This window comes from Microcaecilia unicolor, chromosome 2 (assembly GCF_901765095.1).
Source record: "Microcaecilia unicolor chromosome 2, aMicUni1.1, whole genome shotgun sequence".
Taxonomy (NCBI): Eukaryota; Metazoa; Chordata; class Amphibia; order Gymnophiona; family Siphonopidae; genus Microcaecilia; species Microcaecilia unicolor.
The window spans coordinates 96,532-240,710 of NC_044032.1; the positions used below are offsets into that span (position 1 = coordinate 96,532).

Genomic DNA, 144,179 nt, shown 5'->3' on the forward strand with positions numbered 1-144,179 from the left:
GATTGACAGCATAACAAATAAATTGAACTTGAACTTCCTGAAATCCAATGGGTTATATGGTTTGAGGCAACACGGTTTTACCAAAGGAAATTTGTGCCAAATGAATCTGATTGATTTTCTTTGACTGGACGAACAGAGAATTGAATTTAGGGCACACTGTAAATGTCTATTTGGATTCCAACCAGGGGTGTAGCCAGACAACAGATTTTGGGTGGGCCTAGGCAAGAATTGGGTGGGCACCAAGTGTTCCCCCCCCCCAAAAAAAAAATATCTCAGCTGGTGGGAAAATGCTTCTTTCCACCTTGGCAGCAGGAATGCACTGAAAACTGAGCATGCGCAGGTGCTGTTGTCATGGAGAGTAGCATTTTTGTTACCAGCAGGGGAAAATCTTCAGCTGGGGGAGCTTGGAATTCCCACCAGTTACCACTAAACATGTGCTACTGTTGGGTGGGCCTGAGCCATAAAGGCCCACCCAAGCCCACCTGTGGCTACGCCACTGATTCCAGCAAAGCCTTTGACAAAGTTCCTCAATCTGAATGGGCTGAAGTTAGGACACAAAGTGGTGAACTGGTTGACTGACAGACGACAGAGGGTGGTGTTAGATGGAATTTGCTTAGAGGAAAATGGTTGACTGACAGAGGACGGAGAGTGGTGTTAAATGTGGAGTGCCTGAAGAATTGGTACCGGGGCTGATTTTATTCAATATGTTTGTGAGCAACGTTGATGATGGGTTAGAAGGAAAAGTTTGCCATTTTACAGATGACGAAGATTTGCAACAGAGTACACACAATGAAGGGAGTGGAAAACATAAGAAGTGATGTATGAAAATTAGAAGAATGGTTTAATGTTTGGTAATTAAAATGCAACGTGAAGAAATGCTCTATTGGAGAAGCTATAACAAATGGGGATAAACTACATGCCATTAATTTTGTAAACAATAACTGCAATGAACAGCCATTCCCCCCCCCCCCCCCCCCCCAGGAGTTGTTCTGTGGTATTTATTATTATTATTTATTGCATTTGTACCCCACATTATCCCACCTTTTGCAGGCTCAATGTGGCTTACAGAGTGAGGTTATGATAAAATCGATACATGATTTCAATACAGTTTATCATAGGCTAATGTAAAAGAGGTAGTAGATGGGCGGATGTTGGGTAGGTTGTGTGCGAGTGTTTTAGGTGTGTTCAGGTGATTTGGGGAATGAATTGTATCATTGAGGGTGACTTTTGTAGGCTCTGTTAAAGAGGTGTGTTTTCAGAGCTTTCAGTAAACAATATTAGCAAGGTAGATGCCGGCCACATACAATAACAGAAAAGCCAATGCTTCCAGCTGGATAAGTTTATCATTTACAGTTTTACCAGCACAACTCAATATAGATCCAACAAAAGGAAAAGAGTGAATGCACCACCACCCAAATGGGGCTGATCAGAAGGGGAATGCTCCTTCTCCAACCCACTAGACTATCAGGGATCATCTCCACGTAAGTTCTAGGTGTGCCTAGGGTCTGAGGGGCCTGGATCAGAGAGTCACAGGGGTTATGGGTGGGAGGGGATATGAATCACAGAGGGGTATAGGTGGGGGATAGGAACCATGGGGAGTATTGGGCAAATCTGAAAGGAGATTGAAGGGGGGATTGGATCCAGGGGCAGGGTTGGGGGATTAAAGTGTCAGCTGGCCAATATTCAGTGCCAGCATTCCCATAGCTAAGTGGTCAAAGTTAGGACTCTTTTGTGTGATATCATGTGGCCGCTTAGTTATGTGGATGCCAATGCTGAATATGGTCTATGCCCGCATAACTGCCCATGACTGCCTGGATTCCTCCTGGACATTTAGAGCCAATAGTCAGTGGTTATTGGACAGAAAAGAGAAGGTGGGGTTAAATGGCCATTTTTCTCAGTGGAGGAGGGTGAATAGTGGAGGGCTACAGGGATCTGTGCTGGGACAGATCTGGAAGTGATCTGGCAATCATGACAAAAACACTATTCAAAGTTATTAAAGCGCATACGGATTGTGAAAAAGTGCAGGAGGACCTTTGGAAATTGGAAGACTGGTCATCCAAATGGCAGGTGAAATTTAATGTGGATAAATGTAAAGTGATGCACATTGGGAGGAATAATCCTAATCTTAGTTACCTGATGCTAGGGTCCACCTTGGGAGTCAGCACCCAAGACAAAGACCTAGGTGTCTTTATAGACAATACGCTGAAATCTTATGCTAGGAATTATTAAGAAAGGGATGGTAAATAAGACCAAGAAAACTATAACGCCTCTGTATAATTCCATGGTGCAACCTCACCTTGGCTCTTGCATTCAATTCTGGTTGCCGTATCTCAAAAAAGATATTGTGGAATTAGAAAAGGTTCAAAGAAGAGAGACCGAAATGATAAAGGGGATGGAACTCCTCTCGTATGAGGAAAGGCTAAAGAGGTTAGGGCTCTTCAGATTGGAAAAGAGATGGATGAGGGGAGATATGATTGAGTGGTGTAGAACAAGTAGAAGTAAATCGATTTTTTACTTGTTCCAAAAGTACAAAGACTAGGGGACACTCGAAGAAGTTACATGGAAATACTTTTAAAACAAATAGGCGGAAATATTTTTTCACTCAACGAATAGTTAAGCTCTGGAACACATTGCCAGGGGATGCGGTTATCATATCTGGGTTTAAAAAAGAGTTTGGACAGGTTCCTGAAGGAAAAGTCCGTAGTCTGTTATTGAAATGGACATGGGAAAGCCACTGCTCGCCTGGGATTGGTAACATGGAATGTTGCTACCAATTGGGTTTCTGCCAGGTACTTGAAACCTGGATTGTCCACTGTTGGAAGCAGGATACTGGGCTAGATGGCCCATTGGTCTGACCCAGTATGGCTATTCTTATATGAGCGGCGGAGTGGCCTAGTGGTTAGGGTGGTGGACTTTGGTCCTGGGGAACTGAGGAACTGAGTCCGATTCCCACTTCAGGCACAGGCAGCTCCTTGTGACTCTGGGCAAGTCACTTAACCCTCCATTGCCCCATGTAAGCCGCATTGAGCCTGCCATGAGTGGGAAAGCGCGGGGTACAAATGTAACAAAAAAAATATGCTCTGCCCACTTAAACCACATAGAATATTGACCTCTATGAAAACAGAATAACAGTATATCAAAACAACGACCCCCTTTCCACAACCAGATATGAACTTGCCATGTCAAGTTGATTCAGAATTTCATCACACAGATTAGGTTTGGGAGGATCTGAATCAAATGATACTGTTCCTTCTGCATTCTTTATAACTTTTTTAAAATTCTTTTTCTTAGCATTTTTACAAAAAAAGGAGATAACATTATGTATAAAACCCCACCCCAACCCCCCAGCATCAAACAAGAAAACCACATAGCTAGATGGTCATCAGTCATGCAGTGCAACAAAAGCAGAGGAGAAAAATCAGAGATGCGACAAATATAGAGGAAGAAACACCTCAAGGGGAGAAAGCAACAAGTAAAGAGGAAACAAAAATGAGTTATCCAAAGTGTAAAATCTCTGCAAAGGTTTCCACACCCTACTTCATGACGCTTCAGATTTCAGCACTTTGCTAGGACTTGCTTGTTTTTGGTAATTAGACAACCTGTATTCCACCAGAAATGGAAGGCAATGAATCAGCTCACCCTGTCCGATTTCAGCTCAGTGGTTACCCAGATATCGTATAGGTTTTTCTCATGCACTTGGAGTACCAGACACTGCGACCTGAAAAAAGTATATTGGTCACAAAGTTTACTCACTGACCCCAAAATGACCAAGATTCTGCTCCAGATCTTTTGCCAGAAGTGCAATTAAAAAAAATAAAAGCATGCAAATTAGTACCGAGATCTACATGGAAGAAAACAAAAACAAATGTTGGGCAACTCCTTACTGATTTATGCATCTTGATAGGGGTCCAGAATAACTTCTGCAGACATCTGTTTATTTGTTTGTTCCGCATACTACTGAAGGCCCATCTCTTTAATAAAGCGTACCACAAAGATCAACCAATGTGAATATGCACAACTCGCCCATCTATATTCAGAACTGTTTCATAATATCTGCTTGTATACTATTACTATGTCTTATTATCATCATGTTGACCAAGATCCTTCTGTAATACTAAATGTTTATTTTCTAGCATTCTTCCACTACTCATGATGTATTGTAAGCCACATTGAGCCTGCAAAGAGGTGGGATAATGTGGGATACAAATGCAACAAATAAATAAATTATATCCCACAATTATCCAAAAACAAGTTTCGGTTCAATGTGGCTTACAGTTGACAGTCAGTAGGAATTACAGTGTTTCATTACAGTTGCAAACTTGTCTAGATTTGGAAGAAAGGTGGGAGAGGGGAGAAAGGACAGAGGTGTAGCACATATTATTCATAGACTATATAGGAAGAGGTAGTTACAGATTTGTCTAGATTACATTTACAAAATTTGTCTAGATCATTGGTGTCATATATTAGCTATAGAATTTGTTGAAGAAGTATCTCTCCATGGTGCTTGCACCTCGAATATTGTGTGTGATTCTGGTTTCCGAATCTCAAGAAAGATATAGAGGGGCATAATCGAAAAGGGCGCCCAAGTTTTCCTGAGGACATCCTCGCAGGACGTCCCGGCGAAGGGGCAGGGAAACCCGTATTATCGAAACAAGATGGGCGTCCACCTTTTGTTTCGATAATACGGTCGGGGTCGCCCAAATCGCGAAATTTAGGTCGACCTTAGAGATGGTCGTCCCTAGATATGGTCGTCCCCGATTTTTGGCCATAATGGAAACCGAGGACGCCCATCTCAGAAACAACCAAATCCAAGCTGTTTGGTCGTGGGAGGAGCCAGCATTCGTAGTGTACTAGTCCCCCTGACATGCCACGACACCAACCGGGCACCCTAGGAGGCACTGCAGTGGACTTCACAAATTGCTCCCAGGTGCATAGCTCCCTTACCTTGGGTGCTGAGCCCCCCAACTCCCCCCCCCCAAAACCCACTCCCCACAACTGTACACCACTACCATAGCCCTAAGGGGTGAAGGGGGGCACCTACATGTGGGTACAGTGGGTTTCTTGTGGGTTTTGAAGGGCTCACATTTACCACCACAAGTGTAACAAGTAGGGGGGAGATGGGCCTGGGTCGCCTGCCTGAAGTGCACTGCACCCACTAAAACTGCTCCAGGGACCTGCATACTGCTGTCATGGAGCTGGGTATTACATTTGAGGCTGGCATGGAGGCTGGTAAAAAATATTTAAAAATATATTTTTGGGGGTGGGAGGGGGTTGGTGACCACTGGGGAAGTTAAGAGAGGCCATCCCCGATTCCCTCCGGTGGTCATCTGGTCAGTTCGGGCACCTTTTTGAGGCTTGGTCGTAAAAAAAATGGACCAAGTAAAGTCACCCAAGTGCTCAGCAGGGATGCCCTTCTTTTTTCCATTATCGGTCGAGAATGCCCATGTGTTAGGCATGCCCCAGTCCCGCCTTCACTACGCTTCCAACATGCCCCCATGAACTTTGGTCGTCCCCGCAATGGAAAGCAGTTGAGTACGCCCAAAATCGGCTTTCGATTATGCCGATTTAGGCAACCCTGTGAGAAGGACGTCCATCTCCCGATTTGTGTCGAAAGATGGGCGCCCTTCTCTTTCGAAAATAAGCCTGAAAGTGGAATTAGAAAAGGTACAGAGAAGAGAGACAAAAAATGATAAAGGGGATGGGCCGACTTCCCTATGAGGAAAGGCTAAAGTGGCTAGGGCTCTTCAGCTTGGAGGAAAGACGGCTGAGGGGGAGGTATGATAGAGGTCTATAAAATAATGAGTGGAGTGGAATGGGTAGATGTTAATCATTTGTTTACTCTTTCCAAAAATACTAGGACTAGAGGGCACACAATGAAGCTACAAAGTAGTAAATTTTAACCGAATCGGAGAAAATATTTCTTCACTCAATGTGTAATTAAACTCTGGATTTCTTGGTCAGAGAATGTGGTAAAAGCAGTTTGCTTAGAGGGGTTTAAAAAAAGGTTTGGGTAACTTCCTAAAAGAAAAGTCCATAAGCCATTATTAAAGTGGACTTTGGGAAAATCCACTGCTTATTTCTAGGATAAGCAGCATAAAATATATTGTACTGTTTTGGGATCTTGCCAGGTCCTTGTAACCTGCCAAATCTTCAATGCTATGAACACGCCTATATTTGCATCTCATTAGCGTTGAGCATTAGGTCATTGTTCTGTGCTGTTCCGGTGTATTTTTACAGCGCTATTCTATAAACCTAGAGGATGTAATGGGGCAATTTGACAAATTGAAGAGTACCAGATCTCCTGGACCGGATGGTATTCATCCCAGAGTACTGATAGAATTGAAAAATGAACTGGCGGAACTATTGTTAGTAATATGTAATTTATCTTTAAAATCGAGCGTGGTACCAGAAGATTGGAGGGTGGCCAATGTAACGCTCATATTCAAAAAAGGTTCCAGAGGGGATCCGGGAAACTATAGACCAGTGAGCCTGACGTCAGTGCCAGGTAAAATGGTAGAGACTATTATAGAGAACAAAATTACAGAGCATATTCAAAAGCATGGATTAATGAGACAAAGCCAACATGGATTTAGTGAAGGGAAATCTTGCCTCACCAATCTATTACATTTCTTTGAAGGGGTGAACAAACATGTGGATAAAGGGGAGCCGGTTGATATTGTGTATCTGGATTTTCAGAAGACGTTTGACAAAGTACCTCATGAAAGACTCCAGAAGAAATTGGAGAGTCATGGGATAGGAGGGGGAAGAAGTGCCCAGCAGTAAAGTTGAGATAGAGGTAACATGTTAAAATGTTTTAGGAGACTGGTATATATTTAAATTAGTTTTCAGATGAGGAAATGCTAGTTAAGATGAAAAAAAAGTGGAGCTTTGAAAATGCAGAAAATCAAGCCTAAAAGTACTGGAGAGAGAACTAATATCCCATAATCACAGGCCCAAAAGAACCCTTCTCCAACTGACCGGAGCCATAATATTTCAGCTCAAGCAACCTGTACTGGGTCCCTAATTTGTAAGGAAACCCTACCTGTCTGATGGATTCCAGCTGGTTGGGTACCTTAGATACCCTAACACCAGCAGTGTTTGCAAGGATTGGAAATTGCGAGGAAAGAAAAGGAAATCAGCCCTTGAATTAGTATGTTCAGATGCTCTGCCTTCCAGGGGGAGCATCACCCCCCCCCCCACCCCAAGCCATGGGAAGCTAGACCAGCCTCAGAGGTCTAGACAAAAAGACGGTCAAAGAAGTTGCTGAAACCCTAGAAGCCAAAACACAGAAAATACGTAACATCATGGTAAAAAGAAGTCCACGGTGCACCTGTTTATTGTTCAGTAATAAAGAGGATGAAAGGGTAAAAATATCGCAATAGCAACCTCTCTTATACAATGTGCAAAGTACTATTTCAACACCATATTTCTGTAGAGTACAAAAAAAGGGAAAAAGCCTCAGCACCCACACGTCCACCCAATAAACAGGGTCAAATTTCTTCATCGGCATAAAAAAATCTTTTCATACAAAACTTTGTTAAAACTCCACAGAATGTTCAATTTAAATGGATCCACCCAAAACGTGGCAAACCAAAGAAAAAAAAGCACTTAGCTTTTAGCTTAGCTGAAGGTTCAAAAGTGTATATAACTAACTTCCGCAAACTATTGAAGACCCATCTCTTTAATAAGGCATACCACAAAGATCAACAAATATGAACTCCTCCATATATACCCAGAATTGTCTTTACTATTTGCTTATTATATTAATATCATGCTTTTCACTATCATGTTACTCAAGAGCCTTTTGTAATACTAAATGTTCAATTCTCATGTATCTCTACTATTCATGATGTATTGTAGCCTGCAAAGAGGTGGGAAAATGTGGGATACAAATGCAACAAATAAATAAATAAATATATAAGTCATTGGTGTGGTTGACTTTATATACACTTTTGAATCTTTAGCTAAGTTAAAGGCTAAGTCTTTGCTTTTTCTCTTTGGTTTGCCACGTTTTTGGGTGGATCCATTTAAATTGAACATTCTGTGGAGTTTTTGTATGAAAGGTTTTTTTTAATGCCAATGAATACATTTGACCTGTTAAGTCCTTTCTACCCAGTAAGTGTTTCTCTAGTGGAGGTGTGTGTGCTGAGGCTTTTTCCCTTTCTTACTTTTTTGTACTCTACAGAAATATATTTTATTTATATTTTGCTCACACCTTTTTTCAGTAGTAGCTCAAGGTGAGTTACATTCAGGTACTCTGGATATTTCTCTGTCCCAGGAGGGCTCACAGTCTACAATCTAAGATCACAAGGAGCAGTGGTGGGGTGGGATTCAAACTGGCCAGCTCTGGATTGCAAGACTGGTGCTCTAGCCACTCCTCCACCTTGATAGCAGTCACCAAAGTTACCACAGATTTATCAGTCAAAGGGATTCCATTTTATTTATTTCCATTTTGCTCACACCTTTTTCAGTAGTAGCTCAAGGTGAATTACATTCAGGTACTCTGGATATTTCTCTGTCCCCTCACAATCTAAGTTTGTACCTGAGGCAATGGAGAGTTAGGTGACTTGCCCAAGATCACAAGGAGCAGCAGTGGGATTTGAACCAGACACCTCTGGATTGAAAGACTGGTGCTCTAACCACTAGGCCACTCATAGTACATTGCACATTATATGAGAGAGGTTTCTGTTGTGGCACCTGTTTATTGTAGCATACAAGAGAAGTGAAGCAATTGTAATGCACTGGTGGTTGGTTGTGTGGTGTTCATGCACGAAGGACCTAGAGGGTCTTTTACTAAAGCTTAGCTCGAGTTATCTGCAGCAGGATCCATAGGAATAAAATGGGCCCTGCCGCAGATAACTCACGCTAACCTTTAGTAGAAGAGTCCCCCTACACCCCTGGCTTGGGGTAAGAAAAGAAGTCTCAAATAGTATTAAAGCAAATGTGTTGATTAATATAAAATATCTCGCTTACAGTGGTCCCTGTTTACTCAGCCGCTCTGCAGGCGCGTTAGTGTTTTTAGCACGTGCTAGCGCACCTTAATAAACAGGGTCCAAAGAGTGGTTAGAGATCTTAATTGACAGCCAGGAAAGCCTGGTTCAAATCCAACTACTGATCTTTCCGATCTTTTGCAAGTCTCTCAACCCTCCGTTGCCTCAGTTACTAATTTAGATGATAAATCTTCTGGGAGCAGAAAAATACCTGGTGTACCTGAATGTAGCTCACGAGCTATTAGCGAAAAGTTCTGAGCTAAATCCAAATCAATATGATACCCCAGCTTGCAACAGGATCGAGGTGAATCTCGAATTAGGAAGGATAAAAGATCTGTGAATTGATCTCCATTTCCCCATCTTCTAGAGATAGGTGGATGACACTGAGAAATCTCACCCCATGCAGATTTCAGTCTTCTTCCAAAACAAAAGCTATTTAAGTTCTAGACTTTTAAGGAACTTCAGAATCGCAGTTCTGTTAATAGGGATGCTATCTTCCTTATATTAAGAGATGTGATCTGTAGTTTAGTTGAGAGAAGACCCAATCTGGAAAATGAAAGGTGTTGTTCCTCGCATTATCAAGTGGTACAGCTAGCGATGGGCCGACGGAGCAAAGATACAATTACAAATTGTGCCCCACATTCTGAGGATAAGCTGCTCTGGGACCTTTTTTTTTTTTGGTGAGGAGTGACATAAAAGCTTTATATGAAATGAAAATGGAATGAAATATATCTCTTGGGAAAGAATATCAGCAAACCATAAGTTAGCATAAAGGATGCATGAAAAACTGAACAGGAAGCAGAGAAATGTCAGTTTTTTTTTACAATCACCAAGGTTTCTGAACTATACATTGTAGAGACAATGCTTTTATTTTCAAAAACCAGAGGCTGAGAGGTTGTGTCTTTAGGAATGCGACATTTCAAGCCCATGATTAAAATGATCCTTGTACATACAAAACAGATCCTGAAAGCACCCTCCAGGGTCAGACCCAGGCCTCAGTCTCTGACATCCTCAGATGCTCCAGTTGGACCTCAGATCAGTAACAGCAGCATGGCTTCTCCTCCTCCTCCTCCTCTTCCTCCCTGCTCCGTCTACATCCTTTTTGATGCTAACCCATTCCCTTTCCTCCTCTCTCTTCCCTCAGCTCCTGTGGCATCTTTCTTCTCCTCTTGTTGGAACCCATCGCCGACTGGTGGCAGACGTTCTCCTGCTACAACGCAGCTGCAAATGGAAATGGATCCACTGAGCGGGTAATTCCTAAAATCCCCTCACCAGGGATAATATCATTAGTCTGCAGATCACCATCACCGAATCTTCTCTCCTTCCTTTCAGTTTAAAGACAGAGCAGTTCAATCAGCTGCAAAACAGAGAGAGAGAGAGAGACCAAGAGGGCTGTGGTGGGCTGTACCCCAGAGCACTTCCTTTCAAGTTATTCTTGTTGCTGAGATCTCACCTCTCCCCTTCACAATAGCTGCTACGGAAAGGATTTCAACTACTGAAGTGGAAGATATTTTTTAACGGTTGGATTTCCAAATGATACAGCTTTTGTTTCACCCATGAGTGATTTAATTCATCAAGCATTATGTTTTTCACACCTCTAACCAGGGGCAGAGTCCTGTGGTGAAGTTTCTTCTCAGTAATTTTTAGAATGACCAGTTCTCTAGGGTCTGCGAGATATTAGTGTAGTTAAAAAAAAAAAAGGACATTTGGGAGGGGTCATAAGGAAGGGGGGAAAATGTGTCAGGCCCGTCTGAACCTGCAGTGGGTGTGAGTGGAGACCAAAGCAACCTTTCCTCTCTTCTCCCTGAGAGGAGGGCGTTAAACCCAGATAGAGCTGTAGGGGAGGCAGAGTGACAGAGAGGAGGCAGAGACAGTACTAGGGATGCCCCTAAAGTAAATTGAACAGTACTTCTGGGGAATTCTGCAATTTTTATATAGGGTATCAAATTTGTATTTATTTTTGTACAAACTTCTTTCACTTTTGTACACTGTACACAATGTACACTGCAAAATGCAAAACAAAAATGAGACGCTCATTTCCAAAACTGTTATATTCTAGTCACTAGAAGAAAAAGTGTCTTTCTAGCTTTATGCTCTGGAAACTCTCTTAAATAGTGGTTCCACTGTTGCCATCTTTCTTTTCCCAGCCTTTCTCCCTCCACTCACAATCTGAGTCCTTACTCTCCCCCTCCCCACATAGGAATTCTCTCCCCCCTCCACTTCCCACTCAACTCCACAGTCCCTGCTCCCACCTTTAAATTCTCATTCTCCTACTTAATCCTCTTGTCACTACTCACTCACTCTACATCCCTAATCCCAGTCCACGCTCTCTCCTCCACAAGCGTCCCTTTAGCCTGCTGCCCAATTTCTTCCTCCCTCCTCTCTGTCTCCATGCTATTTTTCTCACATGCAATCCACCAATTTCCAGTCACCCTCCAAAACCACCAAGTCCCCACTCATAAGTACATAAATATTGCCATACTGGGAAAGACCAAATGTCCATCGAGCCCAGCATCCTGTTTCCAACAGTGGCCAATCCAGGTCACAAATACCTAGCAAGATCCTGAAAAAGTACAAAACATGTTATACTGCTTATCCCAGAAATAGTGGATTTTCCCCAAGTCCATTTAATAATGGTCTATGGACTTTTCCTTTAGGAAGCCGTCCAAACCTTTTTTAAACCCCGCTAAGCTTAACCGCCTTTACCACATTCTCTGGCAACGAATTCCAGAGTTTAATTACACATTGAGTGAAGAAATATTTTCTCCGATTCGTTTTAAATTTACTACATTGTAGCTGTCCCTCCTGCTTGCCTCCAAACTCCCCCAATACTCACTGAATCTGAGTTCCTGTTTACTCATCCCCACCTTCCCCTGCTCTCCCTCCCAGTGCCCGAATCCTTGCCCCACCACAACCAGTTCCTGAGTCTGCTGCCGTTTCCTCTCCAGGCATCTTTCTCCCCATTTCATCTCTCAAACTCTTCTATCCCCACACCTCAGAACAAGTCTCTGCTCACTCTCACTCCCCAACTTCATACTCACCATCATGTTTCTGGTATCCCTCTAAACTATCAAATCTCAGTTCACTCTCATTATGTATCTCCTCCTTCCACCCTAGGTTCTACCCTAGAAGGGAGCACCCTCTGTCTCGCTGCACCCTATGCCTGGAATAAACTTCCTGAGCCCCTACGTCTTGCCCCATCCTTGGCCACCTTTAAATCTAGACTGAAAGCCCACCTCTTTAACATTGCTTTTGACTCGTAACCACTTGTAACCACTCGCCTCCACCTACCCTCCTCTCTTCCTTCCCGTTCACATTAATTGGTTTGATTTGCTTACTTTAATTTTTTGTCTATTAGATTGTAAGCTCTTTGAGCAGGGACTGTCTTTCTTCTATGTTTGTGCAGCGCTGCGTACGCCTTGTAGTGCTATAGAAATGCTAAATAGTAGTAGTAGTAGCAGTAGTAGTAGCACCCAAGAAGAAGATCTGGGTGTCATTGTGGATAATACGTAGAAATCTGCCCCAGTGTGGGTGGCGGCCAAGAAAGCAAACAGATTGCTAGGAATTATTAGGAAAGGGATAGAAAACAAGGCAAAGAATATTATTATGCCTCTGTATCACTCCGTAGTGCAACCACACCTTGAGTATTATGTGCAGTTCTGGTCACCATATTTTTAAAACGTTAAAAAAGGTTCAAATAAGGGAGGCCAAAATGATTAAGGGGATGGAACTCCTCTCATAGGAGAAAAGGCTTACGAGGTTAGGGCTGTTTAGTTTGGAAAAGAGACTACTGAGGGGGGGATATATAAAATACTGAGTGGTGTAGAATGGGTAAAAATGAATCGATATTTTTTTTACTCTTTCAAAAGTACAAAGATTCAAAGAAGTTACATGGTAGTTCTTTTACAATGAACAGGAGGAAATATTTTTGCACTCAACGAATAGTTAAGATGTGGAACACTTTGCCAGAGGATGTGGTAACAGCCAGGGGCATAGCCAGACTTCAGCGGGAGGGGGGTCCAGAGCCCGAAGTGAGGGGGCACATTTTAGCCCTCCCCAGCGGCACCAACCCCCCCCCCCCCGCCCCGCCATTGCCGACCCCGCCACCGCCACCACCAACTTTGCCCCCCCCTCACTGACGACGACCCTCTCAACCTCCCCTCCCGCCGCCAACCTGCCGTCGCCTACCTTTGCTGGCGGGGGACCCCAACCCCCGCCAGCCGAGGTCCTCTTCTTCCCGCAAAAGGTTTCCTTCTGCTTCTGACGTCCTGGGCAGAAGGCAGGCGAAGGTGACGGCGATGGGGGGGGGGGGGTCGAGAGGGTCGTTGGCAGGGGGGTCCAGGGCCAAATCTGTGGGGGCCCAGGCCACCCCTGGCCCCACGTAGCTACGCCACTGGTAACAGCAGTTAGTGTATCTAATGTTTATAAAAGGTTTGGACAAGGTCCTGGAGTTAAGTCCATAGTCTGCTATTGAGACAGGCACAAGGAATCCACTGCTTGTCCCTGGGATTGGTAGCATGAATCTTGGGATTCTGGAAGGTGCTTGTGACCTGAATTGGCCACTGCAGGAAGCAGGATACTGGCCTAGATGAACCTTTGGTGTGACCCAGGTACACTGGCTATTTCTCTGGCCCAGGAGGGCTCAGAATCTAAGTTTGTACCTGAGGCAATGGAGGGTTAAGTGACTTGCCCAAGATCACAAGGAGCAGCAGCAGGATTTGAACTGGCCACCTCTGTATTGCAAGACCAGTGCTCTAACCACTAGGCCACTCCTCCACAGCCTTAAATCAGACAGTCAGCCTTCATCCCCTTCAAAATTCGTGGGCTCTTGTGCCTCTGCTGCTAATCTCATAATACATGAGATTACCACAGGGAATGAACTACTTGCCTGTGAGTGTACTCCCAGTGCAGACAGGGAATGGGCCCAATTGACTGTGGCAGAAGCAGCAGGAGGCGAGGCACGTAACTGTGCAGATGTGCATTTACAGGAAACACTTCCTGTACTCTCTAAAATACAGCACTGGGGTGGAAAGCCTCTGCCACCTCAACCCTCTCAGCAAGACATAATTGTCAGTTTTAAAAGGCAGTTACACTGTCCAGCACAGGATGAAGAAAAAAAAAGAAATGAAAACTGTTACCAAAGTGGTCTGAGAACCAAATAATAATAATAATTGCAAAATGCAGTTCTTCCTACTGTACTTGGACTCACCTTGAGCTACCAGTAAAAAGGTCATGGCTAAATCCAAATCCTCTTCCTTTTATTGAAGCCCACTTTGCATTCAACACTCCTAGGACACAGTTTCACTTTCTCAGGGATTTCTGCTGAAAAGCAGAGAAGAGAGGCAGCTGCTTCAGTAGCTAATGGAACAATGCAAAGGACACAAAAGGAAACGAGAGAGAGGGATGCAAATCATTGTTAGGAGAGAGCAGGATTTGCAAACAGAAGAATACAGGGAATGATCTCTGACTGGAAGTGGTGGAGGAAGAAGCAGCAGCAACGAAAGGGAGAAATGCAAAAGATATTTACTTAAGAGTAAGTGATGGTGGGAACCAGATTTTAAATAGGTTCTGTGGTTTTATAACAGCACAGGAAACTGGGCAGGTTAAATGTGTCGTTTGGTTTTCTGTCATGGTGATTCTCACTTTGTGCCACGTAAGGAGTTATCATATTTCCACGTAATCCAGATATGTTGCTCATTGACTGGACCTTGTTGCACATCCTGAATGTGATGAAGGCCTGCTGAAGGGAGAAACCTGAAATAAGTGGAACTCCTCTTTCCCATTTGGAAGATTTAGGCAAGACCTGTCGTAAACATGGAAGGGCTGTAGATCAACATTTTCCAGCCTTCGCAGTGACCAGCCACACAGGACGGGTCTGTTTCTGAAACTGAACTAACGCATTCGGAGCTCTTAGAGCAAGCAGACACCTCAGAAGGGAGCTGTAAACTGAATCTCCAGTGGTCACTGCAAAATCACCACACACGATGACACTTCAGAACAAGGATGTGGTCTTTGCTGGAGTCTCAGCTCTTTTGGTCTCCTGTAGGTTTATTTTTAACTTGCCCATTTCCGCCCTTGATGTGTTAATTTTCCATTATAAACAACAAGAAGAATTAACGTATTTTTTTTAAACCATTTCCTAGCAAAGTATTTTGTCAAAGTGTCATAAAGTGATTTAGTACATTGATGGATTGAGATCTTAGATGGTCAAATATTGTTATTAATCATTTAATTTATTCCAGTACAATGTAATTATTTTTTTCCACGCTCAGCTGTGTTAAACGTAGGAAACATTGACCTCTGGGTATGCTAAACTGTGTTTTAAAGAATTAATCTGTCCCAAATCTCATGATATCTCCGTGAAGAGAGGCACAGAGAATAAAGCATTGTTTTACATAAGAACATAAACGTTGCCATACTGGGACAGACCAAAAGTCCATCAAGCCCAGCATCCTGTTTCCAACAGTGGCCAATCCAGGTTACTTCCTCATAGGGAAGTCGTCCCATCCCCCACATCATCAGCCTCCTCTGTGCCTTTTTATTGGACTAATTTTAATACATTTTGACTAACTTTCGGCGAACAAAACCCCCTTCCTCAGATCAGGATAGGATACTGTAACAGCACTATACTGTATTGACCTGAGGAAGGAGGTTTTGGCCTTTGAAAGCTAAATGTATTAGTCCAATAAAATGGTATTATTTTATTTTCTATAAGTGTTTTATTTCTATTTGTTAATTTGTTAGTTTTTTTCAAATTTACATCTGCTGTCTTTATATTTTGCACAGTACTAGGGGACATTTTCTGTTTCTGGGGTGTTGCACTGTATGCAGAGTCTGGCATCTTGGGGGTTCAGTTTAATTTTTTGTCTAAATAGAAAATTTATGATTACTTATTCTATAGTGGGTTAGGGTGTATCTGTGTTGTGAAAAAGACATGGCTTTCAGTTGGCACTGACTGTGCAGGATCTACGATCTGTACTATTCTGGCTGGTTTTGTTTTACAATAAGTGAATTGATATTCTAGTGCTCAACGCAGTGTTTAAAATGCTTCCTTTTCCTAGGTACACCCTTGTGTAACTCGTAGAAATTACTGCTTGTGGTATGGTAGAATTGCTGTATAGGTCCTGAGTGTTTTGTATTCTTGGTATGCCTAGTACTGGATTTTGGAGGGGGTGTTAAAAATTAACCGGCCCCAGGTGTCAAATACCCTAGGTACGCCACTGCTTCTGATCGATGGGACAGATGTTAAGGTAAAGCTGACAAGAAGTAAAGATGCTTTCTGTTTAATGAGCGGGGATGCTGACAAACACTGCAATGTACAGATCCTGTCTGCCTTACTGTTCATAAAGAGAGTAAAAGTGTCACCGGGGGCATAGGAGCCAACTTTTCTAAATTATTGGGGGTGCTAAGCCCAGTGGAAATAACCCCTCCCTGGACACATAAAAGGAATTTTCTCAATATTGGGGGTGCTCAAGCACCCACAGCACCCACAGAGTCGGCTCCTATGACCGGGGGTAAGGTTGGGTCATGCTGAGGCACTGTTGAAGACCAACAACAAGTGTGCCATGGGGCTGAAGCTATTTAGCGCAGTGGCGTAGCCACAGGTAGGCCATGGCCCACCAACTTAGGGTAGGGCTCAGGCCCACCCAACAGTAGCACACATTTAGTGGTAGCTTGTGGGGATCCCAAGCTCGGCCAGCTGAAGACTTTTCCTCCTGATGGTAACTAAAATGCTCTCCATGATACCGGCATCTGCACATGCTCAGTTTTCAGCACATGCCTGCTGCAGACTGCCAAAGTGGAAAGAAGTGTTTTCCCACCAGCTGAGATATTTTTTGGGTGGTGGTTGGGGAGGGGGGGGGGGAGAGAACAATTGGTACCCACCCAGTTCTTCCTTAGGCCCACCCAAAATCTGTTGTCTGGCTACGCCCCTTTAGCGTACCAATCGGAGCTCGCTTTACCAACCAGGAAAACCTCTTTCTGGGACAATCGCTCAATCTCACCATCATGGGGTTTGTGGACAATGACACTTTCAGCGGGTCCTATGCTAAAAACCCCTTTAATTTTCAGCATTACGATATAAACTGTGCCGCTCTGTATGTGGACGGAAAACAAGTACTGGGAAATCCTCTTCAACTGGACTTCGAACACGGTCAACTGCATAAGAGAATACATGCAGCTGGCTAACGCACCTACATGCCCTTAGACTGCTTTCTTCTAAAACTATTTAAAAAATCAAAAAAAAGAGAGAAAACAATATGAAACCTGTCTATGCTGTAATGAATGAATGAGGGGCATTCAGACTAGAGAATGACACGGGGACGGGGGAACCACAGTAACCGCGGGGACGGGGACAGAGCTCGTGGGGACGGGGCGGGGACAGGTCCCACGGAGACGGGGTGGGGATGGGGACAGATCCCACGGGGATGGGGACAGAGCCCACAGGGATGGGGACAGGGGACAAACTTTGCCCCTGTGTCATTTTCTACTTTGAAGCCTGTTAATGAATTGGACTGTTATTTATGTTTAAGTGATGCCTACAAAGATATTTTGATTTTTTGGAAAAACAAGCAAACATACTGGCCACAACTAGCAAACTTTGCATGGGGGATCCTGTACATTCCTGCTACCAGCACATCTTCTAGGAAGACAACTTCTATTCAGTGGCGTACCAAGGGGGGGCAGTGGGGGTGGTCTGCCCCGGGTGCACACCACTGGGAGGGTGCCGTGCGCCAGTCAGCTTCCTTCGTTTCCATGCTCCCTCTACCCCAGAACAGGAAGTAACCTGTTCCGGGGCAGAGGGAGCATGGAAACGAAGGAAGCTGACCGGCGCGCGGAACCCCCCCCCAGCAGCGTGCACCCGGGGGGGGGTTCTTTCGCCGGGGTGGGGTCGCGCTGCACTGGGGGGGGGGGCGGGGCGCATCGGCGATCCGCCCTGGGTGTCAGCCCCCCTAGGAACGCCACTGATTCTATTCCAGGAAGGACTGTGGAAGACAGGAGAGCTAGACTGAACCCTGAGATTGTTGATGATTTCTTATTTATCCACAGATTAAAAAACCATAACAGTGCTTTATAGGGCATATTTTTCCCCTCTAGGGCATATAGAACGGGTTGTATTTTATACCCCTGGACATTTTAACAGTGTGAATTAGGATTCCTTCACCTATTGTTGGGGTTGGAAGGGTAGAGGGTGGTGGTGGGAAGGAGGGTTATTATAGCTGCTCATTGTTATTATTCTCTATTTGTAATTTATACACAACAGTTGCACAGCATATTGTTCCTTTTTATATTTTAATAAAAAGATCTAAATATAAAATCATAAGTGTTCGAGGCTTCTGCAGATGAGGACAGAGCCCACACGGACGGGGACAGAACCTGCGGGGATGGAGACAGAACCCACGGGGACAGGGTGGGGACGAAGACAAACTTTGCCCTCCTGTCATTCTCTAATTCAGACTTAAAGTGCAACATTGTTTGGAAAGAAGCCATTGTGAAGCAGCTATCTGATTTTTTTCTGAATGTTTCAGGATACATAGCAAAACACAGGGGAGGAGGAGGGAGCAGTGAGAAAAGCAGGCTATGCACACACCCGGACTGGCACAGGGTGTGAAGAGGGGGGGAATTTGTGCCTCTCTAGTTCACAGAAGAGATGGGGAATATCGTTGACATCTCTGTGTTGTCTCTCATAAGCTTGTCTGTGTTCTGTCTGCGCTGTGTAATGAACAAATGATGGAACTTTCCGACCTAAAGTCAAAAAAACAAAATGTGTTTTTCTTCATTAAGAAATTTGCTACGAAGCTTTGAAACAGGAGATGCTGGTTGTTCAGTATTTGCTTTAACCAAAAGCTTTTTAAGACAGGCACACACTGAGATGCTGTGCCTAAAAAGTTTATTTTTCTCTCTGTGTGAAGCCTAAACGTCCTTTTGTTCCTGAGATAAAGCTGACTGTTGATCACACAAAGAAAAAAAAAAATCATCACACCATGATTGAAAAAATTATTTAAAAAACAGTTTAAGGCTGGGAAAAATAAACTGTACATGCTCCTCCAAAGCTGAAGGGGGTGGTGTCTGATGATTGATGTAATGGTTGATGGCACTTCTCAACACATGACCCATTCAAGATGGAAGTGAGTAGTGTGAAACAGGAAGGGCCACCTAGAAAAGGGGTGTGGCCTGGGCAGGGATGACATCAGTTCCTGTGATGTCATTGAAAGGGATGGCAATGAATCAAAATTAATCCCCAAATAAATGCTCTGGTGATAATCTACTAAATACAAAATAAACCAAAAGCTGAAAACATGGATACTGGGGTTCAATTAAAAGATTGGCTGCACATCTGACCCTTACTGATATCATTCACTAAATCATATATAATGTGTATTGGAGGGCTCTCAGAGTATTTACTCACCCAAATTGCGAGAAATTACACATACATGTGTAAATCTCAAGGGGTGGTTGAGCTTCTCAATCATAGACCCTCTCCATGGTTTTTATTAAAAATATATTTGTGCGTTTCCTTCACAAAAAACACTATAGTGTTCTTTAAAGACAGTGCTAAATCAATGTCAGTTGTGCTCGTCAACAAAGGTAGAAAGAAGAATTTTATTTAATTCAGTGACTGGAAAATGTCAGTTTACAGTAGATTTACACTGCTTTACTTATATTTTGCAGAGTTTATGACGCTTTTTCTTTCTGATCTGTCATGTTGCACTGCCTGCAGAATGTGGCTTCTTGAGGTTTAGTTCATATTTTAAGCTTGTGGTCACTTATTCTATACTTGGCAAGGGCCTATTTCTGTTCAGTGTTTGTGACCAAGGCCATTTCTATTTAAGCATCTGCAATAATTCAGCTTGTTCAGTGTCCCAATAGGCGTATTGACATTCTAGGTCCCACTGCAATATTTACTCAGACTCTCACCGCCTAACACGTACGTCTCCCGTGGATGGGTCTTGAGGCAGGGCTATGCAAAAGGGGTGGAGTTTAGGGCAGGGTTATGCAAAAGAGGCAGGACAGGGGCAGGGAGCGGGCATGGTTTGGGTGAAGAGTGTGCATAGCTTGGGCCTCAATTCTGAAGTACACGTGGCACCTATCATAATCAATTAATTGCTTGTCATATCTGAAAAGACCTTTTGGACTCCAGGTTGCAACGTGCTGCTAAACATCCTTCTCTATGTTGGAGTTGTCAGAGTTCTTCAGGTACTCTTCAGCATCTGATCTTTGACTGTAGCAATCTGAACTCCTACTGGTCAGGACGTTGGAAGATAATGTGCCATCTATTACCCATATGGGTTCCATTATTAATTTATTTATTTGTAACATTTGTATCCTGCATTTTCCCACATACCAGCAGGCTCAATGTGGCTTACAAAATACCGTAATGGTGGACGCTAAGTACGGTAGGTTTTAAACAAATACAATTAGAAAAAGGGTCAGGTGAGGTAGGGGTAAATGGATACCATAAGGGACAAGGAAATAAGAAATAAAATATTCATTGCAATGTATGTATAGATGCATTGTAGAGATGAGGCATTTAAGTAGAATCAATAGGGTAGGTTTTACAGAACAGATAGGTCTTTAAAGTTCACTTGAAGTTTCGATGGTCGTGCGTCGATTTCACACTCGTTGGTAATGCATTCCACATTTGCGTACTTAAGTAAGAAAAATTGGATGCATAGGTTGATTTGTATCTGAGTCCAATGCAGCTTGGATAGTGACGGTTCAGATAAGTATGTGATGAACTGATTCTGTTTCCAGCTGGAAGATCTATTAAATCAATCATACATCCTGGGGCATCACCGTAGATTATCTTGTGGACCAGAGAGCAAATTTTGAAAGTAATGCGGTCCTTGATAGGGAGCCAGTGTAGTTTCAATCGAAGAGGTTTAGCGCTATCAGATCTTTTTACTGTTGTTTTCCCTTTTCTCCTTAGCACTATATACCATTGCTGATACATTGAATGTGAAAAGATGACCCAGCTGTTAGTAGCTCCTTCCTGGCCGTCACCAATGTGGTTTGGTTGTGGGTAAGAGTGTGTGCTGATGACACAGCAAACAGTCTAGGCTGAGATAGTGATATTTCATTCTCTGAAATTTTTATTTAAAATTGAATGATGATCAGCAAACGTTATTAGATATCCTGCTTCTGGTGGCATTAAAACTGTCCTGCTCCACTGGAAAGGCAATTCTTACATATCCATACATCAGTGGCAATACTGGTAATTGGGAAGCAAAGTCGGTACTGGGCGGACTTCTACGGTCTGTGCCCTGATCATAGCTGGATAGATTTGGATGGGTTGGAATGGAGCTTTTCAGGAGCTTTGATGATAACTTCAGAAGTTTTAGAACAGTGCTGGGCAGACTGCTACGGTCTATGCCCTGAAAATGGCAAGGACAAATCAAGATCAGGTAATACATATGAAGCTAGAAGAACGGTCTAAGGTTTGGTGGAGGAGTGGCCTAGTGGTTAGGGTGGTGGACTTTGGTCCTGAGGAACTGAGTTCGATTCCCACTTCAGGCACAGGCAGCTCCTTGTGACTCTGGGCAAGTCACTTAACCCTCCATTGCCCCATGTAAGCCGCATTGAGCCTGCCATGAGTGGGAAAGCACGGGGTACAAATGTAACAAAAAAAAAATTAAAATTCAATGTGAAGTGATGCACTTAGGGTGTAGAAATCCACGGGAGATGTACGTGTTAGGCGGTGAGAGTCTGAGTAAATATTGCAGTGGGACCTAGAATGTCAATACGCCTATTGGGACACTGAACAAGCTGAATTATTGCAGATGCTTAAATAGAAATTCTGTGCAAACAGAGTTCCTGGCCTTGGTCATAAACACTGAACAGAAATAGGCCCTTGCCAAGTATAGAATAAGTGACCACAAGCTTAAAATATGAACTAAACCTCAAGAAGCCACATTCTGCAGGCAGTGCAACATGACAGATCAGAAAGAAAAAGCGTCATAAACTCTGCAAAATATAAGTAAAGCAGTGTAAATCTACTGTAAACTGACATTTTTCAGTCACTGAATTAAATAAAATTCTTCTTTCTACCTTTGTTGTCTGGTCATTTGGGGGGGGGGGGGGGGGTTCTGATCATGCTTGTCCCAGTCTCCAGTTTCTGCTTTCCTCTGTCCTTTCTTAACTTTCTTTCCAAAGTCTCCAATCCGTCTGACACTTCTCTCCCTTCCTGTCTTCTTCAAAGTCAGAGATGGATGTAGGAGAAGACATGATCTCTTCCTTTCAGCTTTCCTTCATTTATTTTTCTGCCCCTGTATCTGCTCAGACTTCATTCCTCACCTTTAGTCCTTCTCACATCTCTTTTACCTACTGGCTTTTCCCATTTCCCTCTCCAGCACTCCTGTTGGACCCTCTGTCTTTCTCCTTCCCCAGTCTCCTATCCTCCCCTCATCTTTAAGCCACTCCCTAGTCCCCCATTTCTGTATTTACTCTCTCAGCCCCTCGCCAGCCCCAGCTCAATCCCTGTCTTTCCTTCCTTCCCTGGTCTCTAGGCCGTTCTTCTCTTGCTCTCTAACTCTATCTTCTATTGTCTCTCACCAGCTTTTTAACTCCATTTCTGCCCTCACTCAACACCTTCAGAGACCTATCTCCTTCCTTTCACATCCCTACCCAGTACTCCCATCCCATTTCAATGCCTCTCATCTTCCCCCATACCTCATCCCCCTTCTCTTACTCCTCACTTAATTCCCCCACTCATTTCTCCAACCATCAACATATCCCCACTTCTACCTTCCACTTGCCAAATACTCACTATCCCCTGAAAATTCCCACTCCATCTCTCTCATGCATAATTCCCTGCTCCTAGTCCCTAACACTCTCCCATTAAATCAACAAGTCCCAGTCATCTTCTGCTCTATTCCCCTCCTCCCCCCCAACGAGTCCTAGTAATCTGCTTTATTCTCCCTCTTCCCCTAGTTCCATTCATCTTTTGGTCTCCCCCCCCCCCCCCCCCATTCATCTTTTGCTCTGTTCCCCTTCTTCCCCCACCCATCTGCTCTTTCTAGGGTCTCCTGTCTATCATCATTCCCTCCTTGTCTCTGTGCCTTTCTGTGCCTAGCTTCTCCCCCTCTGTTCCTTTTCTCCTGCATTTCCCACTCTGGGGCCCTATCTCCCCCTGGTCCAGTCTCTTGCTCTTTTCCCTCCGGTAAAACCCCACCCCAGCATCTCTCTCTTCCTCTCTCTCTCCGCCCCTCTCCCTCCCTCTCCACTCAATGAGTCCTGTGTCTTTCCCCCTGTCTTTCTCCCCCCCCCCCCCAATCATTCCAGTTCTTGCTTCCTTGCTTCCCCCTCTCCCTTCTCCAGCCCCCACGATCTGGCATCTATCTGGCAGTTTAATCTGCCTTAAAATCAATTGCTCAACCATTGTACTTAGGAAATGTTTTTAATGTTTAAAAACAGAGTTGATAAATTCTCAGCAAATCACTAATTAACTAATGCTAAATACTTTATGATTACTCTGCTCTATGTTAAAAAATCTCAGAATTCTCAATACGCTACTTCAGTTTATTGATTTATTTATTAGGATTTATTTTCCACCTTTTTGAAGGAATTCACTAAAGGCGGAGTAAAGTTAGAATAGATCAAACATGAGCAATAGGCAATTACAGCAGTAAAAATATTCATATAACAATACAAAGTATGGCATAGTCTACTACTTACATTGTCAACACAATATGTAATAGAACATTTTAATTACAGGGAAGGGTAAAGCAAAGATGGAACATATAGACAGGTAAGAGAATAAGAGGAGTTAGAAAATAAGGTGACTAATTTAAAGAAAGGTGCACATGAGGTCAGAGAGATAGTTAAATATTATCTCAGCTGGGGTAGGAGTAGATAAACATGTCCTGCTGCTGTATGTGCAGTCCAAGTCACTCCTTATATGTGTGAGTGAGACTAACAAGTTAGTTACTTCTAGTTCTTCCATTAAAGGCCTGATTGAAGAGCCAAGCTTTCACCTGCTTCCTGAAGTAAGAGATAGTCTTGTGTTAAGCGGAGCCTTTCAGGCAGTGCATTCCAGAGTGTGGGGGTCTACTCTGGGGAAGGCTTGTTTGCGGGTATCACATTGTGTAATGTCTTTTGGAGAGGGTGTGGTTAGTGATAGTACTTGGGAGGACCTTAGTGACCTTGGTGGTGTGTGAAGGATCATCCTATTCTTCAGGTACTCAGGGCCATTCCCTTTCAGGGCCTTGAAGATCAGACATAGAGGTTTAAATTTAACCCTGTATTCTACTGGTAGCCAATGAAGCTTTTGCAAAAATGGTATGATGTGGTCACGTCTCTTTCAATCTTCTATGAGTCTTGCTACTGCATTCTGAATCAACTGGAGCTGGTGCAGACCCTTTGTAGTCAGACCATTGTATAGTGCATTGCAGTAATCCAGTCTTGATGTTATCTTGGCATGCACAACTGGGATAAGATTTACCTCTATGTAAGGAGAGAGGCAGCGTATCTGTCGCAAATAGTAGAAGCAGCTCTTGAAGGTTGCATGGATTTGGGGGATCAGAGTAAGTGTTGAATCTAACTGTATTCCAAGGTTCCTGACTTGTGATTTGAGGGGGAGTTTCTACTTTCCAAAAGGGATTTTGATGTCAGGTATGCAACCACTTGTGTTAGGGACCCAGAGAAGCTCGGTTTTACTTGGGTTCAGGCTAAGTTTGTTCTGTTTAGCCCATTCTTGAATTGATGTTAGACAGGTAATCAGTTTATTCAAGGCTGTAGGTAAGTCAGGTTCAATGGGTATGAGTAGCTGCACATCATCCGCATAGATGTAGAACTGAGTGTCCATTGACCGAATCAGCTCAGCTAGTGGCTTGAGGTAGATACTGAACAGAATAGGTGACTGTATCAATCCTTGTGGTACCCCGCAGGTCAGTGTCCATGGTGGTGATGAGTTGCTGCCAAACATTATGGATTGTTGCCTGTCTGATAGATAGAATCTGAACCAGTCAAGTACTGTTCCATTGATACCTGTTTCTGTCAGTCATGTTAGCAAGATATCATGATCCACAGTGTCAAAAGCTGCTGAGAAATCTGGCAGTATTAACATTGAGGCGAATCCCTTGTCTCGGTTTCTGTGAAGATCATCTAGTACTACTACTACTACTACTATTTAGCATTTCTATAGCGCTACAAGGCATATGCAGCGCTGCACAAACATAGAAGAAAGACAGTCCCTGCTCAAAGAGCTTACAATCTAATAGACAAAAAATAAAGTAAGCAAATCAAATCAATTATTGTGTACAGGAAGGAGGAGGGTAGGTGGAGGCAGGTGGTTACGAGTCAAAAGCAATGTTAAAGAGGTGAGCTTTCAGTCTAGATTTAAAAGTGGCCAAGAAAGGGGCAAGACGTAGGGGCTCAGGAAGTTTATTCCAGGCGTAGGGTGCAGCGAGACAGAAGGCGCGAAGTCTGAAGTTGGCAGTAGTGGAGAAGGGAACGGATAAGAAGGATTTATCCATGGAGCGGAGTGCACGGGAAGGGGTGTAGGAAAGGACGAGTGTGGAGAGATACTGGGGAGCAGCAGAGTGAGTACATTTATAGGTTAGTAGAAGAAGTTTGAACAGGATGCGAAAACAGATAGGGAGCCAGTGAAGTGACTTGAGGAGAGGGGTAGTATGAGTAAAGCGACCCTGGCGGAAGACGAGACGGGCAGCACAATTTTGAACCGATTGGAGAGGGGAGAGGTGACTAAGTGGGAGGCCAGCAAGAAGCAGATTGCAGTAGTCTAAACGAGAGGTGACAAGGGTGTTGATGAGGGTTTTGGTAGAGTGCTTGGAAAGAAAGGGGCGGATTTTACGGATGTTGTAAAGAAAGAAGCGACAGGTCTTGGCGATCTGCTGGATATGATCAGAGAAGGAGAGAGAAAAGTCAAAGATGGCCCCAAGGTTTCGGGCTGAGGAGACAGGGAGAATGAGAGAGCAATCAACAGAAATAGAAAACGGGGGGAGTGGGGAGGTGGGTTTGGGGGGAAAAATGAGAAGCTCGGTTTTGGTCATGTTTAATTTCAGGTGGCATTGAGACATCCAGATAGCAATGACAGACAAGCACGCTGAAACTTTGGTTTGGATGCAAGGTGAGATATCAGGGGTAGAAAGGTAGGAATACGAGGACTGTTTCTGTTCCATAACTGGGTCTGAATCCAGATTGACATGGATCGAGCCAGTTTCTGTCTTCTAGCCAATCATTAAGTTGAACACAGACTGTTTGTTCTATGAGTTTCCCTAGAAATGGGATGTTGGATACTGCCCTGTATCTTTTAAGTTTGTCCTGGTTAAGGTTGTTTTTCTTTAGCAGAGGGCGGACCACTGCCCTTTTTAATGCTGTTGGTAGTTGCCCATTAGAAAGAGAGGTGTTCACAATTTTTGTGGTGCCTTCTATAAGGTCCATACTTGCCTGCTGCACTATCTTTGTGGGGTTGATGGAGCAGGTAGTTGGTCAAAGGTCTGTTAGGATGTTGTGAAGGCTCTCCTCTGTCATTGGGTTAAAAGTGTCCCATCTGTCTCTGTCAGAAGGGGGCGAGTTTGTGCACCCATGGTTGACTGGTTGGGGACTGGGTGGGATTGCCTTTAAATCCTGGTGGAGACTTTTAATTTTGTTGGCAAAGTATGCAGCAAAATCATTGCAGTTCAGTTTAGACTGGGCAGGCTGGTTCTGTTGTGGAGGTTGCAGTAGGCTGTTTACTATACTGAACAACTTCTTGGTTGAATTGGAAGCCTGTTCAATGCTTTGAGAGAAATAATGTTTCTTGGTTGCTGTTAAAGCTTGATGGTACTTTGCCGTGTGCTTTCTACAGTTTAGCCTGTCCTTATCCAGGCAAGATTTATGCCATCTCCTTTCCAGTTGTCATCCTTTGTGTTTAAGGATCCGAAGTTCTGGAGAAAACCAAGGTGAGCGTTTGTGAGTGGGGCATAAGACCTTTTTTAGTGGTGCTGTTTTCTCTAAGGTCTTGGCTAAGTGTGTATTCCAGATGTCAACTTGTTCTGACACTGTTGTTGTCTTTTCATCCACATGTGGATAGTCCAAGGCCTCTAGGAAATTCTCAGCAGTCAGCTTTTTTTTGTCTCTGATCTCCTTCCGAACTGTGGGAAGTGCCATTTGATTCAGGTGGTCACTTAGGGAGAATTTAATTAGAAAATGGTCTGACCATGATAGGGGTGTTATTTCAATACTGTTATCCCAAAATTCTGAGATATCCACCCGTTTGTAGAATACCAGGTCTAGTATGTGACCCTTTTCATGGGTTGGAGAATTGATCACCTGTGTACATCCTAGTGCTGTCATCGTGCCCAGAAAGGCAGCTGTGGTGGTATCTGGGGTTTCGATGGGTAGATTGAAGTCTCCCATGATCACCAGCCTAGGGTAATTCAGGGTCACTTGAGTATTCAGTTCTAGGAGTTCTTGCATAGATAATGTGTTGTTACAAGGTGCTCTGTAAACCATGAGCAGCCAGATTGGTTTCTCCTCTTCAAGTTGTATTAAAAGAGATTCAGATTCATGTATATGGGGATGGATATTCTGCGCAATTTGATTGTATCCCGAATCTGCTAACCCTCCACCCCATCTTCCTGGTCTTGGTTGATGTTGGATGTTGAAACCTGTTGGGCATAGTTCAGCCAGTGGTAAACCCCCACTTTATCTAGCCAGGTTTCACTTATTCCTATGATGTCAAGATGCTGTTCATTTATGGCATCATGGATCACCAAGGATTTCTTTGTAGCTGACCTGGTATTCACCAGTCCTATAGTTCCTAGGGGTGGTCTGGGGGTGCTAGGGTAGCCTTGGTGTGGCAATCAGGTGATCTTTTAAGTACTGTTATGTAGGTGCTTGACCTCTTGCACTTTTGCCTTCTCTTTTTTTGTGGAGATTATGGTTTCCTCTCCCACACATCACTGGGATGCTCTCATGGTCTTTGGGACCAAGGCACATTTTTTGTGTCCAAAGCTAGTTAGGCAAAATTTCACTGGGTGGCACTGCAGTCCACCCTGTGGAGTTCCCCTGTAGATCAGCAATCTTACTAGTTGGCAATGCAGGGTTAAGGCTTTAAATACTCTAAAAGAACAGACCTTTTTAAAGTTGTAAATTCAGATCAGGCCTGTGAGATCAAAGGCTTCCAGCAATAGAGAAACAAATGGCTGTACTTAGCACTTCAATGTGAATTTCTTTGCAGAGGAGTTGATAGTTGCCTTTAGTTTTAAAGAATCTAACAGATTCAGAATTTTAGAAATAGATTATATAGTTAAAATACGTTTTTAACTCACGGATTGCAGGTATGAACTTTAGAGTTTCTGGTTCTGATATCCTTGGATGGTCCAATTGATGCAGGTTGCTGTAGGCTTTTTCTTTGTTGTCCAGGAGGAGGGTTAGATGTAAATAAAGATCCACCTCCGATCATAGGGCATGAGGAGAGCTATTTGTAATGTGAAGGGAAGATAAAATGTCCTTTATCCAGCTAAAATAAATGGAAGACGTTCAAAGTAAAATTGAGGAATGGTGCCTCAACACAGACTGAGCAGAAGTCAGTAATAAGTTTGGGTTGTAAATAAGCAGAAAATGTAATTATTTAATGTAAGTTGCAGAGCCTGATGTGAAACCAGCCAGCCAGCACAAAAACGAGTTTCTCAAAGTTATCATAACTAAGAGAGTATAAGAATAACCATACTGGGTCAGACCAATGTCCCATCTAGCCCAGTATCCTGCTTCCAAAAGTGGCCAATCCAGGACACAAGAACCTGGCAGAAACCAAATTAGTAGCAACATTCCATGCTACCAATCCCAGGGCAAGCAGTGGTTTTCCCCCATGTCTATCTCAATAGCATACTATGGACTGTTTCTCCGGAAACTTGTACAAAACCTTTTTTAAACCCAGATATACTAACCGCTTTTACCATAGCCTCTGGCAATGAGTTCCAGAGCTTAAGTATTTGTTCAGTGAAAAATATTGCCTTCTCTTTGTTTTAAAAGTAATTCCATGTATTTTCATTGAGTGTGTCCTGGTCTTTGTACTTTTTGAAAGAGTGAAAAATCAATTCACTTTTACCTGTTCTACACCACTCAGCATTTTGTAAACCACAATCATATCTTCCCTTAGCCATGTCTTTTCCAAGCTGAAGAGCCTTAACCTCTCTAACCTTTCCTCTTATGAGATGAGTTCCATTCCCTTTATCATTTTGGTCGCTCTTCTTTGAACCTTTTCTAATTCCGCTATATCATTTTTAAAAAATATGGTAACTAGAACTGAATTCAATATTCTAGGTGAGGTCACACCAAGGAGCGATACAGAGGCATTATAATATTCTCGGTCTTATTTTCCATCCCTTTCCTAATAATTCCTAGCATCCTGTTTGATTTTTTGGCCACCGCCACACACTGGGCAGAAGATTTCAGTGTATTATCTACAACAACACCTAGGTCTTTTTGTTGGGTGCTGAACCTCAAGTCCCAGCACTAGTGCTCTGCTCTGTCAGTTCACTCACCCTAGTAAGCTTAGAAAATGAGACACACCTCCTTATAGAGGAACCCATTATATAAATTTCATCTAGAGAAAGACATGGGGACAAACTTACCACCTTGTCCCCATGGGTTCTGTCTCCATCCCCACTCTGTCCTCACTGGTTCCGTCCCCGTCCACACCCCATTCCTGCAGTTTCTGTCCCCATCCCCGTGGGAACACTTATGATTTTATATTTAAATCTTTTTATTAAAGTATAAAAAGGAACAATATACTGTGCAACTGTTGTTTATAAATCACCCTTGTAAATGTATTATTAGACTAAATCAGATAAAATATGTCTATTATTTGCCTAACCAACTCCAGACCTTCCTAGACAGTAAGCAATCTGTAGAGTAATAAAGAAATAAGGAATGACGGAACCATAATTAAGATTATAATGATTTATGTATATTGTGTTTAACTTCACTATATTCCTATCCCCCCCCCCCTCTTTTTTTTCATATTGAGGTCTAAGGAAGCCATGTTATAAGAAGAGAATTTTTTCTTGATTTCCTGATTTGTAAATTTTATTACTTAATGGCTGTATTATACTTTGCAGTATTATAATATCTGTATAAGTATTAAAATCTAATAAAAATTATATATATAAATCACAAATAGAAAACAATAATAACCACAAGCAGCTATAATAAACCCTCCCACCACCACCACCTTCTACCCTTCCAACCCCAACAATAGCTGACTTCTACTACCCCAAGGAATCCTAATCCACCCTGTTAAAATGTCCAGAGGTACAAAATACAACCCGTTCTGTGTGCCCTAGAGGGGAGAAAGATGCCCTCTGAAGCACTGTTGTGATTTTTTAATCTGTGGATGAATAAGAAGTCATCAACAATCTCAGGATACAGTCTAGCTCTCCTCTCTTTCACAGTCTTTCCTACAATAAAAAATGTTTTCTCGCGTACAGGATCCCCCCATGCAAATTTTGCTAATTGTGACCAGCATGTTTGCTTTTTTCCCCCCCCCCCAAAAATAAAAAATATCATTGTCTACATCACTCAAACAAGTCCAGTTCATTAACAGGCTTCAAAGTAGAAAATGACAACGGGACAAAATTTGTCCCTGTCTTCACGAGATCTGTCCCCATCCTCACCCTGTCCCCATGGGATCTGTCCCTACCCTGTCCCTACAGGCTCTGTCCCCGTCTCCATCCCTACGGTTACCATGGGTCCCCGTGTCATTCTATTCTATATGCCTGGGAACATTGGGCTGCAAAGCCGTAACCTGATGCTCCCAGGCCAACAGAGCAGATTTTCTCCCGGCTTTGAAGCCCCCCATGGGTCAAGCCCTGCCCACCTCTACACTCCATAAAGTCCAAGCCCCCTACCGCACTCCCACTTCTAAAGTAGCCCTCACCCCCTCAAAGGGCTACCTTTAGAACATGGGTGGTCCAGGAGGGTCTTTGGGCAGGAAAAATACCTGCCTAATCTGGAGTTGGCCAAAAAATGGCACCCCTAGTGGTAGTCTCGCATGACTACAGCTAGAAGTCATATTTCCACATAAGGTGTTATCATGGACAATGCACTGAAATGTTCTGCTTAGTGTTCAGCAGCAGACAGAAAAGCAAACATAATGCTAAGAATTTTTAGGGAAGGAATAGAAAATAACACTAAGAATATTATAATGCCTCTGTATCGTTCCGTGGTGCAACCTCACCTTGAGTATTGCGTTCAAATCTGGTTGCTGTATCTCAAAAAAGATGTTGCGGAATTAAAGAAGGGCAACTGAATATGTGAGGAAAGGCTTATGAGGTTATCTGGTTGGAAAAGAGACGGCTCAGGGGGGCTACAAATTTCTGTTTGAACAGGTAAACATGAATCGATTGTTTACTCTTTTTATAAAAGTACAAAGACTAGGGGACACACAATGAATTTACATGGTAATACTTTTAAAACAAAAAGGAGAAAATATTTTTTCACTCAATGAATAAACACTGGAATTTGTTGCCGGAGGATGTGGTAACAGCATTTAGCATATATGGGATTATAAAAGGTTTGGGCACGTTCCTGGAGGAAAAGACCCTAATCTGCTATTAAGATAGACATGGGGAAAGCCATTGCTTATCCATGGGATTCGTACTATGTAATGTTGCTACTGTTAGAGCTTCTGCTAGTTACTTCTTGGCTAACACATCCATGCAGTACTGCAACAGACTGCACAAACAAAGCCCCTTTTTTATGAAAATCAGTTTTAGATTTCTCTTCAAGCTGTAGCTCTTCTCTCCATAATAATCTCATATGACCTTGACAAGCAGCTGCCCTTTAATTACACTCAGCCTGATTTCCCAACACTTTATCTTTCCCAGTTCTTCCCAATGTCCATCTATTTCTTGTATGATTCTTTGCTACATTCTTCTGGTTTATAATGAAGAAATACAGACTAGACTCATAAAGATGACATGTGCAATGCTAAACTGAGAGACATAAGTACATAAGTATTGCCATACTGGGATAGACCAGCACCTTGTTTCCAACAGTGGCCAATCCAGGTCACAAATACCTGGCAAGATCCCCAAAAATTCAAAACATTTTATGCTGCTTATCCCAGAAATAGTGGATTTTCCCTGTCCAATTTAATAATGGTCTATGGACTTTTTCTTTAGGTAGCCATCTAAACCTTTTTTAAAATTCTGCTAAGCTAACCACCTTTACCACATTCTCTGGCAACAAATTCCAGAGTTTAATTACATGTTGAGTGAAGAAACATTTTCTCCGATTCGCTTTAAATTTAGTACTTTGTAGCTTCATCGCATGCCCCCTAGTCCTAGTATTTTTGGAAAGCGTAAACAGATGCTTCACGTCTACCCGTTCCACTCCACTCATTTTTTATAGACCTCTATCATATCTCCCCTTAGCCGTCTTTTCTCCAAGCTGAAGAGCCCCAGCCGCTTTAGCCTTTCCTCATAGGGAAGTCATCCCGTCCCCTTTATCATTTTCGTCGCCCTTCTCTGCACCTTTTCTAATTCCACTATATCTTTTTTTAGATGCTGCGACCAGAATTGAACACAATATTTGAGGTGCGGTCGCACCATGGAGCGATACAAAAGCATTATAATGTCCTCATTTTTGTTTTCCATTCCTTTCCTAATAATACCTGAGCAGAAGGTTTCAATGTATCATCAATGACGACACCTAGATCCCTTTCTTGGTCGGTGACTCCTAACATGGAACCTTGCATGATGTAGCTATAATTCGGGTTCCTCTCTCCCACATGCATCACTTTTCACTTGCTCACATTAAACGTCATCTGCCATTTAGACGCCCAGTATCCCAGTCTCATAAGGTCCTCTTGTAATTTTTCACAATCCTCCCTCGATTTAACAACTTTGAGTAACTTTGTGTTGTCAGCAAATTTGATTACCTCACTAATTACTTCCATCTCTAGGTCATTTATAAATATGTTAAAAAGCAGTGGTCCCAGCACAGACCCCTGGGGTTTCCCGGATCTCCTCTGAAATCTTAAAAAAAAAATCAGCGTTAAATTGTCGCACTTTCAATCTTCCGGTACCACGCTCGATTTTAAGGATAAATTACATATTACTATCAATAGTTCTGCAAGTTCATTTTTCAGTTCTAGCAGTACTCTGGGATGAATACCATCTGGTTCAGGAGATTTGCTACTCTTCAAGTCCGGTTAGGATACACTCTCAATCTGGTATCCAGGCCTCCAAATTGCCCACTAGAAGCTCAATCCTTCAGCTCCCAGCACAAGCAGGTACTTGCAGAGGAACTCTCCGTCCTTCTAAAGGCCAATGCGGTCGAACCCGTTCCACCAGGGGAAGAAGGGCTGGGATTCTATTCCAGGTACTTCCTTGTGCGAAAGAAAACAGGGGGGATGCGTCCCATCCTAGACCTAAGGGCCTGAACACATTCCTAGTCTGAGAAAAGTTCAGGATGGTTTCCCTGGGCACCCTTCTTCCCATGATTCAGGAAAATGATTGGCTAAGCTCTCTGGACTTAAAGGATGCCTATACTCACATCTCGATACTTCCAGCCCACAGGAAGTATCTACGATTTTAATCGGGAACTCAGCACTTTCAGTACTTTGTACTGCCCTTTGGCCTCGCATCTGCGCTCAGGGGCTTCACAAAATGCCTGGCAGTTGTCGCAGCATCGCTACGCAGACTGGGAGTGCATGTGTTCCCTTATCTTGACGATTGGCTGGTCAAGAGCACCTCGGAGGCAGGAACTCTACAGTCCATGCGGATGACTATTCAAGTGCTAGATCTACTGGGGTTTGTAATCAATTATCCCAAGTCCCACCTTGTCCCAGTTCAGAAATTGGAGTTCATAGGAGCTCTGTTGGACACACGGACGTCTCAAGCTTATCTTCCCCAGGCAACGACAAACAATCTCCTGGCCCTAGTGTCCTTTGCTCGAGTGTCTCAACAGATCACAGCTCGGCAGATGTTGAGACTCTTAGGACACATGGCTTCCACAGTTCATGTAACTCCCATGGCACGCCTACATATGAGATCAGCTCAATGGACCCTAGCTTCCCAGTGGTGCCAAGCCACATTGGATCTAGAGGATGTCATCCATCTCTCCACCGATTTTTGCAATTCCCTTCAGTGGTGGACCATTCGATCCAATTTGACCCTGGGACATCCATTCCAAATTCCTCGGCCACAAAAAGGGCTGACTATGGATGCATCTCTCCTGGGGTGGGGAGGTCATGTAGATGGACTTCACACTCAAGGAGCTTGGTCTTTTTAGGAAAAGGATCTTCAGATCAACTTCCAGGAATTACGAGCGATCTGGAACGCTCTCAAGGCTTTCAGAGATCGGCTGTCCAATCAAATCATTCTAATTCAGACAGACAATCAGGTTGCAATGTATTACACCAACAAGCAAGGGGGCACCGGATCTCGCTCTCTGTGTCATGAAGCTGTCTGGATGTGGCTTTGGGCTCACCACCACGGCATGTTTCTCCAGGCCACATACCTGGCAGGCGTAAACAACAGTTTAGCCGACAGACTGAGCAGGATAATGCAACCTCACGAGTGGTCACTGAACATGGATGTTGTCCGCAAGATCTTCTGAGCATGGGCACCCCCTCGGTGGATCTTTTTGCCACTCAAATCAATCACAAGGTCCCTCAGTTCTGTTCCAGACTTCAGACCCATGACAGAGTAGCGTCAGATGCCTTTCTCCTTCATTGGGGAACAGGCCTTCTGTATGCATATCCTCCTAGGATAGCCAACGCGACAGTCGGTTTGGGCAGTCGGTGTTGCAGAATCTGTTCAGGGTTTAGAATCCAATTCCACCCTCCTAGGCCCATTTCTGTTCTGTTCCATGCTGCACTCTCACTTAGTTGTGTTTTTTTCAGGTCAATCCCTTATGTCCTTGCCGTTGTGAGGCCCAAATGACCAATCTTCATTTTTTTGAGTGAGCCTGGGGGCTAGGGATACCCCATCAGTGATAATGTTGAGCTTGCTTGTCCTCAGAGAAAATGAAGATACATACCTGTAGCAGGTATTCTCCGAGGACAGCAGGCTCAATATTATCACAACCCTCCCTCCTCCGCGTTGGAGTTATTGCAGTTCTACAGTTTGCTTTTTATTGAACTAGTGAGGGCACGCTCGCGTCGTGGGTGGGAAGCCGTTTGCACATGCGTGGTGCGTTCGGCCCGCGTGACGCCGCATTCTGGAAAGTTCTTTTTGCTTGTAAGTTCCAGTCTCCTGGGCCGTCGCGGACGATGACCCATCAGTGATAATATTAAGCCTGCTGTCCTCGGAGAATACCTGCTACAGGTATGTATCTTCATTTTACTGCTTTTGGCAATGCGTTCCATAGTTGTGCACTTAGGTAGGAAAAGCTGGATGCATAGGTGGATTTTGCATAGGTGGATTTGTATTTGAGTCCTTTGGTGCTTGGGTAGTGGAGGTTTAGGTATGATCGTGCAGATTTTGTGGTGTTTCTGGTTGGCAGGTCGATAGGTCTGTTGATAAGGTCTGTCATGTATCCCGGTGTCGTCCTTCTCTGTACCTTTTCTAATTCTGCCTGTCCTCTCTGTTTATCTGTACTCCCAACTGAGCCTGGAAATTAATAACACCACTTCTCTTACCATGTCTGGGCTTCATTGGTCCTCCCAACTGTGTTTGGATAATAATAATAATACTTCTTACTGTATACTGTGTTTGTCTTATCTGTTTATTAATCCTTGAAAATAATAATAATACCTCTTACTGTGTCTGTCTTTTACGAATTGATGCCCTGTAAATGTGCAGTATAGGTGGGGTAATTCAATTGGTCAACATCGCCTTTCAAAACTTCAGATACCCTTTCAGTTAGTTTTCTTTCTCACTATAAGAGTCATCAGACTTCCTGTGCTCCTACACTCCACCTTGATCTCACCAAGAGAGCTGGTCACAGACAGAGAGGTATTTACAATGGCTGAGGTTGTGACTTATTCTGATATAAGATTCGACAAGCGAAAGAAACTCAAGCCTTCTCAACCTCGCTCTTCAGGTAAATGTGGTCAGATATTCATTGGGTAGATATTAAGAAGACAAATGGATTTCTTAATACTTGGTCATGTTTCTGAAATGTGTCTAATTCCATGGAAGGTTCATCAGTGATGAAGGAGGATGGACCGATCACCTTTGCTGCTGTAAGGGTCCAAGAAGAATCAGAGGAGAACGTCAACCCTGAATCTACAAAGACTGAAATAAGACAGAAAGGTAAATAACAGCTATAAAACAAAATATACAATACAAGAAAGAGGCTTTTATTCACTATACAGCTTAATAGCTCAACACATATCCTCTGGTTAGAGTTGATTGATAGGTGGCTCGGGGCACTCTTGAAAAATGAAATCTTTCTTAAACAAATGTTCTGCAAGGGGATCTTTACTGCTATTTGGCTGCTGTTTCCTTTAGTGAGATGCCTTTATGAGGTAAGATTTAAGTGTCCTTTTTATGGTTTTATTTTTAAATCATAGGCATTTTTAGTGGCTTTTGAGCATAAATCTTTTTTTTTATTATTATTTTATTTTTGTCCCACTTCTTTGGTCTTGTGTTTTAATACTGGAGAGTTTCCAGTGTTCAAGTATTGTCGAGGTTATTTTTCTTCCACTCTCCAGTTTTCCTGGCATTTAATTTTTTTACAATATATTTTTATATTTCTCAGGTTTTATAAGGTTGATTGTTTGCCTCCTTATATTGTAATTCATGTTATGCTGCTATCTTAGACTTATGAATTGAAAAACGTTTAGACCTGCCTTGATATCTATTTGCCCAATGGAAGTTTCTAAGGTTTATTGCTGTGATTCTTTTTTTAAAAAATGTTTAACTCTTGTCATTTTCTGACATATAATAGCTGATGCCTTAGGAAGATATTTAGGTGGATAAGATACTTTAGTTTTTTTTTATGTGCAGAGAGAGAGATATTTCATTTTTTACAAAATTTCAGACTATTGTTACTATTGTCATTTTTGGGGGGTTCCTCATCTTTTAGCCTTAGAGTGGAGTGTGCTGAACTAACATATGACAGGAAAGTCTCTCCTCCTTTTATGGGTAATGCCCCCCCCCCCTTTTAATAATTATTTATATATTTTAATGTCTGCTCAGAGATTTAAAGTTTGGTGCTGACCTGGTTTCCCTTTCTCCTTCTCTGGATCTGTGATAGCTTTAGGAGTTATGGTACTAACTAAGATCTTTTTAAAGTTAACTTCTAAACAGCTCTCTTTAGGTAGAGGCAGGGCTTTTTTTTGAGGGGGTACTTGGGGGTACTGCGTACCGGCACCTTTTTCATTGTCTGCTAAAATTGACCCATGGACCCCAAGTTTTAATGAAAGAGCTCAGGCTCTACACACCAGTTCTGCCTTGTCATAGATTCTGTGACTGGTTGCAGGGGGCCTGGCTATTGTGGGGTGAGTCCCTCAGTGATCACCCCACTCCTGAAGAGTGGCCTGCCATTTGAGTACTGGCACCTTTTTCGCTAGAAAATATGCACTGGGTAGAGGTAAGGAGTAGCCTAATGGTTAGAGCAATGAAATGAGGAGATCATGAGCACAGATTCAAACCGCATTTCAGGTGTGTGTTCTTGTTTCTTTCTTTTTTTTTTTTTTTTTTGTAAATTATGAGCCCACCAGGGACATACAAATACCTACCATACCTGAACATATAAGAAACCTGCCAGTCTGAAGGCTGTTGCAGTAGTTTACATTCAGGTACAGTAGATTTGTTTTCTGTCTCTGGAGGATTTACAATTAAAAAAAGAAAACTCACAAAGAGTTGAAGTGGGATTTGAAGCTGGGTACCCTCACTCTCAACCCACTGCAGTAGACTAGGCGTCAGCTCTTGCTGGAAGCCAATTAACGAGTTAATTTAAACATGATTGTAGTACCATGACTGTCCATAGTAATATCGCTTCATAGTTTCACATTTGGGGGAGGGAAGGGGACAGCAACCAGTGGGTGATTAAGGAGTTCACTTGCCCTAATTCCTCCAGTGGAAAGCTGCTTAATCAGAGCAACTTTCTGTAACCTGGATTATATCGTGAAAGGAGAATGTTGACCCAACAATATTTATGAATTATCGCCCAACGTCCATTTTGCTGGTTTTGTCTAAAATTATGAAAAGGTTGTATTGGAATGGATCTACAGAATCTTAGCGGAGATTGGGTGGCAACGCCGATAATTGGGAAACAAAACGGGAGCAGGGCAGACTTCTACAGTCTATGCCCTGATCGTGACTGAACAGATAGGGATGGGCTTGAGTGTAAATTTTAAGGGGCTTCGACATTAACTTCAAAACTTTTAGTACAAGAACAGTACTGGGCAGACTTGTACGGACTGTGCCCTGAGAATGGCAAGGACAAATCAAACTCGGGTATAAAGTATCACATACCATGTAAAATGAGTTTATCTTGTTGGGCAGACTGGATGGACCGTTCAGGTCTTTATCTGCCATCATTTACAATGGCATCCATATATTCAAGCAGTTATAGTAACAATCTCAGAAAAGCCCAGCGCCTACATTTTTTTCCAATTGTTGATATTGCAGTTTAATCAAACAATTTTCAGTAGCATAATTCACTATAATTCTTATATACTTTTCAATCTTCTATAGAATGGACCTCAGCGACACTTGTTTGTGTGAAGGCGTTTCATATATTAAGAGATAAAAATACTCTTAACTCCCTTAATTCGCCTTTGCCACTTCACTGGTCCAAATTGCACTTCACATTAAATCGCCAATATATAATTTTTTTTTTCCAAACACTTTATTGAAAATTTTGAAAAAGGACAATTTACAGTAAAATGAAAAGGAGAGGAAAACAAGAAAGAGAGGGGAAAAGGGAAAAAAGTATACAGTATCTAATATCAAATATTAACATTTCTTTTGACTCGTAACCACTTGTAACCACTCGCCTCCACCTACCCTCCTCTCTTCCTTCCCGTTCACATTAATTGATTTGATTTGCTTACTTTATTTATTTTTTGTCTATTAGATTGTAAGCTCTTTGAGCAGGGACTGTCTTTCTTCTATGTTTGTGCAGCGCTGCGTATGCCTTGTAGTGCTATAGAAATGCTAAATAGTAGTAGTAGTAGTAGTAGTAGTAGTAAATACAGTTAACATTTTTTTGTTACATTTGTACCCCGCGCTTTCCCACTCATGGCAGGCTCAATGCGGCTTACATGGGGCAATAGAGGGTTAAGTGATTTGTTGGTGTCATTCTATAAAAGAGCGAACAATGAAATCATTTAAAGAGTTTGTATGTAATACTCCAGTGGCTCCCATATTTTCTTCGTAGAGACGAGTGATTGCTGCTTTTCTGCCAGAGCGAATTCTAGCCTTTGATATTGTAAGACTGAGTTCCACCAAAATTGTGAGTTAAGTAAATGTGCAGACTTCCAATTGAGTAAGACTTGCTTTTGAGCAACAGTGAGTAGAATGTCTAGTAATTTTGCATGAGGAGAAGGAAGGTTTATCTGCAAAGCACTTGATTTAAAAATTGTTATCGAGGGCGATTTTTTGGATTATGGGCCAGATTAAATTCCAAAACTTGTATATATGAGCACATTCATATAACATCTGGAGAAAGGTTCCAGTTTTTTGGGAACAGTGCCAATCTTTGTCAGAGGAACTAAGGCCAGCACTTGCTAGTTTACGAGGAGTCCAAGTAGCTCTATGCTACAAAAACTACATAGATTGAAGAACTGATGCTGATGAGAGAGGTTTCAGTGACTTTGACCAGAGATACGCCCATTGGAGATCGTTGAGAGATTGATCCAAATCCAAATGCCAGTTATCTTGCAGGGCTTTATTGAAATTGAAAGTTGCTTGAACAGACAATTTGTATATTCGTGATGCAGCGTGACCTTCTGAGATCATTGACTGTGCACTAGCAATTAGCGAAGGTTGTTGAGTAGAGATTTGGTGGAAAACAGAAGGAGCAGCAATACAGTGAGTAATCTGTAGCCATTTGAAGTGTGCCGAGGAGGGTAAGGAGAATCATTCTTTTAATTCAGCAAAGGATCGAAAAGATTTGTCATCATGGAGTATATCTGAAAGAGTCCGAATTCCTTTGTCGATCCATTCTTTCCAGAAAAAAGGAAGTTTATTTATTCGGATATGTGGATTATACCATAATGACATAAATAAGGATGCTGAAATAGGTACAGTAAACATTTTATCCAAAGAAAGAAGAGAGTTAACAGTGGCTAAAAGTACGGGATTTGTAATTTGAGCAGGCAAAGAGGTAGAAGACAGTAACACTGGAAGGGAGAAAGGATGCACCCTAGATTCTTCGAATGTTAGCCAGAGTGGTTTATAATCTGATTTTTGTAGGAACCAATTGCAGCCCTGTTGACAGATAAATGATTTATGATCATTGTAAAAATCCGGAAAGAGAACACCACCAGTGTCTGTTGTACCTTTGAGCTTCTTTAAGGCGATGTTAGGGGGGTTGTTCTTCCATAGGAAATTGTTTAATAATTGATCTAATTGAGAATAGAAGGACAATGGGAAAGTGATGGGGAGCATACTGAGAATGTAATTAACTTTGGGGGATACCATCGTTTTAATGGTTTCTAAGCGACTCCACCATGATAGAGAGAGCGGATTCCAGGAATGTAAAAGTGATTTAAGAAACTTATATATTACTTCTGCATTGTGTTGAATGGTATCATTCAAAGAAGTGTACAAATCTACTCCCAAGTATCTGAGTTTTGGTTTAGCCCACACTAAACCAAGAGAGTTTGCTATGTGAGGGAGGGCATATGAGTTTAGTGGTAGAAGTTCAGTTTTTGTTGATTAATTTTGTAACCAGAAAGGTGTGAGATTGTACTAATAGTTCTAAAAAGTTGAGGAATCGAATTGTAAGGGTCCGGAAGATATAATAAGACAACGTCCGCATATGCTGAGTATTTAATTTCAAGGCCTTTATAGACAATACCTTTTATTGTAGGACAACACTTTATTGCTAAGAGGAGAGGTTCAAGTGCGATGTTGAAAAGATATGGAGAAAGGGGACAACCTTGTCTAGTACCACGCTTAAGAGAAAAGGTATTTGATAATATGTTATTTGTAATCACTCTAGCAGTAGGATTAGTGTATAGAGTTTTTACTTTATTAAGAAAGTCCGTGGGACAACCAAACCAGCTTAGCGTTGTGATCAGATAGTCCCATTCTACCCTGTCAAAAGCTTTTTCTGCGTCGAGAGATAAAGCGACTACAGGTTCTTTAAGCGAGTCTGCAAAGTGAGAGACATGGAGAAGCAGGCAAGTATTATCGCTAATGAGTCTACCTGGCATAAATCCCCCTTGATTAGGAGAAATAACCTTAGAAATAATATTTTTAATTCTGTTGGCTATAATTTTAGCATAAAGTTTATAATTGTTACGTTCCTCACCTGGCTCCAGGCCTGTGCGGCCAATTCGCCAACGAGGTGTGGTCCGGCTGAGATAGCCAGCTATTTTGGATGTGGTTTCTCCAGGATGGGTCTGTTTCTGTTTTCTGTTTCTGGCAGCCGTCATCTTGGTTGGATCAAGGACAGCAGCCATCTTGGCTAGCTCAGGAGGGGGCAGCCATCTTGGAGTAAAGAGGTCAGGAAGGAAGCCCATATTTGGATGTAGGCACCTCTGCTGATGGGGGCAGGCTTCTTGAATCAGCTGCACATGCTTGAGCCTAATTCCTCCACTACTTAAGGCCCTGCCTTCAGTCCTTCGTTGCTTCGGCCTCAATTGTGTTTGAGATCCACGCCGGTGCTCCTTGCTTTCAGTTCCAGTGTTCCAGACCTCGGCTTGTTTGCACGGACCTCGCCTGTTTTGCTGCCCGCCTTGACCTTGGACTGTTTTTGACTACTCTTTGCCCTACGGATTTACCTGGCTTTTGGACTGTGTCTGTTTGCCTGCCTGTCTGGTCAGTGGTCGTGCAACCCCGCCTGTTCCAGAAGTCCTGGTGGCTGCCCGAACCTGGGGGCTCAACTCCCAGGGAACGGCGGTCGCTCCCCAGGTAAAGCTAGGGGTTGTCTGGCTGCCTGACCGAGTGCGGTGTCACTCCATCTAGCCGTGCTCATTCGGGGCACAAGGGCTCACATTTCTCCAGTCATAAGAATAATCAACATTTAGTAGAGAAATAGGCCGATAATTAGGAATTAGCGTAGAATTTTTATTAGGCTTTGGGATGACAGTAATTATGGCATCAGAAAATAAACTATGAGATACACTTTCTGGAGTTAGAGAATTGTATAAAGAAAGCAGGACTTGAGTTAGGTCAGATTTGAATAATTTATAAAACTCTATTGGGATCCCATCGGGACCTGGGGATTTCCTTTGAGGAGAGTCTTTAATTGCTTTATGGAGTTCTTGTTCTGTGAATTGTTTCATGAGGAACTCAATATCCGTTTGTGACCATTTTGGGGCTTTACTTGAGGATAGAAATTCTATGATGTTACTATGAGTATCCGAGGACTCAGATTGATAAAGATTATGACAGAAGTCATAAAAAACCTTGGATATCTCTTCATTTGATGTACTTATGGTTTGATTAGTTAGTTTAATGGCCTGAATTTGAGCTTTAAGTCTTTTTCTTTTTAAGTAATTTGCAAGTAATGTGCTGCTTTTATTTTTTTCTGAATAATATTTGGAATGCAAATCAAAGATTTGTCACCCTGCTTTCAGGCTAAGCAGTTTATTTAGTTCATATTTCAACTTATAGAGTGAATTGAGTACAGTGGGGTGTCCTAGTTCTATATAATTAGCTTCAATGGCTTTAATTTGTGAGTCTAGTTTGGAGATCTGATCTTTTTCTTTTTTTTGCCTTATGAGAAGCCAGGGAAATAAGTTCGCCTCTCAAGGCTGCTTTGAATGCTTCCCATATTGTTATGGGATTGATTAAGGAGGGAGTGTTAGTTTAAAGAATTGTTCCATGAAAGACTTAATTTTGATAAGGGAATCTTCATCACTTAAAAGACTGGTGGGTAACCTCCATACAGGAGATTTTCTAGGAGAGACATACGTCCAATTTAGAGATAAAATGACTGGAGCATGATCAGAAACTACTATTGGAGAAATGATTGATTCAGCTACCGAACTGGATATTAAAAAATAATCCAGTCTAGAGAAGCTTTTGTGGGGAGCTGAGTGAAAGGTAAACTCCTTGGATGTAGGATTGCACAGTCTCCATGGGTCAACAAGATGTAGTTGGTCAATATATGTGTAAAGTGGTGGAGGATTTGGAGGGTGCCTATGAAGGAGGTAATCCATAGGTATATTAGAGTCTCCAGCCATAATGATAGGAATGGGGTCTTGAGATTGAATGCTTTGGAATAAGTTGGAGAAGAGTTCTGGCGAGTCAGTATTAGGAGGATTGGAATATTATTAATAGAGACTTTAGCAATTATTCATCTGTCTTCAGGGTCAATGTTTTGATCAACTATGGAAGGGTTAGAATTTTTAGTGAATAAAATTGAAAACACCCTTTTAGATTCTACCTTGAGCGGGAGAATCTATTGAAGAGGAAATCCAGTTGCATTGTTTAATGAATAGTGCGGAGTTAGGAGAGTGGGTTTCTTGTAAAAATATGATATCTGGATTCAATTTTTTAAGGTACATAAGGACTTTCTTTCTTTTAATAGGATGTCTTAAGCCGTTTACATTCCAAGATACAAAATTAATAGGGGTACTGGAGTATAGTTGAGACATCACGTTTTAGGGGAAAAATGTAACTAAGAATAAGGTCCACAACATTATGTGATTGAGAGCAAAAGTTATAACACCGTACGAATAAAGAATCAAGAAGAAAAGAAAACGACATGAAGAACTAAGAGAATAGTTCAACCAATAAATTGAAAATGTGTTAGTGAGACTGAGAGTAAGGATGACAGAACACTCAAAGAGATCCCTGTATTATCAGGATAAAAAGGGAATATAAGACTAGTGCCAGACAAAAGAAGTATTAAGAACAATAAACCTCACAAGAAACATCAGAGATTCACTCTGCAGCTCCTCGGTATCTCTCCACTCTCATCTCTCCCTACAATCCTCCCCAGGAACTCCGTTCACTAGGTAAATCTCTCTTATCTGTACCCTTCTCCTCCACCGCTAACTCCAGACTCCCTTCCTTTTATCTTGCTGCACCATATGCCTGGAATAGACTTCCTGAGCCGGTACGTCAAGCTCCATCTCTGGCCGTCTTCAAATCTAAGGTGAAAGCCCACCTTTTTGATGCTGCTTTTAACTCCTAACCCTTGTTCACTTGTTCGGAACCCTTATTTTATCATCCTCACTTTAATATTCCCTTATCTCTCGTTTGTCCCGTTTGTCTGTCCAAATTAGATTGTAAGCTCTGTCGAGCAGGGACTGTCTCTTCGTGTTCAAGTGTACAGCGCTGCGTACATCTAGTAGCGCTATAGAAATGATAAGTAGTAGTAGTAGGTTATATTCCAGTTGTGGAGAAACTAGCTTCATAAGGCCTTCAAAATGTTTGAAGCTGCTACTATCCGGAGATTACACTGCAGCAAACAAATTCTAAAGAAACATTCATTGAGAAAAAGGAGAAGAAGAAAATATATTCGTAATAACATAATGTCAATAGAGTAGAAAAAAAAACCCTCGTTGACTTTAAGTGGTGTATATAAATCATGAATCTTCCAAACAACATGAGAGAAACCAAGGATATTAAGCAGATATAACAGTACATGAGGAAGCAGCCAAAAGAAAACCATTTTAATGTGAGTAGAATGGCTTCATGCAAACTATTAATCAGAACCTTGTTTAAAGTGTTCATTAAAGATTATGAGTATGGTGTGTCCTTATTCAAGCGGCTATGACAGATAGCATGACATAAAGCAAATATATAAGTATATAAAAGCATGAGCCTAAATTAAACATTTCTCAGAGATTAGAGAGTACAAGAAATGATAAGCAATGTAAGTCTAAACAACTTAGAAGATAGCAGAGGAGGACGTTGTATAATAATAAGCCATTATAAAAGAGATTTACGTGTCCATCCCGGTATTTTGAAGTTGGTCTAAGAAGCGTTGAAGTTGCTCAGGTGAATCGTAGAACTTTGTTGTGTTATGCAGAGTCACCGTCATCCTAGCAGGGTATTGCAGGCCATATCTGGCTCCTAAGGATTTGAGGTGGGTCCTCATTTCGAGGAAAGCCTTTCTTTTCCTGGCCGTGGTTTTTGCCAAATCAGGGACTATTAGAAATCTTTTCTCGACGAATTTGAGATTATTAGCACTCCTTGCTGCAGTTAGAATTTGCAGGGCTTGAGGAAAACGCAGTAATTTTGCAACAATTGAACAAGGGTATTGAGATCCCTGTTTGAGATACGATGGCGTTCTATGTGCTCTTTCAAATTATAACAGCAAATCAGAAGATAATTTGAGAACGTGAGGAAGCCAGTCGGTGAGAAATTTGATCATATCAGATCCTTCAGCTCCTTCCTTTAGCCCAATAATTCTGATGTTATTCCTTGTTTCTATTGGAGAGATCTTCTAGCTCTAATTCAAGCTTACGGATGCGGAGATCAGCTTTTTCCTGAGACTGCCCCATCTTTAATGCAGTTTCATCTGCACGTGTCTCCAGGTTTTCAATTCTAAGATGAAATGCAGAAAGAGCAGAGGTGAGAGTTTGTAGCTCAGTTTTCAAATCGAAGGTAGTTTGATAATGTTTTGTAGTGAGGTCTTTTAAAGCCCGAATTTCGTCCATCAAGATTTCTGTGGTCGTCTGCAGAGGTTCACCAGAGCAGCTTTTTCTAGAGTTGGCGGGTCCATTTTAGACCACTTAGATCCTTATTGAAATAAATCCATTTTTGAGGTCTTGGAAGTAGTTTTAGTGGGTGCAGTGCACTTCAGGAAGCCGGACCCAGGCCCGTCCCACCCCCTATCTGTTATACTTGTGGTGGTAAATGTGAGCACTTCAAAACCCATCCGAAACCCACTGTACCCACATGTAGGTGCACTCCTTCACCCCTTAGGGCTATGGTAGCGTTGTACAGTTGTGGGGAGTGGGGTTTTTTTTGGGGGGGGTTGGGGGGCTCAGCATCCAAGGTAAAGGAGCTATGCACCTGGGAGCAATTTGTGAAGTCCACTGCAGTGCCCCCTAGGGTGCCCGGTTGGTATCCTGGCATGTCAGGGGGACCAGTGCACTACGAATATTGGCTCCTCCCACGACCAAATGGCTTGGATTTGGTCGTTTCTGAGATGGGCATCTTCGGTTTCCATTATTGCCGAAAATCGGGGACGACCATCTCCAAGGACGACCTAAATGTTGGGCGTTCCCGACCGTATTATTGAAACAAAAGATGGATGCCCATCTTGTTTCGATAATACGGGTTTCCCCGCCCCTTTGCCGGATGTCCTTACAGATGGGCGCCCTTAGAGATGGCCATCCCTGTTCGATTATGCCCCTCCACATGCCTAGCAGGCAATTCAGAAAGAAAAATCTGATTTAAGATTATTTATATCAATTTTCTAGTAAAAAATACAGGGAGGAAGATCCTTAAGCGTCCATATTCATCAGTGGCAATACAGCGCCCCCCATTATTTAATTTTAAATATGTTATATGCTATATGAAATTCAAAATAAATAGAGTTTTCTAAAGAAGTGAACGAGAGCAACCAAGGTCGATGAAATTACAATAATCTAGCCTGGTGATGCGGAGAAAGAGGATCAAAGCATGAAAAGTGTGATAATCAAAGATGTGTTAGATGCAAATAGATATGATAGAGATCTATAAAATACTGAGTGGAGTGGAATGGGTAGACATGCATCGCTTGTTTACTCTTTCCAAAAATACTAGGACTAGGGGGCATGAGATGAAGCTACATAGTAGTATATTTAAAATAAACCGGAGAAAATATTTCTTCACCCAATGTGTAATTCAACTCTGGAATTTGTTGCCAGAGAATGTAGTAAAAGCAGCTTAGCGGGATTTAAAAAGGTTTGACTAATTTCCTGGATTGGCCACTGTTGGAAACAAGATGCTGTGCTTGATGGACCTTTGGTCTCTACCAGTATGGCAACACTTATGTACTTACGTCTGTGCTCTTGGCGCTGTGGTTTAATTTGTATTTGGCACTGCTTTGCGCTATTTTGCATGAATTGCAGGTGGAATTTGGATTATATGCAGTTGATATCCAGTTTTCTTCCCTTGTAGGTAAGAATTTTTCCTTCAGCCATGTGAACTTAAGCTTGGGGTCCTTTTACAGTTCGGTGGTAAAAGGACCCCTAACTGCATGGCCATGGCTATTTTCAGCCTGTTTTACTTGCTGCGGTCAGACACTTCTGTAATCAGACAAGGTTGGAATGACATCCCCAACACTTTTAGGGCTCCTTTTACAACATGGGCTACTGCAGCTGTCTGGAGATGGTTCTTACCCCCAGCATGCCATCATATCCAGTGCTACAGTGGTAATTGGACAGTGCCGTACACTGCCCAGTTGCCGTTGGATTAGCGTGGGAGCCCTTCTACCTCAATGGGTGGTGCTAAGGGCTCCCTCTCCCTCCCCCATTATCGGCGAAAACTGATGCCGGCCATCTCAAACCCGGCCATCTCTGACATTTGGCCGGCCCCAACCATATTATCGAAACGAAAGATGGCCGGCCATCTTTTTCGATAATACGGTTTGGGATCGCTGTTTGCGTTCGATTATGCCCCTCGATATTACCTTTCTTCCATAAATTCTGCCTTTGTTTTTTTTTTCTTTTTCTAAATTGCTTTCAAAGTGTATTCTTTGATGTACATATATCTCAAATGCAATTTAAAAAATAGTGCACACTGATTCTCGGTAATGTGCATTCTTTCTGAATGGAGATTGTTTTTTCAGAAGAGGGGGACACTTTTTCAGATAAGTGAAAACTCTTTCAGAAGAGTGCACCCTATCAATGACACAGGAAACAAATGACAATTTGTAGGTTTTTTTTCTGTCAATTTGGGCAAGAAATCACATGAAACAACATTTCTGATGTTGTTTCAAACAAACGCACATCCCTAGTTAATAAAATGGCCCCTCAATCATTCTTCCAAAGCACAAGTCCAAACAGGAAATTAGCTGAAATGTATACATGACTTGGAGCAGGTATAAATGCCAGTGGGAGAATGTACTAAATTCATGTATTGCCACTGTAACAGAGGAAATTCATGTATATTTTTGAAGTCCAGTGAAGCCAGCACCCTTAAAGAAATCTATGCATGCTGCGGATATACACGGGTAAGTAGTATTTTCCTAAATTCAGTAATTCCCATTGAGGGGCATAATCGAACGGCGCCAGAACCGTATTATCGAAAAAGATAGCCGGCTATCTTTTGTTTCGATAATACGGTTGGAGCCGGCCAAATGTCAGCATTTGGGTTGGCTTTAGAGATGGCCGGCATCGGTTTCCGGCGATAATGGAAACTAATGCCGGCGATCTCAAACCCGGCCAAATGCAAGGCATTTGGTCGTGGTAGGAGTCAGCATTTGTAGTGCACTGCCCCCCCTGACATTATTATTATTATTAGCATTTGTATAGCGCTACCAGACGCACGCAGCGCTGAACACCTGACACAAAGAGACAGTCCCTGCTCAAAAGAGCTTACAATCTAAGTAATGCCAGGACACCAACCGGGCACCCTAAGGGGCACTGCAGTGGACTTCAAAAATTGCTCCCAGGTGCATACCTCCCTTACCTTGTGTGCTGAGCCCCCCAAATCCCCCCCAAAACCCACTCCCCACAACTCTACACCACTACCATAGCCCTTAGGGATGAAGGGGGGCACCTACATGTGGGTACAGTGGGTTTCGGGGGGGGGGGGGTTGGAGGGCTCAACATTTACCACTACAAGTGTAACAGGTAGGGGGGATAGGCCTGGGTCCACCTGCCTGAAGTGCACTGCACCCACTAAATACTGCTCCAGGGACCTGCATACTGCTGTCAGGGGGCTGGGTATGACATTTGAGGCTAGCATAGAGGCTGGCAATTTTTTTTTTTGGGTGGGAGGGGGTTGGTGACCACTGAGGGAGTAAGGGGAGGTGATCCCTGATTCCCTCCGGTGGTCATCTGGTCAATTGGGGCACTTTTTTGAGACGGTCCTAAAAATAAGTGGACCAAGTGAAGCCGGCGAAATGCTTGTCAGGGCCAGCTTTCTTTTTTCCATTATCGGGCGAAGCCGGCCATTTCATAACCACGCCCCCGTCCCGCCTTTGCTACCCTACCAAAACACCCCCTTGAAGTTTGGCCGGCTCTGTGACGGAAAGCAGTTGGTGCCGGCCAAAATCAGCTTTCGATTATACCAATTTGGCCGGGTTCAGGAGATCGCCGACCATCTCCAGATTTGTGTCGGAAGATGGCCGGAAATCTCCCTCGAAAATAAGCTGGATTGCGTCATTGGCCTTCTACCCCTTCTAAAATAAGCCCCTGAAGTCTAAGATTCTGACGCTCGTACGGACCCTTGTTGACTTTGATCATTTGGTTCGTATTTTACATGTGATCTTTTGGTTTCTGTGGTGACCTAAGAAAGGTCATAAGAATGCGACCTCTGGCCTGGCTCTTTCCTTCTCTTATGATATCTGAGGCCTCATTGTCTGGAGAAATTATTTGGTTGAAAAATCTATGCTGGGGACTTCTCTGCCACGTTGGGTTTCAACGTTCTCTGTTTTGCAGGAATAAACAATTAATAAAGGTTAATTCTCATCATGTTCATCCTTTCAGCTCAGCGATGTATGTCCTTCTCCTGGTTGTGTGCTGCAGTTTTCTTGCTGATCCTGGGTCTTGTCCTGCTGACAATATTTATAATCTTGAGGGTACTCAGTAAGTATAATACCCACTCTTCTGTTTTATCATACTAGTAAAACAGGCCCATTTCTGACACAAATGAAACGGGCGCTAACAAGGTTTTTCTCGCAATGTGTATGTTTGAGAGAGTGTGTGTGAGAGAGAGTGAATGTGCTAGTGTGTGTGTGTGACAGAGAGAGAGTGAGACCGCTGGGTGCGAGTGTGTCTCCTCTGTCCCCTGCCCCCCCTCCAGCCACCCAGCGATTCTCCTCTCTCCCCTGCTCCCCCTCCAGCCACCCAGCATTTCTCCTTTGTCCCCTGCCCCCCCCCCCCTGTAACCACCCAGCGGTTCTCCTGTCTCCTCTGCCCCCCTTCCAGCCACCCAGTGAGTCTCCTATGTCCCTTGCTCCCCCTCCAGCCACCCAGTGATTTTCCTCTCTCCCTGGCCCCCCCTCCAGCCACCCAACGATTCTCCTCTCTCCCCTGTCCCCCCTCCAGCCACCCAGCAATTCTCCTCTCTCCCCTGCTCCCCCTCCAGCCACCCAGCGTTTCTCCTTTGTCCCCTGCCCCCCCCCTGTAGCCACCCAGCGGTTCTCCTGTCTCCTCTGCCCCCCTTCCAGCCACCCAGTGAGTCTCCTCTGTCCCTTGCTCCCTCTCCAGCCACCCAGTGATTTTCCTCTCTCCCTGGCCCCCCCCTCCAGCCACCCAACGATTCTCCTCTCTCCCCTGTCCCCCCTCCAGCCTCCCAGCGATTCTCCTGTCTCCCCTGTCCCCCTCCAGCCACCCTGCGATTCTGCTCTCTCCCTTGCCCCCCCTCCGGGCACCCAGTGATTGTCCTCTCTCCCCTGCTCCCCCTCCAGCCACCCATCGATTCTCCTCGCTCCCCTGCCCCCCCTCCAGCCACCCAGCGATTCTCCTCGTTCCCGTTTACCTCCGTCGAAGCGGCCGCATCTTTGAAAGCCCTGCCCGTCTGTAGCCTTCCCTCTGAGTCTCGCCTGCTGACGTCATTTCCTCTTTCTGCGAGGGCAGGACTCTGAGGGAACAAACTCGGAAGGAAGGCTATAGACGTTGAGGTCGTGCCTCGTGCTGCTATCCTGTGGTTGGTCAGTGCTGTTTGTGACGAACCTGGAAATGCGTGACGTCAATTCAGAAGATGGATACAGTGTTAGAGACAGCACGAACCCTTCAAACTTTCACTGCCACGGAGTCAGCTTCAGAACGTAGGATAACTCTTGGTATGACGCATCACTGATTATGAGATAGTTATGTAATAACTAGGAGAAAAGAACTGGTTGGAGCTGACTCTGAGGGGCCGTTTTACTAAGCCGCATCTGAAAAATTGTATTTTTGGACATGTATATAGGACGTGCGCCAAGTGGCATTTGATGCACATAGGTTACCGCGTGAAACTTTATCGCTAGGTCAATGGCCGGCAGTAAGGTCTCTGACCCAAAATGGACGCGCGCCAATTTTGATTTTGAATTCTAGGTTGCTCATTTATGGAAAAAAAAGCTTGTTTTTATGAATCCAATGTTTCATTTTTACTCAAATGCTGATATTGCTGCATTTGGACTATTGCAATTCTTTATATATTGGTTTGAACACTGTTCTGATGAGGAAATGAAAGCTCATTCAGAGCACTGCAGTTCACCTAATTTTTCGGGTGTCCAAATTTGAGAGCATCTCTAAGCACTTACAGAGTTTACATTGGCTTCCGCTAAAAACACGTGTAACCTTTCAAATAGTTTGCATTGTTTTTCATATTTTGGAAGGTAATTTTCTTGTTCTAGTTCTTGATCTATTTTCTAACATTTCTGTTTGTCATCCATGTTGTCTTCAGGAATTATTATGACTTATATATCCAACCATCAAGAATGTTCATTATAAAACATATCCATAATTCTCTTTTTACTTTTCAGGCTGTAGCTATCTGGAATGCTATACCTGATTTGATTAGAACTAGTTTTAATTACTTTTAATAAAAGATTGAAAACACTTTTCTTTGAACAGATTTATGTCGATGAGGTTGAAACTCCTTAAATATTGTTTTAAGTTCTTCTTGGGACCTATTTCAGGGATTTAGCAAATCAGCAAGTCTTTTTAGATTAGATTAGATTAGATTAGTCCTAACTTTATCCAGGAGGTCTGACTGTTGGCCATATCTGGATCAATTCTGGATTAGGCCCAGCATGAATATCTGAATCTAATTCAGTGGTCAGCCTTTAAAGCAATTCTGAGTGCAGTGGAGTGAATATTGACTTGATCATGTATATTTATTCATTATTGATATCCTAACAATCCAAGTGGCCTGAGTCCCTGAGGACCGAGCTGAGGAGCACTGCAAACCCACCAGTGTAGCGCATGATCCTGTACCGTTAGATCAATGGGTAGCGTTAAGGGCTCAGGCTGGTTTTGGGTGTGCGCTGGTTTCATTTTTACCGTAGGCCCTTTCCCCGTCCCATTAAAAAAGCCCTTTTTGACAGACGCAGTAAAAACTGGCCCGGCTCACACCCAATACATGCGCCTACACTACCGCAGGCCACTTTATGATATAGCTACAAGGAGGAGAGGGGGGGTCACTTGAATCTCAAAGTTCTGAATTTCCAGGAGTTACGATGGCAGCTCGTAACCTGCTCTGATGAGGTTTCTTGTTTTTGAATTTCCCCCCTTTTTTCTTTTTTTGGTAAAGGAAGGATGAAAACCTTGGAAGATTAGATGGATTTAATGTAAGAGGAAACCTAACAGTGCAGGAGTTCAGAGCTTGGATAATTCACAGAGCAGAGGAGAAGAGGTACCAGCAGACAGCGAGAGAGCTGGGACTCTAAAGCCAGATACGGAGCTAGGACTGGAGCACAGAGGGGAAGAATTGAGGGGGGGGGGGGGTAATAAATGGGCAGGAGGGAAGAGCTAAAGTCTGATAAGAATCTGGAAGTGAGGGATAGTCAATGAGATGAGGGAAACAGTGAAACTCCTCCAAACAAGAGGAAATCAGAAAGAATAATCAGACATTAACTGTGTGCGGTAGGACATTCTGTATCATCATTTCTCTGTCTCTCTGTCCATTTCTGTCTTCCACAGCACTAGCAGTCAGCCTCAATCTCTGTTTTCTGTAGTAAAAATGTATTACCTTTCTGTCTTTTCTCCTCTTGTTCTACAGATCTGATGTGTCTGACTAATGAAGACTTCGACCTGACCCTGAACCAAACACAGTCGCAGGATGCACTGGAGGAGTTAAAGAAATTGGAGGTCTTGAGAGGTACAGCGTTATATGTGTGATGGTTTCCCTAGTCCAGACATGAGGGAATAACATTTGTGTAACAAAACAGCATTTCATTTGTTTGAATTTGTATCCTGTATATCTTGTACAATCCTGAATGAATAACAGTAAAAAACTATAAGTTAGATCACTGATTTTCAACCTTTTTCATCTCTCTGCACACTGACAAATTGTCAAGGAACACCTTCAGTTTTATAAAGGATATATTTTATTTATTTGAATTTTGCTCACATCTTTTTTCAGTAGTAGCTCAAGGTGAGTTAGATTCAGGTACTCTGGATATTTCTCTGTTCCAGGAGGGCTCACAATCTAAGTTTGTACCTGAGGCAATGGAGGGTTAAGTGACTTGCCCAAGGTCACAAGGAGCAGCAGTGGGATTTGAACTGGCCACCTCTGGATGTTACGACCTGTGCGTCCTGGTCTCATGTCTTATGACATCACGAGACTTGCTGTCTGGCAAATGGTCTTTTGATGTCCTGTTCAGTCTCTGGGGCAGATACACATTACAAGTCCTTCCTTTCTGCACATGTCTGGAAGCTGATGGGAGGGGCAGGTATACCTTTGACAAGCAAATGTCCTGTTTATGCTTCCTCTGAGTTCTTTGTTTTATTCAGGTGCCCACCTTAGTCCATCTTTTGTTAGGTGGGAGGGCAGAGGAAGCTCTTTTGTGTTTGTTAAGTGTTTGTAATTAACTATCCCTGCTCTCAGAAGTTCCCAGAAAAAGGAATGGAGAGAGAGGGGCTTGAAATGAAACTATTCTCTCTGCTGCCGTGTCAAATATATATTTTTAAAAGATACACAAATATATTGGTGTATATATAATCCAGTAAATATGCTACATATTTCAGTAATAAACTGATACCATTACATGCTGAAACCACTAGGCTACTCCTCCACTCCTCTCTAGTCCACTCATTTAACAAATGAGTATCGTGTTTAAAGTTCAATAATTACATTTTTTATATTTCAACATTTTTATTGGTGACAAAACGTAAAACACCACATGTCCAACATTATACATTTACATATTCAGCTAAACATGTACGTCTTTAAAACTGAATGATACAATCTGTCATCCATATTTTCATATTTTCTCCCCGCGCCACCCATCTATTCCATCTCGTCAATTATTTTTTCAGACTTTGTTACCAATTATGTATGATTCCTCTCCCCCCCTTCCCCCCTCCCATTTGTATTGCCTACAACCAAGGGAGTTCCCTCCTCCCCTCCTCACCTCCCCCCTCTCCCCCTTCCTCTCGTTCCACATACGACTCCTCCTCTGTGGACGGTTTACTTTCTTCTTGTTATCTCCTCATATCCACCATCCTATCAATGACTTCCACATTCCACTATCTAAAAATCCCAAGGGAGAGAATATTGAAAGAATAATTAAAAAAAAAAAATCGTAGTCTATTTAGCAAAAAACTGCGGGTTCTGGATGATAACGATTGTATGTACAATTCCCAAATTCCCAGGAAAGCCTTCCTTCTCTTTGGGGAGGATCCCACCACCCTCCTCTCCTGCAGAAGCAGATCGTATAGGCGGTTTCTCCAATTCCAATAATCTGGCGGCTCCGCAGCCATCCAACTATTCAGGATAAGTTTCTTCCCTATTAAGCTGGCCTTGCGGATGAACTGCCGAGCCCCTTTTTACGGAACTGCTAACATTTCATATTGATCGAGCAATACCCCCAAAGGAGAAAACTGAATTTTATGCTTCAACACCTTTTCCAAGTATTGAGCTATTTGCCTCCAAAAAGTCTGTATCTTGTAACAGTCCAATAAATAATGAAACAACGTGCCCTCCCCCTGCCGACACTTAGAACACAACGGGTCCGGGACTCCTCCCATGTGGAACACCTGAGATTTGGCCATGTATGCTCTGTGTAAGATTCTATACAGACATTCTCTCAAACTAGCATTCCCTGACATGGAGGGTATTCGTGACACCAGCCTCCGGAAGTTAATTTGCAAATTAGGCTGTTACAAATCTTGAGCCCACCTCAGCTGAATTTTCCCCATCTCCTTTCCTTCTCCCAGCTCCCACAAGGCTTTCTGCAGCCCTGAGACTGATAGCCTCTCCCCCGGCATGGAACCATAGAATTCTCTAACTCTACGCCCATGTCTACCTCCCAACCGTACTGGGTCCAAGGAGCGAACATAGTGAGCTAGCTGTCCATATGCAAATGTATGGCTATAATCTATACCCACTCCCAAGGCACCCAAGCCTAATAACTGTCCCCGGGAATCAAGGACATGCTCTAACCTTGTGATACCTAGTTCTGCCCATCTAAGAAACACTTTATTTTCTGAACCCGGTTTAAATTGAGGATTGCCCTGTAATGGTAAAAGATCTGACATCTCCGCCTCTAGCCCCCAGCTCTTATTTAAATCCTTCCAAATCTCTCTAATGGGCCTTAGCAACACGCTGTTGCCCACCAGACTAGGTAAAGCAGTCCCTGGGCATTGCAGCAGATAATATAGATGATAGGGCTTAAAGTATTCCTGTTCCAGTCTCCTAGGCGTGAAGTCCTGCCTATCCAATAGCCAGTCTCCCAAGTGTCTGAACAAGCAAGCTTGGTTGTAGCGATGGAGGTCCGGAAGACCCATCCCCCCCTCCCTCCACGAGCCCATTAATATTTTCAAAGGAAGCTTAGGTTTGGAATCTCTCCAGACAAACTTCCTCACATACTTATAAATCCGATTTATGTCCTTATTCTTTAACTTCAAGGGCAGCACCTGAAAAGTATAGAGCCACCTTGGGAATTCTACCATTCTGAATAGGTGTATCCTCCCATGTAAAGTAATTGGTAAAGCTTTCCACCTCCCCAGTTGCCCCTTCATTGTGTCTACCAGCCTGGTGATGTTGGTCTGATACAGGGCCGTAGTGTGCATGGTGATCCGCACTCCTAGGTACCGAAGAGACTCCACAGCCCATTTCAAAGGAAATGTGCCTCCCCATAGCCGTCTCACACTGTCATTAGCCGTCAATGCCAAGGATTTTGAGTAATTGATCTTAAACCCTGAGAAATCTCCATACTCCTGGAAGAGTTCCAATAAAGCTTCTAAGGAACGTTTGGGCTGAGTAAGACGTACTAAAATGTCATCTGCGAAAGCAGAGACTTTAAATGATAGCGGACCCCACTTTACCCCTGTCACTTCAGGATGGGCACTAATCTCTCTAATCAGGGGATCTAGGACCAGGACAAAGAGCAGAGGAGACAGAGGACATCCCTGTCTTGTACCTCTCCGGATTGGGAATAAGTCTGACTTCTCCCCATTTATCCACATATATGCGTGTGGATTAGAGTACAATGCTCCCACCGCATTCCTAAATGCCCCCTCTATCCCCACTTTCTTCAATACCTCAAACATAAAGTTCCAAACTACTCGATCAAAGGCCTTCTCTGCGTCAAAGCTGACCAGCACAGAAGGCCTTTTCTGTGCCTCCACTGTCTCCAGGGAAGCCAGTAGAGCTCTTATATTACTCGCCACTGACCTGCCTTTTACAAATCCTACCTGAGGGGAGGCTACTAAATCCGGGAGCACCCTAGCTAACCTATTGGCCAATATCTTTGCATAAATTTTTATATCACAATTCAACAGAGATATTGGCCTGTAGGACCCCACTTCCCTCTCATCCCTACCGGGTTTTAATAATACTATTACTTTCGCCTCATTTAGCCGATCTGACAGGGTTCCTGATGTTATTATATCATTGAAGAGGTTAATCAAAGGACTTGTCACTTGCTCCTGCAACAGCTTATAAAATGCCATGCTAAACCCGTCTGGTCCCGGCGCTTTATGAATTTTGCTTTGCTGTAATGCCAGCATCAGCTCCCCCTCCTCTATAGGGCTATTCAGTATTACCGATTGCTGCTCTGAAATCCTAGGTAACTCTTGGTTGGTCAAGTATACCTTGCTATCCGGAATTATATCTGACGGTTCCTCATATAATGCCTTATAATAGTCCCAAAATCTTCCTATGATCCCTCTAGTCTCCCAGATTATCTGCCCTCCTCCATCTTTGATTTGCAGAATCCTAGAAGGCCCCTTCTGCCCCTTCACTAACCTACTCATCAAAGTACCCGCCTTATTCCCGTACTGAAAGAGTTGATGTTGGTAATAAATTTGTGACTTCCTAGCCCTCTGGTGTAATAATTCATTCAGCTCCCTTTGAGATGCCAATAGTGCTCTTTTCTGTTCTTCCGTTATGATCTCACCAAATCGCACCCTCCTAGCTCTAATTTCTTTTTCCAGACGGAGGATTTCTTTATCCCTCATTTTCCTAGCTCGAGCCCTATAGGCATTACCACCTTTGCTGTTTCCCAATATAAACTTGTTTGCTGTTGGTGACCCCTATTATGCTCCTCGAATTCCTTCCATTTTTCCCTTATATATTCCTTAAAATGCGGATCCCGGTATAATTCAAAAGGAAATCTCCAACTACCCCTTCCACCCCCATTTCTAGACACCTGCAGCTGTATATATATATAATTGAATGGTCTGATATTTCACATGGCCCTATTTCTGCTGCTGGTATGTTTGCAAACAGGCCACTAGAAACCAAGAAGTAATCAATACGGGATTGTGTCAAATGTGCCCTAGATACATGCGTGTAATCTCTGTGTGTCGGATGGAGTACTCTCCATATATCAATTAAATCCAGAGTCGAGCAGAGAAAGGGCAGGCCTCTTTTACAATTGCTTAATGGAGCAGTTGTGGAACTACATTTATCCATCTGGGGGTTATATACCAAGTTAAAATCTCCTCCAAGTACAATATTGCCCTCCTGGAAGGGGCTCAGCAGTTCTATTAAAGTTTTGTAAAATTTATGGTCAAAGACATTAGGTGTGTATACATTGCAAAAAATGTACTTGGTACTTCCACATTCCACCTCAGCCAGCACATACCTACCCTCCTTACTTCTTTTAACCGACTTTATTTGTAACTGCAGCCCTTTTCTAAACAACATTAACACATTACCCACATGCAAAGTGATGCATGTGGGTAAGAGGAACCCGAATTATAGCTACGTCTTGCAAGGTTCCGCGTTAGGAGTTACGGATCAAGAAAGGGATCTGGGTGTCGTCGTCGATGATACGCTGAAACCTTCTGCTCAGTGTGCTGCTGCGGCTAGGAAAGCGAATAGAATGTTGGGTGTTATTAGGAAGGGTATGGAGTCCAGGTGTGCGGATGTTATAATGCCGTTGTATCGCTCCATGGTGCGACCGCACCTGGAGTATTGTGTTCAGTACTGGTCTCCGTATCTCAAAAAAGATATAGTAGAATTGGAAAAGGTACAGCGAAGGGCGACGAAAATGATAGTGGGGATGGGACGACTTTCCTATGAAGAGAGGCTGAGAAGGCTAGGGCTTTTCAGCTTGGAGAAGAGACGGCTGAGGGGAGATATGATAGAAGTGTATAAAATAATGAGTGGAATGGATCGGGTGGATGTGAAGCGACTGTTCACGCTATCCAAAAATACTAGGACTAGAGGGCATGAGTTGAAGCTACAGTGTGGTAAATTTAAAACGAATCGGAGAAAATTTTTCTTCACCCAACGTGTAATTAGACTCTGGAATTCGTTGCCGGAGAACGTGGTACGGGCGGTTAGCTTGACGGAGTTTAAAAAGGGGTTAGATAGATTCCTAAAGGACAAGTCCATAGACCGCTATTAAATGGACTTGGAAAAATTCCGCATTTTTAGGTATAACTTGTCTGGAATGTTTTTACGTTTAGGGAGCGTGCCAGGTGCCCTTGACCTGGATTGGCCACTGTCGGTGACAGGATGCTGGGCTGGATGGACCTTTGGTCTTTCCCAGTATGGCACTACTTATGTACTTATGTACTCCCTTTTTTCCCCTTCGCCGGGGACCCCACCACCTCCCCCACCCAACCTTTCTGAAATTTACTATGTTCCTCTGCTGTTAAGTGTGTTTCTTGGAGAAAGACCACATCCGCTTTATGCCGCTGCATGGCCTGCAGGACTTTGGTGCGTTTAATGGGTGATGAAATCCCCCCCACGTTCCAAGAAATTAGCTTAATCGTTCCCAGACCACATGCTTATCGGCATGTTTCCCTTCCACATATCTTATAAGTGAGGACACACCCCCCAGCCCCTGGGTGCCTCCCCCTACGCCACATCCACCTGCTTCCTGCCTCCACCCTCTCAGTGTTACCAGAACAGAAAGAATAAGTAAAAGGAGAAAAAAAACAAAACAAAACAAAAAAAACAGAAAGCCCCTGCTCCCCTCCTCCCCCCTCCCTCCCCTCCTCCCCTTCCCTGTTCCCCTTCCTTCATGCTGCTCCCAAAGGACCAGACTGCCGTTCTCGCAAGAGAACAGGTCACGTCCCTGTCCCCCCTCGTCCCCCCAGCACCATCTTCCAGGTTATGCTGCTGTTCCCTGCTACGCAAATATTTTTATATCTCATTTGCTTGTGAACTGATATAACCAACATAATAAACAAATTCAAACTTTCAACTCCTCTTTATACTTTACCCAACTTGTAACCCTAAGTTTCTCAGCATATATATCTCAAATATCCCTGTGTGACTCAGAGTTTTTAGCAACTAGCATCTGATGTTTGTCCAAGTTCCCTTTGACTCTGGGTATTCCACTTTATCACCCGCTGCCGTCTTCTTCTGCTATTTCAGCAAACTGCTCTCCTTATGGGCTCCTCTGACCCCTTGATTGTGCTTGCTCACTCTCTTCTCCCCCGCACTCCAGCATTTGATTGACAAACTTTAAAGCTTCTACATGTGAGTTAAAGACATGCGATTTGCCCTCATGCTGTATTCTTAGTTTTGCTGGAAACATCAAAGCAAAACGAGCTTTCTTTTCAAAGAGGCGTTTGCAGACTTCAGCAAATTGTCGGCGCTGGGCCTGCCACTGTGGCCGAAAAGTCCTGAAAACAGAGCACGCTGCGGGCTTCATATAATATCTTGCCTTTTAATCTCCATTCCCTCAATATTTCTTGCTTGTGTGCATAATTGAGTATTTTACAAATTACCACTCTTGGTCTCTCCGTGTTCTGACCTGCTCTCCCCAGTCTGTGTGCCCGCTCTATCTTCAGCGCCTTCTCCAGCTTCGGTATATTCAACACTTTGGGCAGCCATGATTCTAGGAACCCCGCTAACTCCACTTCTCGTATCGACTCTGGCAAACCAATCAGCCTGAGATTGTTCCGTCGCGATCTGTTTTCCAGATCCTCGACTTTTGCTTCCAATTTTTCCAGCCGGTCTTTCAAATCTTTTTGCTGGGTTTCGTATTGCTGACAATGGTCCTCTACATCTGACATCCTCTGCTGAAATCCCGTCAAATCAGTGCGCAGACTTTCCAACTTTTCATCCATCTGCCCAATCTGATCGGATATTTTCTGAAGCTTTCGGTGTACAGATACTTCTAGCAAGGCTGAGACCTCTGCTGCTATCTCTGCTGCCCAGGCAGAACTCATGGACTCGCCAGTCACGCTAGCCTCCGCCATCTTGCCCTCTCCCACGCAGCTTCGAGCTCCCTCTTTCCGAGTTGTTTTTGCGGCCATTCCGACCGTATTGCAGATTGGCGTTGCAGCTACCTACTGCGTGAGTGTTCCGGTCTCTTCCCTTACTTTTTGTGGGGTTTTCAATGGTTTTAGACGGCGCTAGGGGAAGTTGTTATCCGAGGGGACCCAGAGCTCTAACAAGCGGCGTCATCCCCGTCGCCTAGCATCACGTGACCTCCAATAATTACATTTTTAATCATTGTATTATCTTTATAGATGAATATTTTTATTGAAAACACAAGTTGAGAAAAGGGCAACAAACACTTCAAAGATAATGAAATTAGCCACAAATAACATATATTCAAAAACATGAAAGCACCTATCACAAAATGCCTAGTCACCTGCCTGGGGCTAACCCTGTAGCCACCTAGAGGGTCTGCCCCCAGCACAGCTCAGGTCCACCTGCACCTGCCGCTTATGCTGTACACTAGCACCCTCCTCCCACTGACTGGGTCACAACCACCTCTGGGCGATTTCTAGGTTACTGGAGCCACACTCCCAGTGGTCCCATAGTTCCTGGAAAGCACTCACAGACCCAACAGAATTCTTAATCAGTCCAGGACATCAGAGCCAATAACTAATAGGTTTATTGTCACAAGATTTGAACAGTGAACCATATAAAATAGATGGAGAATTAACAGACAATAACAGGTAAAACAGGGTGGGACCAGGCTGCTAGCGTTGGCATTTGAAAAGGAGATAGAGCAGCTTTTAAACTAGAAACTGGTGGAAGGCCGACAGTCACTCAAAAGCGCATGGTTCTGGATAAGGTATCTTTCAAAGATATCATCAAAACAGGGAAGATAGGGTATCCCGATAGTGAGATTGCAAAAGAGAACGTAGTACATCAGGTGACCTTAAATGAAAATAAAAATCAGACAAAAGATTGCAAATTAATACTGTCAAGCAGGGGCGTATCTGGACTCCGGCGGTAGGGGGGGCCAGAGCCAGAGGGAGGGGGCACATTTTAGCCCCGCCGCCGCTGCCGAGCCCCCACCGCCGAGCCCCCACCGCCACCAATGACTCTCCACCCCCCTCCCGCCGCCAACCCTCCCCCGCTGCCGTTCTTACTTTTGCTGGCGGGGGACCCCAACCCCCGCCAGCCGAGGTCTGCTTCCACCTGCCGCTGCCGTAAAAACTTCTTCTTCAGCCGGCGGGGGACCCCAAACCCCCGCCAGCCGCCCCGTGGTGTTTAAAATTCATCTTCGGCCTCCGTGGCCGTGCTGCTGTGATAGGCGCTGTTGAAATCCACTTCGGAGTCTGACGTCGCAGCACGTACAACGTACAACGACGTCAGACTCCGAAGTGGATTTCAACAGCGCCTATCACAGCAGCACGGCCACGGAGGCCGAAGATGAATTTTAAACACCGCGGGGCGGCTGGCGGGGGTTTGGGGTCCCCCGCCGGCTGAAGAAGAAGTTTTTACGGCAGCGGCAGGTGGAAGCAGACCTCGGCTGGCGGGGGTTGGGGTCCCCCGCCAGCAAAAGTAAGAACGGCAGCGGGGGAGGGTTGATGGCGGTAGGGGGGTCCAGGGCAAAATCTGCGGGGGCCCAGGCCCCTGAGGCCCCACGCAGATACGCCCCTGCTGTCAAGTACTGTGCATGGTGTAAATAGGAACAACAAACATAGTTTGAAATGTCTATATATGAATGCCAGAACCCTAAGAAACAAGATGGGAGAGTTAGAATATATTACACTAAATGAAAAATTAGATATAATAGACATCTCAGAGACCTGGATAACCAGTGGGACACTGTCATACCGGGCTACAAATTATATCACAGTGATAGGGTGGACCAAATTTGTGGAGGGGTAGCATTGTATATTAATGAGAGCCTTGAATCAAATAGATTGAAAATTCTGCAGGAAACAAAACACATCTTGGAATCCCTGTGGATTGAAATTCCATGTGTAAAAGGGATTTAGTCTAACCTAGGCCTTAGCCTTGGTCCTAGGGCTCACTACCAAACATAACACTCTTCCTCTCTCTTCCCTCCCTCCCTGCCCCTCTGCTCCAAAATATCTTCCCCTCTATTCCTTCATCCCTGCCTATGTGGTCCAACATCTTTCTCCCTCCCTTCCACCTTTACATCCATCATTTCTTCCTTCCTTTCCCTCAGGTCCATCACTTCTCCCCCCTAGCTCTCTAAGTTTGCGTCTGGTTCCTTCCCTTGACTCCTAATCCTTTCTCTCTTTCTTCTACTCTGCATTATTATTTTTACCCTCTGTACATATTATCCTCCTCTCACTTACCTGCGGGTTCATCCCAGATAGTAGCTCAAACTTGATCATGTCATGATCACTGTTTCCCAGGGGACCCAACACCGCCACCTCTCGCACTATGCCCTGCATGCCATCAAAGACCAGATCCAAAATGGCTCCCCCTCTCGTCAGTTCCTGGACCAGCTGCTCCTAGGAGCAGTCGTTTATTACATCTAGAAATTGTATCTCCCTGGCACTCTCTGATGTAACATTTATCCAGTCAATATTGGGGTAATTGAAATCACTAATATACGTTGAAGAAATAAGTAGAATATATATCAAAATAATTGTTCCACAATTCTACTAAATGAAACCCTGTATTGCAGGTGTTAATTCACGTATATTCATGAAAAAATGTGGAGAAAAAAAGACTTCAGAAACCATGGAGAAATCTCTTTAAAGGAACACCTTTCAAAATTTAGAGAACTCCTCTTCAATCACTAGTCTTCACAAAAAAAGCTCCACTCTTCTTATTCATGAAATACTTGTACACACACCTTTAGCAATACAATAAGGTAGAGGCTGATATCTACGCCATATATGCGGTGAAATACACTTTCATATATCACTTAGCTTGAGTAATCTTGGTGTCACCGGTCTGTATTCTATTCCCCAGTATCCGGTGATCATGAGCCCAACAGGAGAACCCTGTTTCGCTGCAACCGGGCTGTTTCAAGGGCTGAACAATGCTTCCAATTTCCAAGCTTCTCACATTCACCACGAGTAATGCCTCATGCCTCTTCTTGGCGTCTTTGAACATCGGAAGGCTTCTCCTTGTTATATACATGTCATTTCCCCCATCCTCACTTCCGCAATGACGTCAAAATTCTGTAAAGAGCTACAGCAATACAAAAATTTCACTTTAAAGGAGTTCCCTCACAAAAAAGCCTTCCACACTATTGATATATTCAAACTTCTGTTGTAGATTAGATGTTTGATGTATTCTGCTATTTCTTTCTTGGATGTGCAATTAACCAAGATCCAAAATAAATGGGAACTTTTAAGACAATCCAAGAACATAAACCTTTGAAGTCAAAATGATGAAATATTTTGACACCCACCAGGCAGGACTTAACAAAGATCTGGACTTTTTATCCCACTATAAACCTTAAAATTATTTATTTTTTGGATTTTGCTTACACCTTTTTCAGTAGTAGCTCAAGGTGAGTTACATTCAGGTACTCTGGATATTTCTCTGTCCCAGGAGGGCTCACAATCTAAGTTTGTACCTGAGGCAGTGGAGGGTTAAGTGACTTGCCCAAGATCACAAGGAGCTGCAGTGGGATTTCAACTGGCCACCTCTGGATTGCAAGACTGGTGCTCTAACCACTAGTGCACTTCTCCACCCCCCACCCCCCCCAAAGAATTTTGTTACTCTTTCAGGTTCTACATGGAGTGTTGCTACTCTGAGATTCTGCATGAAATCTTGTTATTCTTTAGAATTCTAGAATATTTATTTAGATTTTGCTCACACCTTTTTCAGTAGTAGCTCAAGGTGAGTTACATTCAGGTACTCTGGATATTTCTCTGTCCCAGGAGGGCTCACAATCTAAGTTTGTACCTGAGGCAATGGAGAGTTAAGTGACTTGCCCAAGATCACAAGGAGCAGCAGTGGGATTTGAACCGGCCACCTCTGGATTGCTCCTCCACTCCTTTGTCACTTTTCTATCAGCCATCCATCTCTCCTTGTCTCTCACCCACCCTGCTCTCACTGTTTCGCACCTAATCCACCCCACCCTCTACCTGTGAGACAGTCATTGCAATGCTGTACGTCTAGCTCCATCTCTACCTGTTTTCAAATCTATGCTGAAAACCCACCTTTTCACCACTGCTTTTGGCTCCTAGCTACTACTCAATTGCCTCCCCTTGTTTCTTCTCACCCGGTACTTCCCTCGCCCCTAATTGTCTTGTCTGTCTGTATTATTTTTAGATTGTAAGCTCTATTGAGCAGGGACTGTCTCTCTATATCAGGTGTTCAGCGCTGCGTGCGTCTGGTAGCGCTATACAAATGTTAATAATAATAATAATGCTTTTGTGTTTCACTTATACTGATATTTCTCAACATTTGCTCATTTCTGGTCTGAAGAAGGTATTACCTTCGAAAGCTAATCAAAAAATATATTGTTAGTCCAATGAAAATGGTATCATCTTCTATTTATTACCGTTCAAATCAAAACCTGCCCCAGAAATGCCTCCAGAGCCATCTCCTTAATGTCTAGGTTATTCTATGTGTCTTGAGATTTTAGTTGGAAAAGTTTAGCTATTCAGAAGGGAGACATTTTAAATTTATTAGGTTTAACAGTCTGACTTCCAAAATTAATTGATGTATCTTGCTTTACATACAGATCGATATGAGTACTGTCTGGAGAACTGGAAACCCTGGAAAGGAATGTGTTACTTTGTATCTAATGAGTCCAAAAACTGGAGCTCCAGCTATCTGGACTGTAAGGACAAGGCTTCTCAACTGGCTCTACTCAAGAACTCAAGAGACCTGGTAAAAGTGAATTCCTTTAAGGTGTCGGCTATGGACGTCACATATGAAGTGCTCTGGGGAGAAAGGGATATTTAGTGATTATATGTGAGAATCGGGAGAACTCTTGGGTGCTCCATTTAATGCTTCTCTTACTTCCTTTTTCTGTGACCTTGGGCTAATACTTTCACCTTTATTCATCCTACTATAAGCAGGGCTTTTTTTTGAGGGGGTACTTGGGGGTACTGAGTACCGGCACCTTTTCCATTGTCTGCTAAAATTGACCCATGGAACCCAAGTTTTAATGAAAGAGCTCAGGCTCTACACACCAATTCCATCTGGTCATAGATTCTGTGACTGGTTGCAGGGGGCCTGACTATTGTGGGGTGGGTCCCTCAGTGATCACTCCCACCCCTGAAGGGTGGCCTGTCATTTCGTCGATGATACGCTGAAACCTTCTGCTCAGTGTGCTGCTGCGGCTAGGAAAGCGAATAGAATGTTGGGTGTTATTAGGAAGGGTATGGAGTCCAGGTGTGCGGATGTTATAATGCCGTTGTATCGCTCCATGGTGCGACCGCACCTGGAGTATTGTGTTCAGTACTGGTCTCCGTATCTCAAAAAAGATATAGTAGAATTGGAAAAGGTACAGCGAAGGGCGACGAAAATGATAGTGGGGATGGGACGACTTTCCTATGAAGAGAGGCTGAGAAGGCTAGGGCTTTTCAGCTTGGAGAAGAGACGGCTGAGGGGAGATATGATAGAAGTGTATAAAATAATGAGTGGAATGGATCGGGTGGATGTGAAGCGACTGTTCACGCTATCCAAAAATACTAGGACTAGAGGGCATGAGTTGAAGCTACAGTGTGGTAAATTTAAAACGAATCGGAGAAAATTTTTCTTCACCCAACGTGTAATTAGACTCTGGAATTCGTTGCCGGAGAACGTGGTACGGGCGGTTAGCTTGACGGAGTTTAAAAAGGGGTTAGATAGATTCCTAAAGGACAAGTCCATAGACCGCTATTAAATGGACTTGGAAAAATTCCGCATTTTTAGGTATAACTTGTCTGGAATGTTTTTACGTTTGGGGAGCGTGCCAGGTGCCCTTGACCTGGATTGGCCACTGTCAGTGACAGGATGCTGGGCTAGATGGACCTTTGGTCTTTCCCAGTATGGCACTACTTATGTACTTATGTACTTATGTACCAGCACCTTTTTTGCTAGAAAAATGCACTAACTATAAGTATTAAATAACAAGATCATTCCTCCTTCTACTCGTCCAGTTCATCAGCTGTCACACACAGTACAGTGCAGTGTATACCTGTAGTTCATGTACTTTAGGGGTCCTTTTACGTGCGCCGAAAAATGGCCTGCGCTCTTGTAGGCACGTGTATTGGACACGCACAGGCCCATTTTTCAGCTCGCCTTCAAAAAAGGCCTTTTTTTTGGGCCAAAAATGGACGTGTTGCAAAATAAAAATTGGCACACGTCCATTTTGGGCATGAGACTTTACCGCCACCCGTTTACTTAGTGGTAAGGTCTCACGCATTAGCTGGGTGGTAATTGTACAATGCCGATTACCGCCCGGTTAGCGCCACACGGTAGAAAATAAAAAATATCGGATGCACGATAAAAATGGAATTATCTCCCAGGGCACGCGGTAGCCAGGTGGTAGGTCCAAATTGGCGCGTGTTGGATGCGCGTAGGCGCCTACGAGCCTTAGTAAAAGGGCCTCCTAGTGACCAATTAGCCTTCAGGTTGCATTATCAGCTTAATGGTGCTCCCTCCCTCCCTGTGATCCTGATCCCCTTCCTTCCCACCTCTGATGTCATGACGTGCTGACCGAACCCACTCCAGGCCAACCCCTACCCCCTCCCACCCCATGGGGCCTACCTTGTAGAGTCCAGGTGATCAAATGGGGTCCTACAGGCAATAGCAATGCCCACTCACTCCTGTCCATTGCAACTCCTTGCACAAAATGGCTTCCACTAGAGATCACGATGGCCATTTTGTACAGAAGAGCTGCAATGGGCATGATCGAGTGAGCATTGCTCCTGTCTGCTGGGCCGGTTTTAGACATGGTGGGGCTCAGGGCAGAAATTGAGAAGTGGGTCCCTGATCTCCTCTCCTTCCTGCCCCCTCCCCCTGATCTCGCCACCTGCATTGCTACTACATGGTCTGGGCATTGCTTACTACTGCTACTACTACTTCTACTTATCATTTCTATAGCGCTACCGGACGTACGCAACGCTTTACACTTGAACATGGATAGACAGTCCCTGCTCGATAGAGCTTATAATCTAATTAGGACAGACAGATAGGACAAGTAAGGGATAAGGGTTAGGACAGACAGGACATATCAGGGATAGGGGACAGTTGAAGGGTTAGGTTTAGGTTTAGGAGTTAAAAGCGGCATCGAAAAGGTGGGTTTTTAGCTTAGATTTGAAGATGGCCAGAGATGAGGCTTGACTTACTCTTCTCCTTATCACGGTTTGTCTCCCTTTCTTCCCTTCACCATGCAGTCTTTTAAAAAATTTATTTCCCTTCTCAGAGGGGCCCTGACTCAGCAGCCATCCTCACAAGCTGCCCGATGCTACCCCAAAGCTTTCCCTCTCTGTTGCGATCTACCTAGGAGGAAACAGGAAGTTGCATCAGAGGGGGGAGGATTGTGGTAGAGAGGGAAAGATTGGGGGCAGCCGCAGGCAGCTTGTCAGAATGCCTGCCATGCCAGGACCCTCTGAGAAGGGAAATACATTTTTAAAGACGATTGGGAAGGTGAGGGGAAGGGAGGAGGAGACAAACTGTGGTGGGGAGAAGGGGAAAAGATGTCCCTGGAGCTGTGGGGCCCATGTTTGCCTCCCCTAATGCTATCCCTTCCTGTCTGTAGAATCCCACTAGACCACCAGGACTCTACAAGGTAGACTCAGGAAGGGTATACGGGAGTGGGAGTGGGTGGAGATAGCCAGGGTGGGACTAGATTGTCCCTTCACCATGTCAGCAGTGGAAAGGAAGGTGGATGAGGATCATGGGGGGGGGGGGGGGGGGGGGGGGGAGGAGAACAGAGGGCAGAGGACACCTGTATCTTTTATGCAGATCCCAGCTGATATTCAGCTGGGGCAGCATTAGTATAATTAGCCACAGATAATCAATGCTGGTGCCTGGATATGGCCCGGCATTCGATATTTGGACCTAATTCTGTCCACAGCAGCCTATGTTTCAAGAAATGCTGACTGTTGCAGGCTGAAAATTAAACAGATACATTTAGGAGCATAAAAAGCGGGTGGCATTAGGATGGGTTTAGGACAGAGAAAATGCAGTAGCTGGGAGTTTAGCATTGATTTTGAGCACTAGGGTTCATAAATTAGACGCAAAAATCTAGGCAAATGCATAACTTTAATCTCCTAAATTAAAATGAATTTTTAGTTGAAAACTTAAAGGAAAATTTTCGATATGACGTCTAAATCCCATTTTGGATGGTTTGCAAGATCCAAATCGTTGGTCAGGTAACAAGATAAATAAATAAATAAATAACCAGAATGATGATTATAGGTGGGAATGGGCTTGTAGGAGTTAAAAGAGGGTAAGAAGAGGGTGTTGTCTTTTTTTTTAGAAAATGCCTGATTTTTAGGATTGTATGCGCTGAATGGTTTTGATGAATGTTTAGTACTTTTTGGGAGGAGGGTGGCTGTGAAACCTTATGAAGGGCTAATGAGGCTTCCGAACATTTAAGTGAGGCTGATAAAATGCATTTGTATTAATAGCCAGGACCAGTCTAAAAAGCCAGGTAAAGAGGGTCTACACAATATTTATATGATGTGCAGAACCTCTGAGTCATTTTTATTTATCTGAGGATGCCAGCAACTCTTTTCATGCTTGAAATGTTTTTTCAATTTGGATTTTGAGTAAATCAGGGCTGTAGTGACTGGGCCTGAGATGCTTTCTTCCTTGGGGTGCAAGCAATGAAGACTCATTTCAATCTGCTTTTTAATTCCAGGAATCCATAAATATCTCCCGCCCTGATTATTACTGGGTTGGTTTGTGGAGTTCAGAAGGAAACTGGATTTGGCCAGATGGAACGAAGTCAAGGTAAACTTGTACACTAGGGTTATATGCTACAAAATCTTGCATGCCAAGATGCTGTTTCTGATGTGGACCATGTAAACTACCAAAGTGAAAGTACTGGTTATCATAGGGACCCTTTTACTAAGCCACGTAGGTGTGTACGCGTGTCCTAGTGCATCAATTTTGAACTACCGCCCAGCTACCACGTGGCCCGGGTGGTAAATTTATTTTTACGCTCGTTCACTAAGCACGCCGCAAATTTTCTGGTGCACAGTGCTAACCGGACGTTAATTGGCATTGTATATTACCGCCTGGTGAACACATGAGAATTTACCACTAGGCCAATGGGTAGTGGGTAAGGTCTCAGACCCAAAATGGACGCGCGCCAATTTTTATTTTGCTGTACGTCCATTTTCAGCCCCCAAAAAGGGCTTATTTGCAGACGTGCTGAAAAATGGACCAGCGCAGGCCATTTTACAGCTCACCTTAGTAAAAGGACCCCTTAGTTTCCCTCAGATGCAGATCAGCATTTCTAACCCAAATTCTAAGCCTCTTCAGTGTTCTCACACCCCAACGTGCCCTAATATCCTTTCACCCCAAGTGTAGAATTAAAGAGCTGTGGAGCTACTCAGCCGCAGCTCCCTCCCTCCTGTGCATGTCTTTGAAAAGGTATTTCCCATGTTTCATGTCATTAGCAAATGAAAACGATCAGGAAAACATGAGGTTTAGTGTTGTTTCCATGTGGCATCATTAGCGCACACTCTTTCGAAAGAGCCACAACCTTTTGAAAGAGTCTGTTCTTTTTGCAAACAGTGTGCAGGGTTCGTGAATAGTATGCATTACCTCCAAACAGTGTTACCCCTTTTTATTTATGGCATTTATATCCCGCATTAGCCCAAGTAGAACTCAGGTTCAACGTGGCTTACGTAACAATTAGAAAAGCAAGAACATGTTCCAAATATATTAACAGAAAGTAAGATACATCATATAATGTTACACCAGTAAAAATTGAGTTAGGAGCAGATGTAATTAAATACCTAGGGGTTCTTTTATCACACCGCTCTAGCGGTCCCTGGTGTGGTAAAGCCAACAAAGCCCATTCATTTTCAATGGGCTTCATCGGCATTGTCGCACAGGAACCGCTAGCGTGGCTTGATAATAGAGGCCTTCAGTTATTTAAGCTAGATAATTGAAGTATGGAGGAAAAAGGTAAAGGGCTAGGATTAACTGGGATAGACAGGAGTAGTGGGAGGTGAGGTGAGGTACAAATTAATGCAATCAGTTTATTTGAGAAGAGTGCTTATTTCCTTAAAGGCTAGATTAGAAACATAGAAACATGACGGCAGATAAAGGCCATATGACCCATCCAGTCTGCCTCATCCTCTGTAACCCCTAATTCTTCCTGTTCCTAAGCGATCCCACATGCTTATCCCATGTCTTTTTAAATTCTGGAACAGTCCTCAACTCCACCACCTCCACCAGGAGGCCATTCCACGCCTCCACCACCCTTTCTGTGAAATAATACTTCCTTAGGTTACTCCTAAGCAGTGAGTTTTTTCTAGCAAAAAAGGTGCCGGTACTCAAATGCCAGGCCACCCTTCGGGGGTAGTGTGATCACTGAGGGACCCACCCCACAATAGCCAGGCCCCCTGCAACCAGTCAAAGAATCTATGGCAAGGCAGAATTGGTGTGTAGAGCTGAGCTCTTTTATTAAAACTTGGAGGTCCACGGGTCAATTTTAGCAGATAATGGAAAAGATGCCGGTACTCAGTGCCCCCTCAAAAAAGACCTGCTCCTACCTAAGCCTATTCCCTCTTAACTTTGTCATATGCCCCCTCATTCCAGAGCTCTCCTTCATTTGAAAAAGGCTCTCTTCCTGTACATAAATGCCCTTGAGATATTTAAACGTTTCTATCATGTGTCCTCTCTCCCTCCTCTCTTCCAGCGTATACATGTTGAGGTTCATAAGCCTGTCCCTATCATTTTTGCATTCAAGACCGCTTACTAATTTCGTAGCCACCCTCTGGACTGACTCCGTCCTGTTTATATCTTTCGGTAGGTGTGGTCTCCAGAACTGCATGCAGTACACCAAATGAGGCCTCACCAGAGACTTATACAACGGCACTATCACCTCCTTTTTCCTGCTGGTCATGCCTCTCTTTATGCACCCAAGCATCCTTCTGGCTTTGGTCGTCACTTTTTCTACCTTGTTTGAAAGCTTTAAGGTCGTCATTGCTCCCATATTGACAAAATGAAAACAAATCTCCCCCCCCTTCCCCCAGACCCTTACTTTCAATGCCTTCCAAAGTCATCAATCAGAAGATGGGGAAGAAGAGAACACAGTTCCTTTATTCCTTCATCTCAATCTGTCATTAAGATTTAAAAATGACACCAGCTGATCTAAAATGCTTCTTGCCCATGATTCTTCATTCGGGCTTGGGAAGGGTAAAGACTAGGGAGACCCCTTGATTATTGTAGCCCCTGCTCTAAGGTGGTCTAGACTATGCCTGAAATATCTAGACAAGAGACTGGACACTATTATTCTTGGTTGTGGGACCAAGGCGGGACCAGGATTTCCCTGGTAAGACCAAGCAAGCTCTACATCAGACCACACTTCATTCAATAAGGGAGACCACACCAGAAAACCAACAAAAAGAAGGTCCAGGTCTCCCGCAAAACACATAAAACAACAAAGAAAGCGGGAGAAAAACCGAAATAGACCAGATAGAAACCACAAAGAGTAAGAGCACCGAAAAAGTTTATTAACACCCTAGACGGTCCGTGTTTCGATCAACCGGCCTTCTTCAGGGGTCTTCAAATTGACGTATACAGATGTGCCTCCAGAATTCTCATGGAGTGCAAGGCATAAACGCTGGTGCTGTCTAAAATCAAACATCAGCATGTATACTAGTAAAGACCACACCAGAAACCAGAACCTTTTATTTATTTATTTATTTATTGTATTTGTACCCCACATTTTCCCCCCTTTTTTCAGGCTCAATGTGGCTTACAGAGTATGGAAATGAAAACGTCGTTACATGCCGTATATAGAATAAAGCTCGTAACTCAAAGAAATGGCCCCAAAATGCCCTCCTAAACACGCTCCCTAGAAATTTCGAGCCATAGGTGTTACGCGGACATCATCATAGAATGTTATATACACCTAACTCCAAATTAAGGACAATTAATGCCAACTGGATGTAAGTAGTCAATTATTAGCACTGATTGGCTCATTAATCAAGCTGTGTGTGCAAATCGGCCATATATACTGGTCAAACTTCCTACATTAAATATCATGGTTAGACATGCCTCTGTGCAAAGCTTTGCTCCATGGTGAAAGCAACTGCGATGCAAAAAAAAGTCCATCTTAATAATAGCTTATGGATTTTTCTTTTAGGAAATGATCCATACCTTAATGAAACCCTGCTAAGCTAACTGCTTTTACCACATTCTAAGGAAATGATCCATACATTAATGAAACCCTGCTAAGCTAACTGCTTTTATCACATACCAGTAAAGACTACACCAGAAACCAGATCCTTTTCTGTCCTTCAGCTGATGAAGGTACAGCTACAACTGTTGCAGCCAGATGGCCAACTATATACAACAGATGTTCTCCTCTCCACCCCGTTATGGTGACGGTCTTCTTCTTACATACGTACTTATCTGTTCATTTCTTATTATTATATGACCAGTATCACATCCTTTATCTTTATACAGACTGAGCTTTTTCCTGTAGGATTCTGTTTTAGTACCTCCTCTTATGTGGGTTTTCTCTTCTGAATCTTTCCATTGTATCAATGATGCTTCTTACATATTCTTGAAGGATACTATCAAAAAAGGGAAATTAGGGAACCCCAATAGAGAGGTTACAATAAAGGTAAAAGTAATACAGGTGCCTTTAAGAGAGGAATGGACAAAGGTTAAAGATAAGATGGGTTTCTCTTATTTTTCTCATCCTGTCACCTGTATCGTTAGTCCCAATTACTGTGCCAACAGTTAGTGCATCGCAGGAGGATTGTGAAAAATTGCAAGAGGACTTTACGAGACTGGGCATCCAATTGACAGATGACATTTAATATGAGCAAGTGCAAAGTGATGCACGTGGGAAAGAGGAACCCGAACTATAGCTACGTGATACAAAGTTCCATATTAGGAGTCACCGCTCAGGAAAGGGATCTAGGTGTCATCGTTGATGATATTTTGAAACCCTCTGCTCAGTGTGCAGCGGCGGCAAAAAAAAGCAAATAAAATGTTAAGAATTATTAGGAAAGGAATGGAAAACAAAAATGAGAATGTTATGATGCCTTTGTATCACTCCATGGTGCGACCACACCTCGAATATTGTGTGCAATTCTGGTCACCACATCTCAAAAAAGATATAGTGGAATTAGAAAAGGTACAGAGAAGGGTGACGAAAATGATAAAGCGGATGGGGTGACTTCCCTTTGAGAAAAGGCTAATATGGCTAGGGCTATTCAGCTTGGAAAAGAGACGGATGAGGGGAGATATGATAGAGGTCTATAAAATAAAGAGTGGAGTAGAACAGGTGGACGTGAATTGCTTGTTTACACTTTCCAAAAGCACAAGAACTAGGGGGCATGCAATGAAGCTACTACTACTACTACTACTACTATTTAGCATTTCTATAGCGCTACAAGACATACGCAGCGCTGTACAAACATAGAAGAAAGACAGTCCCTGCTCAAAGAGCTTACAATCTAATAGACAAAAAATAAATAAAGTAAGCAAATCAAATCAATTAATGTGAACGGGAAGGAAGAGAGGAGGGTAGGTGGAGGCGAGTGGTTACAAGTGGTTACGAGTCAAAAGCAATATTAAAGAGGTGGGTTTTCAGTCTAGATTTAAAGGTGGCCAAGGATGGGGCAAGACGTAGGGGCTCAGGAAGTTTATTCCAGGCGTAGGGTGCAGCGAGACAGAAGGCGCGAAGTCTGGAGTTGGCAGTAGTGGAGAAGGGAACAGATAAGAAGGATTTATCCATGGAGCGGAGTGCACGGGAAGGGGTGTAGGGAAGGACGAGTGTGGAGAGATACTGGGGAGCAGCAGAGTGAGTACATTTATAGGTTAGTAGAAGAAGTTTGAACAGGATGCGAAAACGGATAGGGAGCCAGTGAAGGGTCTTGAGGAGAGGGGTAGTATGAGTAAAGCGACCCTGGCGGAAGATGAGACGGGCAGCAGAGTTTTGAACTGACTGGAGAGGGGAGAGGTGACTAAGTGGGAGGCCAGCAAGAAGCAGATTGCAGTAGTCTAAACGAGAGGTGACAAGGGTGTGGATGAGGGTTTTGGTAGAGTGCTCGGAAAGAAAGGGGCGGATTTTACGGATGTTGTAAAGAAAGAAACGACAGGTCTTGGCGGTCTGCTGGATATGAGCAGAGAAGGAGAGAGAAGAGTCAAAGATGACCCCAAGGTTTCGAGCTGAGGAGACAGGGAGAAGGAGAGAGCCATCAACAGAAATAGAAAACGGGGGGAGCGGGGAGGTGGGTTTGGGGGGGAAAATGAGAAGCTCGGTTTTGGTCATATTTAATTTCAGGTGGCGTTGAGACATCCAGGCAGCAATGTCAGACAAGCACGCTGAAACTTTGGTTTGGATGCAAGGTGAGATATCAGGGGTAGAAAGGTAGATTTGGGAGTCATCAGCATAGAGGTGGTAGGAAAAGCCATGGGATGAGATTAATGAACCAAGGGAAGAAGTGTAGATAGAAAAGAGGAGGGGACCAAGAACAGAACCCTGAGGTACGCCGACAGGCAGAGGGATAGAAGTAGAAGAGGATCCACCAGAGTGAACACTAAAGGTGCGGAGGGAGAGGTAGGAAGAGAACCAGGAAAGGACAGAGCCCTGGAATCCAAGTGAGGACAGGGTATCGAGAAGTATGCTGTGATCGACAGTGTCAAAAGCAGCGGAAAGATCAAGAAGAATGAGGATGGAATATTGACCTCTGGATTTAGCCAGTAATAGGTCATTGGAGACTTTAGTAAGCGCAGTTTCGGTTGAGTGGAGAGGGCGAAAACCAGATTGTAATGGGTCAAGAATAGCATGTGAGGAGAGAAAATCAAGGCAGCGGCGGTGAACAGCACGCTCAAGTAATTTGGAGAGAAAAGGAAGGAGGGAGATGGGTCGGTAATTAGAGGGACAAGTAGGGTCAAGTGAAGGCTTCTTAAGGAGAGGTGTGAACACAGCATGTTTAAAGGCAGCAGGGACAGTCGCAGTGGAAAGTGAGAGGTTGAGAATGTGACAGATAAAAGGAATAAGAGTAGGAGAGATGGCATTAAGAAGGTGGGTGGGAATGGGATCAGAGGAACAGGTGGTACATTTTGAGGAAGAAAGGAGAAGTGTAGTTTCCTCAATAGTAACTTCAGGAAAGGAGGAAAGGGAATGAGGGGAAGGAGAGAGAGGGGAACGGACTAGTGGAGGGAGAGCTGGTGAGGTAGAGAAAGCAAGGTTTATCTTTTGAACCTTGTTGTGAAAGAATTCAGCAAGGGTCTGAGGAGATAGTGAAGGGGGAGTTGGGGGAGGGGGCACCTTGAGGAGAGAGTTCAATGTGGTGAAGAGAAGTCGAGGATTAGAGCCAAGAGAGTTACTAAGCTACTAAGTAGTCAATTTAAAACAAACTAGAGAAAATATTTCTTCACTCAATGTGTAATTAAACTCTGAATTCATTTCCAAAGAATGTGGTGAAAACAGTTAGCTTGGCAGGGTTTAATTAAGGTATGGATCATTCCCTAAAGAAAACTCCATAAGCTATTATTAAGATGGACTTTTTTTTGCATCGCAGTTGCTTTCACCATGGAGCAAAGCTTTGCACAGAGGCATGTCTAACCATGATATTTAATGTAGGAAGTTTGACCAGTATATATGGCCGATTTGCACACACAGCTTGATTAATGAGCCAATCAGTGCTAATAATTGACTACTTACATCCAGTTGGCATTAATTGTCCTTAATTTGGAGTTAGGTGTATATCACATTCTATGACGATGTCCGCATAACTCATATAGCTCGTAATATCAAGGGGGCGTGTTTAGGAGGGCATTTTGGGGCCATTTCTATGAGTTACGAGTTGGATTCTATATAAGGCATGGTGAATAGCACTATCCAATATCCAATGAAGACTACGATCAGTACAAAAAAGTTTCTACTCTAGATCACTCCAAACGCACTTGTTTGTCAGGGAATCTTTATCAAACAATTCTTAATTTTTCTTTCAATTTTTGTCCATTAACGGAAGGAAAGAACCTCAGTTGTTGCTGAAACCTCAATTTATATAATTGATACGTAGGTTTTTTTTAGCCGATGACTGAATACAGCTGAGCAGAGAACGATATAGTATACAGTTCCGATGAATGCCGTTGAGTTTTCAGCAACAACTGAGGCTCTCTTCCTTCCGTTAATGGACAAAAGTTAAAGAAAAATTAAGAATTGTTTGATAAAGATTCCCTGAACAGACAAGTGCGTTTGGAGTGATCTAAAGTGGTGAGTAGCACGCATTAAATTTTGCATGTGGTCAGTTTACGCACGCTACTCAATTAGTTAATGAGCTTGTGGTGATAAGTGGCCGATAATGACCAATTTTACACACACATCTTTTTAGCTGTATTCTAAAAAGGGTGCGCATAAATTCTAACATGCGTTGCTGAGAAGGGGGTGTGGCAATGAGAGGATTGTGTGCATGTTGGTGCCCTCAATCAAATGTACGTGCATTATTATAGAATTTGTTGCAACGTATGTACATTTAGGAGCAGGAATTTACACCAGGTTTTCACTGGCGTAAATGGCCACGCCTTAATGTAAGCATGTTCACGTGGCCTATATGCTACTCTATATACCGCATCTTACTGCAATAGTCCCTTATCCCTATCAGGGGCGTATCTGCGTGGGGCCTCAGGGGCCTGGGCCCCCGCAGATGTTGCCCTGGACCCCCCTACCGCCATCAACCCTCCCCCGCTGCCGTTGCTTACTTTTGCTGGCGGGGGACCCCAACCCCCGCCAGCCGAGGTCTGCTTCCACCTGCCACTGCCTTAAAAACTTCTTCTTCAGCCGGCGGGGGACCCCAAACCCCCGCCAGCCGCCCCGCGGTGTTTAAAATTCATCTTCGGCCTCCGTGGCCGTGCTGCTGTGATAGGCGCTGTTGAAATCCACTTCGGAGTCTGACGTCGTTGTACGTTGTAAAAAAAGTAAGAACGGCAGCGGGGGAGGGTTGGCGGCGGGAGGGGGGTGGAGAGAGTCATTGGCGGCGGCGGTGGCGGGGGGGGGGGGCTAAAATGTGCCCCCTCCCTCTGGCTCTGGCCCCCCCTACCGCCAGAGTCCAGATACGCCCCTGATCCCTATGTGTCCTATCTGTCTGTCCTACCCTTATCCTTTATTTGTCCTGTCTGTCTGTCCTGATTTAGATTGTAAGCTCTCTTGAGCAGGGACTGTCTCTTCTTCATGTTCAGTTGTGAAGCGCTGCGTTCGACTGGTAGCACTATAGAAATGATTTGTAGTAGTTATAGAATTTATTTATTTACTGCATTTGTACCCCACATTTTCCCACCTTTTTGCAGGCTCAATGTGGCTTACAGAGCAAGGTTATGATAAAGTCAATACATGATTTAAATACAGTTGATCATAAGCTGAGGTATAAGAGGATTTAGATGGACAGGTTTTAGGTAAGGTCATTCAATAAGGGAGACCACACCAGAAACCAGAACCTTTTCTGTCCTTCAGCTGATGAAGGTACAGCTACAACTGTTGCAGCCAGATGGCCAACTATATACAACAGATGTTCTCCTCTCCACCCCGTTATGGTGACGGTCTTCTTCTTACATACTGTACGTACTTATCTGTTCATTTCTTATTATTATATGACCAGTATCACATCCTTTATCTTTATACAGACTGAGCTTTTTCCTGTAGGATTGTGTTTTAGTACCTCCACTTATGTGGGTTTTCTCTTCTGAATCTTTCCATTGTATCAATGATGCTTCTTACATATTCTTGAACGATACTATCAAAAAAGGGAAATTAGGGAACCCCAATAGAGAGGTTACAATAAAGGTAAAAGTAATACAGGTGCCTTTAAGAGGGGAATGGACAAAGATTAAAGATAAGATGGATTTATCTTATTTTTCTCACCCTGTCACCTGTATCTTTAGGTCCCAACTACTGTGCAACATATGTACATTTAGGTGCAGGAATTTACACCAGGTTTTCACTGGCGTAAATGGCCACGCCTTAATGTAAGCATGTTCACGTGGCCTATACGCTACTCTATATACCGCATCTTACTGTAACACAGCTTATAAAATAGCGCTATGTGCATTATTCAAACATGTCTTTATTTAATGCGTTATATATCCCCATATCTGACAACCTAAAAATTTTAGGAGTATTATTAGACAAACACCTAACTCTGGAAAGTCACGCAAAAGCTATGACGAAGAAAATGTTCAACATGATGTGGATGTTGAAACGCGTGAAATCCTATCTTCCCCTAAAAACCTTCCGCAACTTGGTCCAATCCACTGTACTTACCCACGTTGACTACTGTAATAGCATTTTCATTGGACGCAAGGTCCAAATCCTGAAAAAACTTCAAACCACCCAAAACACAGCAGCCAGACTTATTTTTGGTAAGTCGCGGTTTGAGAGCACAACACCTCTCTGTGTAAAGCTTCATTGGCTCCCTATTACTAAGCGGATAAATTTCAAAGTCCACACGCTGATTCATAAGATTATCTACGTACAATCCCCAGGCTACATGTACAATCTGACTGACCTTCCAACCAGAAACGGCTCTAAATCTTCTCGAACTTATCTAAACCTACATCTTCCCAACTGTAAAGGACTTAAGTACAAAACATATTATGCATCCAACTTCTCCGTCATAGGCAGCCAACTCTGGAACGCCTTACCAAGATGTATTCGAATAGTTAATGACCACTTACCCTTCCGAAAGCTGCTAAAAACTTACCTCTTCAAGCAAGCCTATACAAATGACCTGACTTGAATTAGGAGTCCATCTGCGCTATCCGGATCAGACTATAAGACAGAACCTGGAATATGCTTCCCTACTCAATCCCTTTCTAATTTCATCCCTCTTCCAATCCTCACTATACATTCTTCCTTAATTAACAACACACTATCCCAATGCACACCTTCCTCCCACTCCCCACCTCTACCATCCTCCTCCCTTACCCATCTTACTTGCCCACATCTAATTGTCCACCTCTTTATTATTATTAGCATTTGTATAGCGCTACCAGATGCACGCAGAGCTGAACACCTGACACAAAGAGACAGTCCCTGCTCAAAAGAGCTTACAATCTGAATAATACAGACATACAAGACAGTTATGGTTTATGTTACTTAGTAAACCTATTATATTATGTAAGCCGCATTGAACCTGCTAATAAGTCAGAAAGTGCGGGGTATAAGTGTTACAAATAAATAAATATATAGAATCTGGCCCTAACCTATATATCGGGCCTAGTGTTCCTAAGACTTGGACGTTTTACAGCCATAGTGGAGGAGTGGCCTAGTGGTTAGGGTGGTGGACTTTGGTCCTGGGGAACTGAGTTCAATTCCCACTTCAGGCACAGGCAGCTCCTTGTGACTCTGGGCAAGTCACTTAACCCTCCATTGCCACATGTAAGCCGCATTGAGCCTGCCATGAGTGGGAAAGCGCAGGGTACAAATGTAACAAAAATAAAATAGATACTATTGGAGATTCTACATGGAATGTTGCTACTCTTTGAGATTCTACATGGAATGTTGCTACTATTGGAGATTCTACATGGAATGTTGCTATTCCACTAGCAACATTCCATGTAGAAGGCTGCGCAAGCTTCTGTTTCTGTGAGTCTGACGTCCTGCACATACATGCAGGACGTCAGACTCACAGAAGCAGAAGCTTGCGCGTCCATATTGGTGATCTGCAAGGGACTGCAAGGGACGACTTCTACATGGAATGTTGCTATAGCAACATTCCATGTAGAATCTCAAATAGTAGCAGCAGTGGAGGAGTGGCCTAGTGGTTAGGGTGGTGGACTTTGGTCCTGGGGAACTGAGTTTGATTCCCACTTCAGGCACAGGCAGCTCCTTGTGACTCTGGGCAAGTCACTTAACCCTCCATTGCCCCATGTAAGCTGCATTGAGTCTACCATGAGTGGGAAAGCACAGGGTACAAATGTAACAAAAATAAAAAAAATAATGGAAGAAAACAAAAATGTCCAGGTTCAAACTAAGATGTTTTGAACTAGACCTATTTTATAACAAATAAGGCACAAAAGGCTGCCCTAAATGACCATATGACCACTGGACGGAATCATGGGTGACCCCAGTGGTCACTGACCCTCTCCCACCCCCCCACCCCCCACCCTCAAAAAAGTGAATAATGATATGACTTACCATCCTCCATGACTACCTGAGATGTTAAAGTCAGGTCTATTAGAGCAGCATTCAGGTCCCTGGAGTAGTCTAGTGGTTTGTGCAGTGCACTATGGAGTGGGGGACTTAGGTCTTTATCTCCCTCTGCCTGTCAAACTGTGTCCCCTCCCAAGTCACCAAAACCCTACTGTACCCACATATAGGTGCCCCCTTCACCTATAAGGCTATTTTAGTGCTGTACAGTGGGTGGCAGTAGGTTTTGGAGGGCTCAGGGGACAAGATAAGGGAGCAACGGTGAGATGTGTACCTGGGAGTAGATACATGAAGTGCACAGAAGTGACCTCTAGGGTGCCCTGTTGCTCTCCTGGGATGTCTGGGGAATCAGTCTGCTAAAAATGCTGGCACCTCCTACATCCCAATGGCTTGATTTTCTACATTTTGCACATATTCAGGGTTTTTTTTTGTTTTTTATCGAAAATGGACCAAAAAAACAAAATGTCCAAAGCACAAAACCTGTTCGAAACAGTATTTTCAAAATAAATGCTAGACATTTTCTTTTTTTGAAAGTTGACCTTCTTTTCTATTCAGATTTTGGCTGTTTTTTGCAAAACGTCCAAAGTCGGACTTAGACGTCATATCGAAAAAGCCTCTCCATGCGTACCCCGTAATACAGAGCGCCTAAATTCTAATTTTTATTTGCCAGTCCTCATTCTACACAAACCGTCTTAAATCCATAATTCCTGGAATGCACCTTATTTATGGACCTCATGGACTCTAATACCCTTCCCCTCTTTCCCTCACCCCTTGTAATTCTATCCTTCCCATTCACCTTATTATACTTTGTTTGTTTACCGGATTGGCGATTGCCTTTACAGTCTGATGTTAGCCACATTGAGCCTGCCAGTGGGTGGGAAAATGTGGGGTATAAATGTTATAAATAAATAAATAAATAATGTGCAGAGCCAAAAATGGCTGTGGTTATGGGTGGGGAAATGGTCATTTTGTGGGTGTTTCAAAATTTACGCCCTTTGTTATAGAATATGCCCTTCTGCGAGTAAATCTACACACCGGTATTCACGCCGTGTTTCCCTTGGTGTAAATGGATGCACATAGTTCTAAGCGCTGGGATATCAACTAAGCGTATTCTATGTACCGCGCCTAAATCTAGGCACTGCTTTAGGCGGAAATTTATTCTGCGCATATTTTCTAAGCGTCATATATAGAATCCGACATTTACACTTGGATTTAGAAGGCACCTTACATTAGGCGTGGATTAGGCGCTGAGGCAGCCTTTTTTGCCTGCTTGTGATGTGGCTCTGGGGTGAGTGTGGCACCTTTTCTGTTATTTGCACTGCAGAGTCACATCAGCAATGCATTGTGGTGGGTATAGGTATTGGTAGTTGGTAGGCTCTGCTTTTCCCCCTGCTTACTGGGTCAGAGTGTGCCCTGTTTTGTTTCCTGTTGTAGTCCATGCGGTAGTGGCCATTTTTGTAAGCCAGTTTTAGTTCCCTTTCCTGTGTTACCCACGTTAGAGAATGTAGTTCTTACCTTGAATGGTGCTGAAAGAGGGCATTGTACACCATTGTGCCACCTCTGATCTTAGTACCAGGGGACTGTTTGCCAGTGGGGCACAACCTCTGATCTGCAGTTAACTGTGAGTAAACGTGGTTATTTCAAGAAAGGACTTTTTCAGAGAGATTAGTCTTCAGGTGTGAACTGGTGTGCCAAAGTTATACAGCAGCAATAAGTCCTAGAGGCTGTATGCAGGTCCCTGGAGCAGTTTTAGTGGGTGCAGTGCATTTGTGGGTAGTGGGTTTTGGGGGGGGGGTTGGGGGGGGGGCTCAGCTCCCAAAGTAAGGGAGCTATGCACGTGGGAGCTTTTCTGAAGTCCACCGCAGTGACCCCTAGGGAGCCCGGTTGGTGTCCTGGCATGTCAGGGGGGCCAGTGCACTAAAAATGCTGGCTCCTCCCACGGCCAAATGCCTTGGATTTGGCCGGGGTTTGAGATGGCCGACATAACTTTCCATTATCGCTAAAAAACGAAGCCGCCCATCTCAAACCCCGGCCAAATCCAATGCATTTGGCTGGCCGGACCATATTATCGAAACAAAAGATGGCCGGCCATCTTTTTCGAAAATACGGGTCTGGCCAGCTGTTTGCGGCGCCGCCAAAATACATCGCCGACCATGTATTTCGCCGGCGCCGTTCGATTATTCCCCTCTATGTTACATCCTCATTACTGAATATTATATCTTGTCCTGATATCATTATATTATATTTTATCTATTTATCCCCTTCCAATCCTACATAATATACTTATCCACCTTTACTTGCAACAATTCTGAAATTATTATTCCGCTAACATGATTGCCGTAATATTCTTATGCACCTTATCTGTATCTATATTCTGAAATTCTTATTCTATTAATGTGAATGTTGTTGTAACATTTTGTAAGTCACATTGAGCCTGCAAATGGGTGGGAAAATGTGGGATACAAGTGCGCAAATAAATAAATAACTAAATGTTCCTGTTTTCTTTCAATGTTTTTCCAGGCAGTTCGATTGCAAATACTAAATCATTTTTCACCAATTTCTCACTAGAAATCCCACGGCAGATTCATCTCCATCCTGCGTAGTTATTTCTACAAATGCGGTACACCCTACGACCTGTAAAGAAGAGCATCGCTGGATCTGTCAGAAATCCACTGTTAAGCTGCGGTTGAAGGAGGATTATAATTTTATAGTGGTATCAATCGATGGTACAAATTACACTGAGATCAGTAAAGAAAGACTGTGAAAACAGCAAAAACCCCCATGCTCCAGATACAGATAAATTTCAATCACTCTCCATCATGCATTTACCCCCCTTCCCCCCCTTCCTTCCCTCCCCCCCCCCTGGCTCTGTTCACCTAGCACCTGCCTTCTCCCTGCTCACCCCCTTCTCCCCACCACTGATCCACCAGACTTCTCCACTAGAGTTCCTGCTTTAGGGAACAAATTCCTAAAAATATTTCATGCTCTGCTCTCCCCGTCACTTTTACTCCTCACCCTGAAACATCTGATACTGTACAGGTTTTCTTCTTATCTCTTCTTATCTTTCCTGGTTTTCTTCTTATCTTTCCCAGCGAACCTTTAGTGTAAACTCTAGTGGATCCTCCTCTACTTCTATCCCACTGTCAGTTGGTTTACCTCAGGGATCTGTCCTGGGACCTCTTTTTTTCTCCATCTTTACTTCTTCCCTTGGTACTCTGATCTCATCCCATGGTTTTCAGTATCATCTTTATGCTGATGACTCCCAAATCTACCTCTCCACACCAGAAATCTCAGCCGAAATCCAGGCCAAAGTATCAGCCTGCCTGTCTGACATTGCTGCCTGGATGTCTCAGCGCCATCTGAAACTAAACATGACCAAGACTGAGCTTCTTATCTTTTCCCCTAAACCAACCTCTCCTCCTCCCCCATTCTCTATTTCTGTGGATAACACTCTCATCCTTCCTGTCTCATCAGCTCGTAACCTTGGTGTCATCTTCGACTCCTCCCTCTCCTTCTCTGCATATATTCAGCAGACTGCTAAAAATTGTCGTTTCTTTCTCTATAATATCAGCAAAATTCGCCCTTTCCTTTCTGAGCACACTACCAGAACCCTCATCCACACTCTTATCACCTCTCGCTTAGACTATTGCAACTTGCTTCTCACAGGTCTCCCACTTAGCCATCTCTCTCCTCTTCAATCTGTTCAAAATTCTGCTGCACGACTAATATTCCGCCAGTGTCGTTATGCTCACATTAGCCCTCTCCTCAAGTCACTTCACTGGCTTCCTATCCGTTTCCGCATACAGTTCAAACTCCTCTTATTGACCTATAAGTGCATTCACTCTGCAGCTCCTCAGTACCTCTTCACTCTCATCTCTCCCTACATTCCTCCCCTGGGTAAATCTCTCTTATCTTCACCCTTCTCCTCCACCGCTAACTCCAGACTCCATTCCTTTTATCTTGCTGCACCATATGCCTGGAATAGACTTCCTGAGCCGGTACGTCAAGCTCCATCTCTGGCCGTCTTCAAATCTAAGCTAAAAGCCCACCTTTTTGATGCTGCTTTTAACTCCTAACCCTTATTCACTTGTTCAGAACCCTTATTTTATCATCCTCACTTTAATATTCCCTTATCTCTTATTTGTCCTGTTTGTCTGTCCTAATTAGATTGTAAGCTCTGTGGAGCAGGGACTGTCTCTTCATGTTCAAGTGTACAGCGCTGCATACGTCTAGTAGCGCTATAGAAATCCACAATTCCAGCGATAACATGTATAGAATGTTTGTACGTTTGGGAAGTTTGCCAGGTGCCCTTGGCCTGGATTGGCCGCTGTAGTGGACAGGATGCTGGGCTCGATGGACCCTTGGTCTTTTCCCAGTGTGGCATTACTTATGTGCTTATGTAAGTAGTAGTAGTAGTAGATTAGCCACGGGAGATCCCAAACTTTATGGAATTATCTTTCCTTCAGAAAGAAAGCTAAGATATGCATGTTTCCTGCACCCTGAAAACAAAAGGGTAATGAAGGATAAAGTTTAGGAGAATGAGAGCAAAACCGCAGGTTTGGTGTTGATAGTGGAGTCGCATCTGGTGTCTCAATTGCATGGGAACAGCCTGCTGCCTCTGGCTTTGACAGACAGGTTGGATAGTACATAAAGTGATGGTACCCTGTATCCTTAATCTAATTTTAATATTAATTGTGTATGTTACTTCAGTTTTCATGTGTTATGTATGTAGGACGATGTTTATCTATGCTGTTCACGGCTTTGGATAATCACGAGTCTGGGAAAACAGTGTAATGCAGAGTTAAATAAATAATACATAATTGTGTCTCATGTTGTCCCCGTCACTTGTACATCTCCTCTTAAAACGCACCTCTTTTCCCTTCTGGTTACCACTGTTGGCCCTTGAATCTTTTCTGGAGCAGCACCTTCCAAAACCCTCACAACCCTGTCCACTGAAAAACGTGGCAAACAATTTCTGCAGATCCATATGCTCTAAAAAAATATTCTTTCAATCATTCCCTGAAGTATCCACAGTTTGGGGGTTAAATAATCTTCAAAGGCAATTATTTGTTTAAGGGCCCTGTTTACTAAGGCGCATTAGCGTTTTTAACGTGCCTACAATTAGTGTGTGCATTAACCACGTAGGCACCTATAGGGATATTGTAGGTGTGTACACAGTTAACGCGTGTACATGGTTAACACATGTTAAAAACGCTAACGCGCCTATAACGCTGCTTAGTAAACAGACCTAGGCGCGCTGGCGTTTTGAGCATGCGTTCAAAAATAGGCGCATGCTAAACGCTAAAGACACTAATGTATTCCTATGGGGCGTCTTTAGCATTTAGCGCATGCCTATTTTTAATGCGTGCTAAAAACGCCAGCGCGCCTACGTAAAAGACCCCCTAAGTGCTTTCACTGCTAAGTACTCTAAACAGGTTTAGTATATAAGGGATAGGGAATGGGACTTATATACTGCCTTTCTGTGGTTTTTTCCAACTACATTCAAAGCGGTTTACATACTGTATATTCAGGTACTTATTTTGTACCAGGGGCAATGGAGGGTTAAGTGACTTTGCCCAGAGTCACAAGGAGCTGCAGTGGGAATTGAACCCAATTCCCCATGATCAAAGTCCACTGCACTAACCACTAGGCTACTCCTCCACTCATTCCACCAATAAGAGCCAATCTCATTGGTGATGTCACAATGGCTTGATTGCCCGATACTTGGCTCTCTTCTGATATTGTGATGTCATAAGGGAAAGGGGAAATGGGACCTGATATACCACCTTTCTTAGGTTTTTCCAACTACATTCAAAGCAGTTTACATATATTCAGGTACTTATTTTGTACCAGGGGCAATGGAGGGTTAAGTGACTTGCCCAGAGTCACAAGGAGCTGCAGTGGGAATCGAACTCAGTTCCCCAGGATCAGAGTCCACTGCACTTACCACTAGGCTACTCCTCCACTCCGCACCAAATGGAGCCATTCTGGTATCTATTTGCAATCTGCTAAGAATACTCCGCCCACAACTGAGCAGAGGACCCAACAAGGTGAGTCCCTTCCAGTTATCTTTCCCATTCTCCACCTGAAAACAACCAAATATCAAGTGGCAAACGATAGGGGCCCTTTTACTAAGCCGCGTAAGCTTCTACGTGGTGCCAAAATGGACTTACCGCACGGCTACCGCATGGCCTTTGTGGTCATTTCATTTTTGGTGCACACCTGCTACGTGCATCTAAAAATTGTTTTTTTTATTTTCTGCCGTGCGTCAGAAGTGGCATTTGGCACACATAGGTCATTACTACCCGGTTACCGCATGAGGTTTTACCGCTAGGTCCATGGCTAGCGGTAAGGTCTCAGACCCAAAATGGACACGTGGCTATTTTCATATTGCCGCACGTCCATTTCTGGCAAAAAGTTTAAAAAAGGCATTTTTTTTTGCAGGTGCGCTGAAAAATGATTCTGTGCACGCCCAAAACGTGTCTACACTACCGCAGGCCATTTTTCAGCGCACCTTAGTGAAACCCTTTGGGTTAAATTTTAAAAGATTACCTGGCTCATTCTGGATCTGGTGTGGAGACAGTGAGCTGTGCAGTGAAACTGAGTGGTCCGTGTGCATGCGCTGAGTGTTCCAAATGCTGATGGAACTCTCAGGAGAGTGACAAACAGCTCAGGCTGGCAGTTGGGACAGAGCTGTATTGGTGAGAACATGTTACTAGGGAAAGACTGGAAGGAAGTTGATGCTGGAGATCATCACCTGAAAGAAAAGGCACCCACCGTTCCAGAGAGCCAGAGAGAGAAAACAAAGAGAGCAGCTAAGTGACTGAAACTATTTTAAAAAGTGCACATAAGAGAAAATAGTAAAGGAAACCTGAACAACAAGTCAGAGATAACTAAAAGAAGGAAAAAAAGAGTAGAGGAAAACTTACATGTTGAGATCCTTGAATGTCTCGGGAAATCTGAAAGACAGGAGAAAAGAAACTTTAAAGAATCTAGTGTGTTGCAAAATTGAACGTACTTAAATGATTTATGTAACTAATATTTATACTTATCTGAAAATGCTCTCAATGTTTCTAGAGACTAAACTGATTTGTGTTGCAAACCTGTAATTGAAATACATATGTTAAATTTGCAAGTTGGTAAGATTTCATTCGCATTTAAATATAATTCAAATAATAAAAAAGATATTTTCTTTTTATTGTTAAACTCCTTGGTTGGTGTTGAGTCATTTTGGGGAAACATTGTGACATATTTGGTACCATCATTGTTATACCTTGCTCTGCTACCAGAGGGTTTACATTAGTGAAAGGACCCCATAGCAATTTTTGAGCTAGAAAAACGTCTATCTTTTTGTTTTGAAAATGGCCAATTTCAAGATATTGTGTTCAGTGCATCTATTTTTTTTTGCACTATTAAAAAAAAATCCATGGGAAAACGCACAAAACAAGCCATTGGGATGTAGAAGGAGCCAGCATTCCTAGTAGACTGGACACACAGACATCCCAGCAGAGCAATGGGGCACCCTAGGGCTAGGGGGCACTGCAGTGGACTTCACATAAAAGGTGCCAGGTACGCATCTCACCATTACCCCCTTATATTGTATGGTCAGCCCTCTGAAACCCACCAGAAATCTACTGTACCCACCTGTAGACCACTACAAATGCCCTTATGACTGTATTGTCTTGTATTTGATTTTTATTCTACCTTTATTCGAATAGTGCAAAGCAGGATTATAATCTAAGAAGACTTTCAATAGTAGGAGCTTATCAACAGCGTTTCAATAAAATGGAAGTTTATCTGAAAATAAAAGTTATTGATTCCAAAATAGATATGTTTTATAAGGCAGCTGCTCGTCTGCCTCCTGAGGGACTCCTTCACCTTCCACCACAACTGCTCTCCTTCTACAGCCTGGCCCAGCTTTCAAAAGAGTGGAATCTAGCCTGTTCCTCCTAGAACTGGCACTTCTTTAACCCAAATGGTACAGTCACAGATTTATTTATTTGCAGCATTTATATCCCACATTTTCCCACACGCTAGCAGGCTCAATGTGGCTTACAATAACCGTATTGGCGCACGCCAAGTACGGTAGGGGTTAAACAAATACAATTAAAGTAGGGTGAGGTAAGGTAGGGGTAAGTGGGTATAATAAGTGACAAAGAAAGAAGAAATAAAATAAAATTGTCCTTTGAATCATTGTAGAGATGAGATTTTTAGGTGGAATCAGTAGGGTAGGCTTTGCAAAATAAATAGGTCTTTAAAGATCGCCTGAATTCATGATGGTCTTGTATCGTTCTCACTCTCTTTGGTAATGCATTCCACATCTGCATACCGAAGTATCAGAAATTGGACGTGTAGGTGGTTTTATATTTAAGACCAATGCAACTAGGATAGTGAAGGTTCATATAAGTACGAGATGAACTGATTCTATTCCTGTCTGGAAGATCAATTAGATCAATCATATAACCTGGGGCATCACCGTAGATTATCTTGTGGACCAGAGTACAAAGTTTGAAGGTAATGCGGTCCATGATAGGGAGCCAGTGTAGTTTCAGTCGAAGAGGTGTAGCGCTATCATATCTTGTTTTCTTGAAAATCAATCTAGCAGCTGTGTTCTGGGCTGTCTGGAGTTTCTTCAGAAGCTGTACTTTACAACCTGCATACAGTGGTGGAAATAAGTATTTGATCCCTTGCTGATTTTGTAAGTGTGCCCACTGACAAAGACATGAGCAGCCCATAATTGAAGGGTAGGTTATTGGTAACAGTGAGAGATAGCACATCACAAAATTGGCAAGGCTGTTGGCAAGGAAATGGGCATTTTGTGGGTGTTCTGAAATTTACACCCATAGTTATAGAATATGGCCCAATGCACCTAAATCTATGCAAAAGGATTTACGCCAAGTGTTCGTTTGTGTAAATCGATGCGCAAAGATTTAGGTGCTGATATATACCAACTAAACGTATTCGATATACATACAGTGGGGGAAATAAGTATTTGATCCCTTGCTGATTTTGTAAGTGTGCCCACTGACAAAGACATGAGCAGCCCATAATTGAAGGGTAGGTTATTGGTAACAGTGAGAGATAGCACATCACAAATTAAATCCGGAAAATCACATTGTGGAAAGTATATGAATTTATTTGCATTCTGCAGAGGGAAATAAGTATTTGATCCCCCACCAACCAGTAAGAGATCTGGCCCCTACAGACCAGGTAGATGCTCCAAATCAACTCGTTACCTGCATGACAGACAGCTGTCGGCAATGGTCACCTGTATGAAAGACACCTGTCCACAGACTCAGTGAATCAGTCAGACTCTAACCTCTACAAAATGGCCAAGAGCAAGGAGCTGTCTAAGGATGTCAGGGACAAGATCATACACCTGCACAAGGCTGGAATGGGCTACAAAACCATCAGTAAGACGCTGGGCGAGAAGGAGACAACTGTTGGTGCCATAGTAAGAAAATGGAAGAAGTACAAAATGACTGTCAATCGACAAAGATCTGGGGCTCCACGCAAAATCTCACCTCGTGGGGTATCCTTGATCATGAGGAAGGTTAGAAATCAGCCTACAACTACAAGGGGGGAACTTGTCAATGATCTCAAGGCAGCTGGGACCACTGTCACCACGAAAACCATTGGTAACACATTACGACATAACGGATTGCAATCCTACAGTGCCCGCAAGGTCCCCCTGCTCCGGAAGGCACATGTGACGGCCCGTCTGAAGTTTGCCAGTGAACACCTGGATGATGCCGAGAGTGATTGGGAGAAGGTGCTTTGGTCAGATGAGACAAAAATTGAGCTCTTTGGCATGAACTCAACTCGCCGTGTTTGGAGGAAGAGAAATGCTGCCTATGACCCAAAGAACACCGTCCCCACTGTCAAGCATGGAGGTGGAAATGTTATGTTTTGGGGGTGTTTCTCTGCTAAGGGCACAGGACTACTTCACCGCATCAATGGGAGAATGGATGGGGCCATGTACCGTACAATTCTGAGTGACAACCTCCTTCCCTCCGCCAGGGCCTTAAAAATGGGTCGTGGCTGGGTCTTCCAGCACGACAATGACCCAAAACATACAGCCAAGGCAACAAAGGAGTGGCTCAGGAAGAAGCACATTAGGGTCATGGAGTGGCCTAGCCAGTCACCAGACCTTAATCCCATTGAAAACTTATGGAGGGAGCTGAAGCTGCGAGTTGCCAAGCGACAGCCCAGAACTCTTAATGATTTAGAGATGATCTGCAAAGAGGAGTGGACCAAAATTCCTCCTGACATGTGTGCAAACCTCATCATCAACTACAGAAGACGTCTGACCGCTGTGCTTGCCAACAAGGGTTTTGCCACCAAGTATTAGGTCTTGTTTGCCAGAGGGATTAAATACTTATTTCCCTCTGCAGAATGCAAATAAATTCATATACTTTCCACAATGTGATTTTCCGGATTTAATTTGTGATGTGCTATCTCTCACTGTTACCAATAACCTACCCTTCAATTATGGGCTGCTCATGTCTTTGTCAGTGGGCACACTTACAAAATCAGCAAGGGATCAAATACTTATTTCCACCACTGTATAATCATTGCAATAGTCTAAATGGCTCAGTGCCATTGATTGCGTCAAGTTGCGGAATATGTCCCTTGGAAAGTAGGGTCTTATGCGTTTAAGTTTCCACATAGAATAAAACATCTGCTTTATAATTGAGCTAACTTGACTCTCTAGCTTCTGAACTTTATAAGTGGAGAGAAAGAAAAGCTTAGTTGTTAGAGAATCTAGGACTGAAATCCCTCTTTTCCCACTGACTCTCCTTGTGACCTAAGGCAAGCCATTTCACCTTCTATAGGCTTAGGCACATCTTAAATTGTGAGCACATTTGGACAGAAGAATAACACATATCTAACTGAATGTAACTCACCTTACGATCAGATTGGGAAAAAGTCAAGAGATAAAGCCAAATCAAAAGAAGAGGAAGAGGTACTGATGATGTTCAATGAGTGGACAGAAACTGTGAAAGGCCTCCCAGATCCTGCTGGTCCCGGCCCTGGGCCCACCAACCCCCTGATTCTACATAGGTCATGCAAATTTGGGCATTCTGGGCAGATGCACTCGTAAATTAGTTAATGAGCCATTAATAATCAATTATTGGCATTAAGTGGCCCTAATTTGGACTTATGCCCGCATCTGTCAATTCGCACGTAACCGAAATGTCTCGCACATAACCGAAAAGGGAGTGTGGCCATGGGAGGGATATGGATGGGTCACGAGTGTTCCTAAAATGTAGGTGCAGTTTATAGAATACAGGAGTTAGACACCCAACTTGCATGCCAAGATTTACTCCAGGTTTCAGCAGAGTTGGGTGCGGGAATCCGCAATTTTCTATAAGGTGCTCAACCCAGGGTGCTCTTTAAATAATAACAATTGGTGAAGATTTTGTTTATTTTAATTTAATGTTTTCACAGAATATATATATTTTTTAATTTATAAGTAATGCCACACTGGGAAAAGATCAAGGGTCCATCGAGCCCAGCATCCTGTCCACGACAGCGGCCAATCCAGGCCAAGGGCACCTGGAGAGCTTCCCAAATGTACAAACATTCTATACTTGTTATTACTCCTCTCTCCCCTGCCCTCCCTCCAGCCACCCATGTCCAGTGACCCTCCTCTCTCCCCTGCCCCCCCTCCAGCCACCCATGTCCAGCGACCCTCCTCTGGACATGGATCAGCTGTGAGGCATGTTTTTTTCCCCCCGGGTTCTGAAGTTGACATCATAATGTCTATGGTGATGTCAGCCTGATCTACGGAGCCTAGCAGACCAACTCGGAATGAGCCACAGTCCCAGGCAAGTCAGAGCGTTGGAGGTGAGAATTATTTTATAGGATGAGATTCAAGCTCTGTGAGGACCTTGACAACCTGTAGCAGAAACCCAAGCTGCTGAGGTGGTGTGACTACAAAGGTTCGTGCGGCTCGCAGAACAACCTTTGATATCATAGAGAGCACCTGCACTTCTGAACATGGAGGAGTGGCCTAGTGGTCAGAGCACCGGTCTTGCAATCCAGAGGTGCCCAGTTCAAATCCCACTACTGCTTCTTGTAATCTTGGGCAAGTCACTTAACCCTCCATTGCCTCAGGTACAAACTTAGATTGTGAGTCCTCCTGGAACAGAGAAACATCCAGCGCACCCGAATGCAACCCACCCTGAGCCACCACCAAAAAAGGCGTGAGAATTTAAATTTACAAGCAATAAAATAACTTGCCAGAAATACAGAGAAAGTAATATACACAAGAATTATTTCAGTCAGGTAATTCTATTCTCTTCCTTAGACCACAAAATAGGGAGAGTGAAACAAGACAAGGAGATCAATTAAACAACAGTAAACAGAAAAAAAAGTGGTATTAACCTGATTATCCCCAGACTTATTATTTATTTCAATCATTATTCCACATTGATCGTCTGGTTGGCTTCTTCAAACCCAAAACGGTGTATAGTCAATTTATTTTGTTGGAAACATACTTATTGTCCAATATTAGTAGAAATAATACACCTGATTTCATTTTTTTTCTCTTTTAAAACCAGAAATTATTTAACAATGCGAACACTTGAGTCTCTAATCCAATTCCCACTGATTAAGGTAATCCCAGTTTCACAGGCTTCACTCCTTTTGAATTAATATTACTAAGTAATAATTTATATTACTAAGAGGAATCATTACAAAGGAAAATACAGAATAAATTTAACGCACATATATATTGCAGATGTTCTCATACCCCTTGATATGGTCCCGTCAGGTCTTTTGTTTAAGAATCATTCTATCAAGAAATTTGCCTATTACTCTACTGGTCTTTTTTTTCTCTTCACCCTCTCCTGTGACTTATTGTCTCTGATCACCTTCAGTGTGTTCAGCTTATTTTGCTTCTCTGCTGCCCTTTAGGTGAACTTTCTGACTTTTTCCAGCAAGGGATAGAAGATGTGTCCATCTACCCGTTTCCAGTCCTTTGAAACCACAACTGACTCTACAGAAGTGCTGAAAAAAGCAATGAGTGAAACAACCAAAACTTCTCTGTTTTCCCCCTTGGGTATATGCCATCCAGTCCCAGAAATATTTGTTAGGGCCCTTTTACTAAGCCGCGTAAGCGTCTATGCGCGCCCAACGTGCATCAAAATGGAGTTACCGCCCGGCTACCGCATGGCTCTTGTGGTAATTTCATTTGTGGCGTGCATCTGAAATGCTTGTCTGAAAAATATTTTTTTATTTTAGGACGTGCGTAACGGACGGACGCCAAGTGGCAGTTGACACACGTAGGTCATTACCTCCCGGTTACTACATGAATCTTTACCGCTAGGTCAATGGCTGGCGGTAAGGTCTCAGACGCAAAATGGACACGCAGCAATTTTCATTTTGCCGCACGTCCATTTTCGGCAAAAATTTAAAAAAGGCATTTTTTTACAGGCGCGCTGAAAAATGGATCGGCATGCACCAAAAAACCCGTGCCTACACTATCGCAAACCATTTTTCAGCATACTTCATAGACCCCTAAGTATTTCACCTTCTCCTTGTCAGTCTCCACATAATGTTTCTCTTTCCCTCTTACAATCCTAACTTTCTACTTCCTACTGTTCCTCGCATTCCTAAAACATTGCAATGCCTCTCTGCTTTTCTAAACAAAAAAACAGCACCACGGGCCTTTAAAAATGGAACACAGTTCTTTAATGAATGAGCCTTGACAAAAAGACTCGACAAGGGCCGTGCTTCGGTGACTAGCACCTGCGTCAGGGGTCACAGTGATGTCGTGGAAAACTTGGGGAATAACTCAAATATATTCTTGGATACAGAAAGTGAAAGTGCCTTGTTTCTTTGTAGCTTTTACTACATGAGACGTGGGGTAAGGAATAATATATTGTAGAGGAATATATTTGAGTTATTCCCCAAGTTTTCCACGTCATCACTGGTGCTAGTCATCGAAACACGGCCCGTGTCAGGTCTTTTTGTCAAGGCTCATTCATTAAAGAACTGTGTTCCATTTTTAAAGGCCCATGGTGCTGTTTTTTCATTTGGACTTTAGTTTGTACTTCGTTCCCTTTCTTTTGTTATATCTCTGTTTTTCTAACAATTTATTCCTTCCAATTGCCTCTTTGCTCTCCTGTTTCCTCATCTTTTGCTACTGGATTGACTCTTTCTGTACTTTCTTCCTTTTTCCCTTCCCTTTTTAGGTACTTCTTTAGAAAAGTATATAGGCCTGTTTTATTTACTACAATACTGACCAACACCATCTGATAAGTACATAAGTACATAAGTAGTGCCATACTGGGAAAGACCAAAGGTCCATCTAGCCCAGCATCCTGTCACCGACAGTGGCCAATCCAGGTCAAGGGCACCTGGCACGCTCCCCAAACGTAAAAACATTCCAGACAAGTTATACCTAAAAATGAGGAATTTTTCCAGTCCATTTAATAGCGGTCTATGGACTTGTCCTTTAGGAATCTATCTAACCCCTTTTTAAACTCCGTCAAGCTAACCGCCCGTACCACGTTCTCCGGCAACGAATTCCAGAGTCTAATTACACGTTGGGTGAAGAAAACTTTTCTCCGATTCGTTTTAAATTTACCACACTGTAGCTTCAACTCATGCCCTCTAGTCCTAGTATTTTTGGATAGCGTGAACAGTCGTTTCACATCCACCCGATCCATTCCACTCATTATTTTATACACTTCTATCATATCTCCCCTCAGCCGTCTCTTCTCCAAGCTAAAAAGCCCTAGCCTTCTCAGCCTCTCTGGGTTCCAGTTGACCACCTACTATGACAACAGAAGCACACTCATGCCTCATCCTCCCTTCACAGCTCCTCTTCCAGCTTGTATCCCCTTTTCTAAAGTCTCTCCCCTCTTCCCAACCTCCTCCTTTCAGCTCGTTTCTGTTGAGAATTGGGGGGTCCCGAGCCCCCCCCAAGAAGGCTAGAGTGACCTTAATCTGACTCCATCTCTAAATAACACTAGTACTGGGGTAATCAAGGAGTTATTGCCTCTAAGGGAGACGTTAGGTCTAAGGAAAAGATACCAGCCTTATGACAAACTGGATTTAGATTACAAGTTATACAATGCATTTATACTTACAGCCTTTGATCATTAAGTGAAGCCCACAAATCATCATTTGGAATGAGGAGTTTATTTGCTAAGGTATAAGTCAAATCAGTGATTGACAACAGGCATGTACAATAAATTAATTATAGGAATATAATAAGCTGCAAACAGGGGTTAATTATTTGCTAATCTTTTATAATTTCTTTTACCAATTAGAGGTTTTACAAGGGAAAGCAATTAGGAAATTTGTCAATTTTGCTGGACACATTGGTTTCCCTTGGAGAGAGAGTGCCAACCCTTTTCTCTCTAACTCAAACCAGGAAATACCCGGATTTTTATAGGTGCCCTCAGGATATGGGTAATATGACAGTAGATATACCTGATTGGATCTATGCTAATGTCATGGTTGTCACTGATTGGCTCATGCTAATGAGTAGCTTCTATCTTGCTAACATGGTTTTATCTTTAGCTCGCTTCTTAAGCAAGACCCTGCTCACAGGAAAGTCTCCCTCCTCTCTTGGACAGCTAGTTCCCTATTTTCTCTGCACCTGGCATGACTCACTCATTGCTCAACTTGTTTTTCTAACTTACATTAGAGAAAATTCCACTTTGTAACAGATACGGGCTTCCATTTTGTGCTGAAATCCTCCATTTTGTTTCCATATCTATTTACCTAACTTTTAGGCCTCAATCCGGGCTACAAACTAGGTCATACTTTTCCAGTAAGCTCCCAGTTATGTCAGCCATCAGATTTCTGACTCAGCCAAGGTCTGTAATGGCCTGAGCTCTATGACTGGGCCCTCCACCATTCCAGTGGGGGGGTCTCTGGCTGTACCATAATTATATATTTCTCACCCCAAGGTCTCTACCTTATCCCCTCTTTACATGTCCTATCCCTTCTTAGTCTTCATATCATTGTTTTCTCCCCTTTTTCACTGGCATATTAGGACACACCGAACCGTACCCCCCTAGTTCACTGTTGCTGGTCTCTCCTCCCCTTGTAATCCATTAGATTTGTCAGAGGAGGTGGTAACAGCGGTTAGCATATCTGGGTTTAAAAAAGGTTTGGACAAATTCCTGGAAGAAAGGTCCATAGTCAGCTATTGAAACAGACATAGGAAGCAACTGCTTGCCCTGGGATTTGTAGTATGGAGTGTTACTACTCTGAGATTCTGCATGGAATCTTGCCACTCTTTAGGATTCCAGAAACTTGCTATGCTTTGGGGTTCTACATGGAATGTTGCTGCTCTTTGAGATTCTGCATGGAATCTTGTCACTCTTTAGGATTCCAGAATCTTGCTATTCTTTGGGGTTCTACATGGAATGTCGCTGCTCTTTGAGATTCTGCATGGAATCTTGTCACTCTCTAGGATTCCAGAATCTTGCTATTCTTTGGGGTTCTACATGGAATGTCGCTACTCTTTGAGATTCTGCATGGACTCTTGTCACTCTTTAGGATTCCAGAAACTTGGTTTTCTTTGGGGTTCTACATGGAATCTTGTCACTCTTTAGGATTCTAGAATCTTGCTATTCTTTGGGGTTCTACGTGGAATGTTGCCACGATTTGGGTTTGTGCCAGGTACTTGTGACTTGGCTTGGCACTGTTTGGAAAACAGAATACTGGGCTAGATGGACCATTGGTCTGACCCAGTATGGCTACTCTTACGTTCTAGATAAACAAGCCATAGGATCCACTTTTAAAACAGCAGAGAGTCTATGACTTATCACCCGCTTAATTTTATTTTCAACCAGTTAGACTAGTCTGCTCTTAGGTTTCACAGCTCTGACAGGTTTGTCCACCAGTCTATTTCATACCTATTATACACCCTATGAGGAAAAGCTAAAGCGGCTAGGGCAATTGTAGTGATCTACAGTTGGGTACAGTAGATTTTTGGTGGGTTTCAGAGGGCCGACCATTCAATATAGAAATATAGAATTAAAAAAGGTGCAGAGAAGGGCTACGAAAATGATAAAGGGGATGGGACGACTTCCCTATGAGGAAAGGCTAAAGCGGCTATGGCTTTTCAGCTTGGAGAAAAGGCGGCCGAGGGGAGATATGATAGAGGTCTATAAAATAATGAGTGGAGTTGAACTGGCAGATGTGAAGTGTCTATTCACGCTTTCCAAAAATACTAGGACTAGGGGGAATGCGATGAAGCTACAATGTAGTAAAGTTAAACCAAACTGGAGAAAATATTTCTTCACTCAACGCATAATTAAACTCTGGAATTCATTTCATACCTATACATTTTATGAGCAGATAAATTCAGTTCCCTGTTGAATGGACTTAGCCAGCTTATTTCTTGGTTACCCAATAAGATCCAATTAATAAACTGAGTACTTAGAATTTGAAAACAGGACCTTCAAGGTCAGAAGTGGAGCACATTAAGCTTTTCGGTTGCTTCCTCTACTTAGGGGCCAGATACAAAATATGCGGTAATCAATGTTCTTTAGTTCTTTCTGCCCCTGCTTTCTCACTATATATAATTGTCAGACTTCCTGTCCGCCTGCAGTCTCCCTTCATCTCCTGAACAGAGTGGGAGGCATTTAAAATGGCTGAGACAGTGTCTTATTCTGATCTACAATTTGGAAAAGCAAAAAGACCTAGATCTTCCCAATATTGCCCTGCAGGTAATATGAGATGTTCATTGTTTATTAAGAGGGCGACTGGATTTCTCACACCTGGGCATGAATATTATTTCTAAACTGTGTATAATTTCATGGAAGGTTCCTCGGTGCTGCAGGAGGATGGAGACATCAACTACGCTGCTGTAAGGTTCCCAGAACCACCGGAGGAAGAAAACAGCCCTGAATCTCCAAGGACTGAAGAAAAGCAGAAAGGTAAATTCCAAAAGCATAGAGTCATTTAAAGAATATATTTTAATGTTTAACTTTACTAGAATATGTGTGACAGAGATAAAACTGAAACAAACTTTGAGGCAGACCTGAAACAGAGAATTTGTATAGATCACGTACAAACCATATTTGGTATCTCATTTAAATGGATCATCATTTAGGGGAGTCATTTTCTCCCTCAGACTAAAGGAAAGAGCCTAAAAGATGGACAACCCTGGAGAAATAAGGGTGAGAGTATAATGTGAAAGCAACAAGGCTGATTATATAAAACGGGCCTTACACTAGCTCATGCACAACAGTGATATTAGCATAGGCAAAAAATGACTAAATGACACCCAAATAAACTATACCAAAGGGAAAAAATGTTTAAAAATACAACAAATGAAGTAAAGGTTACAAGATAACACTGGCAATGTGTGATACAGTGAGATAGAAGGGAAAGAAATGTCTCAGGATTGTCTTTATTCACTGCAGTGTGTGATACAGTCAGATAGAAAGGATAGAAATATCTTTGGATGGACTTTATTCCCTGCAGTAAGTGACAGATAGACTTCTACAGTCTGTGCCCTGAGAATGGCAAGGACAAATCAAAGTCAGGTATACATATAAAGTATCACATACCATGTAAAATGAGTTTATCTTGTTGGGCAGACTGGATGGACCGTTCAGGTCTTTATCTGCCGTCATTTACTATGTTACTCTTTGGGGTTCTACATGGAATGTTGCTACTAATTGGGATTCCAGAATCTTCAGAATTTTTAGTACAAGAACAGTGCTGGGCAGACTTCTACGGTCTGTGCCCTGAGAATGGCAAGGACAAATCAAACTCGGGTATAAAGTATCACATACCATGTAAAATGAGTTTATCTTGTTGGACAGACTGGATGGACCGTTCAGGTCTTTATCTGCCGTCATTTACTATGTTACTCTTTGGGGTTCTACATGGAATGTTGCTACTAATTGGGATTCCGGAATCTTGTAACTTTTTAGGATTTCAGAATCTTCAGCACTTTTAGTACAAGAAGAGTACTGGGCAGACTTCTTGGTCTGTGCCCTGAGAATGGCAAGGACAAATCAAACTCAGGTATACATATAAAGTATCACATACCATGTAAAATGAGTTTATCTTGTTGGGCAGACTGGATGGACCGTTCAGGTCTTTATCTGCCGTCATTTACTATGTTACTATATGTAAATGTCTGGGGATGTTTTTATTCCCTGTAGTGTGTAGTACAGAGATATAGAAGGAAGGGACAGAAATGCCTGGGGATGTTTTTTTCCCCCTCTCTGCAGTATGGTAAAGTGATGTGTTCCTTCCTCATCTGCTGACCTTGTTTTGCGTTGTATTTTAATAAACATTCTCAGGTTTTTATAAAATACTTTTAATATTATTTTAGTGTAGTAGGTGTGCTGATTTACTTAAATGCTGAAATGTAAAGGTTAAAAATGATAAATATCAAAAATTAATGTTGGTAACCTCTAATATTGGACAAACTAATTCTTAATGAATGAAAGGTAATATTACACTCTTCTGAAGCATATCTGAGGTTTTGTGGGTGACCTGGGGAACAATAAAGGCTGCCAATGTGGTTTCAGCTACTATTTGTGTACATCCTCAATGTAATCTTATGATAAGCCAAGTGAAATTGGTCAAGGGAGAGGTGTACCCACTTCTAACCTCCCCCTCCCCCATCAGCAACCCGTTGCACTGGAACATGGTCCTGCTCCTGGACTAGCTTGCTACACCCAGTGTAACTTAGACCAGTTCCTTATATCTTGATTAACTGTACAAAGAACTTGCCTTGACTTTAGCTAACCATCAAATTATCCCAACTGACTCTGTACCACCCATCTTGTCCCTCCGCTATATGGTAAGCTGTATTGTAGAAAAGGATTAGTATATCATAACAATGTTAATTGAATGTTTTAATTGTGTGCTTATTAGATATTTCATTGTATTATATCTCTGTTATTTGAATTTCAGTGCTGTTACATGTGTATATTTTTGATTCTGTTTCATGATAGTCCTATTATTAGGTCTCAATTTGCTGCTTTCAAATTTTCATCTTTCATTCTGTCTATGTCTTTACTGGTTTATTTTACTATTGTTATGCTGTTAACAAAATTGTAAGTTTGATGTTAAACTGTACCTACTGTACACTGCCTTGGGTGAATCTCTTCATAAAGGCGGTTAATAAATCCCAATAAATTGTTGTATTTTCTTGAGGTACTAATGAAAACAGTGTGAGCCATATCCATAATCCCTTCACCCCCAGTGTACTTCCCCTATAAAGGGTTGTACTTCACAGGGCTAGACAGAAAGCCCTCCCACCGTTCTTGAAAACATGATGTTCATTGAAACTCCTGTTTATTATTCAGTTACATTACATGTTGTTCGGTTTCAGGAAAAGCAGATTCTGGGGTGGATGAGCTAAAATTGTGCCTGTGCACCTCGCCCGGTGATGCCCTCCCCCCCACCCCTCCACCCACTTCATCACCACCCATGAGAGGAAATGGATTGAGAGTACATTTTCGCTCTGTACTGCCCCACCTCTTGCATAACCCTTTTCTACAGAACTGGTGAAGGGTAAGATAGGAGGGAATTTAAATGATAACAGAGTTTAGTATAAGAAGGTAATGGCAGAAAACAGACAGAATTTGTCAGCAGAAAAACAAGTGGTTCAAAGTAATGGCAGTTCTTCCCTCTGCAATGTGTACGAAAACATTTAAATAATAGAAGCAATAAATTTAGTACAACACAGGTAGGGTAAGCAACCATCAGGGCCAGGCTATTCCTTCACATGAAGTAACCAGCCACCTAGAGTGCCAAAATCTAGTTTGGTCTGTCAGCCAGTGCTCATCACACACATCCCCACAATTGCCTCAGCTCCTCCTCCATTACCCATAAGAGTGGACAAATAATCAGGCCTAATATGCAGGAAGAGTGGCCTAGTGGTTAGGATGGTGGACTTTGGTACTGAGGAACTGAGTTCAATTCCCACTTCAGGTACAGGCAGCTCCTTGTGATTCTGGGCAAGTCACTTAACCCTCCATAGCCACATTGAGCCTGCCATGAGTGGGAAAGTGCAGGGTACAAATGTAACAAAATTTGCAGATCATTATTTTCACAGACCCAGTACTCATGGCTGTGACCTCTGTGGCTACTGCTGCAGTCCCTCACTTCCATCTGGACAGGGCTCCTGCTCTGCCCTTCCTTGCCCGGTCAGTCAGTTGATATTCCAAGGATTCCTTCTTCTGCATCTATGGATGCTGCTTTTAATTCCTAACCCTTACTTCTTCAGTACCCATGTTTTATCTTTCCCAGCTTAGTAATTCCCTTATCTCTTGTTTGTCCTGTTTGTCTGTCCTAATTAGATTGTAAGCTCTGTCGAGCAGGGACTGTCTCTTACATGTTCAGTGTACAGCGCTGCGTACGTCTAGTAACATTATAGAAATGATAAGTAGTAGTAGGAGTCTTTGGGATTCTGGAATCTTGCTACTCTAGGTTTCTGCGCGGAATCTTGCTAATCTTTGGGATTCCAGAATCTTGCTACTCTTTGTCAGTGCTTTTTTTTGTAGGAAAAAAGGTACCAGTGCACATTATGGGTGGGGGGTCACCATCTATGGCTCCGCCCCAGATATCCACACCCACAGTAGCCACACCCATCATACCAGCCATGGCACATATAAGCAATATCATTGAAAATACTATACCAGTATAGGAGAAAAAAATAACTTGTGATTTTTTTTCATTATAAATAATTTCTGTAAGAGCTCCAGTATTCCCAGTGCAAAATAAGACAGCAGATATAAATTCTGAAATTGGACATCTTCCAAACACTAAAATGAAAATAAAATTATTTTTTCTACCTTTGTTGTCTGGTGACTTTGTTTTTCTGATCATGTTGGTCCCAGTCTCTGATTCTGCTGTTCTCTATCTGCTCCCTTAACTCCACTTCCAGGGCTTCCTTTCCATTTATTTCTTTACTTTCCTCCTTTCTTCAATTCTTGCCCTACATCCATAGGTAAAAGCTGGGTCCTCTGCGGACTTGACTAGAGGAGGTATACAGTGAATCCAGCTTTTGCCTATTTTCTCCATCCATGTGCAGTTTTTCTCCTCTTTTCCCTTTCCCTCATCTCGTCAGTATGCTTCTCCTTCCTCTTTCCATCCATGTCCAGCATTTTTCCTCTCTCCTCCCCTCCATCCATGTTCATCTCACTTCCTCTCTCATCCCTCCCCTCCATCCATGTCCAGCATTTGAACTCTCTCCTCATCTCCTATACCCTTCCCTTCCCTATCAGCGTCCTGCCCTCGCAGAAACAGGAAACTACATCAGAGAAAGGCGGGATGCTAAGAGGGTAGGGAAGGGTAGAGGAGGTGAGCCTGTGCTGCTTTCACTAACGCTGTCACCGGCGCTGCGATTTCAGGTGAAAAAAGATTTAAACGCGGGTGGCAGGAACAGAAAGCAGGGCACAAAAAAAGCACTGCTCTTTGTCCTTATCCCTCATTTGTCCTGTTTGTCTGTCCTGATTATATTGTAAGCTCTGCCGAACAGGGACTGTCTCTTACATGCTCCTTGTACAGCACTGCGTACGTCTAGTAGTACTATAGGAATGATAAGTAGTAGTAGGAGGAGGAGTCTTTGGGATTCCAGAATGTTGCTACTCTTTGGGATTCTGCACAGAATCTTGCTTCTGTTTGGGATTCCGGAATCTTGCTTCTCTTTGGGATTCCAGAATGTTGCTACTCTTTGGGATTCTGCATGGAATCTTGCTACTCTTTGGGAGTCTGCACGAAATCTTGCTTCTCTTTGGATTCCGGAATGTTGCTACTCTTGGGATTCTACATGGAATCTTGATACTCTTTGTCCTTATCCCTCATTTGTCCTCTTTGTCTGTCCTGATTACATTATAAGCTCTGTCAAGCAGGGACTGTCTCTTACATATTCATTGTACAGTGCTACGTACATCTAGTAGCGCTATAGAAATGATAAGTAGTAGTAGTAGTAGTAGTAGTAGTAGAAGTACTATTCCCTGCTCTCACAAAGGTAGCATTGGGAGGCTGACTTTCTTCCCAGTCCTTTTGTTTGTTTACTGTCCCTGAGCCCTCTTTGGGATTCTGTCAGGTATTTGTGATCTAGATTGGCCACTGTCAGAGACAAGATGTTGGCCTTGGTGGACCTTTGGCCTGTCCCAGTATGACACTTATGTTATTATAGTAGAAGTACTCCATCCAACTAATTGACCACTTTCTACCTAGCCTTTGTGTGTGTCTCAACCACCTTCTCCAACAGTTTCTTGTGCACTCTTCAACCCGACAGGGAGCAGAGCAGCAGAGTGAAGACAGGCTTGGAGTTGTGGATACGAGATGGAAATATATCCCCTGATGCAGCATTCCTGAAATGGGGGCTCCCTGTCGGGTTGAAGAGTGGAGACCACGGAAGTGAGCGGAACACGATAGCAGTTGGAAAAAGCTAAGTGGTTCTTGGCGGGGTCTCTGGCTACATCTTATATAAGCACCACAAGCTTTTGAGAGAATTTAGAACTAAGAGTGCACAAGAAACTGTTGGAGAAGGTGGTTGAGACACACACAAAGGCTAGGTAGAAAGTGGTCAATTAGTTGGATGGAGTTTTTTTGAAGCTAGATGATGATTCGCCATAACTGAAGCCCTATAGCCAGATACGTTGGGTGGGCTGGTTGGCGAAACTGAAGCTTTTTTCTCCATCTATAAGATTGACCAGTAGGCATATTGTGTGGGATGTCTCACAGGATTTTTTACACAGCCAGTGTGAGGTTGTGCTTGGATTTTCAGTGTAATTGAATCAAGCTTGAGTGAACTAGTGGTCAATTGTATAACATATGCCACAAATTCTGCCTTGCAATTCTTGGCATTTTGTACAACATAATGTATATATATTGTCCATAGGATTAATAAAAACATTGGCTTCTCTGGTGATCAAACAAGTTTTACATGCACATTTTCTGTGTCCTCCTTGTATCACTTATCTGTGGGAGTTGTGCTGGTCTTAACTCTTTTAGATTCTTGTCACATGAAAATGCTATTCTAAATTTAAGTTGTTCAAATACTGGATGAGATTTTAAAATGTCCAAGTTAGTCTTAATAACGTTAGCCACCTCTTCCCCTCCCTTCACAAATCGTAATACACAAGTGTTATTCTGTTGTTTCATTCTTGTCCTTCTTACTTCTAGAGTGTGTGGTAAAAGGAATTTGCAAAAAAAGGATTGAGCAAGTTCCTGGAGGAAATGTCCATAAAATGTTATTAAAGTAGACTTGGGGAAAGCCACTGCTTGCCTCTGCTTTTTGGGATCCTGCCAGATTCTGGGGACCTGGCTTGGCCATTGTTGGAAAGGATACAGGGCTTGTTGGACCCAGTATGGAAGTTCTTATGCTAAAAACATAGTATCAGACCAATGGTCTATCTAGCCGAATATCCTACTTCCATCCAAGTGGCCAATCCAGGTCACTAGTACCTGGATTGGCCACTTGTTTAGGTAAATGTATGCTAATAATGTTCTCTTTCTCCAGCATGTCGAATCTTGTATTTTCTCTGTGTTTATAGACCTCAACATGGCTTAATAAATAGGGTACGTTGTGATGAATTCTTTCCTTTCTCTCTCCTAGTACTTCCCCAGCGATGCCGATTGTACCTTTGGTTCCTTGCTTCTCTTTCTCAGTTAATCTTGTGTCTTCTTTTACTGATTGTGTCAATCACCCTGGGAGCTCTCTGTAAGTATAATAAGTCATTCTCCTGTGTTGCAGCACATCCAACACATAGATATAATCCTGGGAGCAGATGCAAATTTGTGCATATCGGGTCTGGCTCTGGGAGCCTGTTTTATAACGACAATTAGGGCCCAATATTTAAAGCAGTTTAAGCAGGTAGGAGAGGTTCTGACCCACTTAAATCATGCTCAGCAAGCCGACCACCAATACTCAGCAGCACTTAACTGGGCAATCTCGCTGAACATTGTCACCAACTGGCCATTTTTGGAGTGGTCTAGAGAGGGGCGTTCCAAGGGCGAAGTTGGGGAAGAGCTAGCAGCTATTTGGGGGTTGGCAATATTGAGTGTCGGTGCCTGCATAGGATTTGTTTTAAAAAGCAGTCCTAACGGTGGTCAATTAGGTTTAGGTTAGATTTATGACTTTTAAACCACCCTTATCCAGGGTGAGATACAAAATATACACATACAGTACTCTAACATCCATTGGTTAATCATTCCACATCTTTGTGGCAATAAAATGAAAAGTGGACATGAAAATCTGTTTATATTTATCCCCTTTTCCTATTGGAAAATATAATATCATTCGATCCCTCAACTGCTTCTCCTTGCAAAAAGATGGTGATGACACAGGCCCCAGACATAAATTGCAGGGCTTGACCAAATAAGATTTGGTGTATATTTTGAAGATTATATTTGCCTTTATAGGTAACCAATATGTTTTAACCATTAAAGGAGTTACACTAACAAATTTACTAGCAAAATATACTAATCTCTCACTGCTACATTCTGCAGTGTCTGTGGTTTCTTCAAAATGTTACTTGAACATCCTACATATAGCATATTACAATAATCCAGTTGACTAGTAATTAATTTTTGAACAACCAAATTAAACTGGTCAATCTCCAACAGTTTCTTATATATATATATATATATATATATATAAAATCTTTTTTGATAACGATGCAACGTAAGTTTCAAATGACGTAGTACTGTCCAAGATAACTCCCAGAACTTTCATTGATGTTACCTAAGGAAAACAAGTCCCATTAACAGACAGATTTTGATATAAGTTACTTGCTTTAGTGGATGAGCCAAAAACAGAAACTGTGGTTTTATCTAAATTCACTTTGAACCGGTGTAATGTAATCCAATTTTACACTACATTTTGCAGACTGTTCAACAAGCAAAGCCCCATTAAACCAAGCTGTGTCCTTTGCCTTTTCCTCAACTCCCCTTTTCCAAGTTCTCTAGTGTTCAAACATGTCCCCGTCATTATTTTTTAATATCAAATTCATGTTATTCCAGAATGATTTTTAAAAAAATTAATTTTACCTCTAGAATAAACTAAATCCTGTGCTGGTCTATTTCTTTTACCTATCATTTTCCATTCCACGGTAAACTCTAATCTATAATGATCAGTGCATGCCAGAAGGTGCCAGCTAGGATCAGTCCAATTTGTAGATAAGAGCAAGACAGATAGAGAGGGAAATACAGCATACATAGAAAGTATACAAACAAAAAAAGCAACACTGGGCCTTCAAGACTGAGACAACAGGAGTCCTTTATTGACAAGTAACCCGACACAGGCCATGTTTTGGCATTAAACAACGCCTGCCTCAGAGGTTCATCTTTTAATGATAAATCTTGTAGCTGTGCTGCAGCGTCTCTTGAATCAACTTCACACTCGAGATTAGATGATCCACAAAAGAATTTTTTGAAGTTGATCCAAGAGACGCTGCAGGCACAACTACAAGATAATTAGATTGTAAGCTCTGTGGAGCAGGGACTGTCTCTTCATGTTCAAGTGTACAGTGCTGCATATGTCTAGTAGCGCTTTAGAAATGATAAATAGTAGTAGTAGTAAGTAGTATTTATCATTAAAAGACGAACCCCTGAGGCAGGCGTTGTTTAACGCCGAAACACGGCCCGTGTCGGGTCACTTGTCAATAAAGGACTCCTGTTGTCTCAGTCTTGAAGGCCCAATATGTAGATAAACCAGAGGTAAATGTAAAAAGATCTAATTAATGGCCTCTAATTATCTAATTGAGTAAAACCTAAAGAACAAAGAGGCCCTTTTAAATGGCATGGTAGGCTCTATGTACGTGCAGTGCACGCCAAAACGAGACTACTGCCAGGTTAGTGCACACCCCTGGCGGTAATTTTGGATTTGGCTCATGCCCATAAATCCAGGACAACTTATTTCCTACCACACGCGGCGTTTCCAGTGTTAATCGGAAGTTGGCGCGTGCCGACCGATCACCACGCATGTAGCATGTGAGACCTTACTGCTAGATCAATGGGTGGCGTTAATGGCTCAGGCCGTAAATAGGCAGACGCCGGTTTCAATTTTACTGCAGGCCCTTTTCCCGGCCCATTGAAAAAAAAGCCGTTTTTCGCAGACGTGATTAAAACTGGCCCAGTGCGCACCAAAAGCACATGCCTACACTACTGCAGGCCACTTTTTGCTGCGCCTTATTATTATTTATTACATTTGTACCCCGCACTTTCCCACATATAGCAAGCTCAATGTGGCTTACACAGTAAAAAAACAATACAAATTCTGAAAAAAGAATATTACAAGCTGTAATAAACATTATAATGATAAGGTTTTAAGAATAAATAATTTGGATATGGGAAGGTAAAGATAGGATAGTCAAAAGAAAAGGAGATTGGGAGGGGTAGGTTATGGAAAGATGGAGTATAAAAGATTGGCGGGTGAGTATGATAAGATTTGGGAGAAGGTCAGAGGTATAATCTGTGTCAGAGTCAATGTCAATGTCAGAATAGGAGTAGTGTAAGTGGGCTGATAGGATTAAGTTGGGTCGTTAGGATAGACTTGTTTGAAAAGATGTGTCTTCAACATTTTCCTGAAGGGTAGATAGTCATTAATAGTTCGGATGGATCTAGGTAGAGCATTCCAAAGCTGACTACCCAAGAAGGAAAAACTGGATGCATAGTAGATTTTGTATTTAATTCCTTTGCAGTTGGGAAGGTGTAGATTGAGGTAAGTGCGTGAGGACATTGAACTATTTCTGACTGGAAGGTCGATCAGATCATTCATATAGCTAGGGGATTCTCCATATATGATCCTGTGAATCATTGTATGGACCTTGAAAAATATTCTTCCTTTGATGGGGAGCCAGTGAAGCTTCTTCCAAAGAGGAAGCTTAGTAAAAGGACCCCTTAGTTCTTGAACATTCGAATCATCTTTTTGATCTAAATGCAAATTGAAATATCCAACAATAATGCAATATTTAATAATTTACAATTAAATATTAAAAAAATTGTTTTGCCCCAGACCATTTCCTTAGCAGATGATAAAATAGTAAACAGTATAAAGTGTCCTGTAATGAGGGATCATCTATATTAACTGGCATAATTCCCAATTCAGCTGTTCTTGCTACATTGCAAAAGGATAATTACAAAAAATAAAATCTCTATAAATTAATGTTATCCCTCCACCTCTACGATCCTTCTATGGCACATGTGATAAGATCTTATAACTTGATATATATCATATAATAAATGGTCAACTTGCAAATGGAAGCAAGTTTATGTACGACAAGCTAGTCCAGTTCCAAAATCACTGTTCGCAGAATAAAATTCTAAAACACGCTAATTATCTCACAGAGTAGACAAATCTTCCAGACAGTTAAATCCATTACGCTCCCTTAAGAAGGAGACTGATCTACTCTTGGGCTCATTTTCGAAAGAGAAGGACGCCCATCTTTTGACACAAATCGGGAGATGGGCGTCCTTCTACCAGGGTCGCCCAAATTGCCGCAGCTTGGTAAAAGAGGCCCTGAAAGACTGCAGCAAAAATATTTTTTTTCTAAGTATTGCAGTTTTTGCTTCCCAGTTTTTGATATCTTCACATCATGATACCATTATGGTAGGTGATTGCTCCGTGTCTGATTGTTATATAGTTGTGGCAAACCACAAGAATGTCTTTGATGCCATTTTGGATATTTCTCCAATTACGGGGATCCAAGAAGATTGAGGCAAAATAAGCAATTATCCTTGCCCAAGTTTATTGCATACCTCTGGATTGAGCCAGATGTGTCTCTGAATTGAAAATGCCAGGGTCAAGGCCAGGAGTTTCTTAGGCATATATACAGCTGGGTGGCTGGTGAATGTGAGGATCGCTTGGACACGTGCCTACCTGGTACAAAGTTGGTGGATCTCACGCATTACCTAGATAAGATTTTTAACAGTGCTGGAGAGAAGCACTCTCTGTCTTCCTCAGATCTCGCTGTCAACCTCTTTCTTAATTTTCTGTAGTACCGTGAAAAGTTATTACCTTTGTCCCCAATCTCTCTGCAGATCACACACGTTCAAATAATGGAGAATTGTGCCTGAATCAAACAAGGTCAGATTTACAGAGCACCAAGGAGAAGTTACAGAGATGGGAGGCGCTGAGAGGTACACCTTCTATAATCCAATCAGGACACTGGAAGCCAAATTTTGAAATCTATTTATGTGGGTAAAAGTGTTAATCAGCTTTCTAAGAATTGCTGCTGATTAATGTTTGTGTTTGTGGAACAACATGTGTATTTTTATGGTTCATTTTATTTACAGAAAATAAAAAAAAAAAACAGTCCTGTGAAAAAACAATTCAACAGTAAGTAACAGAAGAGAAACCACCCCCTGGGGTGAGATTAGGGTAGGGGAGGAAGTGACTATGCAAGTTATATTTTCATAATTCCATGTGCACTGTTACAGTAGAGTCATAAAGGAATCCTGTGCAGTAGGAATGGATCCTCAGAAGCTTAGCCAAAATTGGGTGGCGGAGCAGGTGGGGGAAGAGAGGTTGATGGTTGGGAGGCGAGGATAGTGGAGGGCAGACTTATACAGTCTGTGCCAGAGCCGGAGATGGGAGGCGGGACTGGTGGTTGGGAGGCGGGGATAGTGCTGGGCAGACTTATACGGTCTGTGCCAAAGCCGGAGATGGGAGGCGGGACTGGTGGTTGGGAGGCGGGAAATACTGCTGGGCAGACTTGTACGGTCTGTGCCAGAGCCGGTGATGGGAGGCGGGACTGGTGGTTGGGAGGCGGGAAATACTGCTGGGCAGACTTGTACGGTCTGTGCCCTGAAAAGGCAGGTACAAATCAAGGTAAGGTATACACATATGAGTTTATCTTGTTGGGCAGACTGGATGGACCATGCAGGTCTTTTTCTGCCGTCATCTACTATGTTACTATCTATATTAATAAATCCCACCTCGCAGGACATGGGTGGCTGGAAGGAAGCAGGGGGAGGGGAGGGTCGCTGCACATGGGTGGCTACAGGGAACAGGGAGATAGGGATGGGGCTCCACACACCACATGGGTGCCTGCAAGGGGGACAGGGGATACAGGACGGACACTGCAGGGCGAGCAGGGGGACAAAAGGGTTGGTGGTCATCAGGGGGGACAGGTGGGTCGATGGACATGGCTGGCCACAGGGGAGGAACAGGGAAAAAGGAGAGGAGTGTCCTCAGACATGGGTGGCTGCACAGGAGGGGAGGGTCGCTGGACATGGGTAGCTGCAGGGGGGGCAGGGGGACAGAAGGGTCGCTGGACATGGCTGGCTGCAGGGGGGACAGGGGAGAGAGGAGGGACGCTGCACATGCGTGCCTGCAGGGAGACAGGAGGGATGCTGGGGGGGGGGGGGCCTGAGACTACATGGGTGGCTGCAGGGGAGACAGGAAGGACGCAGTAGGGGAGAGGAGGGTTGATGGGCATGGGTGGCTGCAGGGGGATGCTGGACATGGGTGGCTGCAGGGGGAACACAGGGAGAGGAGGGTCGCTGCACATGCCTGGCTGCAAGGGGGCAGGGGAGAGGGAGGGGGTGAGGGGGTTCCTCACACCACACACGCAGTCACTCATTCTCTGTCTGCCACATACACTCTCACTCACACACTCACTGTCTTTGTCCCTCTCTCTCACACAGTGTCACACAGAAACACAAACACTGTCTCTCACACACTCTCTCTCTCTCTCTCTCGCACAAACACATACACTCTGTCTCTCTCTCTCTCTCACATTCTCTCTCTGACACACACGCTCCATCTCTCACACACGGTCTTTCTGAAACATACACTCCAAGGAAAACCTTGCTAGCGCCCATTTCATTTCTAACAGAAACGGGCCTTTTTTTACTAGTGTTACAATAAGTTTCAAAGGAAAAGTACATGTGTACTTGTCGGACCAATGTAAGTGCCAGCACTATTTGCTTATTTATTTATTGAGAACATTTATATCCCACATATTCCCACTAAGGCAGGCTCTATGTGGCTTACAGTGGTTTTAATAAGAGAACATCATAACAGTTCTAGTACAACACAAAGTATAAGGTACATAAAGGAGGGAAGGAACAACAGGAGTAACGAAAGAGGGATACCAAGAGGTTAAGCAGCGGAGGAGTATGATCTATCACAAAGATAAGTCTTGAGGGATTTTTTAAACAGATTGTGATCGACAGTCTCTTTTAGTGTTGACAGCAGAGCATTCCAGTAGCGGGGACAAAGAAAGCAGAAAGAGGAGGTGAAGAGTAGCTTGTATCTTAGGTTCCTGCAGTTGGGACAGTGGAGATTGAGGTAATTGCGGGACGGCTTCTTGGAATTTCTGAGAGGGAGGTCAATCAAGCTGTACATGTAAGATTTGTGAGATTACAGAGTTTGAACTCGATGCGCGCTTTAATCGGTAGCCAGTGGAGCTTCTCTCTGAGAGGCTTAGGTGCCTCAAACCTGGATTTACCAAATAGTAATCTCGCCGCTGTGGTCTGCGCCGTCTGGAGTTTCTTAAGGGTTTGTTCTTTCCAGCCGGTGTAGATCCCATTGCTGATTGGCTCATTCTTCAGTTAAGTTGTGCATGCAGCTCATAGGGCCATATATACAACCAATGACTCGGGATGGGAGTACTAGGCTGTTTGGGGTCTGGTGGTTCCATGGACCTCCAGCCCCTGTGTTTGACAGGTCTGGGCTTTTGACAACCCAGACCTATCAAACAAGTGCGGGATGATTGTGCCTCAGCGCATGCTCCCGCACTTTACCCCATGATCGGAGATAATAGTGTGCATAAATTTACATGCTATTATCTCTGATCATAGGGGCGGTAAAGCCCCACGCTATTCCAGTGCTATTTTTAGAGCGCTGTTTGGAACAGCGCGGGGCTTTCGATCATCTGCCATAAGCTTAAGTTGAACTGGCGCTAGATACGGCTAAGGGGGACAGTCCTTGAGACAGCCCGCGGAGGCGAAACATGCATATCGGACATAGCGCCCCCCCCCCCCCCCCATCTGACAATATTTAAGATAAGTACTAAATAGTTTTCATTACTTATAAATCAAATTTGAATTGCACAGAAGTTTGGTCAACTGGGTGTACCGATGAGGAAGTATGTGCCAATTACTTTGCTAGTGTCATTACCAGGGGCGTAGCCAGACTTCGGCGGGAGGGGATCCAGAGCCCGAGGTGAGGGGGCTGATTTTAGCTCCCTTCCGGTGCCGTCCCCCCTGGTGCCATTGCCGACACCCCCCGCCGCCGCCAGCACCACCACCAACAACTTTGACCCACTCCCTGCCGACGACCCTCTTGACCCCCCTGCCCGCCCGCCGTCGCCATCACCTACCTTTGCTGGCGGGGAACCCCAACCCCCGCCAACCGAGGTCCTCTTCTTCTTTCATTCTGTTTCTGAGTCTGACGTCTTGCACGTACAACGTGCAGGATGTCAGACTCAGAAACAAAACGAAGGAAGAAGACTTTGTCTGGTGGGGGTTGGGGTCCCCCACCAGCAATGGTAGCAGACGGCGACGGCGGGTTGACGGCGGGTTGATGGCGGGAGGGGGGGGTTGAGAAGGTCGTTGGCAGGGGGTCCAGGGCCAAATCTATGGGGGCCCAGGCCCCCATGGCCCCATAGTAGCTACGCCCCTGGTCATTACACAAGCAAGTGGCACCGTTGAGCTCACCAAGAATTTGAAAATCATTCTTTATTAAATACAGTTTTGGAAGATTAGTTTGCGTTGGACTTTGTATAAGGTTGCAGGTATTGTGGATATAGTGGGAGTTAAGAGATTACTTTGACTGAGATAATGACATTAGTGTAACTCGGGTCAGTTCATGTTCTGTTCGACACACAGGTCAGCAGTATGAGTTCTGTCCAGAGGGATGGAGACCCTGGAAAGGAAAGTGTTACTTTGTATCTGCGGAGAAAAAAGACCGGACTTCCAGCCTGCAGGACTGTGTTTCCAGAAACTCTCACCTGGCAATGCTCAAGAACTCGAGAAAGCTGGTAAAAGTGGATTTCATTTTCCCGATTATAGACACTTCATGTGATGTACTGCGGAGAGAAGGGGATGTACAGTAATTATGTGAAAGAATTAGGACAACTTCAAGAACTCATGAGATCCAATTCCTGCTCTCTCATTGCCTCTTTGTGTCATCTGAGGCTAACGCCATCACTTTCCATCCATCTGTTGTAATTGATAAATCACATTAACAAGTCTTGACTGATTCAGAAGTAATTAAGATCACTTTAGTGTGAAGCATCCCAGAATATGCCATACTATATAAAAAGTACGACCCTTGACCCTCGAATAAGGCCTGGTATATTCTGGGATGCTTCACACACAATTAATGTCCATGTGCTAATGTTTCTAAAGCCAAAAACGGGATAAGAGTCCCACAACTGCAGTCTACAAAAAAAATCAAAGCAAGGGATCCTTAAAGAATCATGAACAAACAGCACATCTCTCTTAAATCTCTTCAAAAAAATGGCGGGAAAAGCCTCAAGGAGCCAAAATAGGCTTTAAAAAGCTCAAGGCTTAAAGGCCCAAAAAACCCTCCATAAAGTACACTTGCTTCTATGTACTAACTGTCTTCATAATTATGGCAAAAACCATTTAGCAGTAGGTTTTTGGGGGCTCAGCAGACAAGGTAAGAGAGCAATGGTGAGATGTGCACCTGGGATCATTTATTTGAAGTCCACTGTAGGGCCCCCTAGGGTGCCCCATTAATCTCCTGGGATGTCTGTGCGGCTAGTCTACTAAGAATCCTCCTACATCCCCATTGGCTTGATTTTATGTGCTTTTCACTTGGATGGGTGTTTTTTCCCCCCCAAAAATGGACCAAAAAGATAAATGCACAGAGCACAAAAACATCTAGCAAATATCCATTTTTGAAAAAAAAAAAAAAAAGATAGACATTTTTCTGTTTTGAAAATGGCTATATCCCCTTGAATTTTGGATGTTTTTAGCAAAATGCCACTCTTTGTCACCCTAAACAAACCCCTTCTTTCCTTCCAGTAATTTCCTTCTGGATTTCTGTATCAAGGAACTTTCCCTTCAGAGGAGAAAGGTGTTATTTATTTATTTATTTATTTATTGCATTTGTATCCCACATTTTCCCACCTATTTGCAGACTCAATGTGGCTTACAGAGGTCTGTTAGGACATTGCCATTCCAGGGTGTCAGATACAATTGGTGATGCAAAGAGATTAAGGATGGAAAGAAGTATTAAGAAAATAGGTATAGAAAGATGATTTTCGGGTTAGAGTGGATTGGTGAGGTGGTATAGTTAAGCTGTTGTAGGCCTTCTTGAAGAGGTACGGCTTCAGAGATTTATGAAACTTGGATATTTCATCGATTGTTTTCAGGCTAGCTGGTAGTGCGTTCCACAGCTGCGTACTCATGTAGGAGAAGGAGGTCGCGTGTACAAGTTTGTATTTTAGTCCTTTATCTACCCCTGTATTAACGCACTCTAGGGTTAGTGACTGCACTATCCTTCATTTGCCCCTTGAACCCACCATGCCACACTTAGGTAGCCAGTGGCTTATCCATTAGGCCACTGGGGCTTTCTTTTAGAGCCAACACTCCCCCTCCCCCCACAGCCTTCTTTCTCTGTGTGCAGGAAGTTCTTAAGGGCTTATTTTCTGTGTCACAAGACTTCCCTCTTGCTGCTTCTATTCCAGTTTCCCTTTCACCAGGCAGACAGGAGACTGACCTTTTGTCACCTCTCTCTTTCTTGCATACCCTTGCATTGCTCAAGGACTGTGCCTGTTCTACTACTACTGGTAATCATTTCTATAGTGCTACTTGACATACGCAGCACTGTACACTTTATATGCAGGTCCTTTCTCTGTCCCTAGGGGGCTCACAATCTAAGTATTTGGTGCCTGGGGCAATGTAGGGTTAAGTGACTTGCCCAAGGTCACAAGGAGCTGCACTAACCATTAGGTTACTCCTCCACTCTAGTTATTCTAGCTTCCCTTCCCCTAAGCAGACAGAACACCTCTTAGGAAACTCCTCTTGTCACTTCTCCTCTCTTCGTATTCTGTTTCCTGGCAGCCAGTGCTTCCTTCTGCTTGAAGCTCTCAAAATACTAGGTGTTCTGAATGCAAAAGATTTCAGCCCCTCCCCTCTTTCCGCAGCGGGGAGTGCTGCTAGTGAATTACTCTGCATTAACTGCACAGAAAGTGTCTATGCCTACAACTCCCAGAAGACTTGGTTTCTACCCAGCCTGCCTAGTTCTTTTTCTGGGTCTTGCTCTCTCCTGCCTCCACTCCTACTCTGTACAGCTCTGGGAATCAAAATGGCCGCCATGACCGCCTAGTCGTAAGCTTGTCTTCCCATCCTCAATGTCCAGAACTTCTTGTCAATCTTTACCAAGTCACCAAGTCCTGCCCACCTCTCTTTTGCAGGCATATCTTTTCCCTCTAAGCCATGGCCGGTCAGGTCTGAATATCAACTTAACTGGTCATGCATTAGCAAACATTGAAAAACCCAGATAGTCAATTCTGATTGCCAGAAATGGCCTAGCATTGAATATCTGGGTTGAATGCCGGCAGCAGACAGTCAAAGCACTGCCCACTGCTGGCTGAATGTCAGAGGGTATATGTTTAGGTGAATCTACCTATGGACTAATTCTAGGAGTGGGGTAGATAATATATTAGAAGAGTTTTCTATGACTTTTAAGGCTCAAATCTGCTTTCATAACAGTTAATATTTAGGAGAAAAATATGCTGTCTCCTGATATCCATCTTAAATATGTTCAGTTAATCAGGTCTTTTGGTGAAGACTAGTGAGAGTCCTAGGGTGGAAGGAATGAAGGTTCATTGGACTGTTCCTTTATTTCCAGGAATTCCTGTCAACTACTGAGATCTACTGGGTTGGTCTGAATTACATAAATAACAGATGGTTTTGGCTGGATGGTACGGAGTCAAGGTAAGTTTTTTTTAATTTAAGATTTCAGTACACCATGAGTTCAAACCCAGACTCTGATGCCACCATGCAGAAAGCACATGAATCTAACAAGGGACAAACACATATGTTACTCATAAGAACAAAAGAGTAGCCATACTGGGTCAGACCAATGGTCCATCTAGCCCAGTATCCTGTTTTCCAAATAGTGGCCAAGCCAGGTCACAAGTACCTGGCAAATCGTGGCAACATTCCATGTAGAACCCCAAAGAATAGCAAGATTGTGGAATCCTAAAGAGTGACAACATTCCATGCAGAATGTCAAAGAGTAGCAACATTCCATGTATATAAGTACATAAGCACTGACACGCTGGGAAAAGACCAAAGGTCTGTTATTTATGTAATTCTTGTCTTCCGTCAGGGACGCTTTACTCATACTACCCCTCTCCTCAAGTCGCTTCACTGGCTCCCTATCCATTTTCGCATCCTGTTCAAACTTCTTCTACTAACCTATAAATGTACTCACTCCGCTGCTCCCCAGTATCTCTCCACACTCATCCTTCCCTACATCCCTTCCCGTACACTCCGCTCCATGGATAAATCCTTCTTATCTGTTCCCTTCTCCACTACTGCCAACTCCAGACTTCACGCCTTCTGTCTCGCTGCACGCCTACGCCTGGAATAAACTTTCTGAGCCCCTACGTCTTGCCCCATCCTTGGCCACCTTTAAATCTAGACTGAAAGCCCACCTCTTTAACATTGCTTTTGACTCGTAACCACTTGTAACCACTCGCCTCCACCTACTCTCCTCTCCTCATTCCTGTACACATTAATTGATTTGATTTGCTTACTTTATTTTTTGTCTATTAGATTGTAAGCTCTTTGAGCAGGGACCGTCTTTCTTCTATGTTTGTGCAGCACTGTGTACGCCTTGTAGCGCTATAGAAATGCTAAATAGTAGTAGTAGGTCCATCAAGCCCAGCACTCTGTCTCCAACAGCGGCCAATCCAGGCCCCAAGAACCTGGCAAAAACCCCAAATTTAATAACGATCAATGGCCTTTTCTTTAAGGAATCTGTCCAGACCCCCTTTAAACTCAGCAAGGCCAGCTGCCGTCACTACCTTCTCCGGCAATGAGTTCCAGAGTCTAACCATGCGCTGAGTAAAGAAAAACTTTCTCCAATTTGTTTTAAACCTACCACATTCTAATTTCATCTTGTGTCTCCTGGTTCTATTATTGTTAGAAAGTGTAAACAAACGCTTCACATCTGTCCGCTCTACCCCACTCATTATTTTGTAGACCTCTATCATATCACCCCTCAGCCACCTTTTCTCCAGGCTAAAGAGTCCTAGCCTTCTTAACCTCTCCTCATGTAGAACCCCAAAGAATAGCAAGATTCTGGAATCCTAAAGAGTGACAAGATTCCATGCAGAATCTCAAAGAGTAGCAACATTCCATACTACATTTCCATCGATTTAGTTTCATACATTCTATTGTTGTTTGTTCCCAGAATGTATGAAACTAAATTGATGGAAATGAACTGAATTGAAATGAATTGAACTATAAAAGAACACCATTTTTATCTTCACTTGAGCACTTCTTTAACACATAATACATCTGCAACGGCTGTGATCCTGATGAGATTGATTTTATATTCCTTATCCTCCAGCTACAAGATAAGTGATATTTATTTAGTTGATTAACAGGGAGAATTATCAATATAGAGATCATATGCCACACTGGTGGTTGGTGGGCATGAGTGCGATGATGTTTTGTTATACTCATGTCTGCATTTGATGAGTCCAGCTGTTGCAGCATTTTGTATTGAGCACTCTTTACAAACATTAGTTATATGCTTTCACTACACTTTGCATTTATTTTTTTCACTGATATACGAGTCACTGCAAATTTAAAAATAGTAAAAAAAAGGGTGGAGTAATTGTCAGTATACAACGGTTTCTTTTTTAGATATGGTGACATATTTCTAGAAACCCCAGAGAGTTTCTTTAGTCTTAATATACTATAAACGATAATAGAACATGAGAGCGCTGCAAGCCTCTAACAGTTTGTTCTAACTGTTTTATCAATGAAAACCAAGCCTGCTTAAGCCTAAGTATTCAGTGCAGGGTGGAAGTTAGGTCTTATCTGAAAACAGATCTTTGGGTTATCAGATCAGATACTTATCTCGGTGGAACCTCTAAACTGTGGGGTATACACAGCTACACTCTTTTGGGGTGTAATTGGGAATGTGACAGTATAGATTACAGAAAAAATGTGACACCCGCCATGTTTTGATATAAGACAGTGTAGTCTGGAAAACAATGGTGTTCCCTTTATCTATAGACCTGAATTCATAATGCTCAAATAACAGAATTAACTTCACATCCAAAAATTTTATAAAAATAGATTGCTTATTTTTTTACAATAGCAGCAAATACAGTGGAAAAGAATCAGAGAATAATGACACAGGCAGTCCTAACATAGAAATAGCTCAGAGTAGACGCATATTACCCTAGAAAGACTTATAATTTAGCCACATGTCCCCATAGAACTATACAAAAGTACATGGCAATCATGCAATCCAAGTGTAGATGGTGCAAACATCCAGCAGAGGGCAGAGTGTTCCTCAGAAGGGCCAGGTCAGAAAGTACAGCAGAAAACTAGTTTAGCACGGTTCTTCTCGGTGCCTAACATTTAGCACCATTTACTGGATTCTCCCCTATGTGGCTTAACTACACTATTTATAGAACAGCGCTTAGCATTTACGTACGTAATTGATAATTATTGGCACCAATCATGCATATAAATGCTAATATTTGATAAATTTAGTGCCAAAACTAATAGAATTGCTTTCGTAGGCTACTTTTTGACTTATGAAATACAAATTATGAAATAGTTTCTTTCATTCTTTTTCTTTTCTTTCCTTCACAATAGATCTCCTGTTCTGAGTCATTTGAATTCTCTCTGTGTAATCCTGACTGTTAACGGACTATATAAATGGAATTGCAGCCATCGCTGTTTCTGGATCTGTGAGAAACCGACTGTTCAGCTGCACTTTGATCAGGACCACAATCTTCCTGTGATATTGGTTAATGGTGTAAAACACAGTCTGGCCAATGCTCAGCGCTATTGAAGCGGCCAGGAATGGCTGAATAGTTTAGCACTTAGTGCATAGCGGCTAACCGGCTATATTGCACGATACAGGGGCAGACTGAGAGTACTCTGGGCTCCCCCACTGCTGCGGCCCCATGCCCCCCCACCGCCACTGCCCCTGTCGCCCATGATCCTCCACACGCTACCTCCGCTTCCACACCCACGCTACCACTGCCCCCACAGCGCTACCTCTGCCCCCCATACGCTACCACTGTCCCCGCAGCTCTTACCTTCTTCAATGTCCAGCATGTCCACCTTCCAGCCCTGCTGCTGCTGCCTGCGGCGGCTCCACAGTTTAAAATGGCTTCTGCAACCTCTCACGGTAGTCTCACGAGAGTTTGCGGTCACCATTTTAAACCATTGAGCTGGCACAGGACACAGGCAGTGGCGGAGTGCAGCGGCAGTGGCGGGCAAGGGCAACTGGGTAGAGCCTCTGGGCCCCCTGGAGCCTCTGGGCCCTCGGGCACTGCCTGGTTGCCTGAATGGTAAGTCCTCCCCTGGCACGATATAACCAGCTAACCTCAAATATTCAGCACTTGGCCATTATAAACTTAACCAGCCAGCACTGAATATTGACTTGGCTGGTTAAATTTAAGCCAGTCCCCCCCCTAAAAATGGATATTCAATGGCAGTCTGCAGAAATGGCCAGTCTCAGCACTGATCATGGTACTTATCCGGCCTGCCTCCCATGGGCTGAACACCGAGAAAGTGGAACTGTAACAACAGAATCTAAAGTACAAGGAGAAGACTCTGGGTGACTTCGCTCTAGAAACAGATTAATGCATGTGTCTCTTGCTCTCTCGCTCAGGAAATCATTAATTGTGTGACATTTTCTACATATGTTTTCAAAGCAATGCATAGAACCAAATAAGAAAAGAAAGAAAGAAAGATGTATAATGCTAAAAATTGTAAAATAAAAATGCAAAGATTAATGACAAGCTCTATACATAGATTACGTGACATTTGTTGCCTGGTGGCAGGATATAACATTTTTTTCATATTCATTCTATGATTTTCTCTCTCAGCTTTGGGAAATGAACATCCCTGATATGTCTGAATTTTGCATTGTACAGGAAGAAATGCATTTCTGTTTCCATTCTTCTAGTACTGCAGTGCATGCAGAGTCTGACTCCTCGACATCCTTGGACACCATTACCCCCCTCCCCCCATCAGCATCTCACCATCACCTTTGGATTTCTGTTGCGTAAAATGGTATCAGTCTGCAGTTCTTTGCATTACATTTTAAATGCCAGACATTAGACCATTCTTCTCATGTTTGTAGATCGTGTCTCATCTTGTCCACACCATGTAGGACGTCCACTCTGTCGGAAATCATCATGTCATCTACAGAGACACAAAGCACAATTCACATCTTGCATGGATTAGCAACACATTTTCTCTGACTCTTTTTGTGTACTAGAAACAGGTCCCCTAAAGCTGTGTACAACTGTCCACATTGAGAATACTTATCTAATAAAAATGACATTATAGTAACATACATAGTAGCATAGTAAGATAGTAGGTGGCGGCAGAAAAAGACCTGTACGGTCCATCCAGTCTGCCCAACAAGATAACTCATATGTGCTACTTTTTGTGTATACCTTACCTTGATTTGTACCTGTCCTCTTCAGGGCACAGACCGTAGAGGTCTGCCCAGCACTAGCCCCCACCTCTTAACCACCGGTGCTGCCACCCAATCTCTGGTATGCTTCTGAGGATCCATTTCTTCTGAACAGGATTCCTTTACGTTTATCCCACGCTTTTTTGAATTCCATTACCATTTTCATCTCCACCATCTCCCAAGTAATACTTCCTGACATTTTTCTTGAGTCTTCCCCCCCCATTTAAGTAGGGTCAATGCAAGCATATTAGTGGCAGTCAGCTTTATTATTCAATGCCAGGCCATGTCTGGGCACCAGCATCGAGTATCCAAGTTTATGTTTATTTATAGGCTTAATATTTTACCTTTTTTAATTCCCAGGTCGAAGCAGTTTACATTAAAATATATAAAATACAATAATAATGAAAAATGAAAAGAATGCCAACAAAATGATATGATAGAACACAATCGTACCAAAATTAACAATAACAACTAAGGAGAGAAAGAACAAACAGGCCCAAAATATTAAAAATCTAGAACAAATTAGTTACACCAACAATCAGTCTGTCCTATGTCAACCATAGACCAACAGAGAGACCCCAAAAGACAACCAAAAAAATGTGTCTTAAGGAGGGTCTTAAATTTACTGAAGGAAAATTCTGAACAAAGTTGTGGAGGTAAATTATTCCATAGTTCTGGGTCAAGAAACAAAAAGGATGATTTTCTAGAAGATTCATAACGGGCCTTTTTCACAGAAGGGAGAAATAAGTGGTCTGCATCCAAAGAGCGGAAAGATCGGCTAGGTATATTTGGGATTATGACTGAGAATACCTAGATGAAGAGCTTTATGGGATAAACAGAGAATCATGAACCAAATGCGAAAGTTTACAGGTAACCAGTGTAATTTAATTAAAGTGGAGAGACATGATCCTATCTCCTGGCTTTACTTAACCACCTAAGGAGCTCTTTTACTAAGATACTTAGGTTACTATCCAGCTCATTTTCGAAAGTGATCGCTGGCCATCTTCCGACACAAATCAGGAGATGGCTGGCAATCTCCTGAACCCGGCCAAATCGGTATAATTGAAAGCCGATTTTGGCTGGGTTCAACTGCTTTCCGTCGCAGAGCCGGTGAAACATCAAGGGGGTGTGTCGGTAGGGTAGTGAAGGTGGGACTGGGGTGTGCTCACGAGTTGGCCAGCTTCACCCGATAATGAAAAAAAAAAGCCAGGCTTGACGAGCATTTCACCGGCTTTACTTGGTCCCTTTTTTTTCACAACCAAGCTTCAAAAAGGAGCCACAACTGACCAAATGACCACCGGAGGGAATCGGGGATGACCTCCCCTTACTCCCTCAATGGTCACCAACCCCCTCCCACCCCAAACCCCCCCAAAATTATTTTTGCCAGCCTCTATGCCAACCTCAAATGTCATACCCAGCTCCCTGATAGCAGTATGCAAGTCCCTGGAGCAGTTTTTAGTGGGTGCAATGCACTTCAGACAGGTGGACCCAGGCCCATCCCCCCCTCTACCTGTTACACTTGTGGTGGTAAATGGGAGCCCTCCAAAACCCACTGTACCCACATTTAGGCGCCCCTTTCACTCCTTAGGGCTATGGTAATGGTGTAGAGTTGTGGGGAGTGGGTTTTGAGGAGATTTGGGTGGGGGGGGGGGCTAAACAACCAAGGGAAGGGAGCTATGCACATGGGAGCTATTTTTTTGTTGTTATTCATTTTTAGAAGTGCCCCCTAGGGTGCCCGGTTGGTGTCTTGGCATGTCAGGGGGGCTAGTGCACTACAAATGCTGGCTCCTCTGACGACCAAATGCCTTGGATTTGGCCGAGTTTGAGATCGCCGGCATTATTTTCCATTATGGCCGAAAACCGATGCTGGCCATCTGAAACCCGGCGAACTCTGACATTTGGCCGGGCCCAACCGTATTAGCGAAGAAAAAGATGGCTGGCCATCTTTTTCGAAAATACAGTTGGCTTCGCCCACTTACGGCGCGGGCCCCGAGGATGGCCGGCCAGCTATTTTACCGGCGCCGTTCAATTATGCCCCTTAAAGTGCATAGAAGGTATGTCAAATAGAACTACCGCTCTAGCTACCACATGCCCTGGCTGGAATTCTAATTTTGACGTGTGTCTTGGATGCGCGTCAGAAAATAATTTCTATTTTCTATTGCGTGGTGCTAACCGAGTGGTAATCAGCAGTGTATCTGCGTTGATGATTACTGCCCGGTTAACACGTGAAACCTTACCACTAATTCAATGGGTGGCGGTAAGATCTAAGGCCCAAAATGGGCGCGCGCCGATTTTTATTTTGCCATCATCAGCCATTGAGAATATGTTTTTTCCACTGGGAACACTGGTTGTGGATATCAGAGAAAATGCTCATAAGAATTGGTTACCATAAAATCATCCGCACTTTCACTGCTTAAACCAGGTTGTTCTCACCACCTGTACCAAAATAACCTGGTTCCCTATCTTTGGCCTAGTTGCCTACCATCATCGCTCTTATTTCCACTAAGGTACGGGTTGAGGTATGGCTATCATCCATTACTTTGAGTGTAGCAGAGACCGCCTGTACATTCACCTTGACCTATGTCTATGATGCCGGCCATTTGCCCAAGGACATTGATGCTGAGCACCACCATATCACCTCCAAAGTGACTTCCTTGAGGGGTGTTGGGGCTTCTCAGCCTGTACCTCATTTGATAGCCAATCCATACAGGTCAACGTCAACCAGGCCTTTAATGGAAGAAGTTACTAACTTGTTAGTCTCACTCACACACACAAGGAGTGACACGGGCTGCACATACTGCAGTAGGACATGTTTATCCACTCCTACCCTAGCTGAGATAATATTTAACCATCTCTCTGACCTCATGTGCAACTTTCTTTAAGTTAGTCGCCTTACTTTCTAACTCCTCTTACTCTCTTACCTTTCTCACATGTTCCATCTTTGCTTATACCCTTTGGTATCAATTAAAATGTTCTATTATGTGTTATGTTGACATTGTAAGTAGTATACTAGGCCATACTTTGTATTGTTATTTGAATATTTTTATTGCTGTAATTGCCTATTGCTCGAGTTTGATTTATTCTTACTGTATCCTAATAAATAAATAAAAAAACTTGCAAAGCAGCACTAAGTACATTCTTAACTAACCTGTTAAGCTAATTTAATTCAGCAAGTCTTAGACCTGCTGTTAGGCCTCAAAGCATCAACCAACTAAGCATTCTTCTCACTCCTTTATGGTTATTCACCATTAGACAAGATAAACTAGACTGTGAGATGTAACTGTTCCCTTTAGATATCTGGTTAGTTTAACTACAGTCTTCATGAGCTGGTTAAATCCAGTCAAACTATCACCACTTGGAACTTGAAAAGCAACCCCCCTCCTCCCCCCAGAAATGAGGCATCGCAGACTGTGTTTTGCTGGTTACCCTACTCAGGAACTAGTGATGACGCTGTACAAGTCAACTGGTCTTTGGTGTTCTCGGCCCCTGTTTCCTCACTACATAAGTAACAGATTTCCTGTGCACTCAGGCTGTATCTTCATCTCCCCAGAGAGATCATCACCCAGAGAGAGAGAGAGAGAGGCATTTGCAGTGGTTGAGACAGTCACTTATTCTGATCTAAGGTTTGGAAAGGGAAAAAGACCTAAATCCTCCAAATCTCACTCCAAAGGTAAAGTCCCTCAGAAGTTGGCTGGAAAATAACAGGACTGGTGAATTTCTCACTTCCGTACACAGCTCACGGCTTTTAAATGTGTTTAATTATTTGGAAGGTTCTTCGGTGTTACAAAGGAACGAGAAGGTCATCAACGCTGCTATAAGACTGCACGAGGTATCGAAGGAGAACATGAACCCTGAATCTGCAATGACTACAACAAGACAGAAAGGTAATATTTACCATTAGCTGCATTAGAAACAATTTGTTGCATAGAAATATCAACTAAATGATTTTTGGGCCAATTTGAAGCAAACAAATTGGGTAAAACAATGGCAATTGAAATGTGTTGTCTAAATGAAAAGGATAGAGCTTTACATTTCTTGAGATTAATTTGAGATATTTTACATATGCAGCTTAAATCAGGTGACAATATTTGCTGCTGTATAACACCATCAGATAGATAAACATACCAGTGGATAATCTTTATTTCCTGCAGTGGGTAACGCAATGGGATAGAAGGCGTAGAAATGCCTGGGGATGAACTTTATTCTCTTCAGTGTGTCATACAGTGAGAGACAGGGGATAGAAATGATTGGGGATGGTCTTTACTCCCTGCTGTGTGCGATACAGTGAGATAGAAGAGACAGAAGTGCTGGAGATGGTCTTTAATCTCCGCAGTGTGTGATACGTTGGGACAGAAATGTCTAGGAATGGTCTTTATTCTCTGAAGTATGTGATACAGTGAGATGAAAGGGGTAGAAATGTCTGGGGATGTAGCCTAGGTTATAAAATCAATACGTAGATGCATAAGTTTCAGGTCGTACACATTCAAAGTTCTGAGTGATGTCAGCCTATTTATTTATTTACTTAGTTTGTAAAATGATCGCTCCTGTCTGATAGGCAGCATAACAGACCTCTTTTTTCCTAGCTAGTCATCTGTGCAAAATATCACTTTAAATCCGATTACTTACGAATAATTCTCCATTCTTTCTCCTAGCTTTACTCCAGCGATGTCAATCTTATCACTGGTTCTTCATCTTACTTTTTCTACTGATCCTGTGTCTTCTTTTTCTGGTTAAGTCAGTAACCCTGGGGTATTTATGTAAGTATAAGATATAGTTCTTATATTATAATCACATTTAACCGATAACATATTCCTGGGAGAAGCTCTCTGTATCTCCATTCTCCCATGTTCTAATCGCATCTAACCCATAACATAATGTATTTTCTCTTTCTTTTTGTCCTATGTTGTACTTTTGGTGGACTCTAGTCTCATTAGACATGTTACTGGCACATCCATGAATTCTTCCATATTCCTGAAAACAAATAGGAAGAGAAAGAGTAGAGACAAGTGTCAGCTCGAGATAGAGCAGATCAAACTCTTTTAACAGTCACCTCTTTCCCCTCTATCCAGTCCTTTATGTCTCGAGTTCAGTTGTTCACCTCTTTCTCCACACTGCACTGACAGGAAGTGCAGACAGTCACTTCCTTTATGTAGAATTTTATGCTCAATAGCTCTGGTTTTGATGGTTAATGTTCAATTGTTATTTTGTTCACTAGCATTGAGGCTAATATTTTACAATGCAAACTAGCAACTGTGACCACATTTTAGATCCTTCTACAAATCTCTGTGTTAGTGATTCACATGTTAAATACAATGTTATCATGCAGACAAAATAATTAGCATGCTAAAGATATTTTTAGCATCAAGTTAGATGTCTGTTTGATTTGTGTCTGTCTCCTCTGTTTCTTTGAATGTCAGTCTTTATTTTATGTGATATATTAGTAAGTTTTTGTTTTCCTTTCTCTTCAACAGATCACAAGTGTCTGAATGAAGCATCAAACCAAACAGGACTGAATTTACCAGACAAGCTGGAGAAGCTACAGCCAGGGGAGATCAACAGAGGTAAATGTATTTTTATCTAATCGGGACAATTTCCAGAGCTATTTATGTGGGCAAAAAGAATTTTACCTTCCTTAAACCCATGTCTGGAACCTTCCATCCATCAGCACAGCCAAATGTATATGAGTTGTGGAACAGCACATGAACTTTTAACCAGAGATGTTCCCAGAGTGGTTCTTGGTTATTTTTTTTTCTTTTTTGTTTCATTATCCAAGTTAGTCCCAGGTTATTATTTCACATGGGGTGGAGGAGTAGCTTAGTGGTTAGAGCACCAGTCTTCACATCCTGAGATGCCTTCTTCAAATCCCACTGCTGTTCTTTGTGATTGTCTCAGGTACCAACTTTGATCATGAGCCCTACAGGGACAGAAAAAATACCCAGTGTACCTGAATATAACACACCTTCAGCTACCACTGAAAAATGTGTGAGCAAAATCCAAATATATCTTCCACCCAATATAGAACCCAGAGCAGTCAGAATATCCTTTAAACAAGGGGCCCTTTTACTGAGCTGCGTAAGCATCTACACGCACCCAACATGCGCCAAAATGGAGTTACCACCCGGCTACTGTGTGGCTGTTGCGGTAATTTCATTTTTGGCATGCATTCCATACGTGTGTCCAAAATATAATTTTTATTTTTGGAGTCGTGTATCAGGCGCACGCCAAGTGACATTTGACATGCGTAGGCCATTACTTCCTCGTTACCGCATGAGACTTTACCAATAGGTCAATGGGTGGCAGTAAGTTGTCAGACCCCAAATGGACGCGCGGCAATTTTCATTTTGCCACATATCCATTTTTTACAAAAAAAAAGGTGTTTCCTTACAGGTGTGCTGAAAAATGATTCTGCGTGTGCCCAAAACACGCGTCTACACTAGCATAGGCCATTTTTCAGCAGACCTTTGTAAAACTGCCCCTAAATAAATAAGTCTGGATATTCAACAGCAGTATCTGGTAAGTGGCTGCCACTGAATATCCAGATAAGGTAGTGGGGCTGGAGTTGCTCCTAACCCACCTAAGCACCTTCGAATATCAACCCCTGTGGTCTCTTTGGGGGTAAGAATTCCAAGGCGCCAACTCAATTGTGTGGTTAAGAATTTACCACTTGATCAGCTTGAGATTCCCATCTGGACTCAAGAGATTCTACCTGTAGGAACAGAAGCCCCTCACTCTGGTGATCTCAATCTCATTAGTGTAACTTGAGTCAGTTCATGCTCTGTCGTACACACAGGTCAGGAGTTCGAGTTCTGTCCAGAGGAATGGAGACCCTGGAAAGGAAAGTGTTACTTTGTATCTGAGGAGAAAAAAGGCTGGAGCTCCAGCATGGTGGACTGTGTTTTCAGAGGCTCTCACCTGGCTGTGGTCAAGAACTCAACAGATCTGGTAAAAGTGAATGTATTTAATGTTTCTCACTATAGATACTACATGTGATATGTTCTATGCAGAAGGAGATATACAGTTATTACGTGTGAGAATCAGAACTCAGGAGCTCCAATCCCTGCTCTGATATCACTTGGTGAGACCTTGGGGAAATAGCTCTTCCTTTCATCAACCTTTTGTAACTGACAATTCACATTAACATGATTCCTTCTCCCCATCCCATTTAGAGGTTGTCAGGAACCTTTTGCTGTTAAGCAAGATTTATCATTTATCTTATCATTTATTAATTTCATATATCACCTACCTCACAAGCAAATCGAGGCAGTTTACATTTACTAAAACACAAGAAATAGAAAAGGAACACCACTGACAAAATAGGAAAGGACAAGCACACAAAACATAAACCCCCTTTGGAGTTGCTCACTATGAAATTTAGGAACAGGGTGTAGAGCAGATCCATGTGTAACTCCTAATTACTTCTAATTAAGTGCTTGTTAATGGCAATTATTGATTGTTAGCACCCAGGGGGTCTTTTAGGGTCCCTTTTACTAAGCAGCGTAGGCGCCTATGCGCATTGTATGTGTGCCAAATTGGAGTTACCACCCGGTTACTGCATGACCCTTGTGGTAATTTCAATTTTGGCGTGCGTCCACTACATACGTCTGAAAAATATTCTTTTATTTTCTGGCGCACGTAATGGAAACGTGTCAAGTGGCATCTGACACTCGTAGGTCATTACCACCCAAATTCTTTACCACTAGGTCTATGGCTGGCGGTAAGTTCTCAGACCAAAAATGGACACATGGCAATTTTGATTTTGCCGCACGTCCATTTTTGCCAAAAATAAAAAAGGCATTTTTGCAGGCACGCTGAAAAATGGATTTGCATGCGCCCTAAACCCACGCCTACTCTACCACAACCATTTTTCAGCGTGCCTTTGTGAAAGGACCCCTAACTTAGGGACACTGGCGTTTTTAGCCAGCACTAAAATTTGGAGAGCGGTAAATGCTAAAAACGCCCTTAAAAGCTTGAAATATTATTGGGTCCATAAATGAAGATGAATTTTCAGCTGAACCTAAAGTTAGCTGAAAATAGTGTGCAAACGTAGGATCCTACATTCAGGAACTCAGCTTTTTTTTTTTTAATGCCAGGTTCAGAGATTCATTGGATTGTTTTCTTATTTCAAGGGTTTCATATCAACCAAAGATCGATACTGGATTGGTTTAAACTACGTTAATAACACATGGATGTGGCAAGATGGTACAAAGTCAAGGTAAGTTTATTCATTTAAGAGTTCAGTTCACCACAAATTGCAATGCCAAACTCTGTTATCACCTTGGAGAAAAGGCCTGAAGCACCAGACAGTCACAGTTCAAGTTCACTCAACAATTCGCCATTTTGGTTAACCACTTCAAGCGCTTAATTCTTGATCCTAGAAGGACGTGTGATGGTTCCCAGGGGATCTTTACCTGTTAGTGGTTTGTTGTTTCTTCAGCCTCAGGAGCTGTGTAGGTGATAAGTGGTCCTAGTCATCACCTTAGAGCCTGACCAACCCAGGGCCCCTTTTACTAAGATGCGTAGGTACCTACACAGGCCCAACGTGCATCAATTTGGAATTACCGCCTGGCTACTCATTTTCAAAGCACTTAGACTTCCAAAGTTCCACAGGTTGCTATGTAACTTTATAAGTCTAAGTGCTTTGAAAATACAGCTCTAAACCAAACAAATTTGGGTTTCAATTTATTTACCTTTAATAGATGTTGTAGAGACCATTGTTCTACCAAATCATTACAACTAATAATTCCTTCTAGAGATTGGGAAAGATCATTTAAACCTGGAATCAATACAAAAATGTCTGCATAGAAAAACACAGATACTGTAAGCCTAAACCCAGTACGTACAAAGCCAGATGTCTCAAAATGCATTAAATAATCACATCTACTATTCTTGGAGCTTAAAAGTATGTCTGGGAGAATTGAGGGACAGGCTTAGGTTCTGGAACAGCTTGACAATGTCAAGACTAGATTACTGTAATGCACTATACGCTGGTCCGACTACAAAGAGTTTGCAGCAGCTCCAGCTGATTGAGAATGTCATAGTACAACTGATAGAAGGTTATAAGTGATGTGATCACATCACACCATTCCTGCAAAAACTTCACTGCTTACCAGTACAATAAAGGGATAAATTTAAAATGCTAATGTCTGATCTTCAAGAGCTATAATGGAAATGGGCCAGAGTACTTGAAGAACTGAGTCTCCCTCTTCACACCTCCAGGGTCACTAAGGTCTTCCCAAGGGATATCCCTAACCCCACCTTCTCCATAGGAAACCACGTGAAGTGATACCTGGCAATGAGCCTTTTCTGGAGTATCCCCCACATTCTTAAATGCACTCCCAGAAAAGTTTTGCTTAATACAAGACTAAGGCTGGTCGGAGTGGCCTAGTGGTTAGGGTGGTGGACTTTGGTTCTGGGGAACTGAGGAACTGAGTTCAATTCCCACTTCAGGCACAGGCAGCTCCTTGTGACTCTGGGAAAGTCACTTAACCCTCCATTGCCCCATGTAAGCCGCATTGAGCCTGCCATGAGTGGGAAAGTGTGGGGTACAAATGTAACAAAAAAAAAAGGCGCCATTTTGTTTGAAGTTAAACAACTGAAAACACTTATAAGCCAAATTAAAGAGCGCACGTTCCTGAAGAAGCCAACACTGGTGACACGGTGGCCCCGTCGGACTTATGCTAAGTGCTGTTGTTTCCTTATCTGGTGCTGACACATAGAGTCTGATTTGAATATAAACGTTTTGAATCTTTAATTTGGCCATAGCACTTTAAAACATATATAAAAATGCAAAAAGAAAAAATAAGTAGTTTTTTTTCCGATGATAGAAACTTAACGGCATAAGCGTTCTGCCATTGTAAACCTAGGATTTTTTTAAGCCAATAGGTTTATGAGGGATTTTCTCCTTTTCAAGCATTATATGAGTTTGGATAGCTCATCATATACTCATGTTTAAATGTGTTTATATAGATTTACCTCACTAAGGTCTTCCCAAGGGATATCCCTAACCCCACCTCCTCCATAGGAAACCACGTGAAGTGATACCTGGCAATGAGCCTTCTCTGGAGTAGCCCCCACATTCTCGAATGCACTCTCAGAAACGTTTTGCTTAATTCAAGACTATCTGTACCTCTAGAAGCAGCTGAAAGCTTGACTCTTCTCTCAAGCCTTTCATGGAATTAGCAACTAAAGAGGATTAACCACATACTGTATCAGGACTTTCTTATCCACCACTACAATAGCTGAAATCATTTCTTGCACTTTTTCTGACTTCATGTACAATTTTCCATAAGGGTGACTAACTCATCTGTCTCTATAATCCATCTCTGCTTACGTCCTATGATGTGTATGGAGATGTTTTAAGGTGTATCATGTTTGAATTGTAAAAACCATACTACGTCATAGTGTGTATTGATATTTGCAAACCTGTTACTGCTCTCATTGTCTATTGCCAAGAGTTCCAGATTCAAATCCTACTAGGGTGAGGACATCTCAATTGAAATTTGGCTGTACATATAAAATAGCATCAAAGGTGTAGCAGAAAGCAATGTGTAGAGAAAGATGCATGCAGAGACAGGGCTGCTTAGCCACTTGGTAGGCTAGGCATCTGCCTTGGATGGCAGAATTTGGAGGGAATGGGAGCATGATTCTGGTTTGCATGAGATCCTTCCCTTGCTTCCTCACTTACTGCTGACCCCCCACCCTCTCCCCACCTACCTCTTCCTGAGCTGGCTGGCAGATTAAAAAAAAGAATATTAAATCAAAATGGCTTAACTAGTTTAGATGAAGGACAAGACCTCAGTAGCCACCAGCCCACCTTCTTAAACTGCTCTAAAACAGTATGGTAAACAGAAAGCGTCAGAACGGACATTTAACAATCTAGAAGAGTTTGATTATAGTCCATAGTATAAAACAGTTCCATATTATGAATGGATATGCTGGTAAATATGTTATAATTGTCTTGTATCTGTCCCCTGATGAAGCCACTGTTACGATCAGGGTGTAGATCTTAGAAGTCTGCCCAGCACCGGTTTCGCTTCCCAATTACCAGCGTTGCCACCCAAACTCTGCTAAGATTCTGTGGATCCATTCCTTCTAAACAGAATTCCTTTATGTTTATCCCATGCATGTTTTCATCTCCACCACCTCCCGCGGGAGGGCATTCCATGTATCCACCACGCTTTCCATGAAAAAATACTTGCTGACATTACTCCTAAGTCTGCCCCCCTTCCACCTTAACTCATTAATATATATTTAAAAGAAAATTATTAAGTGAATGATTAGTACACCCCAAAATTTGGGAGGTTTTTTAGACCAATGATTGAAAATGAGCCGCATTTAAGCTACCCTTATATATACTGTTTTATAGCAGTTTAAAAAGGTGGGCTGGGGCTATTGAGGTCTTTTCGTCCATGTACACTAGTTAAGTTATTTGATTTCTTCTTCTTGTTCAAACCTTGTTAATAGATGTATGTTCACTCTCAAAAATGGCCATAATCACAAGTTCTTCTGATTGTAATAGCGTCAACTGTAGATATAAAAGAACTTCCTGTATTGAACTGCTTTTAATTCAGCAATTTCTCAACAAAATGTACTTGTGTAATAGGAAAAAGAACCTCAGACTAAGCTACATGATACAATTGCCACAACCTGTGTGTAGCTTGCTTCCATATCATGAGCAAACATTCAATCATCGGTCCAAACAGCCTATTTAATTATCTTTTATTCTTTTTAATAACGTGTTTTTTTTACTTTTTCCTTATTTTTTAATTTTGCAAATACCACTTTGATTGCAACATCAACTATACAACGCAACTTATCTTGGAGAAGGTCTTTTTTCAAAATAACGCAACTCTGCGTTGTATAGTTGATGATGTAATCAAAATGGTATTGTAAATGTGCAGTATTATTTGTCTTACATTGAGAGTGAGACGAACAGAGGACCTACCCTGACGAAGCAGTAGAGAAACAGGCTCCCGTTGGGATGGTCCTGTCAAAAGATGTGTCTCTCTCCCCTGCTCAGAAATTGAAATATATACGGGTTTTTGAATTGGACCTCTTCAGGAAATTAGAGATTTATAAGAAAAGTTTCAGTAAAGAAAAACAAAAGAAAAAACAAAATTTAATTATAAACTAACACAGAGGTTTTTTTAGAGCCAATGGTAGAAAGCAGCTGGATGGAGAACATTACAATATAAAGTTTTCACCAATGCTATTGAAGCTCCAGCAATGACTGAGGTTCTTTTCCTCTGTCAACAAAAATAAAAATGAGTACATGATTTATTGAGAGTGTGTACCCTGGAGGAAAGGAGACACAGGGGTAATACGATACAGACATTCAAATATTTGAAAGGTATTAATTCCCAAACATACCTTTTCCAGAAACAGGAAGGCGGTAGAACTAGAGGACATGAATTGAGGTTGAAGGGTGGTCAACTCAAGAATAATGTCGGGAAGTAATTTTTTCACTGAGAGTGTGGTAGATACTGGAATACCCACCCACGGAAGATGATGGGGTGAAAATGGTAACGGAATTCAAAAATGCATGAGATAAATACAAAGGAATCCTGTTTAGAAAGAATTGATCCAAAGAAGCTTAGCAGAGACTAGGTGGCAACACCAGTAAGCACATAAGCACCGCCATACTGGGAAAAGACCAAGGGTCCATCAAGCTCAGCATCCTGTCTCCGACAGCGGCCAATCCAGGCTTCAAGAACCCGGCAAAACTCCCCTTAAACTCCGTAAGGCCAGCTGCTGTCACTATGTTCTCCGGCAACGAGTTCCAGGGTACAACTACACGCTGAGTAAAGAAAAACATCTCGTGTGGCTGAACGCCACTTGTCCCTCTAAGAAGTTGGACGCCAACCACCGGGGGTCACGTAACTAGTTAGCATGGAGGAGTCTCATTGGTTATCAGATTTATCGGAATTGGGAAGGAAAGTCAGTACTGGGCAGACTCCTATGGTCTGTGCATGATCATGGCTGGACAGATTCAGCTTCAGAATTGGAAAACAAGGCCAGTGCTGGGTAGACTTCTACAGTCTGTGCCCTGATTGAGGCTGACTATATCTTTTCTGGGCTTTGACAACAACTTCAGAAATTCTAGAACAAGGTCACTGCAGACTTCTATGGTCTATGCCCTAAAAATGGCAAGGATAAATCAAGATCAGGTATACATATGATGTATCACATCATACCATACTGTATGTAATGAGTTTATCTTATTGGGAAGAATGGATGGACCGTACAAGTGTTTATCTATCATCATCTATTCTGTTACTATGTTACTATCCTGCTTATTTTCATAGGAAAAGGCCAGCCATCTTCCGACACAAATTGGGAGATGACCGGCCATCTCCTAAACCCAGTCAAATCGGTATAATCGAAAGCCGATTTTGGCCGTCTCCAACTGCTTTCCGTCGCAGGGCCGGCCAAAGTTAAAGGGGGCATGTCGGCAGGGTACCGAAGGCGGGAGAGGGGAGTGGTTAAGAGATGGCCGGCTTCGACCGATAATGGAAAAAAGAAGGCCGGCTCTGACGAGCACTTGGCCCACTTGGCCCATTTATTTTTAGGACCAAGCCTCAAAAAAGTGCCCCAACTGACCAGATGACCACTGGAGGGAATTGGGGATCACCTCCCCTTACTCCCCAGTGGTCACCAACCCCCTCCCACCCAAAACAAAAAATTACACATTTTTGTGCCAGCCTCTATGCCAGCCTCAAATGTCATTCCCAGCTCCATGACAGCACTATGCAGGTCCCTGGAGCAGTTTTTAGTGGGTACTGCAGTGCACTTCAGACAGGCGGACCCAGGCCCATCCCCCCACCTGTTACACTTGTGGTGGTAAATGTGAGCCCTCCAAAATCCACCCGAAACCCACTGTACCCACATGTAGGTGCCCCCCTTTACCCTTTAAGGGCTATGGTAGTGTTGTACAGTTGTGGAGAGTGGGATTTAGGGATTTTGGGGGGGGGCTCAGCACCCAAGGTAAGGGAGCTATGCACCTGGGATCAATTTGTGAAGTCCACTGCAGTGCCCCCTAGGGTGCCTGGTTGGTGTCCTGGCATGTGAGGTGGACCAGTGCACTATATATGCTGGCTCCTCCCACGACCAAAAGGCTTGGATTTGGCTGGGTTTGAGATGGTCGCCATTAGTTTCCATTATCGGCAAAAACCAATGGCGGCCATCTCTAACGCTGGCGATCTGTAACGCAGGCCCAAATGTTGAGGTTTGGCTGGCCCCGACCGTATTATCGAAACCAAAGATGGCCGGCCATTTTGTTTTCATAATACAGTCGGGTATGGCGCTTTACGGGGCCGGCCTTAGAGATGGCCGCCCAAATAGATAGTTGGCCCCGTTCGATTATGCCCCTTTTATGGGGCTCATTTTCAAAGCACTTAGACTTAGAAAGTTCCATAGGTTTGCACATAGCTTTGTAAGTCTAAGTGCTTTGAAAATAAGTACATAAGTACATAAGTAGTGCCATACTGGGAAAGACCAAAGGTCCATCTAGCCCAGCATCCTGTCACCGACAGTGGCCAATCCAGGTCAAGGGCACCTGGCACGCTCCCCAAACGTAAAAACATTCCAGACAAGTTATACCTAAAAATGCGGAGTTTTTCCAAGTCCATTTAATAGCGGTCTATGGACTTGTCCTTTAGGAATCTATCTAACCCCTTTTTAAACTCCGTCAAGCTAACCGCCCGTACCACATTCTCCGGCAACGAATTCCAGAGTCTAATTACACGTTGGGTGAAGAAAAAGTTTCTCCGATTCGTTTTAAATTTACCACACTGTAGCTTCAACTCATGCCCTCTAGTCCTAGTATTTTTGGATAGCGTGAACAGTCGCTTCACATCCACCCGATCCATTCCACTCATTATTTTATACACTTCTATCATATCTCCCCTCAGCCGTCTCTTCTCCAAGCTGAAAAGCCCTAGCCTTCTCAGCCTCTCTTCATAGGAAAGTCGTCCCATCCCCACTATCATTTTCGTCGCCCTTCGCCGTACCTTTTCCAATTCTACTATATCTTTTTTGAGATACGGAGACCAGTACTGAACACAATACTCCAGGTGCGGTCGCACCATGGAGCGATACAACGGCATTATAACATCCGCACACCTAGACTCCATACCCTTCCTAATAACACCCAACATTCTATTCGCTTTCCTAGCCGCAGCAGCACACTGAGCAGAAGGTTTCAGCGTATCATCGACGACGACACCCAGATCCCTTTCTTGATCCGTAACTCCTAACGTGGAACCTTGCAAGACGTAGCTATAATTCGGGTTCCTCTTACCCACATGCATCACTTTGCACTTGTCAACATTGAACTTCATCTGCCTCTTGCACGCCCATTCTCTCAGTCTCGCAAGGTCCTCCTGTAATCGTTCACATTCCTCCTGCGACTTGACGACCCTGAATAATTTTGTGTCATCGGCGAATTTAATTACCTCACTAGTTATTCCCATCTCTAGGTCATTTATAAATACATTAAAAAGCAACGGACCCAGCACAGACCCCTGCGGGACCCCACTAACTACCCTCCTCCACTGAGAATACTGGCCACGCAATCCTACTCTCTGCTTCCTATCTTTCAACCAGTTCTTAATCCATAATAGTACCCTACCTCCGATTCCATGACTCTGCAATTTCTTCAGGAGTCTTTCGTGTGGCACTTTGTCAAACGCCTTCTGAAAATCCAGATATACAATATCAACCGGCTCCCCATTGTCCACATGTTTGCTTACCCCCTCAAAAAAAAATGCATTAGATTGGTGAGGCAAGACTTCACTTCACTAAATCCGTGCTGACTTTGTCTCATCAGTCCATGTTTTTGTATATGCTCTGCAATTTTATTCTTAATAATAGCCTCCACCATCTTGCCCGGCACCGACGTCAGACTCACCGGTCTATAATTTCCCGGATCTCCTCTGGAACCCTTCTTAAAAATCGGAGTAACATTGGCTACCCTCCAGTCTTCCGGTACTACACTCGATTTTAGGGACAGATTGCATATTTCTAACAGTAGCTCCGCAAGTTCATTTTTTAGTTCTATTAATACTCTGGAATGAATACCATCAGGTCCCGGTGATTTACTACTCTTCAGCTTGCTGAACTGACCCATTACATCCTCCAAGGTTACAGAGAATTTATTTAGTTTCTCCGACTCCCCCGCTTCAAATATTCTTTCCGGCACCGGTGTCCCCCCCAAATCCTCCTTGGTGAAGACCGAAGCAAAGAATTCATTTAATTTCTCCGCTACGGCTTTGTCCTCCTTGATCGCCCCTTTAACACCATTTTCGTCCAGCGGCCCAACCGACTCTTTGGCCGGTTTCCTGCTTTTAATGTATCTAAAAAAAATTTTTACTATGTATTTTTGCTTCCAACGCTAATTTCTTCTCAAAGTCCTTTTTTGCCCTCCTTATCTCCGCTTTGCATTTGGCTTGGCATTCCTTATGATCTATCCTGTTACTTTCAGTTGGTTCTCTTCTCCACTTTCTGAAGGATTGTTTTTTGGCTCTAATGATTTCCTTTATCTTACTGTTTAGCCACGCCGGCTGACGTTTAGTCTTTTTTCCCTTTTTTCTAATACGTGGAATATATTTGTCCTGAACCTCCAGGATGGTGTTTTTAAACAGCATCCACGCCTGATGCAAGTTTTTTACTCTGCGAGCTGCTCCTTTCAGTCTTTTTTTCACCATTTTTCTCATTTTGTCGTAATCACCTTTTCTATAGTTAAACGCTAGCGTACTTGATTTCCTAGTTTCACTTCCTTCAATGCCAATATCAAAACCGATCATATTATGATCACTGTTATCAAGCGGCCCTCGTATTGTTACCCCCTGCACTAGATCATGAGCACCACTAAGGACTAAGTCTAGTATTTTTCCTTCTCTTGTCGGCTCCTGAACTACCTTATGTAATGACTTTATCTTGTTGGGCAGAATGGATGGACCATGCGGGTCTTTATCTGCCATCATCTACTATGTTACTATATATATGTAGAAGCTGGCCTTGGGTGGATGGGGGGCATATTTTTAGAGGAAAAGCGAGATGCTGGCCACCTATGGGGAAGGTAGAGGGGGAAGGGAAATGCTAAAATAATTGGGAGGGTGCAATATGGCTGAAGGATTATCTAGTGCTTATCAATCTTTTCTTGGCAGTAACCCCATGATTGTAGCCAAATAAAATTGTGTGACCTCCCCAATAAATAGGCCTCAATTAAATCGAGGATTTTTGGATTTAACTCAGAGATTTTTTTTCAGTCATAGCTCAAGGTGAGTTACATTTATGTGCAGGAACTATACCTCTGTCATCCAAGGCTTACAATATATGGCCCCCTTTTACAAAGCCACGATAGCGTCCACCAGTGCAGTAATGGTGGCACAGCCCGTTCAATTTGAATGGTCTGTGTGGAGGAGTGGCCTACTGGTTAGGGTGGTGGACTTTCGTCCTGAGGAACTGAGTTTGATTCCCAGCACAGGCAGCTCCTTGTGACTCTGGGCAAGTCACTTAACCCTCCACTGCCCACCGCATTGAGCCTGCCATGAGTGGGAAAGCGCGGGGTACAAATGTATCAAACAATTGGCATGCGGCAGCTGCTAAAGTGGCTTTGTAAAAAGAGGCCTAAGTTTGTACTTGAGCCAAATCACAAGGAACACAGTGAGATCTGAACCAGGCTTCTCTTGTTCTTAGTCTACTGACTTCTCCAAGTCAATACTAAAAGATAAAATAAATCCTCTTTAGACATTCCCTTTTATTGACTTCTCATTTCACTGGATGATGCTTTACTGAGCACTTCTGCGCAAGAATGAGACAGGTCTGCTCTGAAAATCTTCTCATATAACATTTTGTTAAAGAGTTCTTGCTATACCTCGGAGGTTCAAAGTCTCCTGTAATGCAGAATTCACACTCTGGGAGCCTGGACTACTTCTACCAACAAATTTAGGGGTCAAAATTCAAAACAAGTTAATAACCATGCAGGAGAGCCTCTTGCCTGGTTGACCTGCACCAAGCAGGCCCTGCTTTATCCCAATCTCTCACCTCCCCCATCCTTCCACCTCCACTGGACCCATCACCTTCTGCTTTCCAGCTCTCTTATCTTCTCCTTTCATCTTCCCCTCCAGTCTTCTACCATCTGCCTTGTTTCCACCTTCTCTCATCTTCCTTTGTTCAATCGTTTCTCGCTGTCGTTATTCCTTTCCCTCTTCCTCACTTTACAAAGATTTGAAACAGATGATGTAGCAGAGAGCAGGGACATCACTAGAGAATACAGGGCTACTTTCTCTGTGGCTTCCTCTCCAGCAGAGTCTTTTGTAAAATACCAGACAAAAGTGACTATTCTATGTCCCATTTTCAGTCCCTGTATAAAATGGGACTTCACAGCTGTCTGGTTCTGAGATTTTATCTAATGAGCTATGCACTAAGGTTGTAATTATGAAATAATTAGCTGCCTTTTTTTTCACCATAGATCTCCTGAGGTTCGTTATAATTCTACCTGTGCAGTGCTTTCTGGTGAAAGACTATTTGACTGGAACTGTGACTATCGGAATCATTGGATCTGTGAGAAACCGGCTGTTTAGCTGCACTTTGATCAAGGTCATAACCTTCCAGTGATATCTGCTAATGGTATAAAACACACTGATATCACTAAGAAGAAAATTCAACCGTAGTATCAGAATTTCAGGAGACTGTTCTATGTTAACGGACACCCACACAGCACCATCTCATCTATACGGGTGCTTACAGAATACAGTTTTGCTGGAATCTGTTAATTTATGTGTATGTCCATATAAATGACTGTAAGTAAGCAGCAACTTGTATAATTACCCTCCCCCATGTGATCTTACTGTATATACAATTAATAGCTCTGTTTGTTTCTGATTCAAGAAGATTTATCAACATCACATTTTTACATGTTTCCAAAATAATTACATTAAAAATTAAACAAAAATAAATATGTTGAATACTAATAACAGTACAGCAAATTTACGAAGGAGAGTACCCGGGTTGTGGTGGGGATTCATAGTGACAACAACGCCAACACCAGTGGTGGTCCAAGGAAGGAGGACAGTTGGTGGTCAGTCTAAATGAAGCTTTATTGAAGACAAAACCAGGCCTGACTCTGCTGAGGGACTCATCAAATTCTTCAATAAACAATAAATGATGATATCAATACAAAGGTTCCATAGTAGGACAAACTATCCTTGCAAACAATCCCAATGATTGCGCACTCTCACATTAGCAAGCAATCAACAAACGGAATGGAGGAATGTTCCAAAGAACGAACAGGAGTCAATTAACTTCAGAAAAGTTTATTCTCCTTCTAAGATCACATGAGTCACCTGGACCCGACATGGTCAGTGTTTCAGCTGTTATACCTTCCTCAGGGGTCACAGCTTGGAATGTGTGATCATAGTAACTAGGAGAGAATACTTCATCAGGAGTGTAATGAAAAACGTAATCCTTGAGAGCAACGAGATACAGGTAGTATCACAGCTATCTATGATGTCTGTAAAACTTTAACCATGTTTTCCTTGGGGGGTTCATACTCTGCCCTTGTCAGGGCTCATTTCTTGTAAAGGAATTCTTTAGAGACTAGTCTATTGGTTAAGAGCACTAGGCTGAAAATAAAGAAAACCTGATTCAAACCCTGTTGCTGCTCCTGTGTCTTGAGATGATCTGTGTATGTTCTCATGATGTTTGAATGCAGTATTCTCTATCACAGCTTCTTTTATTTAATGTTGGTGATTTTTTATCTGCACCCTTCTTCTCCACCCAGGGCCGTGCCGATGCGGTAAGCGAGTTAAGCGCCGCAGGGGGGCGCCCACTCTGGAAGGCGCCGCCGCGGTGCTTACCCTCGCCCCTCGCCGCCGAGGCCTTTAAATCTTTTGGCTTAGCAAGGGCGGGGCAGTGGGGCGATCCGCCCCGGGTATCACCAGAGAGGGGGGTGCCGCCGCTCCCGCTGCTCTTCATCCTGGCACCCCCCTCCCCCGCACCAGCCCTTTAAATTTATTTGCCGACGCGATAGCGAGCGCAGCACCTCGTGTGCAAGTAAAAGAAGCGGATCCGATCATCTCATTGGGCCTTCCTTCACTGTCCCGTCCTCCTCTGACGCAACTTCCTATTTCCTCTAGGGCGGGACAGTGAAGGAAGGCCCAATGAGATGATCGGATTCGCTTCTTTTACTTGCACACGAGGTGCTGCGCTCGCTATCGCATCGGCAATTTCTTTTTAAAGACCGGGTGGCAGGGAGAAGACGAGGCAGGGTGAGGGTGGGGGACAGATGGGGTGAAGGTGGGGGGGACTCAGATAGCAGAAGGGACTGGGTGGGAGCCAGATGGGGTGAGGGGGACTCGGATGGGCAGAAGGGACTGGGTGGGAGCCAGATGGGGTGAGGGGGACTCGGATGGCAGAAGGGACTGGGTGGGAGACAGATGGGGTGAGGGTGGGGGGCACTTGGATAGCAGAAGGGACTGGGTGGGAGCCAGATGGGGTGAGGGGGACTCGGATGGGTAGAAGGGACTGGGTGGGAGCCAGATGGGGTGAGGGGGACTCGGATGGCAGAAGAGACTGGGTGGGAGACAGATGGGGTGAGGGTGGGGGGCACTTGGATAGCAGAAGGGACTGGGTGAGAGACAGATGGGGTGAGGGGGACTCGGATGGGCAGAACGGACTGGTGGGAGACAGATGGGGTGAGGGTGGGGGGCACTTGGATAGCAGAAGGGACTGGGTGGGAGACAGATGGGGTGAGGGGGACTCAGATGGGCAGAAGGGACTGGGTGGGAGACAGATGGGGTGAGGGTGGGGGGCACTTGGATAGCAGAAGGGACTGGGTGGGAGACAGATTAGGTGAGGGGGACTTGGATGGGCAGAAGGGACTGGGTGGGAGCCAGATGGGGTGAGGGGGACTCGGATGGCAGAAGGGACTGGGTGGGAGACAGATGGGGTGAGGGGGACTCGGATGGGCAGAAGGGACTGGGTGGGAGACAGATGGGGTGAGGGTGGGGGGCACTTGGATAGCAGAAGGGACTGGGTGCGGAGATTTTGGCCTCTGGAAGCTAAATGTATTAGTCCAATAAAATAGTATTATTTTATTTTCTGTATTTGTTTTATTTCTATTTGTTAATTTGTAAAGTGGTGATTGGTATTTGTTAGTTTTTTCAAATTTACATCTGCTGTCTTTATATTTTGCACAGTACTAGGAGACATTTTCTGTGGTGTTGCATTGTATGCAGAGTCTGGCATCGGGGGTTCAGTTTAATTTTTGTCTAAATAGAAAGTTTATGAGTACTTATTCTATAGTGGATTAGGGTGTATCTGTGTTTGTGAAAAAGACTTGGCTTTCAGTTGGCATTGACTGTGCAGGATTGACGATCTGTACTATTCTGTCTGGTTTCGTTTTACAATAGGTGAATTGATGTTCTAGTGCTCACTGTAGTGTTTAAGATGCTTTCCTTTTCCTTGTGTGACTCGTAGAAATCACTGCTTATGGTATGGTAGAATTGCTCTATAGGTCCTGAGTGTTTTGTATTCTCGGTATGCCTAGTACTGGATTTGGGGGGGGGGGGGTGTTAAACAATGACCGGCCCCGGGTGTCAACTACCCTAGCTACGCCACTGCTGCCGACGTCTCCCTTCCCTTGCACTCGTTGGTTCCCTCAGTGTCCCGCCTTCTTCTGATGTCAGAAGAAGGCGGACACTGAGGGAACCAAGAGCGCAAAGGGAAGGGAGACGGCAGCGCTCCGCTTTCACTGACGCTGCTGCGACCAGAAGTAAAAGATTTAAAGGGTGCGGAGGGAAGGGCAGAGAGGCATGGATGGGAGGGCAGGGCCCAGGGAGAGGACAAATTGCTGGAAATGGAGGGGAGGGGAGAGAGGAGGATTGCTGGCTATGGATGGAGGAGGGAAGGGCAGAGAGGGACAAGAATGGACATGGATGGGAGGGCAGGACCCAGGGAGAGAGGAGAAATTGCTGGAAATGGATATAGAGCAAGAAATGAAGAAGAAAGGAGAAAAGTAAAGAAATAAATGGAAAGGAAGCCCTGGAAATGGAGTTAAGAGGACATATAGCAGCAGAATCAGATACTGGACCAGCATGATTGAAAAAAGAAAGTCACCAGACAACAAAGGTAGAAAAAAATTATTTTATTTTCATTTTAGCGTTTGGAATATGTCCACTTTGAGAATTTATTTTGCAATGTATAGCAATTTGTTTCTAAGAATATTGCTGACAATTTCTTTCAGTGTGGCAAGTGGTGAGCGATCATTTTCATGGGGGGGGGGGGGGTGATCATTTTCACGGGGGGGGGGGGGGGGGGCGCCAACTGATAGTCTGCAGGGGGGCGCCAGAGACCCTAGGCACGGCCCTGTCTCCACCGCTAACTCCAGACTCCGTTCCTTTTATCTTGCTGCACCATATGCCTGGAATAGACTTCCTGAGCCGGTCCGTGAAGCTCCATATCTGGCCGTCTTCAAATCTAAGCTAAAAGCCCACCTTTTTGAAGCTGCTTTTAACTCCTAACCCTTATTCACTTGTTCAGTACCCTTATTTTATCATCCCCACCTTAGTAATGCCCTTATCCTCTTATATGTCCTGTCTGTCCTAATTAGATTGTAAACTCTATCGAGCAGGGACTGTCTCTTCATGGTCAGGTGTACAGTGCTGCGTACGTCTAGTAGCGCTATAGAAATGATGAGTAGTAGTAGTAGTAGTAGTTTTTATGTTTTAAAATTTAGATAATGCCCTGGGATTTGTAGTACGGAATGTTGCTACTCTGAGATTCTGCATGGAATCTTGTCACTC

At 43.3% G+C, this 144,179-nt stretch overlaps 2 protein-coding genes across 2 annotated transcripts; both read left to right on the top strand.

Moving 5' to 3' along the window:
- Positions 1-35,905: 35,905 nt before the first annotated feature.
- Positions 35,906-109,425, top strand: LOC115461761 (C-type lectin domain family 4 member M-like). Its single transcript, XM_030191806.1, has 8 exons — positions 35,906-35,984; positions 36,083-36,196; positions 52,883-52,981; positions 65,154-65,302; positions 69,270-69,361; positions 83,325-83,503; positions 98,552-98,665; positions 109,352-109,425. The coding sequence occupies exons 1-8, from the start codon at positions 35,906-35,908 to the stop codon at positions 109,423-109,425; spliced, it is 900 nt and encodes a 299-aa protein (XP_030047666.1).
- A 9,804-nt stretch (positions 109,426-119,229) lies between these two features.
- On the top strand, positions 119,230-139,958 carry LOC115461762 (killer cell lectin-like receptor subfamily B member 1). Its single transcript, XM_030191807.1, has 7 exons — positions 119,230-119,239; positions 125,145-125,258; positions 126,027-126,131; positions 126,846-126,935; positions 128,165-128,316; positions 129,465-129,586; positions 139,847-139,958. The coding sequence occupies exons 2-7, from the start codon at positions 125,219-125,221 to the stop codon at positions 139,956-139,958; spliced, it is 621 nt and encodes a 206-aa protein (XP_030047667.1). The 5' UTR covers positions 119,230-119,239; positions 125,145-125,218.
- The last annotated feature ends 4,221 nt before the right edge of the window (positions 139,959-144,179 follow it).

What these genes read in the sequence shown, in the direction of transcription:
- LOC115461761 (XM_030191806.1), top strand. Translation starts at nt 35,906, where the DNA reads ATGGCTGAGGTTGTGACTTATTCTGATATAAGATTCGACAAGCGAAAG. An exon ending in TTCTCAACCTCGCTCTTCAG is followed by an intron (nt 35,985 to 36,082) that starts GTAAATGTGGTC and finishes ATTCCATGGAAG; the next exon opens with GTTCATCAGTGATGAAGGAG. An exon ending in TACAAATTACACTGAGATCA is followed by an intron (nt 83,504 to 98,551) that starts GTAAAGAAAGAC and finishes ATTTCATGGAAG; the next exon opens with GTTCCTCGGTGCTGCAGGAG.
- LOC115461762 (XM_030191807.1), top strand. Translation starts at nt 125,219, where the DNA reads ATGAACCCTGAATCTGCAATGACTACAACAAGACAGAAAG. An exon ending in GACTACAACAAGACAGAAAG is followed by an intron (nt 125,259 to 126,026) that starts GTAATATTTACC and finishes TCTTTCTCCTAG; the next exon opens with CTTTACTCCAGCGATGTCAA. An exon ending in AGTAACCCTGGGGTATTTAT is followed by an intron (nt 126,132 to 126,845) that starts GTAAGTATAAGA and finishes TCTCTTCAACAG; the next exon opens with ATCACAAGTGTCTGAATGAA.